Below are 139,552 nucleotides of genomic sequence, written 5' to 3' on the forward strand. Positions count from 1 at the left end.
ATTGTGGAATTCCAAGTTGCAGACAAAACAAGTAGCTTTGGGAGTTCTTCATATCTACATAATAATATCTTATGATAGTATCTACATTTGATAGAGTAAGTTCGGAAAGATAAGTATTTCACAGATAAAGGATCATCACTGCATTTCTCTAAACCAAGAAACCTATCATGAATTGCATCCATGTATAGACTGATCACAATATAGCATGCACTAAGATGGAACATCATGGTGATGAGATTTGGTCTGACTAGCAGAGAACAAAAAGAGCATAGTTTTAGTTTTTGTGATGAAAACGATTAAAGGTGGTAATTGTTATGATTTAACATAAAAAAGGTTAGATATTAATAAATTAAAAAAATATATTCTTAAGTTACATAAAAAATTCATACAAGATTTAACATGGTTAGATAATTCCTATTTATATTCATAGATAAAATTATTTTTTTATTATATAAATCAATTATAAGATCCTTGAATTATCTTTAGTCAAATACAACTCCTCTTGTACATTGTCTTCTTCTTTTAAATATATTTAGATCTATGAAAGATAAACCCTCAAGAGAACCTAAGATATTTTGTATCTCTCTCACTAAAATCTTAAGACTCAATATGTATTTATAAGTAAATCTTAATTCACTAAGGAGCTTCAATTTAATTATCTTTATTTTTAATTATTTTTATTTTTACTCTTGCCTTCTTTAAAAAATAAAGATTTAACAACTATTATCTATTGTTAAGTCTCTTCAAGGGATTTTGGAACTAGTGCAAAGCTCATCTACTGGATAACACTTTAAGCATCGAGAAAACTAAGAGTATTTGACTTTGCTCGCCTCCTCGAGGGTTTTACCTCATGCATCAAGCTAGGTATTAGCTTTTGTCTACTCTTTACTCATACTTCTAAAGCACATAAAGTATTACACTCATTGTACTAAGTTAGCTACTATGATTTATCTTCTTGTTGTCGTTGAACTTTTAGAATGCAGGATCGTATATTGTCTATTTCGTTTTCTAGTTGAGCACTCTCACATTGACTTGAAGTCTCCCTCTTTAGCTATCTTGATAAGAAGTCCATCAACATCGATCTTATAAAGTTCTCTAGCTTTTGCCTTTTATTTTATCTTAATACTTAGAGTTTGTCATTATATTCTCCATCTCATCGGCCTCTTTCATGACCATATATACTCTCTCTCCATGAGAGCAAGGGATCGATATCTCTATGGAAATCTCACCTCTATGGTATAATGATACTTCTATGCTTATTATCCTACTATCTATCACTTCACATCTACGTCTCATTTCTTCATGATTCGTATATCCACCTCTATAATACTATGGCATTTCTTTGAGTCCACCTCTATTCTAGCTAATGCTTAGTCTTGGGTAGTTAGGTCCCTACAAACTCATCATTGCTTCCTCACCCTTTTCTACTACCTACTTTAATCTTTATATTCTCCAAGTAGTTCACATTAGTCAATTGAAAGACGGTCTACAACTCTTATGCATGACTTCTGCCATTATATTGTATGACTCATTCCAATTCTATTATCTTTTGTGTCTATAGTAGTAAAATTTGTTCCCTTGGCCTTGTTTTCTGACTTATCGGAATCCCTTGAGCGAATATGAGCTATGGAACAATTTACTCTCTAGTTGCTCTAATCATACCTTTGTATGATCATGTTTCTCATAGGATTCATTAGCACTTGCACTTAGAAGTCTCCCTCGGCAATACAACCTCCATACTAATGACCGAGGCTTTTATTCAATATAATATTACTAGTTATATGTGCTCTGCAAGCCAATCATATAAGTGATGACACATGTGACATGGTACTCACTCTTTTTAGTTATTATTATTATTATATTTTCTTATTTTATATTACTTATTATATATATATATATATATATATATATATATATAGTGATATCCATGGATTTATGTAATGGGAATCAGATTGTGATGAGATCACGATAATGAGACCGATTTACCTTTAAACACAGATCATAAATAATCTCGATCATATGTTACTCGAGAGGGACATTGAGATAACTTGACAAACTAGTGTATTATATATGCGTCCATATGATGGAGGCAGTTAGTCTCATAGCTACTCGTATGGGAACATTAGGAATATAGTGCAAAATGCTTATTGGAGAATAAGTTCATTGATCCGCTTACGGAATGTTGAATGAAGAATAAGCATTTTTATCGTAAGTTTATTGGAGATCTATTTGTTGGAAGATTTGACTTGCTTCCATTACATTTCTCTTAATTCTTCTATTTTAGTAATCATTGACCGGCTTCTTCAAAGTAAAACTTGAAGATTGAACCACTAGCTCATTTTTTATGTTTTTCTCATGTTTCTTCTTTAAGACATAGATTCATTTGAAATTGCACTATATTTCTTGAAGTTGTTTTGAGGTGTTACTATTAAGACTGTTTCGACATTAAGAGGAGGGGGGGGTGTGAATTAGTGCTTACAAGAAAAACTTTGATTTTAAAAATTTTATTTAATGAAAACCAATAATGAAAGTGTGCTTGACTTAAAAGTAAGTGAACTAAGTAATTAATTCAGAAAATAATAGCAATGAAAAGTAGAATAGAAATGAACACTGAATTTATAGTAGTTTAATCGTCGTGATCTACGTCCACTCCCGATTTCTCTTCCCTCGAGGCCACCAACATTCACTAACGATCTTCTTTCAATGGACTAATACTAACTATCCTCTTTATAACTCTTTCTCTTTTTCACAGGTTTAGGAGATAATATTTATGAGTCTCACACCTCTCTTAAAATGATCACAAAACTTTAATGAGGAGAAGAAGGACGCTTAGCACTTTTTCACAACTTTTTAACTCAGAATCATAAGGCTTTTCGTTCTCTTTTCATGCCTTATCAAGCAGAAAAGAGTGGGGTATTTATAGGCCCCAAATAGCTTCAAAATGGAGCAAAAAAATATCTCACCTGGAGTTTTCGGGATATTGGGTGGTACCACCACCTGCTCCCTTGACAACTGACGGTACTACTACCCAGTTTGAGCAATATCACTTCCAGACTTGATGGGAGACCATGTTCTAGGCGGTACCACCGTCAATCTAAGTGGTACCATCACTTGATACTAGCGGTATCATCGCCAGGTCTTTTAGGAAATATACACTTCGTACGTTCCAACTCATAAGCAGTTCTGTCATCTAGTCTGGTAGTGCCACCGCCTGGTCTAGCGATGCCACCACCTAACCTAACTTTGAGTCATTGAATGGGCCTCTCAATGGGCCCAACTTAACTCTAAGTTGTCCAGCACGTCATTTGTTCATCCGAACTCCCGATAAACTTTCGACGTGTCATCCGAACCTTTGACATATCGTCCAATCCATCGGTATATTGACTTCTGCAACGTCCAATTCTTCCGTTTTGATGTCCGATCTCTGAGTTCAGCCCAATGTTTGATTCTTTTTTAATTATTTTACCTTTTCATGATCAAAATAAGGTCATGCATCACTTTTCTCAAAAACACATATTAGATCAAAAACTTCGTCAATCGATTTTGCATTTTTTTTCAGTTGTACGGTGAACCCCGGTGAGACTCTATACACAACCTTACTTCTACAAGTCGAGAAATTATTGTCATGACTCAAATTCTAATCATCCAGGTTATAAAAGTGCAACATTACCATCGTAGCAAGAATGTCTTGAGATATAGTTAACTTGGAAAGGAGAATGTTTCCACACGTTTCAAAGGTGAATGATATTAAAGAATCAATTTCTTTTATTTTTTTGGTTTGCAAATGAATAATACAGTGAGGTTACTTGTAAAATGGAACAACAGTAATCGAACATATTTCATGCATGCGAGAGAAATGGGAATACAAACTGGAATCAAGAACCTTGTACCGACCATACTGTGGCATTCCAGGCAGTACATATGCTCTGTAGTCTTATTGTGCTAAATAATGTTATGGCTTATTTCATGAAAAGTCATTCTCTCCTTTTTTTTTTTAGTTTGCTAAGACAAATATTATATTTTAGAGAAGTGAGATTCTTTGTACCTAAACTCTTATTCTAGTAATGTTGACAACAGTGATACTTGAAACCACAGCTCTTTAGTGAAATACAATTTGCTGGTATTCCAACTTATCTTTTGTTATTTGAAGCGACATTTTAGGGGAGTCAGAGTTGTATGATGAGGAAAATGTGTTTGTCATTACATGAAAACTAGCTGTCTCACTCCAGCATTTCTAGCCTTTAGATCCCTCTTTGAGTAAATTTTGTTGTTTGACTTTCTTGTATGCACTTCATGTTGGATAACATTAGAGATGTTACTTCTATGTACTGGAGAACCATAACTCTAGTTTCTGGTATACGGTGGCAATCCTGCCCCTCGTTTGTTATTTCTTTTTACTCTATTTATTTTGCAGCTTCTGGTATTTTATTTGTTCTCCCAGTTCAATCTGGTTAATACCTTCAATGTTGTGATGATTGGCATGGACTAAATTGAGCTCTAGCATATGTTATGGTTATTGCTCAGATATACAATGAGACAAAGGTAATTGTTGTTTGTTAGGATAATAATCTAATTATCATAAGACTTCAGCTGGATGGTTGCCGTATGACTTGCTGTTTGAATCTTAACTCAGGATTTTTTTTTTCATTTAGTAACAATTGGATATTTAACGGTGTGTTGATATGTTTTGCTTGTTTTATCCTTCTGTACGAGAGCCAAGAACTCATAACCAAAGTACAGTGTTATCTTTCCGAAGCACACAAGCTTCAAAAGACGTTTCTAAGAATATCGAAGATTAAATAATCTTATCAATAAATGTATACATATATATAGAAAAATCTAATTATTTTTCTCGCGAAATGTATATTACAGAGACAGTGGCCTCTCCTCCTTTAAAACGTGTCTTTGTGTGACAGATCCGTATCATCGGGCACCCAAAGGCAAGGAAGGTCATGTCGTCCAGAGCATGAAGGAGGGAATTATTGCAATGGCCGCCCGAGATAGATACTCCATCGTAAACGAACAGTTAACTAAACTCACAGTTTTTGACTTGATAGTAGGAGCTGTTGACACAATGAATGCAGCAGCAGCTGGAGCACCATCATAACAAGAAGCTAATCCACGAGAGCTCACGCTGCCGGATCTCTGTTGGGTAGGTCGGCCGTCGACGTCAGACCTCGAAAGCATGCAAGACACATAGGATGTTTCCTACACAGTACTGTTATGAATCGTCGGCAAGAACCGTGAGTCGGTGACAACTCCCCCCGCACATGGCCATGACCCAGTTTCACTTCCTCCACAGTGGCCTATGGCTGTCCAAGTTGTGATGCCAGGACCGCAGATGTTGATGGTGCACGCCATTTGTTCAGGTACCTGCATGCATCTGTGCGTGGCATTTTCTTTCTGATGTGATTGCTCTATTAGAATATATATATATATATATATATATATTCATGTGCGAGATCATGTGTGGATGATATATATTAGGTTTGATCCGCAATAACTCGATACGTTTTTGGAAGGAGGAGGATTAAGTTTTTGAGTATCCATGTTAGTGCAGATGAGTTTGATTTTGACTCAAACTCATGTAATATATATAGCTCTTTTGTAAAAACTGAAAGCCAATCGATGCAGGCAAATCGGAGTGTCCTTTTTGGCTTACAGCATGTTTTCTTCATATTATATCGTAAACAAAAGCCTAATGAAGATGTAAGTTTCTTATACATGAAATAGTTTCTCTACTGACCAAAGCCTTGTCCACTGGTTTATAATGAACTGAACTGAACTGAAGTGACCAAAGTTGGATGATATTGCTTATTTATAATGAACTGAACAAAATTGTTGCAATGGTAGGAGATAGATTTGACAATATGAAAATAGTTGATGGAAGAAGCAGAGCATCAGGATTGTTGCTGGGCAAGAGCAGATACACAAATAGTCTATTATCCTAAAATTATGGATATTAGATTTCAAAAATAATTTACTGGGCTTTTTCAAAAATAAACATTGATCTTTGGTCTAATATTATTGAATAATCATCATCAGGACCAATGTACTATCATTGGACCAAGAACAAGATTTAAAACCAAGTGATGCAGCAGGCAGGCAGGACAAGAGATGCTCATAGGGGACCAAAGTGGCAGAATAAATGCCTCCTTGCCCCTCTCTCAATCAATCCAACACATCAAGGAGATGTCGACTACTGCACACTCTCACCTTCTGCCGACGGTTCCTAAAAGGTCAAACCAAACCCCCAGCCATCTTCCATCCATGACAAGGAACAAAAAGAAGCAAAAAGTAGTGGACAACTGCAGCAGAAATCAAGGCAACAAAGCATTGAAGAATCTCTTTCAGCTGGATGATGAACCGATCCAATGCAAGATATGTGTAGCTGTTTTATGCTTGTACAATGCAGCCAAAATCTACAAGAACACCGAATTGATCCCATGTATTGACAAGGTTTTTATGGAGAGTGACAAGAATTTTATACAGGACTTTGAAACAATGATCTTATTGTTCGGGAAGAGATGCAATCCTCCATTCTCTCTTGTAAAGAAGATCGAGCCAAAGCAGGAAAACTTCCAATGAACAAACTTGAGAATTCCATTCTGCACAAGTCAATGCCAATATAGATTTCATCACTGTGGTGTCGGAACGGCTTATACCCTCAACAAATGGGTGCTCTCGCCATCCTTTTCTGCGTCAGGTCAGCTCATCTGCTCCCCAATCAGATCGAGACCCACGAGAAGGAAAGACATGCCCTGGAAGAGCAGAAAATAGAAGTGAATTCCCTGAGCTGACAGAAGACTGCGAGCGGCTGCCGTGAGGAGGAGAAGAGACAGAGCCAGCTCCTTCTTGTAGATTTTGTTGGCCTTTCTCGTGGGTGATGGAGCTTTCTCGTGCTGTTCCTTCAGTCTGTTGAGCTCGCTAAGTTCACTCTCCGATGCTCCTTTATGGAACAGCGGAAGGCTTACGATTTTTGCCTCCCTCTCTGCGGCAGTCAGCAGGTCCGATTCTGACGACCTGCCTGCTTTTTTGGTGACAACCCATTCATATGAACTCCCCAGTTTGAATAATCCTGAGACCATGGCATTGAATTTGGTCACAGACATGGTGTTCTCAAAGAGAAGATAAGGCACAACGAAGGGGAAGGATCTCAGTGCTGGGAGAATGTTGAGGAAGGACATTATGACCGGCACGTAACATATAACCCAAACAGGTAGTTCAGCCTCTGGAACGAACATGGTTAGGGGAAGAATTACACAAAATAATGTGAAAGAATAGAAAGGAAGGATCAACTTCCTTAGGAGAAAAAATAACAGGATTAAGTTTGCCTTCTTCCATATCGATATCTGCATCAAAGCCATTGTTGGAATTCTTAGAAACTTGAGTTCCAGTTTCATAATTTATGTTCATTCCTAGGGATCAAATGTACCTTTGAGGTTATAATAGCTGGAAGGCACAGCCGAAATAAATGCATTGGGCCAGAATGCCATCGGTGCTGCTGTTTCCGATAAGCCTCATAGGATTCGGGTACTTCACAAAGGACCTGGCCAGCACATGGATGTCAGCCAAATAATTCAGAATGGAAATCGAGCAAGAGAGTTGAAGCTTGATGTGGTAAGTACCTTCACATCATTTAAGAAGATGAACTTCCAACCATGGAGGTGGGCACGAACAGCTATGTCCATATCCTCCACGGTTGTTCTCTCGAGCCAACCCCCAGAATCCTCCAACGCCTTGATTCTCCACACGCCCGCTGTCCCATTGAAGCCAAAAAAGTTCCAAAAAACACCATTTACCTGTTGCTCCACTTCAAAGTGAAAGCAAAGGTTGATGTTTTGGAGACGAGTTAATAGGTTCTCATTCTTGTTCACGAAACTCCATCGTGCCTGAACTAATCCGAGCTCAGGGTTGCCCTATATTGATATAGAAATGGCAAATTAGTGCCTAAAAACACACGGACGAACAGCTGGAACTTGCAAACGGTACTTGACAAGCTAAATGTGGCTTTACCTTGAAATGTGGAATGGTTAGCTTAAGGAAATCAGGATTTGGTTGGAAGTCAGCATCAAATATTGCAACAAACTCATAGTCCCTAACATATTCACAGCTCATTGCAGACTTGAGATTTCCAGCTTTGTAACCAGTCCTGACCAACCGATGCCGATACACAATATTTACACCTCTCTGACTCCATTTGGAAACCTCTGTGCTGATCAATAGCTGGATGGTCTCATCATCAGAATCATCAAGCACTTGGATCAGCAAACGATCTTTAGGCCAATCGATTTGACAAGCAGCAGAAATTGATTGCTCATACACCTGAGGCAAACTGATATTCAGCAATCTTTTCTGAAGAAGAAATTCTCTGGTCATCTTAAATGATAAATCAACTCAAGTAGTTGATTGATCATTATATCCATTTTTCTTGTTAAACAAAAGCAGTTTACGAACTACAATTCCAAAAATTCTTCTGATAGATTGATCATTATATCCATTTTTCTTGTTAAAAAAAAGCAGTTTACTAATTACAATTCCAAAAATTCTTCTGATAGAATTATGTGCAGCAAAAAAATCTATCCATTAGATCACATAAGTAGGAGGGAGAAGAACTACAATTCAAAAAGGAGCGTCTTACCTCTCTCTCATTGCACATGGGGATCTGGACTAGTACCATAGGGTACATATACTCTGATCCATCATCTGAATTGAATGGGTCACTCTCTACCCTTGGCTTAATCTTCTTGAACTTGATCCAGAAGCAACCAAGGCACAAGATCAACCTATCTGCAGACTGTATAACAAACAGAATTATGCACATATATGACAACAGCTGAATTGGATAGGCAATGTAGTCAGCTCGGAACGAAAGCCAAGAGAGGTAGGCCGAGTGCATCCACCCGTGGATCTCGGTCGCCTCCGGTATGTGCAAGCTCTCCGGTAGGCGCAAATCGGGCTTCTGGAAGTGCCATCCATTCAGGTACGCGACCAGCTCAAATGCTAGAGCAACCAAGGAGAACAACAAGAACCCTCTAATGAACCTTAGCATCAAATGGCCTTTGTCAGGCTCGTCACTCTGGGTGGCAGCTGCTCTCCGGAAGACCAACCGCCTCTTGACGACTCTAGGAAGCGCCCAGAGCACGGCCGCCACCGAGGCAATGCAACCGACGGCATAGTGGGCTTTCAGGAGCAAGACCCAGGTGAACTGCTTGGCGTTCTTGTCCCGGCCCTTGTCCATAGACGGGAATGCTTCGGTGTCAGGGCCATCGATCTCAAGAACCGAATAGTTGGGGTTCTCCATTGTCACCACCACCGGGGTGCCCTTCCGCTTATCCTTCGCCCACCAGCCAGAAAAATCCAATCTTGGGGCCATTGCTTGCTCCCAAGAAATCCCTCCTCACCTTACGATGCGGAGAACCCTCAACAAGTCAGGCAATCTAGCAAATTATCCTTTCAAGCTCTGGCAACAAAATTGGATTTTGATGCCGGAGATCCATAATCTAGCTCACACTCAAGCATTATAAACCTAATGCAGCAAGTGAGAGAAGTAGAGATGGAACGCTGAGAAGCTAGGACCAGGGTTTCTTTCCTCCCTCGCTCTCTAATCTTCCACAAGGCAGAACTGTGGGGGAAGGCATCTGCAGTTGTAAAGCCTCAGAGCATGTGGACATTATTCAATGTCTTAAAACAACTCAAACTCCTACCCTCATTTCAACTCTGCCTGCTCTTACCATGGGTGGAATGTGATTCCCTTTGTCCCTTTCACCCCTTCTGTTTCCTAAGTAAATATAATCTCAGTTAGATGCTGCAAAATCTAGAACAAACAAACATGACTCCGGCGGCCTCAGGAAATGGCAAGTTCAGGTTAAATGCAACCAAAGAAAAAGGAAGCTCAAATTTGACACCTACATGCAAAAAGAAAAAGGAACCCAGTAAATTAGGCAAACTGCCGCTTCTAGATTGATTGAGCTGCAGAAGATAAGAGGTTTACCAAAGATGAAAAACTGCAATAGAACTTTCTCATCAAGCAAGATCCACCGGACAGTCAAAAGCGGCAACGCAATCCGATGAGATGGCTTTTGGGAAGCAAAGGATCAAACTTGGCCACTTTATCTTTTGCTTTCCTTTTTGGCTTCTGCTAACTTTACCTTGTTTTCTTGCTTCTCTCACCTCTCACCAACCCAAAGAGACCATATTAAATCCTGCAAGGAAAGAACAAACATTTCCACATGGACATGCTCGCAGGACAGCATGATGGGTGTGCAAATCTTAAATAGTCTGCTCTGTATCTTCTGCTTCTTTAGGATAGATTGTTGCAGGTCAATATTAAGTTAGTGACTACTTGTTTGGACATTGGATTAGGTAACTAAACAGGTTTCTTCTAATATGGTAGGAGGCAGGTCTTAATCATGGTTAATTATTAATGGAAAGAACACAATCCAACTCCATCTTCCACGAACAACACTACCCCATGAAAGGACAATACAATAAACATACACACAAGATATGCATTTGTTTGGTCACAATCAACAACTCATGTCTTCCTGGGATTGGCATGTTAAGAGGAGAAAGGTTCTCTTCCCACAAGAATAAGCAACAGTGAAAGAGAAAGAATAATGATCATAATCTTACCAGCCTTGACTCACCGATTAGGATTTAATTATCTTCGAGAGCAGAGCCTTAATTAGCCAACTGATCACTAATGATAGAGTGTAATTGTTGTAGACAAGTGCCCTTAATTAACTAATGATGGCATCTTGAGCAAGAAATGGGAACAATGGGCTTCACTGATGCTGGTCCAAGTCGGATTGATTACAGTGTGTCACCAAATCACTAAAAATAAGCTATCTGCATGACTTCTCTTTTCTTCGAGGCACCTTTCTCATTTGATGTTTCAGCTAATCAAGTCGTTCTTTGTGTTTGTACTGCTCATCTCAACCACTGTTAGCAACAAATGAAGAACATGATATTTTTGACCTGCCAAAGTACATCATTCCAAAAACCACACCAAACCTAACCCAATGGAGGTTGCCATTTGTCATGTAATCAAGTGATTAGAGCTTCATCAACTAGCCCCATAAACATGACACCTCAACCACAGGCTGAGCAAATGGCACAATCACTCTCTCAGTCAATGAAATTTTGTATGCACCTGCAACAATGTGTCTTGATTTAGGACTGGCTTATGGATTTCTAGAACATAATTCACATGTTTCTCCATCTGGTCATCATCATTTTGCCAACCTCCTGGTCTTTTTATTTATACAAATTACAGTAATCAAATTACATAGTTTGGTGATCATAATGTTTTCGAATTACTATCTCAGAATCGGATGAAAAAGGGTTGTGATAGCTTTATAAAACAATGCTGTGAATGATGTCTGGCCTGTGGCTATTTGACCTGCGAGGAAACCGAACCACAATCCCTGTCATTCCACCTTGAGAAGGACAGCTAAATGATAGTATTAATTTCTCTCTTTTTCTTTGCCTGACATGAAGAAACAATGTCATTTATTGTTATGACAAGACTGGCCACAACTCCTTTTTCTTGATGTGTTTGTTCATTGGACCAGGTCAGCATGTTCTTGGCAACACCAAGACACACCACCCACCCAACACTCAAGAATGTAGCTTATATGGACATGATTATGTGAGACTAGCAATTGGAAATGTTTTACATGTTTGAGGTTGATAATTGCACTCTTGCTTAAGGGTATTGATGAGATTTCATTTTTAAGAAAATTCTTATGTTGATGGAGGTCTACTACTGGTATGTTTTCTATATTTCTATATTTTCTACCAACTGAGAATATGTCGGGACAATATTAAGTCAATTCCTCCCTCGTAACACTCATGATTAATCCTATATTGAAAATGGGTAAAATTTGAATGAAGATAATTGTAACACCCCTGATTAATTCCACGTAAAGTGGATAAGATTAAGATTAAATTTGATGAGTCTACTATTATTAATTTTAACTTAAATATTTTGATCAGTAGTTTAGATCAAACGAAGTTGATAGACCAATTAACCCATCAGACCTAAATCATGATATTTTTTGTATTAAAGCCTGATGAGTTAATTGACCAATAATTCTATCTTAACGTGGGACTAATCAAGAGTGTTACATCTTCGATCTATCTTTTGTTGACCAATAGAGATCACCGACGCTTCGGCCTAACGGGGCCGAAACGTCGGACAACGTCGGCCGTCATCAGTGTCCACCGCCCTTGTATCCAAGCAACCGTTGGATTCCATCCCCGCCGGCCCCGCCAACGTTGGTGTGGGCGAGTCGCGTCACCCACATCCCCAAACGCGAAGGAGTAAGACGTCAGCCGCTAACAACGTCGGTTTCCATAGTTCCCCCGGTAATTACACGCCCACCCTCTCCTTCGCGGTCATGCGACGGCATCATCCCTTTCGAGAAGTAAGACAGCAGTCTCCATCCATTTGGTTGGGATGTCAGGACTTCGTCTTGTATGATTTCATCCTAATTTATCTCGGTCATATTTATAAGATCATTCAAATGACTGGGTATCGGAGCAAAGACGTGACCGCTAGCAGAAAGCCTTCTGCATCAGCTGTGCCATCAACCTCAAAGCCCTCTTTGTCGAGCAAACACAAACGCAAAGTGAAAGCCCCTTCACATGAATCTTGCAGGTAGAGCGCACCTTTCTCGAGCAGGGTACGCCGGTGAGATCTACTTTTGTAGTTCCTCGCATTCTTTTCTCCGGAGTTTAGAGTACCGACAAACCACCCTCACGAGAAAGAAAACCCAGCACAGTTGACTTGAAGTTGATTATTAGAGTCAACACTGTGGCAGGAATGAGTGCGTTCCCACCAAACTCCACTGTGACTTAGAATAGACCTTCCATTTTCCAATCTTGGCCTCCTCTTCGATCGATCTCCACATGCACCGGGGCTGCAGAAACCAGTGCTTGCAGATGCCATCTTTTGTTAGGTTGTACCTCAGTTTTGTCAAACGATGAAGCAAGCATCACGTTGTACAATCTGCATGGGAACTGATAAAGAAACCCTAAGGAGTACTCCCTGTTGTGGGGAGGAGGAGAAGTCCACGTAAACGGTGGTTGGGGATTCATCTGCATGCACGAAGGAGTACTACTGGACCTTCACGATTGCAGCAGGACAAAGCTTTGTAGGACCCACTCGGGTTCGAGCCAATGTTTGCATGCATCTTTCAAGTGCCATTCTTTCGATCCTACTAACCCCTAACCCTACGCACCTACGTGAATTTGTCAATCGTAAATCCTACTTATGTTCGATCGAGTTTGACGAAGCAGATGAATCGGTTTAGTTTCACGATGAAACTCATGTGTACTCTCGCCCAACATTGACTTGAATCAAGTGGTAAATCAGGTTATCTGTCATCAAAAATTACATGCTAACTCTCCCGAAACACCAGTTAAGCTTTCACAATCTAGCAGAGTTTCTAAATTATTAGTCATGCAAATTAAGATTCACTCTGTCACCAATCAGGACTTAATATTCTATCATTAATGTACTTAATCTTCTATAACATATAGTGATTATAGAATGAATTATGTAAATAGATAATTCTAAACTCTTAGTATTCATTCTAAACTTTTTAATCGTCGTTAATTCTTTCTCTCCTAATACGAATAGATGTTGACTTAAGCATCGAAAGAATTTTATCGGATATATCTCCATCATAAGTTTTATAAGAATCATCCAAAATTAGATAGTCAAATCTTTCTAAAACATGAGAGAATTTTGATCGCCTCATGTAGAGTTCCCCAAGTGGACATTTTTCCTAGTGGGGCTCTTGGATTAGCCTTTAGAATGGGTTTTTTGCAAGTCCAAATAATATTAAAAAATAGAAATATGTTAGTCAATTTTGTCATGTCAATCATAATAATATGTATTTTATCGGTGCATGAATCACTAGGCTACTTGTAAAACCATAAAAAAAAAAAATTTTAAATACCATATGCAATGCATATCATGTGTTTTATGTTAAGTTCATGATGTTACATTTTTCTAGCATTATGAAAATTTTAATAAATGTTTATGCTTATCAAAATCTTATTACAAGATTTAATAAAAATAAATCATGCGATGCATGATGAAATAATGTTATGAATACTAGCAAAGCCTAAATTATATTAGAAATATGAGGCCTTACATATATTATTTGGATGTATGAATTTGTTTACACTTTCATTGACATATTTATTATTTATATTTTAAGTATGTATTTCAATTACTTAAATGCATGATTCATTAAATGAATTATATGTTATTATGAATGATAATAGTTTTCTAAAAAAAAATATATCATGATAGTCTTCATAAAGACATAAATGAAATGACTATTGTCATTAAATCATCGATAAAGATAGATCTAATGTTGTTTGTTGTTCTCTCATTCGTTAATGGACTGCTCTCCCCTCTCAATCGGCCTCCATTAGGACGAAGCACGTTTGGCTGATATCTGAATCAGTTTTATTTCTTTATATTTCCCTTCTCTAATCACATCATCACAACAGTCGATTCCTTCTTGGCCTTAAGAGAACGTCAACGGTCGCCGAACTCAAATTGCTTGTGAATCTTGGCCTCACTCGATGAGCGTCACCGTTAGTTATGCTGCTTCCCTGATCTCTGCCATTTCCACAGCGGCATAGTGATATGGGCTACTTGGCTCCGTGGACGACATTCCTTCTTCCGGTGAAGCAAAGCTGAAGTCGGAGCGGTCGGATACGCTCACAGGGCTCTGTGAACCAACCGAGCCATGCAGCCCTGCCGCATCCCCAGGGCGTGCAATTTGATTCAGATCTTCGTCGTCCAACTCCCCGTAGTCATCCCTCTTCAAGGTAAGGCAAGGGCGAGACCCGTCGACGTCGTGGTAGTGCTTCAGCACCGCCACTATCTTCTTCCAGAGAGACGTCTTCTCGGAAGCGGCAGTTCTGAGTCCATCCCATTCGTGGTAGATGAACTTGGCCAGGCCGATCAGTAATGCGAGCCCCGAGACGGCTCCGGTGATGAGGAAGAGGCCGCCGAAGCTCCAGAAGGCGAGACTCGAGGAACTGAGGCTGTTGCTCTGCGGTGTGCAGTTGGTTCGATCCCCAAACCATTTCTTCTCGATCGCTGCCATCTTCTCCCCCTCTGTCACGTTCAGGATGGCCCTCGAAACGTCAGGTACGAGCTGCGATCCTCGAGGAAAAACCTGTAGAAGACGAGATGTGATACCCCTGAAGCTGGAGCGGAATCCGGAATCTACGATGTCACGGCAAGAAGGACTCACGAAGCCGAAGCCGTCGGTCTTGTAGATCGGACCGACCATGGTGAAGTCGGCACAGTGTTGCGAGAGGAAGAGCTTTAGGTATGGTATTTCGTCGAACACTGCGTCGACACCTCCATTAGCGCTCCCCTTGGACAGGGCTTCTGCGTACTGGTCAGGCGTGCTGTAGTTCTTGAACTTGTGATCTTGGAACCCCATTCGCTTCAGCAACCCGACGGCGTAAGATCCATCTTGGTGGCCGATGTACGCCCCGGAGCTCAGCAGCTGGTTCACGTCGGTCACCGTCGGCTGGAGCTGCTGCACGGTCAGTATGGATGTCAGGCTCGCCGTGTAGCTCGACGTCAGTATCAGAACCACGAACGTGCACATGATCACTGCGAACCTCGTCAGGTTGCTCGTCAGCTTCTCCTCTGAAAACCAAATCCAACATCGAATGGCTTAGCGAGAGTTTGTCATTGTGTACTTGGATCGTATTACAGAGGTCTCGGTGATGGTGATGTACTGTGCGTGAAGACGAGGATGGAGAAAGCGAAGTAGAAGATGGTGCCCAGTTGGTCGAGCGGTTTCCCCGCGAACTCCGGGTTCTCCTGGCGCTCGATCACCCACACCATGAGCCCAGTGAACACGAAGAAGGCCAAGCTCCCGAGCCAGAGATCGATCGGCAAAGGCTCCAAGAAGATCCACAGGTCCTTGCTCTTGGCGTCCTTCACCCGCACGACCATCGACACCCCCGAATCGGTGTACGGCATCGTGAAGTCCACGAACTGCGACCGGTTGGCGATGATCGTCGTGTCGCCGACCACTGCATCAAAGTTCTGTTCATCATCACGAGCAGTCAGATACTTGGGAGCACGGCGGCGTTGACACAGTCATCAGCACGCTTCATGCAGCACTGCACGAACCTTGAGGAAGACCTGGTAGACAAAATTGTCGTAGGATTTGGAGGAGTTCGCAAACGGGATGTAGTCGAAGGTGACGGCGTACGGAAGCGAATCGATGACGGCCTGGAAGACGTCGATGCAGAAGCCGGTGACGCTTGTCCGGTTGGTCATCGCGTCGGTTTCCACCCTCACGAACTGGTCGAATCCGTGCTTGACCGGAACGGCGATTCGAAGCCTCTTCCCATCGGTGGGTATTTCCCAGCCTTTCGGCACCTCCGTCGAGTCGCCCGGCCAGACGACGGACTTGAGGCCGGCGCTGGCGGTGGAGTTGAGATGCTCCGAGATCCCGTTCTCTGGAGTCCAGAATGCGACCGTCGTCTCGCCTTCTCCGTCAACGTTGACTATCTCGAAGGCCGATGACTGGAGTTGACCGTCCACGAGCTGGAACTCTCCGGCCAAGCCACGGAAGCGGGTGTCGAAGATGGCGTTCCGGAGAGCCAGCCCGGTCTGGCTCACGCCAAGCCGGGACAAGTCGGTCGAGTCATTGCCGGATCGTGAGTTCTTGAAGGCGGACCTCGCCGGATGCAGCTTTTCGACGGCCATCGCCACCGCCCAAGCCGTGTCGTAAGCCCACAGTTGGATGACCGAGGGATCGGCCGGCTTGACGGTGGGATTGTCCTGCCGGAATCTCCACCTGAACCGGGCTGTGAAGTTGGTGACCTCCTTGGATCTGTTCACGTAGTGCCGCACGCCGATCAATCCCTGCATCGCCTCCAGGACGTCCTGCCGATCGAGCAGCTCGAGGACGCTAGTGACCCCGTCGGTGGCGATCCACACGTAGCCACGGCTCATCATTCCCAGCTTCTTGGCCCGTCGGAAGAGGCGGAGGGCGAGGTAGGGCAGCATGTGGACGATGAACACCCGCGCCTCCGCGGCCTTGAGCTCGCGCAGCACCCCGTCGAGCTGGGCGTCGGTGGCCTCGGAGGGGATGACGCCGCGGTAGGGGACGCGGGCGTCGACGGACTGGAGCGCGTCGGTGAGGAAGGGGACAATGCCGGTGCCATACTCGGTGTCGGCGTAGACGAGGACCGCCTCGCGCCAGCCGAAGTGTTGCACGACGCTGGCGATGGCGGCAACCTGGGAGGAGTCGTTGGTGGTGGTGCGGACGAAGTAGGGAGTGTGGGCGGGGCAGAGGGCGGGGTTGGTGGCGGAGAAGGAGAGGACGGGGACGTGAGTCCGGTCACCGAGTTGGATGAGGAAGGCGGCCTCGGTGGATGTCATGGGGCCGATGATGGCCTTGACTCGGACGTTCTTGAGCAGGTCAACCGCTGCATCCAAGCATGAGCAGCAGAAGGGTGAGCAACTAAACAGGAGTGAAGCAGTTGGTTAGTTGATGCGACGGTCACAAAAGTTGACCGGTTCAAATCCGTCACATTGGTCAAGCCAGCAGAAGTTTTGACTTTCAAAGAGGAGAACCGATTGGTTCGCTCCTCCGACTTGGCATCGGCCCTTCCACACAGGTGTGTGTGTCTCTTTCTTCCACCGACCGCGGAAGTTCTCATAGTACCCAATTTTTTTTTTGCTTTCCCTCAATAGATATTATTGTGTAGGATGAAGATTGATATAACAATAAAAACTTGAATAGTCCACATTTAATAGTCAAAATTTGAGCGTTAATTTTGATTAAAATCCACATGCATAATTCTCAGTATTTTTTCCAGCCCACACATTTAAGGAGGAAAAAAGATGCACCACTACGTAATGACTGACATATCGTGCAATTTAAATGCTTTTATTTGAGAATATAAATATCTCTAGCTTTGGTGGTTTAATAAAAGAGAAAAATATAAGTGATTTACCGACAATTACTGTCTTCTAATTAAAACAAATCAACTACGATATATTAACTCCTAACTCTCGTCAACAAAAAACAAGACTGGGAATGAATGGTAAGTCGAGTTTATAAAGATTTGGTCTCTTCCACCGTCGATCTTCTCTCCACAACCATCGAAGCGACAAATAAGAAAAGATTTCGAGCGCAGGCAATCAAGCAGACATAAGGAATCTTTTCACGTGCATTATATTTATTATGTACGCTTCGTAGCGTATGGTCCACTTAATCTTCTTTTCCGTGAGCTTATCTAAACCTACAGCGTGGCTGCGGCAACAGTAGTCCTGACGGATCCAAGTCAAGGAAGGTGAAACAAGCTTGCGAGAACGCCAAAGAAACGACCGACTACTTCTGCTCTGCTTCGTGGTAGATACAGTACCTGCTGCTGCCGCGCCGACGGCGTCTTTGTCGGAGTCCCTGACATGTAGAACCACCCTCGTGGCGTGATCTCCATGGAGGGCGTAGAAGTCGTCGATGGCCATGGAGATGCTCGTCCGGCTCCTCTTCCCTGTCTCGGTCCCGAGGTCGAGCACGACGCCGACGTCGACCGACGCCGGCGACTTCTGCGCCAAAACCAGTGATCTGGAAGCACGGTGGCTGGCAAAGAAAGCGAAGAAGAAGGCGAGGAAGAGAGAGTGGAGAGGGCTTCCCATCTACGCCTACAGCATCCCCCGAAACCAGCAGCAATCTACTTCTCCTGCCTTATATGAAGCTTTCTTCTTTGCTACGCTAGATTGGACCAATAAGTCAAGACAGGTGAAGATTACGACTCGTTCGGGATAGAATATTGATATGGTTTCCGGTGCAAAGGGTCATTGACTATTTCTTAGAAGACCTTGACCTCAGTGGTTCTTGGTTTCCTCCTTTCACACTAAGAGGGACTCTTCACCGCCCTTTTCCAAAGTCCAATCCACATACATGTAACTAATACGAGTGTGACGCTTCAATTAATCTCATGTCAGACATGTATTATGATCTACAACACCACTTAATTTGGATATATTAATTACAACATAGTTGATGGAGGAGTAATGACTGATAAGCAAGATAAAAGTGCCTTTGCACTGACCGGAGCCACCAGCTAATCCTTTTATGGTTATCTTTGATGGAATGCTTGGACTAGACGAAACTTTAGTGGCGATGGTAAAAGAGAAGGTTGTCCAACAAAGGCCTGACAATGGTATGTTACCCCGAAAATTCGGTAAAAGAAAATTATGTATGTACAATCTGATAGAATTGAGTTCATGATCATATTTTTAATCTATCAATATATATTGTGGGAAACAACTTTGAGACGTGGCTTTGGGGCCGATGCGGCTCGGTTCGGTTTCGGACGACGAGGATCTCCCTGGGGCGTTCCTTGAGCCCGCTGAGGTGGTCGGGCGCGGTGGTCCGATCGGGACGGTGTAGCCGTCTCCTCCGGACAGAAACTCCTCGCCTGCGCGTCCGGCAGGGACCTTCGGCTTCGCACCTGTACAAAGGTCGGGCCGGGGTGCTCGGCTTGACCCCTCCGACGATCAAATCAGATGATGTGAAGGGAGTTTCAGATTAAGAAGTCTTTTTGTGTGTCTATTTCTTTTCCTCTCCTCCCCACCCCGTTCAGAATGCAAGGGTATTTATAGGGAAGCTTACTGTTTCTTGATGTACCCGCTTGCAGGGGGCAGGCTGGTAGCGTCTGATACCAACATTGGCGTGGCATGAGGAATCGAGCCTAGGCAGGTGTTAATGCGTCTCGACCGACGTTCTGATCTGTTTGATCGGGTGCTGTCGGGTCGATCGAGACGTGAGGCGTCATCTGGGGCAGCTGACGTCAGCTCGGGTCTTATCATAATTACTATCATCGTCAATATATTTACTAGTTAAATTAATTACATCATTTTTTTCTTTTGGGTCTTTGGGTATAGTAAGAGGAGGGCTGATAGTGATCCCTAAGACGAAAACGAGAAAGAAGTATCGATTAGATCCCGACGATGACATGCATCTTGATCCCAAACGATATATTATTTTTTTGAAATATTAATTTTTTAATATTCATATAGGCTTATAATATAATATTTATCACACCTTAACAAAATGGGATTGATGAAAGAAGTAACCACATACTTATGAACTAAGTATAACGAGCAATTTTAATTTATCTATATCCCTTTGAAGTAAAGCAAACAGAATTCCATCTAAACTTACTTCTAAAAGTCCTTTTGAGTTGTGAAAACTGTAAATACCAAGTTTAAGTCATTTACATATATGTGATTATCTTAGTTAAATTGAGGATTTATAATCCTTATATGAAGAAATTAGACCCAAAAATCGTCAATGATTTTTTAATTAGTTATGCTATTAACTCTAATTATTTTATATTTTTTAATTATATAATTCAGAACAAAAATCTGTATCTTCTTCTTAAATGATTTTTGGACGAGATTTTTAACCACTAAACTCATCGAATTATAAGAAATGAACTGCAAAGACGAACTCCACAAAGCCTGAAAACTTTGAAATGTTAATGCATTTTGCTAAGAGAAAACATCGGAGACTTGCTTCACATAAGCTTCTCGGAAAAATAACTGTCCGAACAGAGATCAATTCTGATCAAACAGCACATTAGTTACCACTACATCTAATTCAAAGCGCACGCATGAAGAGTAGAGCGATGGGAAGGAAGAAAGGAACTCGCCAGTCGACGCACGCGACGTTCGGCGCCATTGCCGTGAGACGCGCGATGCCGTGCTCGACAGCGGCGATGGCGTTGACGGTGGGATAGTTGATGATGAGGCAGTCCAGGTCGGACCCACGGCCTGGGACTGGCAGTGGCAGTGGCAGTGGCCCTAATCACCGGGGCCGTGGGAGACCCGGCGGGGAGAGGTCGGAGGCGGCTCCGAAACGTAAGGAATGGCGCGGAAGCGGATGAGTCGAAGGAGAGGGAGAGAGAGAGAGAGACACGGGGTAGCGGAGAGCATGAATGGCCTTTGGGGCACGCCATTTACTCTGATGCGCGACAGAAGAGACGGCTTCATTTGTACGGCTTAGATTAGCTTTGGCTTCCGTTTCCGGTCGTCCCCTACGACGGATGAGGGTCTCTTTTGGGGGCAAGGATTTGTCGGGTATTTTAGTGAGAGAAAAAGAAAAAAAAAATTATTTTCGAGTTTTTGGGAAGCCGATGACCCCTCATTTTCAAAATTTTCAAAAGATAATTTATAATTCTTGAAATATAATTGATATGTCTCAGTGTAATTTATTCGTCCAAACATTCTATGGATCAATCCATAAGATTATAAAATATATTTATAAATTTCTTTTATAAAATCCTATGGCTGAAGAATTGAATTAGTTCGTCCTATAGGGATCAATCTAAAATTGATGAACCGATCCACTTTGTGAATAGAACCACCAAAAAAGAAAAGAGTGTTGTTGTGTCATATTAGGGATATTCTATGGATTATTAAAATATTGGGGTGGAAAATATTGAGAAATTTTTTAGAAATATAATTTTAATTAAAATATTTTAAAATTAATTTTTAGTTTAGTTTAGTTTAGTTATGTCTTAACAAATAATAATTTTGTTTTTATCTGAAAATTACGTAAAATAACCAGTTTCACACAGACCGAAGTCTTAAAAGTCCACAAGTCGCCACCCTATCTTTCCTCTTTAGTTTCTTTTCCCTTGGCAGCTGCCCTCGAGGCGAAGAGGGGAGAAGAGAAGCGCGAACACGTAACTACTCCTTGCCCTCTACTTCCCCCAAATTCTTCTTCCTTACCCGTTGCTTCTTGCTAGAGTGAGTCTCCGTGAATCTTTGATCGGTTTTGCGCCGTGGAGGTTTGAATTTTTTTGTCCTAATGCAGATTTCGGGTGATTTGATATGGAGATTATGTTCTTTATGCGAGGGTTAGGGTTACTGGATCTCTGGGTGTAGCAAGGGAAGGGCCGATCGTGATCTCGGAGACGAAGATGAGGGAGAAGCGTGGATTGGTTCCCGGCGATGACCTGCAACCTGAGCCCAAACGGCAAAAGGTGCCGGCCCTCGCGAGGTGACTGAAATCTCGAGTTGTTTTCTCGTGGAACCTACAAGTTGCTTTGCTGTGTTGAAATGCTTTTTAGTGTTTCCTAGTTGATTGCTGGGGTTGGGTAGATAATTGAAGTATGGATCTTCTGGCCTGAGCTTGTGATCTTCGAAAAAAAAAATCATAATAGTGCGAGAATTTCTGAGAGTTAAAGCTGTGAACAATCGGTAGTTCTTTTTTTTTTTTGTTTGGTTACAGCCGATAAATATTCTTGGGTATGCTGTTAAATTGCTCAAAATTGTCAATCTTGATAAGATCTAGAAACAATCAATTCTTGGATAATTTCCTGATATTTTTTTTGAAAATATTTGTGTATCGTTTTAGATTTCAGATTGTTGCTCGTTTTGTTACCATATGTTCATAGGCTAAGCTAAAAGCGTCTCGGAGCTTTTGACCTTGTAGGAAATTGTTCTGTTACTTTAGGTCACAGCAGTAACTGAAAATTTTCAGACAACTTTTATCCATGAAGGGACAAAAAATTGTATCTTGTTGACAGCAATTAAAATTATTAATTAGTGAAGCTCTGTTTTTTTTTTTCTTTCATATTGCCAGCAGGAAATTTAAAATGAAATTTGTTCAAATATGTGATGCTTTAAGATATTTTTATTGAAAAAATAATTTTATTTAGTATATACTAGATGATTAGAATTTAAGAATGGTTGCCAACTCTCTAGGAAAAGAGGTAGACCAAAAACACCATGACCTTTTATGTCTAACATAAATTCATAACCAATCAACAATTTGGTAACCTCATGGTAAGTATATATAGGCACAGTCCCAGCATCATTCTAATATATTATTTGCAACCGCCAAAAACTATTGACCTTCTCTCAGCATGGCGGCTATAAGAGTTGTGAAACCAATAACAATTGCAAAATCTGATTCAATGGTTCCATGCAATATTCCATGATCAACCACCCATCCAGACCTTCCATTGGATCCCGAGGTAAGCGTGCGACATACTGGAAAGAGATGGATGGCCTACAGTGAGCAGCAAGCGGAGGAGGATTGACAGCGGCAGGTTCATAAAAAAGGAGAAGATGGTAGTGGGCTCATGGAAGAGGAGGGTGGCAGAACTCACGAGTTCTATTTAATGCCCCTGAGATGGGGGTGGTCAACATACTGTCTTTCATAAAATGCTGACTAAGTAGCATTACTCGATCCTAGAAATTTATGAAACATATGTTTAATGTATGCACTGTTTCGACTTTCGAGTACTGACAGTTGTGGCAAACCCTGCTACTGGTGGAAAGAAAATAATTTTCTTGGACTGGCATTAACATAATGATTACCACCTAAATCTCACTACTTATTTGCTTGTTATTTCTCTTTTGTTAGTTGATGTTCTTAGTAAGAAATAATTTTCTTCTCAACATTCAGGTTTCCTCTCTAGAATCTGAATTGATGCAAATAGACTTGTATCATGATGGATAGCATAATAGCATACTTCTTAAGCATTTCGTGCAACACGTTTCTTGTTTTTTCCATTATATATATATATATATATATATGATGGTTGGGTGTTCAAGTTGTGTGAAGTTAGTGACCTAGTATGACAAAGTTGTACTTGAGGTGGCAAAAGTCAGTTCTGCTTCTCACTCTTAAGTATTGTCCTATTTAATTTGGTACCAAAGTAAGAGAAGATCAAAATGTGGTCATTTTTGGCAGCAAATTTATATTTATTTGAGGGACAGAAAAAATGTGTGACATTATTAATGATCATATGCTGAACAATGGGTGTGAAGCAAACTACCATGGAGTATACATATCTTCTGACTTCTAAGTTTCCTCAAAAGGTGTTCCCACTGATAGATAATCTCCTGTTAACCATTGGGACAATCTTCCATGCTATTTTGTTGATTTTGAGTAGTGGTATAGAGCTGATCTATAATGATTGGATGGTCTTGAGCAATCCTGACAAAGATAGAGAACTTTGTAGATGCACTAGCCTTTAGTGTTTTTTCTTTCTGTCTATGCAATTTATTAATTATAACTATTTCAAAGTCAAAGAGTAAATGGCAATTTTGGTTTTTTTATTGACATTCTATTTCAGTGTGATTGTGGAAGCTCTTAAGGTTGACAGTTTACAAAGACTTTGCTCTTCATTGGAGCCGATTCTTCGAAGAGTTGTAAGTACAATTCATCCTTCTCTCCCTGTATCCATTGTTTAACATTGTTACCAAACCTGTTGCAATTTTGGTCTGCCATTTAGCTCTTTCATAGTTGGGATTCCGATGCTAGGCTATCACAGGTAAGCTCATATGATAGTTTTCAAGTGGCTTAACTGTAGTATAAAATATCCAGCATGGAATGGTCTGCCATAGAATTCTTAATATTTCAGTAACTGAAACATCAGTTAAGAGATTGAAAGAGTAAAAATGGGAAGGAGTTAAAAAGAAAAACATGCCAAGAAAATTAGGGGTTTTGAGTTTCTAGATCAACAAACGGCCCTTATTTATGTTTACCAATTTAAGTTCACTTGTAACCCAAACTCTTTATGTCCACTGATCCAATAAACAAGATCTTAGTGTTTATAGAAATGTCCTATATATTCATGAAAAAAAGGATTACAACTAAAATATAAACATCTTTACTATTTTGGTATTATGGAATATGGATAATTCATCAATATGTCTGCTGTCAAATTGATCATCATATTTGTGAATCTTCTCTCTTTCTCTCTGGATCATCCATCAACTGATCTCTGTGAGATTGTTGGACCAAGATCTTTCATATGTGGATGAACTTGATGTCAGCATTTACAATTCTTTCGTTAAATGACTCATTAGGATTTTCTTTCATGAAAAGAAGAGCCAAGATATTGGAGTATGAAAGAATGTTAAGAATACTAGGGATGAGAACGAATTAAGTTGGTTCAAACAAACACATATATTTCATCAATGATTGAAATTTCGTACCATACCGGTGTACCGAGCGATACACCAGGGCATATTGAGTGGTACGTCTAAAAAAAAAAAAAATCAATTTTAGTACCGAGCAGTATATATATATATATATATACACACATATATATATACACACATATATATATATATATATATATATATATATATATATATATATAAACCTTCAATGGCATTATTCCACCCTATCCCCATCCTATGTGCATTGATGAAGACAATCCATCTAAGTCACACGTAGGCAGTGCCTATGAAGTTAGACGTACAGGATCACTAAAAATATAATATATATATATATATATTATATAAAAACGATATATAAATGAAAAATCAATATATAAATATATAAAAAGATATATGGCGTGTCGAGCAGTCGCCTCGTCCTCGTCACCGTCACCTCTTCATTGTCGCCTCATTGCCTCATCTTTCTTCTCCTCGTTGCCTCGTTTGTGGCCTTCGATGTCAAGGAGATGGGGAGAAGAAAAACGACATCGACATCGGAAGGTTCTCCGTGCGGCGGTAGTGGACGAAGGAGATCGTTCGGAGATGAAGAAGGCCGGGGACTTCTCCCCCTTTCTCGCGGCTGCCACTTCCGTTGCTCTCGCTGTTGCCTCCCTTGATCCCTGTGCCTCTAGCTCCCCCTCCAAAGAGGTATGACTCTCCTCGTCATTACCGCCTGGATCGGGATCGTCAAGGGAGGGTGGCGCTAGATCGAGAACGAGAAAGGGTGTGGAAGACAAGTTTGTGTCGAGTTTCGACGAGCTCAGGTTCATTGAGACGTTGGTGACGATGCATCGGTGACTCTGTGGTACTCTTTCTCAATGCTTCTCCTTCTTCTTTGATGCTTCTCCCTCTTCTTCGAATGCCCTCTTCTTTCTTGTCCCGCTTCACTGCAGCTAGGCTGATACTGCCAGTAGTGGGCGGTCCGCGTGCTGGTCCACTGGCGGAACGATACGTACTGCCCGTTCCAGACTGTATGGAACGATATTAAAAACCCTGTATTTCATTGTTGTTTCTTCGATGTGTTTGCAATATGGATTATGCTTTTGGTGCTTTACTTTAAAATTTGTGGGATAGCAGAATGCTCTTCTTGAAATTCTTATTATCTTATCATTCTATCGATCAGATTTTTCTGCAACTTTCAGGTCATCAAGGTGGGATCTGAAGGCATTTTCAGTTTGTGTGTGTTCTTTATAATGTTAATTATCATGGTTAATATTGCTCATGTTTAGTGGTAGGCATGTGAGTGCTATATTCCTCCATTTTGATTCTCGGCAACCTCTTGATCAACCTTTCTTCTGCCTTATCTTTACATTTTTTCTCTGTTTTGCCTGATTCATGGTTTTCTCGTGCCAGTCTAATGTGTATGAACCCTTGGATTATAGTGTATTGCATGTTGGAGTATTTTCAAACTAATACATAGTTGATAGAAATTCAGAAAATTTGCATGATTTGTTTAGTATTCTATAACTTGATTGCCATACATGTTGGACTATTTTCAATCTAATACATAGTTGATAGAAATTCAGAAAATTTGCATGATTTGTTTAGTATTCTATAACTTGATTGCCAACAAGTAACATTTTGCTGATTCTGTCTTTTGCTTGTTCGTGTTGCTTGCCTTGTGATGCTTTCTTCTTCCTACTGTGTTTGTATAGGTTAGTGAAGAAGTGGAGCGTGCTTTAGCAAAACTTGGGCCTGCTAGAGTTGGAGGCAGGTAGATGGTCTTGACATTATCATTGAAACAACTGATGTTTTGATGGTTCTTTCTTTCATTCTTTGGCAATATATTACATTTCTCTATATTTAGATTTGCTATTTCACATGTCATTCTTCAAGCTTCTGAATGTGATTGCTGTCAATATTTTAGGAAGAGCTTGTGGAGCTTAATTATTCTGAAATAAAGATTGCTCTATTTTAATCTTGGGGTTATTTGATTCTATCCCCTAAATGTGAATGTACTAAAAAAAAAAAACTGTATTTCCATTGAAAAGTTAGATATTATTATATTAATATACATGACCTTAAAAGCTTAACCTATTAATAGTCGTCCTATATGACCTTGAGAGGGATACATGATACATCATAACTCTGAAGGGACATAAGTGGTAAATACACAGTTTTAATTCTTTGCAGAGAGTATATCTGCAGTTGTGCTTTTATATTACTTCTGCAATTTATCACATTTATTGTTTGCTATTCAAAGTCCATTGAGGCTTGGTGAACAATACTTAATCTAGGTTTACTAGCATGACTTTGTCAACTTTGAGAGAGTATATGTTGGGCATCTATATTTCAGTGCTTGATCCATATGATAAGATCATTTTCTTCATTATTTCAGAGTTGCTGTCGTCTTGTTCAGTCAACTGATTTGCAACACATCTAATAAAATTTAGTTCATCTTCATCTTATACCATGCCCAATAGCTAAACTTTTGGCAGTGGCTCTGTCAAATTGAAGTTAGATATATGGTGGGCTGAGGTCCATCCAATTTTGTAGTATCACTTACACATGCCTATGTAGGCATTTCTTGTTGGTTCTTTCCATATCGGTGTCATCTAACCATAACCTTGTATGGAGAAAATAGGTCTACCAACTTCAGTTTTGTGTAGATTTATGTGATTTCTATTGGTTATAAAGAAAATTGCCAATTGTTCAGCCAAATATTCATTTGATCTGATTGTCAACTTCATGTTCATTCCGTCCTAACATGGAATAAATATTGTTGTTCTTTACTGTTGTTTTCTTTTTCTAGGAACTCGTTATCTAAATGATTTATTATTGTTTTGTTTGTTATATGTTTATTTTACATCATAGATAAAATATAGCTGAAGAAATCAAATCCTGCTCTGACCGTTATGTAGCGACTAATAGTTGTCAGACCAACCAAACACCTGTACCAAACAATATAAGTTGGTGATGGTCAATATAGATAGGTACACTGCCCAGTATACCAGTATTGTATTGGTCCAACCAGTTTCCAAAGTTCTGATCACCTACTAAAATAGTATCGTTCCAAGATTTAAATCCTTGACATATATCTTAAGTATTTTAATTAATTTGATTGGTTATAATCAAATCTTTATCATGCAAATTTTATCTGTTAGGATTCCTCTGATTCTTCAGAAAAATGCAGGGCTTCTCCAAAGCGTATTGAAGGACCTGATGGAAGAAACCTGCAACTGCAGTTCAGATCAATGTTGTCCCTACCACTTTTTACTGGTGGAAAAGTAGAAGGGGAGCAAGGATCTGAAATTCATGTTGTGTTGCTTGATGCAAACACTGGGTTTGTTGTGACATCAGGGCCTGAGTCATCTGCAAAGTTAGATGTGGTTGTGCTTGAGGGTGATTTCAATAATGAAGATGATGATAACTGGACTGAAGAAGAATTCGAAAGTCATGTGGTCAAAGAACGTGAAGGAAAGAGGCCACTTTTGACTGGGGACTTACAGGTGTCACTAAAGGAAGGTGTAGGGACACTTGGAGAGCTAACTTTTACTGATAACTCTAGCTGGATACGAAGTAGGAAATTCAGACTCGGGCTGAAGATTGCTTCAGGCTTTTGTGAGGGTATTCGTATTCGTGAAGCAAAAACAGAAGCTTTCACAGTTAAGGATCACAGAGGAGAATGTATGTCACTTCATACTCATTATTTAGTTTTTATGCCCTCAATTTTAGCTTGTTTATATAATATCATTAATTTGTATCTGTTCTAGTGTACAAAAAACATTATCCTCCTTCATGGAAGGATGATGTTTGGAGATTGGAAAAGATTGGCAAGGATGGGTCATTCCACAAGAAGTTGAACAAGAGTGGAATATTCACAGTAGAAGATTTTCTCCGGACTTATATCAGGGATCCGCAAAGATTGCGAAGTGTATGATATTTTATGTTCTTTGTTATCTTGGACACTTTAGGTACAACCATTGCTTTCTCTTGTGATTTTTTCTTTTAAGCATCTGCAGATCCTTGGTGGTGGCATGTCAAATAGGATGTGGGAGAGCCTAATTGAGCATGCAAAGACATGTCCCCTAAGTGGAAAGTATTATGTGTACTATTCTGATGACACAAGAAATGTTGGTGCAATCTTCAACCATATTTGTGAGTTTAGTGGGTTGATTTCTGGAGACCAGTTCTGTTCAGCTGAATCTCTGACGGATAGTCAAAAGGTTTGTACCATTGCATTATATTTTTCTTTGTTGCTTCAGGTTTTGCAAGATGATTAGTGACTAGCATGTATATATGAATAACTCTTCAAACAATGGAGATTAGCTAATGGCTGCATGGTTGTTGTCACTAATATATATTGGTTTATTTGGTGCAACGTGGGACTTTATTTACTTTTGGCTGTAGGTTTTCACGGTTTGTTTACTTTTCACCATAGCACATCATTTCAATCATTCAATCACTAGTGAGAAATTTCTGCAGCAATTTAACCTGTAGCTCTATTTCTTTATAGCTTCACTTTGATGCATCCTGAGATAAATGTTTGGGCATTTGATCTCAAAAGAAATATTATTAGGTGACTTTTGTCTTGTTCCTTAAGTTTTTCCAGAAAGATATCAGATCCTAGAATCATACAAGAAATATAAGTATTAGCTTCCCAAATTACAACATTTTCATTATTTATTACAGGTCTTCGCAGATACACTCGTAAAAAAGGCATATGATAACTGGGCATGTGTAATAGAATATGATGGCAAGGCTCTTCTGAGTTTGACATCAAATAAGAAGACAATAACTACCCGGAGTGAATCTCGAGCTTTGGCAAATTTTTCTGATTCATATGATTGCCCACCCTCACAGCAGCAGTTGTCGGTTCCAGCTCTGACAGTTCAGTCTCTCACTGATACAGGCATGGTCAGTGAAGGTAATGAAATATTTACTTCTTGTTATCCTTATGTAAAGTCTACTTCTAAGATCATTTTAGTTATCAATCAGTTAAGTGACTCAGTTTTTTAGAATATTTCTCATTGACAATAGTGTGATGATCACAATTTGTAGTGAGATTTTACCATTATTTTTCTATTAGACGTCTAACAGAAGTTGAAAGATGTGACCATTAACAGCTTATCTTCTTCTGCAATTACTAATGGCTATAAAAGAAAACATATTTCTGCAAAGATATTAATTCTCTGTTCTTTTGTTTGAATGACATGTACACTTTGCTGCTGCTCAAAATTTGCTTCTGTTAACTGACTTTTCTGTGTTCTGAGCAGGAGACAGCGGATATGGTGATAATCAAATGACCAGATGCTCCTCTCATCCTCAACTTGTTATCTCAAATGCCCAGTTGCATTACGAAGATACATCACTGACCCCTCAAAACCAGTTCTGTGAGTCTTCTGGCCTAGCTCAAGTTTCAAGAAATGATAGCTTCGGCCTGGCCTTGGGTCCATCACAACATTCAAGCTCGGAATTTCAACTGGTTGGCCAGCCCATTTTGTCTTCAAATCTGAATTCGTATTATGACTGGTCTAATCAACGGCAGAGTCACGGAGTTGATGATTACCTAACAGAGGAAGAAATCCGCATGAGGAGCCATGAGATACTGGAAAATGAGGAAATGCAACAGCTACTTCGACACTTTATGGTAGGATCTTCCAGTAATGTACCAGGAAATGGATTTGAGTCTCCTTCATTTGTTTCTCCTCCATCTCCACCCTTCAACTTCGATGTGGATCAGAACCGTTCGTCTGGTAAAGCTGTTGTTGGGTGGCTTAAGATTAAGGCAGCGATGAGATGGGGCATATTCATCAGGAAAAAGGTAGCCCAAAGGAGGAGAGCTCAACTTGTCGAGCTGGAAGATTAGCAAATCGATTCAAAAAGTCTTCTTGGCCATGTAACATAGAACCTGGTGGCCTTTGCAAATTCTAATGGGCTATCTTGCGTCCTCTTGAAGACTGCTATATGCTGATCCGATCCCTTTCTTCTGTTGAAGGCGTGATGATGTTGATCCAAGTGCAGCAGAAATTTCTCTACGTAACATTGCAAGGGTCTCTTCGACTATTGATATGGACATTATCCGATGCTCAAGACGATTGCACCATCTTTCTCTTGGACATTGACTATGCCTCTCCAGTGTTGTTAACATTTACTACATCCAATAAGTTGATCTCATTTAATCTGCAGCTTTGACCTGATAGTATTACAGCCACTTGCAAGCTAACAGATGGAACCAATTCAAGTGACCAACATCTTATCGATGTAGAGGATCGCCAAGGTGGTATGTTGAGCTAAAATTAGTAGCTATTTTTTTGAAGGCAGCCTATAATGGTGTTATTCTCACTCTATTTTACGTAGTAAATTAATTAATCCATTTCCAATAAATTATATATATATTTATATTTATGTTAGATGTGGTTTTTCACGTATTTGTGGGTAATCTGTTAGTGTTATTCTTATTCAACTTATTGCCCGCAGCATATTTGCAATGACCAAAATCAGTAAGGTTAATCTAAAATCCAAATATCTAATTAATACCTGAATCAATTAAATCATTAGTTCTTCCTAGCTAAGATTTAGAACTCGTAATTAATTAATCTGAAAGTAGATTCCCTAATTGATGCCCGAATCAGACTATCATCTTGATATATTTTTAATTTTACTAATAAACAGAAGATCCATATTTTACGTTCAAAAGCTAAGTTTATGAGGTATATTAAAGATTATATAATAGGATAATACTATTTATAATCTTTTTTATTATTTATAATCTCATTTTAAACTTTTAAAATATTTTTAAATTGTTTTTTTATATAAATTAATATAAAATTTTTTTTTTTCTTCCTCTGCCTTCTCCTCCTCCTTATTCTCTTCTTCTTTCCTCTCATCATTTTTTTCCTTCGTCTTTTTCCTCGGGCGATGAGCGGTTAGAACAACATCAACAAAGAAATTATTTTTATTATTTTTATAAATAATATAATAATATTTTATTATTTTTATAAGAAATTATCAATAGTAAATGAATGGTCAAGAAGGATCATTAAACTAAACTTTATGAAATATGAGGATTGGTTAGGGTCCAAATTATGAAGTACGTACAGTTGTTTGACTTTGCTGACAAGTAGCTAGCGAGGGAAGTACGATGGGTGTGTCCGACACGCGCAGAGATGCCACCAATTGTGGAGCGGGTACGAGGACGAGCTGCCGTTGGCGGCGCTTTGGCTCCACAGGGCAACAGGGAAGGGGGTGTACCTCCGGAGTACGTGGTGGAGAACGGCCATGGTTTCGGAGGAACCGGGTGGGAGATGGCCGAGTTTAGCGATCGAACCAGTGGTTATTGATCACACAATCCAATTGTGATGGGACCGCATCAGCCGTCCGGCTTATCCCTTCGCTTTATCCCTACTTCATCCAACAAGAAGCAATAACGCCTTTGCTCCGCAGCGATGCACAGCATCGGCCTTCCTTTTCGCGCTCCTCCTCCTCCCTTCCTTGAGGTCGCTCCTTGGCCCTCGAATCCCCCATCTCGAACCCTCCTTCCTCCCCGCGCCTCGCTCTCCTCCTCCTCCTCCTCCGCCTATTCTCCCTCTCGCCGCCTCCCGAAGCCCCCGTCGGTGCCAACGAAACCCCTCCCTAGCCCCGATCTCCGATGGCTCACCTCTCGCATAGTCAAGCTCTCGCGCCGGCGGCAGCTCGATCAGGTCTGTTTCCTCTCTTATTTCTCTTTTGATGGTCCGTTCTCTTTTTCTTGATTTGTTGATGTGACTGTTTCGTTCAGTTGCTCGTCCGTTCTCTGTTTCTTAATTTTTTGATGTTGTTCCAGATTCATTCATTATTTTCTGATTTATTAATTTGATCTCAGATCAGTTTCTCCGTTTTTACTCCGTTTTCTTTTCTTAGATCCCTAAATGTGGTTTTGGATTGGTTTCGCCGGTTCTTATCCGTCCTCAGTTTCTTGATTTCTTGATGGAAAATTAGATTGTGTGTTTCGGTTTTGACCCGTTATATTGGTTTCTCGAATTCTGATTGGTTTTCTTACGGTTGAGATGTTGTTTGGGAGCAGATCTTCGAGGAGGTGGAGATCGCCAAGAGGCGGTACGGCCGGCTGAACACGATCGTCATGAACGCTGTGATGGAGGCCTGCATCCACTGCCAGGACGTGGGTTCCGCACGTCAGGTGTTTGAGGAGATGTCTGGACCAGATGGCTGTGGCGTGGATAACGTCTCCTTTGGGATCTTGTTGAAGGTAACCATCGTTCTTGCTTCTCCATCATAGGCAATAATTGGAGGGGTGGGTGAAATATGTCATATGGATTTCAGTGGGGAATTTGGGTTTTTGTCCTGTATCGAGTAGTTCATATTGGGTGTCGCTGAGCAAATTAATTAGCACTCGTATTAGTATTTTGTTGTGAGTTGGATTGATGTTTCTTGGTGTCTGATTCGTATACTATGCCAAATTTTTTCTGTCATAAAGTCATTATTTAAAAGATATGGTTTTTCATTGTTATCATTAGCGCATGGTGTTAACAAAATTTTGATCTTTTTTTTTCCTTTTTTCTTTCATATATTGATCTTCGACTTTAGCATTTCATGTTTAAGTAGCACTTTGACTTTTATCATCTGAAAAAACACTTTTCAAAACTATCTGATGCCACCTCATGACTATCAAATTGCCTTTCATTCCTCTGATGTGATGATTTAAATATCATTTTAGTCGTACAAAATTGGTGGTTACTTGACATAAGATCTTCTCTAGATCCTACCAGTGACAATATCTTTCAAATGTTTTCAACCTGTATATATAGTTGCTTTGAGGTTAGACATCGCTGATCACGTGAAATTGGAAGAATTTTTCCTCATGGATTAAGTGAATACTAAAGGGCTTGTCCAGGACAGTATTGTTACTTGCTAAGTCCACAAGTTAGATCAGTAAAGAATTGAGGGAAGGACTATTTAACTATCATGCCTTGGAATTTGCTGGCCTCACACTGGCATATGCAGCCATCATAGAGTTATTACAGAATTTATGACATTGGAAATTGTGTAATGAAATTGAAAATAATTTTATAACAAGAATATCAAACACAGAAGCAGTTTTAAATATAAAAAAGCAAGAATTTCAGGCATGAGTTACCAATGAAACTGACAGAAATGAGCATATGAAAAAAGGTGAAAGGACAAGAGATAACACAGTTTTATTTGAGTTTTGTATATGGAGGAAAAAGGACATAACTTCCATATCCAAGAATGAGAACAAAATATCCCATATTCAAATGATTTGTGCTGTAGAATTTCTTTTGCATGCTAGGTTTCAATGTTTTGGACCCCTAAAACACAACTCATGTCAATTTTAGCATATGAATATTGATTTCACCTTCATGGCATTGAATATTTGTTAAATCTTGCTAAGGGTTTAGGTGAGGCTCGAAGAGTTGATGAAGCATTCCAAATGCTTGAGTCTATAGATAAAGGTTCTGCTTTTGGGGGATTGCAATTGTCAGCTCATGTCATCTATGGGCTGTTGAATTCTCTTCTCCAGTCAGGTTTGTCCTATGATCTTGTTAATCCTTTCAGTTCTCTTCTTTATTACCAACGGATGAAGTGATTTCGCTTTTTCCAGACTAAAAAGATTTTAAATTTTGCCCTGATCAACTATATTCTGTTTCTATGTGGTTGATTCTCTTTTCTTGTATTACATATCTTGCATCCCCAGTTAAACTATTTGCCAAATTCATTGCATTAGAGAAGAATGACAACAATGTTAAACGTTTTTATGATTGTCTGCTACAAGTTGTCTGATATTTTTGGAGCAGTAGGTGGTAGCTGCACCTTGCTTCCATTAAGAATCTTGGTATACAAGTCAATCCAACAATCAAATTACAGAAGATTTTGGTTTTAGTTTGATATATTTCTGTGTACTTCTGTGCTGCATTGTCCTCATTGATACTGAGAGAATCTTCTTTCATGCACAGTCTGTCTTTTTGTCAAAAACACCGAGTCTCTAACACAATTATTATGTTGAAGCCACAAAAAGGAGGATAAAATAAACAGATAACACACATAGAGCAATATTTAAATGTATACTAGCAGAATTCTTAGGGAAAGTGAAAGAAAAATACATGATTGACGGAACATGAGATTTGGGATGTAGAAGTTGGACTAGAAGGGGAAAAGCATAATGAGTTTTGTTGATCACCCAAAACCTATTTAGGGCATGCATGCATTCAATAAGTTGACTTCAAGTTTGTAAGTTTAGCTTATTTTTTAGCACAATAAACATTCTGCCATCATGGTCATCACAAGAATAAGTTCTTTTATGTGCCAGATCCACCAAGAACTTGCACCTGGGTTTGAATGATTATCGCAAAAATGTGTTTCTAGTTTGAATGGTCAAACTCTTTTAACTTGCACCTGGCTTGAAAATGCAGGAGATTTATGGCGTGCCAATGGTCTTATTGCGCGTTACCGTTTTGTGCTTCATAAAGAGGGTCAATCCCTCTTACTGTACAATTTACTGATCAAGGTAATTTGTTGACTTGTTCCAAAACTGTTGGTGTTTTGCAAGTATTTGTAACTCTGAAGTTAGAGCAATGCATCAATGTGTTCTTTTCTCTTCCTGTCATCTTATATTATGTCCTGACTCATGAATTTTTGTATTGATGATCTTGTTGATTGACTGTAAATTCTTTTGGACCTTCTTTTAGGGATATACAAACAGTGATTTCCCTCTTGGTGCTTTAGCTGTTCGGGATGAAATATTGCGTCAAGGGTTGAAGCCTGATAAATTGACCTACAATACATTAATTTTTGCATGTGTCAAATCTGGAAGAATAGATGCTGCAGTTCAGTTGCTTGCAGAAATGAAGGTTTTGAGCAAGTATTTGGAAGGCCAGTTTAGAGCATAACAATTTTTTTTATTGTGGACAAAAATATAATACATATTTAATAAATAATTTATCATGTCTTACAGGAAGAAAATGAAAAGTCCAGTTGTTGCGAACTCATACCGGATGCTGTCACTTACACTATTTTACTTAAGGTACGAGTATCTCCAACATTAAATTGTATTTGCTTATTCGGATTACTGATGCTTGTCAAATGACTAAATAAACACTATCTCTTAATTAATTAGATATGGAAACATTGGCAATCACCTGTTGTGAAAATAGTTATTGGCAGCTTTACCATTGCCAAAAAGACCTACTTTCCTCGAAGTAGAGCTTTTATGGTTGTGCTCTTCCCCGATGTGTTGAAGAAGCTGGTATAAGATACAATTTTTTTTCTTCTTTTCTTGGGGTGGAAGCTGTTGGAAGAACGCTACCTTTTTTTGTCACCATGGCAACCGTAATCAGAGCCCTGAATGCAAAGTAAGCTTGTCCAAGTGGGGCTCTTAAAAAAGCCACCATAGCTCTTCAGACATCCTAGTGGCAATTACCCTGCCACAACTTGTGGTGGTTATGTTGATGGAAACTTAGGGAAACCTATGTAATTAGCCAATCGTGAATACATAAAGACATGTTCATACCAATGATATGATTTTTATGGCTTCTCAATGAATCATAATTACTTCTGGTACAAAAGTATTTATGCTGGAATATTTCTAAGCTATGTTCATAAGGTTGCCTTCCATTTTCTGTTATGTTTCCTAGGGTATCTGCTTAAAAGAATGAAGGTTGTAACTTTAGTTAGTTTGAATTATGCAACCATTCTGAAAAAGGAATAATACAATCAAGAAAATAAAAAGATAATTCCTGGTAGTAAATTTGGAGAAGCAGTCAAGGGTAAGGTAACAATTGAAACCGTTGACAAAAAAATTTGACATTGTATTCAGTGGGCTTATATGTGGTTGCAACTAGGCACCAAGTTTGTTGGTTATGCCAGTTAACAGCTAGATGTATTGTTTTCTTATTGATGCAACCCACTTGCACCAATTTAACTTCATCAGTCTCTTCTCTTCTGCTTTATTCGGAAGTTGTGGTACTGCATGCGTATTACGAATAGCAATGGGAAATTTGTCATTACCTGGCTGCCTCATATGTTAAATGGTCAATAGGGCTTTGGAAACAACAAAGACTTGCATTCAGTTATCAAGACGGTGGAAGAGATGAAAACTTCTGATCTTTTTATTGATAGAACTGCATATACAGCAATGGTTGATGCACTGCTGGCATGTGGATCAATCAAGGGTAACTTTGCTTTCTCAACTGTTAGGCAATCTCTTCTACGATGGTTATGTTTCTTTTTTTGTCATGGAGCTTTATTGAATCATTGTGTATGCATATTTTATCATTAAAATGACTACTGGCACAACGGGTGGAGTTATCTCGTAATTCAAGATTGAAGTGATTCTTGTATTGCATCCATTTTGTCAAACTTTGCAGTATCTCCTATACATAGGTAATAGGTTGAGATTTAAGGAATGCTTGAGATGTGGGAGAAGCTTAAAAGGGCGATAGGGGGGAGGATGGGGGAAAGAGGACTATATAAGAGATTGGGAGAGACTTACAGGGATGGTAGAGAAAAGATATGGTCAAAAGAAGAAAGAATAAGGAATAGGAGAAGAGAATGATAATAAAGGTCATAGCCACTTTTCTTGTAATAATAATCCACTTATTTCAACGTTCTAAAGTAGGAAACAAATTGATTATACATATTTCATGCAATTAAGAAGCAGAACCTTAATCGAAGGACAAGGAAGCAAAACGAAGGTTGCATCACAAAGAAGATGTGAAGATTAAAACGTTCCTATACTCACAGGCTTTTTGGGGTTGGATCTTGAGCTTATTAATGATAGTTATTTGATTATCTATTGATATTTTGAAATATTAATTTCTTGCTTGAGTGAGGTTCGAGCACAACGTTGGTTAAATAATTTGTTCTGATTAATGCAATGTTGATCATTTTAGTTACTATTTGGCCAAATAATGACCTTTACAAAGGTTAGTAAGAGCAAGCTTATTATCTCAAAGGGCTCTGATATGTAAAGCCATATATTATTTGCTTGCACATTGAAAATCTGTTTATGCTAGAAAAGCATATTTACATTACTACTATGTATTTTTTTATTATCTCCATATACAAGTCACCTTAAGGATTGCTGTGCTGGTCAGCATGGGTTGCAAGTTGCAACACTAAAGAGGTATCAGCACATAGCATGTTAATTTGTGCCTGAGATGCCACTTAAACAAATTTATAGCTTTTTTTTTGTTAATAGAATATTTGATTTTGTACCTTCCAGTCTTTGATCAGTATGATGTTTTGTCTGTTCTAATGCTTTTTTGCTTTGATTTTGTCCTAGGTGCTCTTTGCATATTTGGAGAGATAATAAAGCAGTCTGGCAAGGATAGTAATATTAGGCCAAAGCCTCATCTCTATCTTTCCATGATGCGGGCTTTCGCTATGAGGGGAGACCTTGATATGGTCAAAAGGCTAAATATAAGAATGTGGTCTGATTCTGTTGGATCAATTTCTCCTTTAGTTCAAGGGGAAACTGATGAGCTTCTGATGGAGGCAGCAATAAATGACAACCAGGTACTAGTATTTCCTCACAAAAATAGTATCAATATCTGTATTTCATTATTTTTTAAAAAATGTTTCGAGTCTTATGAGCAACTGTCATACCATGGAACTCTTTGTAAACATAGAATATTTTTGAAGTTTGTAGATTTTTATTCAATATTATGCATTTATTCACAATGCAGCTTATGGAAACTAACTTGATTATGATCTAATGAACAGCTTGATCATTTCTTGTCAATTTGGTCAATGATGTCATTTTTAAAACAGTAGAGAGAGCAAGTAAAAGAGTAATCAGCATTGTCCTTTTCGAATGTACAACCCAATTGTTCTTTAGCAACTTGAGTAAAATTCGGTGACAGTTTCTGAGGCATGTCGCTTTCTCGGTACTCCTTTCTACTTGTGGTGTATTGTTTTGAAAGCAAAGATCTTTACCAAATGTGTAATCTCATAGTACGAAACAATAAGCTATAGGAACAGAACTTCTTGTCCTGCTTAGCTTTCATGGTTTAATTGCTAAAGAGTAGAAGCATATAGTGTACCTGGCATAGGGCACAAAGCATTATGGCACTTGCCGTATGCAGAATATGCTATAACATACACCCTGGTGTTTAATCTGCCCATGCTTAGGCATAGGCAGATTACATACTTGTCATATGCAGAATAAGCATAGGCATATACTGCCTATGCATAGGCAGTATATGCCACTGCTATAGTAAGTACATGGGCATGATGTTGTCCATTAGTTCCTTGGCCAGTTGCTGATGATTAATAACTACATGGATTCTAAAATGAATATGAATTGCATCTTTTACATGAATGAGTTCTTACACTATGTGAGCATTGGTAGATGTACATTTTTTAAAGTTCATGTACAAAAGAGATTTATTTTTCTTTTAGTGGTACATGTTAAAACGTGTTGTGTTGCAGATTTCTTTGCCTTGTCGTTTTAAAACTACAACTCATATGTTCAGCAGTTAGAATTTTCCTGGTTCCTTAAAAAAAATACATGGTTCTTTATCAGCTTCCAAGGTAATCTAGACGCAGGTGAAAATGTGTTATTTTTTATGCCTTCTCTACTATCAACTCTAGACTAGCATGATGTATGCATGGTAGATTCTATATGACTTGTATCATCATGAAATCTATCTGTTTTTCTCCTTTTATGTTTAAATTGTCAATTATGTTACAGGTTGATTTTGCTAAGGTTGTTTTGTCCAAAATAATTACCAGACGGCAAGGATTTTCTTGGACAAGTAGGGGAGGCATGGTATTTACAATAATCTTTTCTATTTCAGATTTTGTGGTATGAGCAACTGGGTTGATTTGAGTTCAGTTAATATATCAGAATTCAATTTTGGTCTCGATGAAATTTACATCTAAATTATTCAGATTCAATTAGAACAACTTCATGGTAGATATGAAAAACGTGTTTTAACTAGTAAGAGTTGGCTGCAGACTGCAATCAAAGTAGAGGCTCTATCAGGATTCACCTGTTCCATGCTTAGGCCTTACATCCTTCCTCAGGTACAAAGCTCATTCTCAGGATTCTTTTCAAGTTGCCTCGATCTTTGACATTCTCTCCTGTCAATTCAGGTTTTGGTGGATGATCCAGTCGAGAAGTATATGACAGCTTTTGATGATGCCAACCCATTACCTTGTAGCATGACATTGAATAAAGTCGTCATGCGTTTCTTTAAGGATTCTGCCATTCCAGTCGTGGATGATTGGGGCAGCTGTGTCGGAATTGTTTATCGCAATGATTGCAACAAGGTGTGTGTTATCACTGATGAGCGTTGCAGGCATTGAAAGACTTGTGATGGTTGGTTGATGTTACTTTGGTTGCAGATAGATGCACCAGTTTCTTCGGTGATGAGGGGACCGCCACCTTGTGTAACTACATCGACATCCATTGGCCGAGTCATCGATCTCCTGCTGGAGAAGAAGTATGAAATTGTAGTAGTTGTTCGAAACAGTAGTGTATATGAGACCATTTACAGCTGTAGTTCCAGGCCAGTAGGAGTTTTTACTCTCAAGAATTTGTTCCCGCTTTTACATGTTACAGACCAGGAGCAGTAAAGTCCACGTCGTTTCTTTTGTAGATTTAATCAAAGTTCATGGACATGAAAGTCTTGGGAAATTTATCTCTTGGCATTTTTATGGGTTGCTTCAAAGGTGTTCTTTTTTTAGACAGGAGGAGGAAAGGATGTTCGAAGTACCGAGAGTATTCAGAGCCTGTTGTTGTCAAAGCCTCCCACAAGTTTGGTATCCGCATCCAGCGTTCAGGGTTTTGCATGAAAGACATACATCGGGAGTTTCACCTGTCGAGGGAGGGAGACTTCCTCCTCCTCGATTGAGTCCCACCTTCGTTCAGAAAATTTGATTTTTCCCAAGTTTTCAGTTATCGACCCTAGTGGCATTCATTCCATGGTGGTTGGTGCCAATTCCACAAAGCATAAACCCATCTTTCCTGCTTAGATGGATGGTACTCTACTACATTCGGTGATGCTTTGATGTGTGGTCATAGCATCTTTGACGATACTGTGGGGCATAGCTCGAGAGAATGGATTGTATTCCTACCTCAAACTACATTCGGTGAGCTACTAATTGACCCTGGATTTTTTAGTAGTATTTCATCATAAATATTTGTCCTAAGCACTCAATCGTCACTCTTTTAACAGCAATAAAAATCCCTATTCCTCATCTTCATTAATCCTCATCTTCCACTAATAAAAATCCCTTTCTATAAGAGCTAAAGTTTAATAAGCACCCAAATGTCCCACCTAAAGAGTGTCGTAACTCTTTTAAGAGCTCGTCTCAAATTATCAACTCATGAAATATAAATTTTATTTTCTTTAGTGTAAATAAGTACTGCATCGAGATTATTGATTATGAATCGTTATACAATCCATCTAAGATAGAATGTTAGATTACAACTAACATTCTATCTTTCGTTTATACAAAATTCACCGGTTCAACTATTTTTTATTGAAAATATCAACAACGATGTTTGCTTGCTCGAGCTCGTACTATATCATCATCGTATCAAATTCAGTTAGAAAATCTTATCATCGAGCTTTATTTGTAGAGAGCTTCTGCTTAGTTTAATAGTAACTCCGCATGATCTTAGCACAAATATGATATTTTTAGAAGAGAGTACCTTCACACACATATATAATAAACCACCATTGCCAGTCTCTTTCTTGTGCACAAGTTGATACCGCTCAAGCTCGTTGAGCTTGAGACTCTTATTGGCCACCAAGTGTTCAGCTTGTCTTTCAAGTGCTTGTCAAATTGCTTGAACACTGTGATTTTGAGCAAGACATCATGACTTGTCCATTGCTCGCCTTCAAGACTAATCGGCCTTCTCCTTTTGCATATTCTAGGACCTGCGCGAGGTTGCACTTTGCGAACGAATTCTGAAGACATAGCAATCTTTGAAAACTCAAGAAACAGAAGAAAGCAGATCGTAAACCACCAGAGACGCAAGATGCCCAACCCCAAGAAACAAAAGAACCCAGGTCAAGAACTAGCAACACAAAGAGCAAGAAACGAACAAGGCACTGGAATCTTTAAGAGATTCCGATCGTAACCCACCAACGATGCAAGACATCCTAGCCTTGAAACGAAAGAACGCGAATCAAGAAGACTCGGTTGGGAAGATGTCTTTCTCCGTGTCCCAGTCCGCGATCTTGATCAACACCATCAGAGCAGAATCGCCGGTCTAGAGAACCAGCAAGAAGGGGATAAGGTGATACGATAGTTCAGGTATCGATCGATCGGCCAACCTGGAAGGGGATTGGCTCCGCGGCGACAGAAGATCTCCATCTTGCACCTCCGCGATTGCTCTTGCTTCACCAGAACCCGGGTTCGGCCATGGGATCAAGAGAGGGCGGGAAGGCGAGTTCGATGGGCGAGTCTTTCTCGAAAAGCTTCGATGCTGGGGTCTATTTTATAGCATCAATTGGACATCGAACCGGGCGATGGGCGAGTTCGACGGACGACATCGAACCGGGTTTATGTAGGGAACCACAACTGCAATTGGACATTTGGGCCGATCATGTCCAGTGCGTCGGACTCACCCCCACCTGCAGGTTGTTAACGGATCGGATTCGGACCGAAGCAGTATCGAATCCAATAACAAGTGTATGGCTCCAATAAATAGTACAAATGTCGTGCAAAAATGCAATTTGGGGAGAAAAAAAAAGAGAGAGAGAAAGAGTTTTTTTTTCATGCAAGGATATAAAAGTATAATGAGATCATACTTAACCTTTTAGATGGAATAATATTACTCAAAAAATTAAAACAACAACAAGGCAAAGGATCTTTAGATGAAATGGCACAAAATTTGACACCTAAACTGCAATACTGGTTCTCTTTTAAAGTGTTTTCTCTGCTTCTGTTTCTTTAACATCTGAAATGACTGCATATGACACCTTAGGCTGGTCACATGTTGAAGGCTTGCCTACAAGATTTGGTGGATTTATGATTATTAATATAGGGAATAAATCCATTAGTATTGAACATGGCATGATTGCAGCATATCTGAGATCAAAGTCAGCAAAATATAGAAGAAAGTTGTGCGGTATTATTTGTGGTGAAGGAAAACCCTACTGCTCTACTTACTATATAGATAACGACGAATAGTCTCCTTCCCATTGGAAGTGTCTTTTCACCACAGCCTTTTAAGATTCTTTTTGGTCTCTGTCCTTATCAAAGTCTGGTTTACTTGGTCACCTAGGAAGTGGATTAAGAATGAGACAAGCACAACTGAGACCCAAAACTTGGCCTTCGTAATCTCCATGTACGAGAAGACGATTGCTGATCTCTGCCGTGACGAAGACCAAAATTTAGGCACAAGAAGATGAAGGCTTGATGTGAAGAGTTAGCCTCTACAGCGCGAACATGGGATCCCACCACAGCGAGGACATGATTTCCAGGAGTACTCTTCCGTTTGCTAACTCGTTGCTCGCGGCACAACGTGGGTAATGGGATCTAAGAGCTCGTCTCAGGCACGCAAGTGCGAGGTGAACCTGACCGGCGATGGCAACACGGCCGCGCTCTCCGCCCCGTTACAGCTCAGCGACCGGAGAAGCCTCCACGGGCCTCTTCTCCCGTTGCTCAGGCGCCCGACGGTATCCTCTGGCGACGGCGTTCTCCGCCGCCTCTGCCGGGTCCTGATGTCCTCCATCTGCATTGCGGACGGGACCCTCATCGGCCCGAGCACGAACAGATACCACCTGGGCTGCGGCTTCATGGCCTCCGTAGGCGGGTCCGACGCAGCCCTTCTCAGCTTCCGGTGCTTGTCCGCGAGTCCTCCGGGCCAGTAGTGGCGCCGGTCGAGGGACCCAGACCGCCGGTGATCTAAAGGCAGGGTTCCGGGCAACGGCGAACGGGGATTGAGAGGGAGGAGCCTCCACCCGAGGAAGACGTCCTCGGCAGAGCACATCTCGCTGGCGGCACAGAAGAACTGGAAGGAGTCCGGAGGGGAGGAGAGCGCCCGGTGGAGGGCCGAGGGATCCCGGCCGGCGGTGGCGGTGGCGATGTCTCGAAAGGAGAGAGACATGGGAACCGAATCCTCGCAGCCGGACTCGTGAGCGCCGGCCATGGTTCGGTTCTCGGGCATGGCGGAGTGTCTTCTGGAAAAGGGGTATTTGGGGAAGTGGGGTCAAACTCAGGAGCAAGCACAACTAAATTTGGCTTCGCTACGTATCCTTCGAAGGTGGCAAGGCAGGCGCTTTAAAGAGGTGGGGGATATTTTGGGAACAGTATGCATGCATGACTTGTACGTAATCTCCATCTCGAGCGTGAATACTTTTCGGAGTTACGCGAAGATTAAGGCATCAAATGACCTTAGTATCGTTACATGTGTCTTTCGTATACAAGCAACACAATCTTCTCCCGTCCAATAAAAGAAGGCAGGCAGCTTTACATACATCACCTTTTGAACATCCTTTTTAATTATTACCATCACCTTTTAAGCTTTAATAAAGTGACGTTGGTGGAGGAGTGTGCACCTTCGTTTTCCTTCCTCCTCCTACTCAAAGGCTAAAACCAAGCAGGTTTTCCAGAACATGAGCCACCTTTGGGAAAAAGTATTCATATATTTAAAGATACGTGCATGTCTGTATATCAAAGTACAGCTTACACTACGAGGCATGTAATACCACTGTTTCTTCTTGCCTATTGTTCTTTTGAGGAAGAAGCGTGCATGTATGATCGCAGAATAATCAAAAGGCTCTGCTGCAAGTGCTGTGGGAATCATCCTTTTTTGCCTGAGATGATACGGCATCGCAGCTGTCAATTCCACTTTGAGTTTCTTTTTCTTTCTTTCTTATTCTTCTTTGCTTCATTGACAAAACAGATCGGCCCTTTTTCCAGTTTCCAAAGTCGGAAAAGGACGCCTGCTTCTTTGAAAAGCATCCAAATACATAGAGTTCTATCACTTGACTAGGTGAGTACAGAAGCAGTCTCACCCGTCGAGAGGTTATCGGATGTCCAAAGTCAGGTGGAGATGGTCAATCCCTTCGTCATACAATATTAGATCCATACACACGAACGACCCTATCTTGCGAGTCAGTATGCAGGTTTATTTTTCTTCTTGTCCATATGAGTATATCTAATTCGATGTCTCTGTAAAAACTCAAAATATACCAGTGAGGCTCGATCGTGTTGCTAAGGATGTTAATAATAAGCCCTTAGTCCATCCGGGATTGTCTTACCTTACTTACAATAGAGTGCAAGACGACCGAACGCATGAGAGCATCCAGCAGCAACATACAATCGATCCGGTGCTGGAGCGAAGAAGGAATCTAGTGCCTCCATCATTCATCGATTTCTGCCAAGCATCATCGGTGCTAAGTTTAGCTTAGTCAGGATTTGACTTAATCCAACTAAGTATTATCGATAGTGACTCTATTAAGCCACCAAATTATTGAGAATAATTGGTCTTATAAATAATATGTAACTTGTAGAAAACAACACAAAGTCATTAAAGCAAGCATCACGTTATCGAAAAGAATAAATCAGGGCCTTGCTCGTAAAGTAGCACAAAAAAGGATTAATTAACCAGATCGGGATAGCTAAGCGGAGGAACGTCGAGTCGCAATCAGGCGCGGGCGTGTGAGGGCCCACGGGCGTGAGGAGGCACGCCGCCGTGGGCCCGCGACGTCCAGGTGGCGCTTCCAGACCACGTGGGGCGGGCCCAGGTGATCAGTCCTGCCGCGTGGGTCGTAAGGTGGGCATTTCCTCAAACAGGTGTCGAGCATGCTCTTTCGTGCTTTGTTCACGTGGACGCGAGCTGAGGAGGTAACAGCGCCAAGGGACAACTGCCGCCCGGTCCACTCATAAACATCATGGGTGGATCCATCTATCGTAACAATAATCAATAAATAAATAAATATCTAAATATTAAGATCCCCATGTATGCTACTACCGTCACCATCCATCTAAAAATCCAAATTGATCATTTTTAATCAAAATTAACAATAATTTATATTATTAGAGAGAGAGAGGTTTGGAGAAGAAAAGAGTTGTTAGTCTTGGGAAAATAGTACTTATGCCGATTAAAGCATTCCGACATCTTTTGCGGGACACGATGGTTGGAGTCAAAGCGACATGTCCATGTGACGTAGATGAGGGTTGAGAGAAAAAAGTCGACAAAACAACCAAGTCATCCCATAATCTTTTTGCAAGGTGATGTGATTTGTCTTAGAGCAATTGTGGTGGGACGGACGGTAACATCGTCTAGCAAGATTCTTTCAAGTATATGATTCGACCAACCTAAATAGATAGGATGGTCCTCAGCGCTAGTGGAAAACAGGCTCCAAATCTATCTATCTATCCATCATGCTTCCCTTTACGCATGGATAGGATCTCGATGTTGATGCCACTCGTGTGGCTTGATGCTTGAGCTTTAGTTATGTTCCGATCGAGGTCGACTTCAACTTGTGTCATCGGAGAAATAGATTTCTCGAGAAAGCATGTGCAACACGATCAAACATTTAGAACATGTTGCGTTGACACTTCATAGCGATCAATCTTTCTTTGCGATCAAATGTAACATTCATTTAACAGGAAAGATACTAAATGTTAGCTCAGCAAAATGCAACAGGAAATAGATTGAAGACTCAAAAAATAGTATATAGGAATATATGCCTCTGCGGATTGTTTAAGGTACTTCGAGGCACCAACATGTGTCGTCCGGCTTTCTCGTCGTAGGAAGAAACAAAAAGGAAAAGGGTCGTTTTCCTCGTGCTCTCTGGTATCCTTGTTGACACATCATAAGTTGTTCTGGATTAGAGCTAAGATTTCATGATCTACTTCGATATTCTGATGGATAATTAGTTCAAAGATGGATCGAAGAAATGACATCGTGTAGCTCACTGCAAAACGATAGCACAAGCGAACCCTTTATTTAAGATGATAGATGTTTACAAGGCGGTCGATCTCACAGTGGAGTTGTACGTAATCATACACAAGCTTATTTCGACTGCTATCGGTTGCTAAGTTAGCTTACGTATAACTAGGAGACGAGATGTGCATGGGAGCGAGCTGGTGACGGGTACGTGAGCGATCATGCATCACGGACCTCGAAGATGTTGCGGCTCTTGACAACGATGTCGTACATGTGCACCGACCGGAACTTGGAGAAGTCCGTAGGTACCGAGATGAGGTGCACGGAGGAGCGCTTGTGGAACTGGATCAGATCCGGCGTGCTGGGGTACCGCTCCCACCCCAGCACCGCCAGCTTCTCCTCGAGGACGTCGTAGGAGGTGATCACCTCGCTGGTGGGGACGTGGACTAGGACCTTGCGGCGGCCCACGGCACCCTGCTCGCCGCCGACGTTCTCGACGAGGCGGACCACGCCGTTCTTGAACACCCACACCCCCGACATTATGACCAGCAACCGCGAGCACCGCAGACGAGAAGAGGTTGGAGATCTGAGGCAAGGTTGGGGAAGAGGGATCGGAGGGCGGGGGGCTTATGTAGAGGTGGGGAGGGCAGGGAATCGAGCGCAGGTTGCAGAGAAGACAAGAGAAGTGTTTAGTTTCCTTCATTGGGTGGGTGTGATGATGCTGTCATGGACCAGCTTTTGCTTGCACCCGTGTGGATCATACGCACTCAAAAAAAGAATCCTTGATTCGTTTGGTTCTATTATTGCGTGAAATCTGACAGAAGATACTAGTTTGGTCGTCGTGTTCATCATCCAACATACCAGGAGAAGTGAGATTTTCTTGGATCTCCACGGGATCATGGCCATCGATCGACTTGGCTTACCATTTGGTAGTGCAGTGATTCTAATTTCTTGTCGTATAATTTTACCGTATTTTTTTTTTGCTTTCTGAAGATAATGGTATATGCTTTCTAGTCTATATGTTAAAGATATGGAATCTTGGAAAAGAACAAAGCACTCAGCGGTTAGACAAAACGGAAGAACACAAGTCTCTTTTTCTTCTGCATGCTACTGGAGGTACCATCAGGGAGATTTGTGGTGGTCACTGAGTTGTCATTTTCAGCGGATAATTATTCACCTTTTTTTTTCGTTTAGAAAAAGGGTTGCCGCGAAACATAAATACACATTCGATATGATCATTCAGAATATCTTGAATAACTTCGAAAGGATTTTATATTGCAGAGAGCTTATGGAATGCACGCACCTTAAAATTGAAGCTCATAAATCGTGGATCATTCGAGTCCGACATATGTTATCGAGTCTTTTAATTTTGAGTAATGTGAGACTATATATGGCCTGTCTCGATCACTTCGCACACGAATACATTCCGACACTAAGTTTGGCCACGTCGCTTTCAAGAGTCGGTTGATCTCCCCGTGGGGGTTGCCCAGTTGGACGTAGACGGGTGGGCTCAACGGACGTGGCTTGGAGTTGTCACGTGGGATCGGAATGGGTTGATCAGCCCGAAGCGGCGACGGGGCACGTGGGGAACAGCGACACGAGCATGAATACAGCACGTAGACACATGCTTTGTCACATGGGGGCGACGCAACAGGTCGACGGCCCTACTTGTTGGTCTGCCGGGAAAGTGAGGATGGATATCGTAACTGTCCAGGTCAATGTCTGTGGGTCCGGGACGAGTGTCGACTGGTAGTTGACTCGTGGTGATCGACGATTGGTGGATTCACTCGTTTTGATCAAGACGGTGTTCGAGAACGGGTACCAATGTTTTTAAAGCCGGACTCTGTTAATTAAGTATATATCTTATGAAAATTAGTTAACAATCGACCAAAGCGCATCTGGTGTAGTGGTATCATAGTACCCTCCCACGGTACTGACCGGGGTTCGATTCCCCGGATGCGCATTTTATTATGTATTTTTTATTTTCTTTGACGTTTATATTATCCCCTTAAGCATTAAGCATTTTTTAATGTTTAATCATTTATAGAGCACAGGTGTACCATCTAAAACGTGGCATGTCGTTATGCACCCACGACGAGCCCAATGGCCGCACAGACCACCACTCGGGCCACTGAAGAGCTTGGCTTTGACTCCCCGACATGACCGTGCATGGAGACCAAACGTTCTCCCATGTTTCGAAGGGACGACGATCGTTGTTGCCTCGCTTGCACTGTCGGTTCTTTCGAGGAAGAACGCCTCTAAGAAGAAAGAGCTGAAAGAACCAGGCGACGGACCTAACACACGACATTAGGCACGAGAGGCGAGAGCATCGTCGAAGCAGAAGCGGAAACAGTGTTGTTCTTTTTCCTATGTTCCCAGCCACGACTGTTGACGACATAAGCGACGTTTACGTATGACATCGACTCTTTCAGCGTTGGGAGTTTCTCCTCTACAACATGTGTTTTGTGTTATATATCATTGCATGTGTCAATTAAAAGCCCACTGTGTTTATGTATGACATCGAGTAATCGCGCATACTCGAATGAACTCAGCAGTGGACCGCCTGATCGAAGGTTTGGTGCACACGTTCCATCCAAGCGAGCGAACGTTCTCAGTTCCTGGGGGTCTGTGCTTTACCTTCGTCTGCCTTTTTCCTCGATATTTCTCTCAGAGAGATGGGTTTTCTTTACTCGCTTCACATCATCATCTCTAGCTTTTCATTTGCGACGGCTAACAATCGGTCGTTTGATTGCAAAGCAACGACTGATACATGCACTAGCGGAGCCATGTGTTCGTGTAGGCTTTCTCGTCGTTCTCTCGTGTTCTTTAATCTGATCAATGTCGTTGACGGTGGGTTGTGGAAGAGTAGGAGATGTGAACTCCTTTTGAGTGTGCACTTCAATTCTTGAAGGAGCAAATCATTTTAATTTGCTTGAGAAGTCTGGTTAAGACCATTGATTAGTTTCAACCAAATGACACCTTTTCTTCTCGACTCCATCTTCTGTACTAAGCTAAATATAATGCGAGTAATAGTAGTATAGGTAGACCGAGAACCAAGAAAACAAATTGGAAGAAACAAGAAAACTGGATGAGTGTGGCAGAATTATTTCTATGTTCTGAATATAAGATTAGATGACAGATCAAAGAATTCTCCTGATCTGTGTGTTGGAAATATCATCACAATTGAAAAAAGGATCGACCTCAATCAACATGTTAATATTCTATATTAATTTTTTTTTATTTTTTTTCTTAATATCATATCAACATTTGATGAATACTTCTCAAACATTTGCAGTGAGAGCAACAGCTCGCATGGGTAAATTGGAATGGTAAGTGGGTGGTGACAGGACACATGCTTGCAAGCCCACTCTCGTGGCATGTTGGAAACCTACCCATCCATGGCGCCGTTCAAGTCGGAAGTGGTCGTTTTCTGCGCATGCTACGCTTCACTCGAGCACACTTTGTTTGCTGTTATATTTCTTTCCTCCTATCACATAATGTAATATGCAAGTGTCTTCCCGGTTCACTTCACTGTGCGAAGAACGCAGGCTTTTAGCATATGTTTTCCATGCAGATTTTGCTGTCGTAGAAATGACACCGAGTTGGATTTTTTCTTCTTCTTATATTTGGAGCTATTCATGTTTGACATATTCATGTAAATATAAAAATCATCCTTATATTATTGTTATATTAAAATTAAATAATAATATATCTAATTTACGATATATATATCTCTCAATGTCATAAAGTTATAACGATGTCGATCTATAAAGATAACTATACTCATCTTCTCCTCTTTTCTTATCTTTCATAAAATTACTATTAGCGATTGATTATGGATATATGAGAGATAAGAGAAGATCTATAATATCTCAATGACTGATTCATATGACTAAGGAGAGATAAGAGAATATTTATAATCTTTTGATAATATCATGTATTATATTTTTAATCCCTATGAAGTCATTTCTATTTATAGACAAGAACAAAAAGTCTAAAATAAGTAATTAAGAGAGTTTCTCAAATCAAAATCATCTCCTAATGATTTCTATCATAATTGAACTTCTTTTATATTAGTCGATAATCATAATTAGAATCCTATTATAATTATAATTTAATATTCTCTCGCTTAACCCATTAATTGATAAGATACAAAAGAAATTTAAATTTAAAATAAATAAAATAATTTTTATTTAAAAATAATTATATTTAATTATATTTTAAATTTTTTTAAAAAAAATTACATGTGTATATGAATTTTATAAAATAGGCCAATAAATCTAATAAATATAATATCATATTATGTCCGATTACTAATAATATGAGTTATAGCGATTGTATGCCATCAATATCATACTTCTTTATATATATCACAATACTATTACCTCTTCCTAATGCAATATAAAATGACCCTTATAATTTATCTTATCAAGATAATCCTATTAACATATTCAATCATATACATATATAAATGTGAGTAAAAATAAATAACTTTAAGAATATAAATAAAAATATTAATTATAATATCTATTTTGATGTATATCATCATATCTTTTTATGGATTACTTATAAATTCAATCATAAGAACATATTCTTTCAAGCATCTTAGACTAAAAATATTAAGTGAATTGTTCAACAATCAATATAGTAAAATTTAAAATCTTAATTGATATTAATTATTTTTATTTTTTTCTTGAACTATCAATTACTTTAATGAATAGAGTTGTGATAGTATTTATCATTCCTAAAGAAAAAAAAAATTACTATGATATATCATATAGTATTTTCAGTGACTTGGTAATTGAGTCTGACCACACTAAGTCCCTAGATAAAATTTTGTAGTCATAAAACTTGATTAGTGATCTCAAAGCATATCATAAAATCAGCTTTTATTATTAATAATATAATTTATATTATACTATTCATATAAATTACCTTTCCAACTGATATAGGTATAAATCATAAAATAGACTTCTTGTTATCAAGGTCATTTACAAAATCAAATCTTGAAAAATATCATCTTTTCATGCTGATCAAATTATATATATATGAGCATATAATCCTTGGTCCCTTCCGGATAGTTTTTTACTTTTTTTTCGTAGTCTCTTAGTATTTTCATTCTTAGGTAACTTTAATACCTACCCAATATTTTAACTATAAAACTAATATTTGATCTGGCATAAGCTTGAGAATATAATATATTTCCAACTGTGCATACATAAAAAAAGTATTTTTTTTTTATTTTTTTAAGTCATTTTAAATATATTTGTCTTATTGAAATTTTTACCTTTATTATTTGTTGAACAAAATTGTATACTAAATATTTCTAAGACTTGGTTAATATATCCTACATAGCAATTATTAAATGATTGCTAAATATGAGTAATATATCTAAAAGTATTTAATTTAGATAAGATTTTAGTATAAGATATGTTATTCTTGTTTATTTTTATTTATTATTTATTTGCTGGGTTTGGATTCTAACAAAATTTAAACTATTATAATCTTTGGTTTTTTTAAGTATTTTTATTTTTAAAGAAATTTCTCTCAATATATATAATGCATACAAATTCAAAGCCTTATTTGATCTGATGGACTATGTTTATGAACTTGGAACCTCAATCCAACGGTGGAAGGACAACGAAAATTTTATTATATATATATATATATATATATATATATATATATATATATATATATATATGTTCATATACTAAAAGGGCATGTTTATGATTGAGTTAACTATGTTAAATAGAAATGAAACCAAGCCAATAGATTAAAGTATGCCTTTGGAATACTTTTATATTTTTGATGTATATTTGGAGAAAAGGATTTGATCGAATGTATATTCCATTCCTTCAATGTTTGTTAAATAATATATAAAAAGTATATCTTAAATATATATTGATATAATTATTGTTTAGTAAAATTATATTTTAAGATTCTATTGAATGTCATGTGATAAATTTATCATTCTAATAGTTTAATATTTATTAAAAAAAATACATATTTATTTATATTTAAATAAATAAAATAAAAATATTATGAAAAATTCATATGGTCAAGATATATAATAAAATAATATTTACAAATAAATGAATAAAATTTTACCTCATAAAATATATAAATTATGTTGATTTCTCATGTTAATAAATTTATAATTTTAGATAATATCATAGAATAATTTGAGAATTTAAAATATATTAATATCCTACAAATGTTGAAATGTTTATGTTACCCTTGACATCAATATTTGAATTTCTTAGTGGAAAATGTTCCTCTAAATATTTGAATTTCTCGATCAAACACTGCAAGTGATATATCAGTGACAAATAATTTATTTTAATCCTTCAAAGAAGTATTGTAGATAGTTATTCTTTTCATGTACAAAACAAGATCTATCAAAGTCAACTCCACTTAAGAAGAAGAATTTCTTCGCGGGTCAAGTTGACTCAAATTTGGCACATATTATAATAAAAATATGGAGGGAAGAAAGTTACAAAGACTTCCAATATCATCAATAACAGGATGTAGAAAACTAATGTGTAAAATCTAAAGATAGAAGGATCAATATGCAAAACAATCCAGAAAAGAAACCCTTTTGTTACTATCGTGTTGCTTTGATTGGCCACAGTCTGCTCCCGAGCATTAATCTAATCTTACGGAGAGTGTCATCTAGCTCTCTCTCTCGCTCTCCCGGTGACGTCCGAATCTCTAGACGTGAGGAGGAGGAGAGGAGACGACAAGATGATGACTCGGTCAGCCACGGATTCCTCCATTGGTATGCGTAGCCCTCTTCTCCCTGCCTCTCTCTCTTTCTCTTCCTCTTGGTTGGGTGAGATAAACGTGAAGGCACAAAAATGCGAAATTTAATGGGATTCTTGGCTGCCTTTAGGTTGGGACGGGCGAGCCGCGTTGCAGGTGCGGAAAAAGATCAGCTTTGAGATGGCAATGTGAACGAGGGGAAAACTGAGGTCTCCCGCCATGGATCCGCCCTTTTCCGGTACGTTTCTCGCCGTCTTGCTGGTGGTCTTTGATTCTTTTACCGTGTTTTTGACAATTGATGCTTCAGGAGCACCCGATCTGCTTGTTCGGATGGACTGGAGGGGGAATCACAGCTTGGGTTATGTAAAAATTGAAACTTTCCAGGTCTTTCGCTGTTCCGTGTGGTTTTTGCGGTTTGTGGCTTGATTAAATCGGAAATTTTAAGGGGTTTGGTGGTGGAGATAAAAATTGGATTCTTGTATACGTTTTTGGTGGTTTTCTTTGATTTCCTATTTGTGGAATCTGTCCCTTTGTTGCATTTGTGGATCGTGTCCAGGCGATTACTATGTTTGGGGGAGTTGGAAACTTTTTCCCCAAAATTTCGGTGAAACATAAATAGGGGAAGCTGATTCTTTATTCCACTCGTCCTTTTTCATGCGTCAGAATGAACCTTTTCATTCTATTTTCTCGTTGGCCATGAGATGCTGTCTTGGCCAGCGCTAGGGATGTTCATATGCCTAGACGAATTAGAAGAAGTTCATCCTAGTGAAATTCTAGTTATTAGGTTCAGAAGCATTTGCTACTGCGAGAATATTGTGTAATTGAATTCATAAGGAGTTCTTTCTCTGATAGGTTTTCTTGTCTTTTTTAATTCATGAAAAATTTTGAAAACCCTGTCATCTATGGTATATGAGATCAAAGTTCAAATTTATCGGATGGTTGTGAAGTATTGTTTTATGGGTTTAAGATTTGCATTCTCATGTTTTTATTGAATCAGATTTGGACTTGTTATGCTCAATTATAGATTAAGCACGTGCTTGTAAGGTCCTAAATATCAAATGTCAGCTCATTTGTAACATGCACCAAGGCACTAATGCACACCGTTCCTAGCTTCACATTGATTTGTCTTGCTTCAAGTTGTTTAAATACATTACCATTACAGTGGTTGCTTTTATTGAGTTTCTGGATTAGTTTCATCCTCTACCTCTCATGTTAGGAATGTTCTGTTTACTGCAAACATATCTGCACTGCATGGTTAGCCGGGGGAATGCTACGGCATGGCCATGCAGGTTTTTTAAAAGTTCCAAAATATTGGTCTCTTGGAGACTCACTGGCATCAGGTGTCCTTATTAAACTACTTTATAAGGTATCTGCTGCATAGATAATGTGATATCGTCGCACACCTTATAAGCATCAGCTTGTCACCGGGAAGAGGTTACTTTATTGCAGCCTATATGTCAGGGGTTTGATTCATGGAAATAGCTCTCTGCATGTAGGATAATGTTCACACATCCAACTTTCCTCCGACCCCATATCAGAGGGAGATTGTACAATGGGGGATCTTCTTTATCATCTAACATTTTGTCTTTGCATAATCATATTCCATTTTACATCTTTTTGGTGGTTTTTTCACTAATTTACTAATCTAGTTTGATATGTTCACTACTACAGGATTTGTACTTGACCCATCTAAATGTAGTAAGTTGAGCATCGAGGAGAAGAGAGAACTTATACGTGAACTATCAAAATGGCCTGAGAGTGCTCCTGAGAAGTTGCAGACATGGAGTCGGCGTGACCTTTTAGAGATCCTGTGTGCAGAGATAGGAAAGGAGAGGAAGTATACTAGCTTAACAAAACAGAAGATGATCGAATACCTGTTCAGAGTTGTATCTGATAAAAATTCTGGAGAACATGCAAAAGACAGTGATTCGTCTCAGGTCCCATCTACACCTAGCCCTCAAACTCCATCGAAGAGACAGAGAAAGAATGAACATCCATCACGTTTGCCAATTATCACAAGCAACCTCCAACCAAGTGATGTTGAAGAAGCTCTTGAAAACATTAGATACTGCCAGAATTCAGCCTGCAGGGCTACTCTTAACGTACAAGATGCATTTTGTAAGCGTTGCTCATGTTGCATCTGTCGCAAATATGATGACAATAAGGACCCTAGCCTTTGGCTATTTTGTGGCTCCGAGGCTTTTTCTCAAGGTGACTTATGTGGTCTGTCTTGTCATCTCGAGTGTGCTCTTAAGCATGAAAGGACTGGTATCATGAAGAGCAGGCAGTGCACCACAAGATTGGATGGGAGCTACTACTGTACATACTGTGGAAAAGCTAATGACTTGCTTGGGTAAATTATTCAATGTACCATTTAAAAAAAAAATGAATATTGCATATTGAACTGCTCAGCATAGCTTCCTGAATTTGAGAGATCTCAGTCTGTCTGAGCCATGACGTAATTTTCTTTTAATTTGAGAGATCTTAGATCATTAGCATCTAAGTAACTTTTCTTTTAAGTTGCCATGACGTAATTAATTGTCTTGTCTTCTTGGGTTCCTTGTTACTTGAAGGAATTGTGACACTGCAACATCAGTATATGTTATGGTTAGCTTAGCTAGTCTGTCAGTTTTAGGAGCAGATGACTTTCTGATGAGTTTGATGCATTTAAAATTTCTTTATTCTTCAGGATTATCTGAACGATGGATTCTTTCATTGTTTTTCCCCATCATTGATGACTGTTGATTAGTAACTAAAACTGGAACGAACAGTACATGTTTCTGATTCTACTTGAATAAATTGATAATTTTGGCTTTATACATTTTATCTCCCATGTGGGCAGATAGAGGTAAGCAAAACCTAGGAAAACTTTAAGGGTTTAGATCTATATCTAATATTGGATCTGCAGCTGTTGGTTAGAGAAATTTAAATGCTGGATCAATTGGTCTTCTTGTACATGCTTTTGATGTTTGTGAAACGCTGATGATCCATCTCCATGAGCAATGCATGACTTGAAATAGACCTAAATATGATTATACATTTCCTACATCAGTTAGCCTTATTACTGCACATGATAAAAGTTGTACAAGTTGTACCAAATTTTACAGCTCCATACTACCAGCAAGATACTACTGCAGCGATTTTGTTAAATAGCCAAAAGTGCCATAGGTTTTACCTAGAGATAGGAGTTTAAGTGAAGTATTTAGTCTCGAATTATAATTTGTTAAGCAACACACAAGCATTGAGGTGTAATTTGGTCATTGAAAAGATGATTTGGTAAAGAAGAGAGGCAACATATGGATGTATGTGTTCTTATAAAGTGGAGAAACACATGATTGCCACTGTGGCCACTGGGACTGAATATACGAGCAAGAAGTGCTTATGAATGAGTATTCTGGAATACCATGCGGGAGTAAGTTTCTGCTAAGATATTCTCTTTTCACAAGTAGCAATTGCTATACAGTGTTAACTCTCTCAAATACAGATATAAATGGGACTTCTTTTTAATTTCTAAAATCTAAGATGGTACTTGATAAACTAAAGATTTCCATAATTTCTGTTTCTCTTTCTTCGGCTAGGAATGTTTAGTTTATGTTAGCATGTTGCTTTGATAAAGAATGTTGTTGCAAGGACAGATCCAGGCATGTATTTGTGATGAATCATCAACGATTATAACATCTATTTCAACTGTGTTTGTACTTTTCAAATGTCTTGTCTTGTTGATCTAGTTAAATGTGTCGATATTTTGCTACTGTTATACTTGTTTGGTCAACTTGATCTTTCCTAGTGAAGTTCTTTTAAGATATAAGGTTTATCTCATTATGGTTATCATATATTAGACATTGGCATGAACCATTTTTATGAAGTAAATCAGCTTTAGATTGTCTAGAGCAATCTTTGCTTCAGTGCTGATACCCATAGTAGAATAGAAACTCCTTTGTGATCACATGTTGGAACAATTGACTTTCAATGACGGTTCATTTTGTTCTTACCTTGACTTTTTTGTTCTTCAGATGCTGGAAAAAGCAACTCTTGATCGCAAAAGATGCACGACGAGTTGATGCATTATGTTATCGTATTTCTCTTAGTCATAAACTTCTCAGCCTAACTGAAAAGTATCAGAGTTTGCATGAGATAGTTGACACAGCACGGAAGAAACTGGAGGCAGAGGTTGGGCCTATCGATGATTTATCAAACATGGCACGTGGAATTGTTAACCGACTCTCTGTTGGTGCTGAAGTTCAAAGACTGTGTGCCCATGCAGTAGACTTACTAGATTCTATGCGTGGTAGTTCTTTGTCAGCTAATAGTCAACTTCAGCGTAAGCTTCACTAAGCTTCAAGTTTACTGAGCATTCTGGTATCTGTTTGGTTTTGACTGATTTTTTTTTTTTGTGAATTTTTATTGCCTACAGAAATTGGTACGGTATCCTCCAGCTTCATCAAATTTGAAGAGATATTACCAACATCTCTTACTGTGGCATTGGATATAGAGGATAACACACCATTAGCTCAAGAGCTAGCCGGTTTCACTTTGTGGCACCGAAAGACCGACAACCCAGAATACCCCAGGAAACCATCATTGTCTGTGTTTAAACCGAAGAAAAGGTTGCTATTAACAGAACTAATTCCAGCCACAGAATATATGTTCAAGGTGGTAGGCTTCAGCAAAATGCGGAACCTCTACACGTGGGAAGTTGGAGTAAAAACTAAAGCTATCTCTCTTGATGACTCTGTGGGTTTGGCACTGGAGACAACTGTATCAAACCCACATTGTCAAATCTCTAAAACAAACAGTAGTGGCTTGTCTAATCCCTTGGAGGGAGACGAATCCAATACCAAGAGTTCTGCATGTGCTGACTTGAATAAGTTGCCGGAAATTGATTTTGATGATTGTGAGAAGCCTCAGATTCTCGAGACAGAAAAATCATTCGATCATGCCCAGAAAGATAATAGCCACCAAAAGAGTGAATGTAAGGGCAGTATTAGTGGAGCAGAAGTTCTTGAGCCAGAGGATTCACATGGGCACTCTGATTCTGCATTAGATGAGGAGCCAAACTCAACCATTCCGATCGAGTCCACTAACTCTATGGAGAATAACCAGGCATCTGACATCCCGAAGTCGGATAATGAATCTAACACTCCTGTCATCAATGAGATGGTGATCGTACCATTTGGACAATCAGATCCCACCTTGCCTGCCACTCCTCCCTGCAGGTTGGAAACTGGAACAGAAGGTTCTGGAAGGTGCATTAAAGGGAACAGTGGTTTTAATATATTTGAGAAAGGCTCGTTGAATCCAGATGCCGAACCAGGAAGTTCATCCAAGAAAAGAGGTGGAGGAAAATTTGAGGGTATAAATATCAAGGATGGGTCGATGGAAGGGTTATATGAATACTGTGTGAAGGTCATTAGGTGGCTGGAATGCGAGGGGCACATCGAGAGCAACTTCAGGGTGAAGTTCTTGACTTGGTTCAGCCTGCGAGCAACTCCACAGGAGAGAAGAATTGTTAGTGTTTACGTTGATACGCTGATCGATGATCCCCCAAGCCTTGCAGGGCAGTTGGTGGACACCTTCTTGGAAGCGATCTGCAGCAAGAGGCCACCTCCAGCGCCAACAGGCTTCTGCACGAACCTTTGGCACTGAGGAAGCTATTGGACTCGATAATCAATGTGACAATTCTTTAGATGCAAATTATTGCATTAGTTATTCATCGGGCATGTATTCATGGGTCAGCAATTTCAGGTTAACTCATATTATTGCTTGTCCACAATTACAATTTATATGTACCTGACACATGAACAGAACTGTTTTGTTCCTCCTAATGCTCTTTTGTTCTCATGGCATTCTGTGGCACGGCTCTTTATCTTTGCAGAAACTTGATGCCCAAAGTTCATCAATGTCGAAAGAATCACTCTTTTGAAAGAATCTACATTGGATAAACTGGAGAAAAGGACTGCTTGGATGTTTCTTTTGAGTTTGACGTTGATTCTTTGATCTTGTGGATGCACGTTTTTGCATGGTTCAACTGAGTGAATAGTAAACATGTATATTAAACATGCTTTTGGGAGCTGGTCTGATTCATGCGCAAGGCTTAATTCCCTGCTCATTTCAGCCTATACAATCTGGAGCAAGATGTTGCTCACACTCCTATACTGTTCTGTGTTGAGGCTTTTTATACGCGTGCACTTGGAGCAAGGTGGTGATAGCAATAAAATTACCACCACCACTTTCCTGTTATCCTCTTCCACATACTCACAATCACCATGGCCTACTTTTTCTCCTCTGTTTCGAACTTTAAGATGAAGACTAAAGACATCGGCAATCACAAAAGCATACAAAAGCCTTGGAAGACAGTAATCTAATACTCGTTAGATCCATGGAAGACAGTAATCAAATAATTCAACACATCTATTGATGAATGGTTTGTGTGTGTGTGTTGATATATGTATCACAGAATCACATGTTATTCTCCTCGTGAGGTGAGGTTAATTTAATCACCTCTACCAGTGTTGGTTGCTAACATAGGTTAGCAAAGAAATGCAAAATTATTTGATACTTATATGAATAAGATGTGCAAACTATACACAACCACTCAGTCATGGATATTTATATGAATAAGAAGAAGTCGAACTATACCCGACCACTCAATTTGGTGGTGGTTTACGACGAGGATAATAATAACGACGGGACACGAACTAACGTCACCTGCTCCCGGGTAATGTCTCCTGGGTCACGTCGACCGAGGAGCTACGGCCTGTCTCGATCTGACTTGACAGCTTCTGGTCGAAGCAGACCAAAACGCCAACCGAAGCACGTCGCCATCCTGCAGGAGCCTGGTCCTTCACGCCACGCCAATGCCGGTGTCAGACATTATCCAAGGTATGACCCTGCTCCTTGCAAGCGTGCACATCAAGAAACGTTTACCTTCCTTATAAAAACCCTTGCGTTCAGAACAATAGGGGAGAGGAAAAAAAAACCCGGAGATTGTCGACTGACTTGATCGTCGGAAGGGTCGAGTCGAGCTCTCCCGACCCGACCCGTGTGCAGGTACGAAGACAGAGTGCCTCTCACCAAACGCCCTGGCGAGGTGTCCCATCACGGAGAAAACAGTGACCCCGTCGAGATCGGACCACCGTAGTCGGCTACCTCAACAGCCTCAAGGGTCATTCAGGAAGATCTCCAATCATTCGGACATGAACCCAGCCGTATTGGCCCGAGACCATGGCGCAAAGATGTTGACACTAACAGTGTGTATTCAGATCTTATTCTCATAAGTTGAGGTTTGAACTCTTATTCGCATAGGCGATGGTGTGTATTCAGATCTTATTCCCATAGGTTGAGATTCGAACTCTTATTCCCATAATTAGAATGTTCATATTGACATAATTAGAACACTAAATAAGATAACTATTGTAATAATCTAAATGGAATCAAATATATTTTTTCCCTCTCTCTTTCGTAATAATATAATTAGATTATTACGATAATCTAATCAGAACACTAAATCATACATAATGAGTCCTCTCTCTCTCTCTCTCTCTTCTCTATCTCTTTCAACAAACAGCTGTCAGCGCAACACCCACCTCTCATCATGTAGGTTGACAATTTTGTCGTTCTTGAGCCATTCCAGTTGAGATTATCTTGACAACCAATTCACTGCTCTGCCAACAGTTTCTCTAAGCATCATTCATGGCATTCTCATGCACAACATGAATCATTGAGGGATTAATGTGGCTTGGGACCCCATCTGCACCTGTATTTGGTCCTCCACCCCAAGTACTCACTCCTCCACCAAATCTTGGCCCCTCGGGAACACTTCTAAATAATTCCACCCAATGATCATCCCCTCCTCGGCACTTCACCCATGGCTGCTTGGGTCATCCACCATGTGCCATGGTTTCTCAGGCTCCACGGATGAGATGGTTCTGATGACCGGCACGCTCAGTGGCTGACCGCTGCTTTGCTCATCTCCTTCCATGACCATGTTATTTGGGTGTCGAGCATGAAAAAGTAGCTCTGGTTTCATCTTCCACCATTAAAGCCTTGTGTTGAGCGTGCTTTGTTGAGAACAGTGGCAGGGATGACGCCACCATTTCCTCTTAGAAAACTCCCACCTTCCCTCATGCAGTTTCATCATAATGTATTGCCACCTTGTCTCCTTCGGAAAGCTAAGCATCCTCCTCTGGTTGTGTGCAGTGATGGTGGACTGCTTTAGGAGTTCCTAAAGCATTTGCATCTCCCTTTCTTCTTCCTCTTCTTCTTTGATCATCACCTGCATTTCGAGTGCAAGTGAGCAGAAGACAGAGTAGTAAGCATGCGTCTTAAACGCTTGCTGTCTCTTGGAATTGGTCGGAGGAGCAGAGGACAAGCGACCGCGGAGGAGAATGCCTCCCCTGTTCGTGAGAGCCAACCTATCCATCATCTGTTCGACGCGGAGCCACCTTGCAAGCCAACTTGGAGATGCTTCTCCCACGAGGAGATACATCGAGCAACTGGTGGCTTTCGCCAAGGTCTGCTGACTCCATGTTTCAGAGCGCTGTTACATGGGAAACTCCGGTGGATTCTCATCATCTTGTTGTTGTTTTGGTGGCGCTGGAGTTTGCAGAGAACCTGGTCGGGAGAGGCGGGTATGCCGAGGTGTACAGGGGAGTGCTCGAGGACGGGCAGGCGATCGCGGTGAAGAGGCTGACGAGGGCGTCGTCGGACGAGCAGAGGACCAAGGATTTCCTGACGGAGCTGGGCGCGGTAGGCCACGTCCGGCACCCCAACGTCTCCGCCCTCCTCGGATGCTGCGTCGACCGCGACCTCCATCTGATCTTTGAGTTCTCTTCACGCGGCTCCGTCTGCTCCAACCTCTACGGTAACGTGACATCGGGTGCGAAGCTGTTCGTGGAGAACGTCACACGCAGAACGTGGTCGAGCTTATGTGTACGCTATGTGCAGATGAAAGCTCTCCTCCCATGGCTTGGAAGCTGCGGCACGACATCGCCGTGGGCACTGCGAGGGGGCTCCATTACCTGCACAAGGGATGCCAGAGAAGGATCATCCACAGAGACATCAAGGCCTCCAACATCCTCCTCACCGCCAACTTCGAGCCTCAGGTAGCAGCACTCAGCTAACCTCGTTGCTACTTCTCCTCTCAATCTGTACGACGAATCCATCTCCTCCACCGCAGATCTCCGACTTCGGGCTCGCAAGATGGCTTCCAACGGAGTGGACACACCGCGCCGTGGCACGGGCACCGATAGAAGGGACGTTCGGGTACGAACTCCTCGAGAACATTCATGCAGGAGCGCAAGGTCTTTGATGCTCGCAGCAGCTAACGACGCTTGTGGTATCACCAGGTGCTTGGCGCCGGAATACTTCATGCACGGGATCGTTCACGAGAAGACCGATGTGTTTGCATTTGGCGTCTTCCTCTTGGAGATCATATCAGGAAGGAAACCAGTGGATGGATCTCACAACAGCTTGCTCAGCTGGGTCAGTGTCAGCTGCATCTGATAGATATCGGGAACATTTCAGAACTGCTACTGCTAACTTTGTTTCATACAGGCAAAACCTTATCTACGTGATGGCACTGTGCAAGCTTTGGTGGATGCAAGACTAGGAGATGAATACGACATTGATCAGCTGAGGAAGCTCACATTTGCAGCCTCCCTCTGCATCAGAACAACCCCAACACTGCGCCCTTCCATGACTGAGGTAAATTACTGTTGCTGGTCACATGAACAACAACTTTAGGATGAAAGAATCATGCCAAAAAGGCACTGAAAGATCATTGAAACCCACTAAAAATGTACTGAAGTGGACAGTAGAAGAACCTCGGAAGGAAGTAAAAGGTTTAGCAACACCAGGAAACTTGAGAAGATGCAGGTTTCATGGTAGATTGATTCTCTCTATCAAAGTTGCATTTGTTTAGTTGGATGCCTAATTGAAGGCCAAACTACTGGTGACTTAGGAGGAATATATTGGTGACAGGTTGCTTTCTTCCTAACAATTCTGTCTGAGTCCGTCTCTGATTAGCTCTTAGGGTCATTCCCACATGTAGTGTTTTTGCTTGGTTTAGATTAGACAACTCCTAATGATGATAATCAAATGAATAATGGCAGGCATTGGACATACTAGAAGGCAGGAAGATATTGCAAGATCAGTGGAAGATGCCAGAGGGAGAGGAGGAAGAAGAAGAGTCCTGGGGCTTTGATGATCTGGACGACGTCGACGACGAATGTGATACTGCCTCATCATCTTCGTCAACATGGAGATCGCAATCATAGATTTGCTTAAGCACTCAATGCCATTGACCTAACACCATTGTAGTGAGAGAAAGTAATGATCATAACTACTCACTTATGCTGTGATGGTTATGTTGTCGATCTATCAGGTGTAGCAGGTCAAGGCATTTGGCACAAGTCAATAGACTGACTGCTGGTAATTTAGGGAGTAAATTAGATCGTGATGTAACAAGCCGACAAGCGACAGGAGATATTAATGCATGAGACTTCCACCGATGCAAGTCTTACTCCCAAAAACTCATATATATGAGAGTTCAATTGCCTGGCTATCTTAGATTCATCAGCTATGGTTGTGGAGCTTTGCCTTATTTGGAGAACCACAGGATCAGCTGAGATTAAGATTAGAAACAAGCGATGTTACCTAGGACTGAATTATCATCATGAACATACCTGAAACTAACAGATGCTGTGGAATAATTGGAAGGGACCAAGGAAATCTCCTTGGTTGGCCAAGGACTGAACTCAGCCAACCCGGGAAAGGAAGCATGACATCGAAATGGATGCCGAGGAAGGTGATGAAAGCCTTATCATTTCAGATACACGCCCATCTCTGTGTCGAAAGAAGACAAGGATCAGAAAACTACAACCTGCACCTGCTCTGTGTCTTATCAAGTGGGCAAAAACTATGAATCCAAACAGCTAGATAGTTTGTGTGATAATATTGAAAAATAGGAATCAGAATTCTAGATCTGAAGAGCAAAGATCAAAGTAAAATGATATGAAGATAATAGATTGAGAGAGGCCACTGGTTATCTTCTGCTATATATTTCAGATGTTTGCAGATATGAGAGCACCCATATTACTTCAGTTCATTCAAGTTTGCCAGAGGACTGATCTTTGATCTGTTCTTGATGACCTCTCTACTTGCCTTTATACACACAAGCCTCCCACATGGTTGAATTCTAGTCACATCTTTGTTCCTTCTTGTTGCAAAAGTAGCAGTAGTAAGTGTTATTGATCTCCTAGTAACTTTGTTACTGTTCCAGATTTACACTAAAGGATGACAATACAATAACAATCAAAATTTTATACATAATGATATGCTTAATTATCAAAAGCATCTAAATCTTTATTTATATTTTTAAGAGAAATCTTTTTACATATCCCCGAACTAAAATGAAGTCACCTGAGAATCAATCAAAATTTCACCAATTTATTCTTTTTTTCTGATCTGAAGCTACCGAGCAGCAGACAGGAAGAGAACTCGAATAGATGTGGATGCCTTCTCCAACAACATAGACGAATGATGTTTACAGCTCTCATGTGTTGCTGCTTGAGAAAACCGGCACGAGGGACTTGAAGTTTTAATGCAAACATTTTATAAACTAATAGAATAGAGCTCTAAATGTCATACAAAAGGAACATAGAAATCACTTTGATTGGTTTCGGATGGATGATGTCTAGCAATTGGCCATATTAAATTGCTAACATGGTGAAACATTAATCACAGATTCCAGCCTCCTTAATGCACCAAATGTGATCAGCATGATGGCATGGTAGCCGTCGTAGGATCATTTGTTGGTAATTCATGGAGAACGCTTTGAAGCATCGATATGCAATTATAAATACGAACTTCACCGGAGGTTTTTTAAGTTTTGGATCTGAAAAATCAATATTAAAGAAGCTTACCACATGGCAAAAATGCAAGAGCAGATTCAGAAACAAGCAATTTCATGGAAGATATTGTGATAAGGTTTACCTCCCTAGTAACTTATCAAATGGCTTGCCCTTTATCAGCGAGCTCTTTTATTTTACTAACTTTGCCAATTTCCTTTTCCTGCAATACAAAAAAGGAAACTTACATTAGATCCTCGACCCACCAAGAAATATAGATCATACGGGAGGAATTAGGCACTCCGATAAATAATAAATTCACTCATCAAACAACAAGATAGGATGTGTTACTAGCACATCAAAATCAAGAAAATCTGTAGATGGTCTGACATTGAGATTGAAAGATCCTCCTGGAAGATTATGAAAAATAAATTTGGGAAGAAACATGCAAAGGAAAAGGTGGCTAAGTGTCAGATGCAATCAGCACACTATTGCCAAGAAACAATCTCAAAACTCCCAAAGTTGCACCAGACAAAAGCTGCAAAGGATGATAAAGCATCTTTGCAAACCATATGAATTAGAGCAAATGCAGATACATTCCTGAACTCAAAGACCTGATCAAAACCACATGGGGAACCAAGACATTAACTAAAGAAAAAGGATCACTACTGTCTAGATTCAATGCACTAACAGAATGAACATGCTACATAAAGCTATAAGTGCCCTATATTTGCAAGGTATAGGAGAATAACATGCCAATTTCAAAATGCTCTTATTTTCACACTAAGATAGACAAAAGCTGTATCAAATAGATGTTCTTAATCCTTATTCTTCACTAAGACATTCCACTAGAGATCTCTTTATCCTGTATTGACCTCTCCATACAAGTTAGTGGCCTACATACTTGTACGGTTGTGTACATATACATTTCACAACAAAATAAACTTTCCCAGCCTAATTGGCGATAAGACCAACCATATTTGCATATCAAATTGCACTTCCAATTTTGACATGCAAATCTTAATTAGTTATGAACCTTAAACACATTGTCCCTAGTTGTCAATATAATGAATGCCACCATGTCTGTCTCATCTTCTATGAAGTTCCGATAGAGCACAAAAGAGAACAATTTGACATACAAAGAACATACAATACATGACTGAGAACAGACGCAGAGTTCAGGTGTCAACACAAGATATTTGTTTATGATATCATGCATCGGTTCCTGCCATGATTCGTACGAAAAAAACTTCAAAGTTAGAATTATGATTTCTACTTCATGTACACTGATCAGCAATACTGAATAAATTGTCATATATGCCTAGTTTCTTCTTCAAATCCTCATATACAAGGAGCAGGGGAACTGATGTAAGCATAACTAAATCTCAGAGTAGCACAAGAGAATATCTAGATCACGGTCATATCAAGAATGATTCTCTAGGCTCATTACTAAAAAACCTGCACCAATTCTTAGGCCCCTTCTAACCACCCTCCCAAAATGTATTTCACCTCCTTTCTTAAGTATCAAGATGTCCCTAATTCATTCGGATGATTCTTTGCAGATCAAAGTAAATAATGTAGGCAGACAGCATTAAGGTAGAAATGCTTGTTGAGAACAGATTTGAGGAGTTATGCAAACAGTCAGAGTAAGTAAAAAAGAAGTCTCCGTATAAAATGCCAAACCAATTTTGGAGGCCATTTACAGATCAAGCACATTGCTCTAGGAAGCAATTCCAATTGGTAAATCGGAACCAGCCAACAGAAAAATGAATTATAAAGCAGTTGAACAGCACATTTCACGGCCAAATCAAGTAAAAGAGAGCTCAGAAACACTGAAGAAAACCAATTAACCTTTCCACTGCTCTCATAGTAATCATTCAAAGCCCACTGGTACTTCGACTGGTTCAACCCGAACCAATCCGCCAAGTATTCATCCAAACTTAAATGCGCTGCCAACAAAAACCAAACAGAATAAGGAAAGGAAAAACCACTCCAAGCCCCGCGCCCAAACAAAATTCACAAAAAGATACCATCTTGGACTTTGACGACGGCGTCCCAAAGGAACCCGAACACGGATCCAGCAGACTTGACGGCCGGCTTTTCGAACTGCTGCGGCGGAACCTGAACCGGCGGCGGGGCGGCAACGAGAGGGGGCGGCGAAAGGGAAGCCTTCACCGGGAAAGGAGCCTCCTTTCCGGGGCTGCTGGAGCTCAATGCCGGCGCAGGGCTCGCAATGCGGGATCTCGGGCCCTCAGACGGCGTCGGGGTCGACGGCGGGGTGATGAAGACAGTGAAGCTCCCAGCCTTCCCGATCACCGGCGGCGGTGGAGGCGTCGGCGCTTCGGCCATATGGGAAGAGATGGATCGGTGCTAGGGCTCAGTAGAACGGGAAAGTGGTGCGAGGAGGGGCGCCTCGTGGGAACTTGTCACCGATGCGTTCCTCTTCGGCCTACTGGTTTTGATCGCAATGGCAGTGAAAAGGATCCCTTTTGCCCCCCTCCATGCATTAACCTTTCGGATCCTCTTTATACAATTGGGCTTGTAGTTGGGGAGAATAGCGGAAACGGCACTGACGTTAGGTGGCGAAGTCACGCGGGCAGCGTGGGAATGCTCGGGTGATTTTGGTTTACACTTGGGGGTCTGCCATCGGCCCAGTGGCCCCCACCGCCTCCTGAGAGGTGAGCCGTGTGTGTTCCCCACTCTTGGCCCCACCCATCTTATAGACGATGGTCGGGCGGTACCCGTTCGTGTTGAATACTTGCCGGTTTACGGCAGAGGAAGTGGTTTGAACTGATAGAGGCGGAGAAGACAGCAACCCAATTCTGTCGGTCTCTGTCAAAGTGCGTTTCATGCATCGGCCCCACCCCATCTTTATAGACGATTGGCTGAAGACAAGTGGGTTGCGGAAGTACCTCTCTCTCTCTCTCACACGCGCACACACACACACACAGCTGTTGTCCACTCTCCATGTAAAAAATTCACCAGACAACATGCTATCATCGAGTGGTCTGAGAACAAAACTTAAGGCAGCTACTTCTATCTGGTCCATGCTACTCTAATAGCATTTATTATTTGATTCACGGGCAAAGCTACACCTCCTTGTCCCACAATGCATAGTTTATTAGTTCATTGTGTAGAATTCCAAAGCTACAGCCTGACTCCAACTTAGTAAACATCAAGCGCCTAGGCACTGAGGAGGAACAACATTCCCATGGTTTTAGCCAAAGAACATGGGCACAATACAGAAAGATCTGGTTCTGCAAAGAAACAAAGATGTCAGATCCAAGGCAAATTTGATGACAATGACTGCCCTAACCTCGGGGGAGGGCGTCCATGAAGCTGGTATCTCTCGCCATGCCAATAGGCATGTGTCACGTCGAAGGACACCAGCCGTGCCAATAGCCATGCATGAAGAGGAGGCAGCAACTCGAGGCCAGAGATCTCAGCCAGGATGGATGTTGGGTATCCAAATCCTCATTTGGGTATGCCTTCTTCTCCACAGCCACCAAATACAACCAGCCAGGATCCATTTGAGCAGGATAGTGTCTGGACCCACCTACCAGGAGGAGCAGAGGGCACACTGACATGTCTCCAACGCAAAGGTATCAGTCATTGTTTGCACGTTAAGACCCTCGCCACCAAAAAGAACAGCACGAGCACTGACTGAAATCGCAACTTGATGGCTCCACAGCACCTCCAACTCTCAATTTCCTCCATGAAACAACTTCAGGAGTGGTCAATTCCCTTGCAAGTCTTCCTCATCCAAGTCTTCTGATACAGTCTCTAACGCATGAGTCCTCTCACTGCCCCATGCATTTTGACAAACCATATTCTCCGGGGATCTTCATTCCTTGATAGCCGACAAAGCCTCTCGCACGCTTAACCAACAGATGCAACATCACTTGGTGACAACATCCCACTACATTCTTCAACCTCCTAGCCGAAGACAACGGAAGAATTTGAGGAGGTGCGTTAAAATAAGTAGACAGGCTCGGTTCGAAGGGTTTTAGGACATACATCTACTTGTTGTGCATCCCAGAGGAAATGCTCTTCCTGGTGCTCAAAAGAAGCGGGAGGCACCTCACCTGCTTGTAGGTCTGAGAGTACGTATTGACGCGCGTCTTGGTCCCCTCGAAGGTCAGCGGTAAGACGTTCATGACGATGATGGTGTCGCCGTCGGTCATCCCCCGCAACAGGCCCATCACCTCGATGGTGCCGCCGAAGCGAGCGTGCACCATCATCTTCAGCAGCACCAGAGGCGCCGACATCTTCACCCGGCGGCAGTAGTTGGGATCCTGCGCCCACGGCTTCTCCTGCTGGATCTTGGCCTGCGCCGCCGCCGAGGAGAAGGAGTCTCTCTCTGTCTCTCTCTCTATCACGGAAGCGATGTTTTAAAGAGCACTATTGGGTGTAGTGATGGATCGGCCCGAGCCCTTAAAGCCCGACCCACAAGTTTGACGGGCCTGCAATTAGATCCGTTTGGATCCTCAAGTTATCGGATTAGGTTTAGACAACCCTGAGACAAATTTAATGACACACATAATTAATATTTTCTTTTTCTACGCGACACAGAACCAAATATCTGAAATTAGAATTAAAATTAAGTTATTTGGATCGATGGCTCGTTGCATAGTGAGATTACGTAGCTCGATTCAAATATCTGAATTAAAATTAAGGGTTCCAAATAAGTGGATTAAGATTTTATTTCACGTACTCTGCGTGGAGGTTTGGGATGGATAATCTATTGGGTATATTTGGATAAATAAGTTTATACATAATATGTGGGTAGACTTTTCTTGCACCTCCTCACTTGCTTGAGGATCATTTGTGGACTTTGCAATTGTTTTTTTTTTTTCTTTTTTCACTCTATGCACACTAATTATTTGTTAAATTATTTGAAAGCTACTTCTTTTTTTAAGACGTCAGGATTTATCCGTTATTCGTTTTATAAGTTCTTTGAGACCTATGAGAGATTGCTTCTAGATTGAACATTTATATACGGATATCGTAAGGACAACTCATGTCTTAGATAATTCCAATTAAGTCGATGATATTCATAGTTTTATTTAAAAAAATAGATTATTTTTTATTAAGGTTAAATTTGATCATCAATTTCATTTGATAAAATTGACCCATTCTAACTCAAATTTCCAATACTATCGTATCAAGAAGAAAATACTCGTTAAGTATTTAAGAAACGAATGAACAAATGTTTTTTCAAAAGCGAGAAACGTCTATATTCTATATCTCTTATGATACTTTAATTCGAGAATAAAAGATACATGTCTTCTATATTGCTTCTTGTAAAAGATGGGTAGAAGATATCCGTATCTCATATTGTCTAGCAAAAACCCCTCTAATAATTATATAAATACATATCACAAGTGTTTAAAGCTTGAAAGCATTCATCTTAGTTTGTTTTGGAAGCATCACATATCTTAGAATGTTGCTTTTATAGTGTTGTTCTAACCAAATAACATTTCCTTTGGATGCTATACTGATGTTCTTTATTATCTTTAATAGATGAAGTGGTGCATCCAATAAATGTTGATTGGAATCCATGCGTCGAGAATCTATTAAATGAAAATAATAATTATATGATTTATCATAAAAAGTTCTAAAACAAAATACGTATTCTTAATTAACAATAAAAATATAAAATTCTTATAAATTCAGTTATCACCATCAACATTTGATTAAAGATTAATTTTTTTATGCACAACCATGACCTAAATAATCATGCATAATTCAAATAAAAGAATTTATGATTTTTCCATCAGTGACATTTGGGGCACAACTTTGTGGCAAGGGATTAAAGAGACTATTTTTCTATGAGTTAAATCTTAAACACTGGATCATAAACTATTATATCTATCATAATCATAAAGAATTTATGTTAAACTTGAAATACTATAGTATATATCGATTCTAATTAACTCTCTTTTTCCATACTTTTTGTTTTTCTGTAAATTTTGATTGTGAATGAGACAAACATTCCATGATTAAGAATTGTCATGCAAAACATTTGTGCTTGTGTGGTCAAGAACACCCTCTACTGACAATGCCAATCTTAACCAAAGAGGATAGATCAGAAATCCAAAGACCAATAATATAACAAGAGGTTCTAATGCAATGAATAAAAGAACTACTAACTAAAGAACCTAAGCAGAGACTACTCTAATCTACCTGGCCATATAGCTGCTAATCCTCGAACACTCAGCCTTACTCAGACTGAAACCCTAATCAAAATGCTAAAGTAGTCTCTTTGGTAGGAGAAGCATCATCTCAAGAGTTGCTGCTGCAAACCAGAATGCACAACACCAAGTATCAGTGAGAAGAATACAGTAGACTACTCGATGAGGAGCATGGCACACTATACATATATGATTGAAGAGTGTGTTGATTTGCACTAATACCCACAAGATTTCACATAACAGGAAGAGGAAGATGAAGACGAAGAAGAGGTAGATATCTCTAGAGAGCCACTGTAAGTCAGCTCCTGGATCATCTCTTCGATGTACTCCTCATCCGGACACTGGGCGACGTCTTCTTGGCTTCCGATCGGCGTCGCCTTGGCTCTCCTGCTCTCGTCCCCGGATGCGGAACAGCACCGCTCCAGCTTCGCCATGAGGTTCGGCGATAAGACGGACGAGAAGTTGGGGTCGAAGGGGAAGTTGGTCCGGGCTGTCGGTCCGCACATGAGCCGCGCCGCCTCGTCGTAGGCCCTAGCTGCGTCCTCCGCCGTTTCAAACGTGCCCAGCCATATCCTTGTCTTCCTGAAATCGAAGCAATCTGGTCAAGCGACATATACCTTAGCCCCCCTCTCTCTCTCTCTCTCTCTCTCTGAGCTAAGGTTAAGCGAAGGTACTGAGAGACATTACAGAGTAGGATGGCGGATCTCGGAGACCCATGAGCCCCAGTGCCTTTGCCTTACTCCTCGGTATCTTTGTAACTTTGGCATGTCTCACGAATGTGCACAGCAGCCGCCTGAGAAAGAGAGATGCTTCGGGAGATGGAGGCATATATATATATATATATATATATATATATAACTAACATGGGTGACAGTATTGCACTTTGGCTACGGCAGCCCACTGGAGGCCCATATCTCATTGGGCTTTTAGCCAGCGTCAATCTCCGAGTATTTGGATAAAATTTGAACACACTCAGTCTTACACTAATCACGACGAAAAAGAATTGGTGTTCGTATTGAGTTACAAAAATCTTCGTGGAGATTAAGCATTGATGTCGAACATTCATTTGTATTAAGAATATAAATTAATAGATTACATCAATACCGATAAAAGTAGGGTCGAGTATCTATGAACTTGATGATGGTGACGAGAAACATAATTGAGCCCAGTAGGCCCATAAGCCAGTGAGTAATAACGAATAAAAGAAGAGGGCTAAATTGGTAGAGCAAAGAGGTCCGTCCCCCTCGCCTGGCCCCATGCGTTAGCTTTGCTCCCCCCATGTTTCTCTGTCAGAAAGAGCTCATGTCATGGAAACATTATGAGTTGTGGGGCTGATGGCAAGTGACATCACAATGTTTGCATTGCCCAATCGGGGGACATCAGCATCTGAGCTACCTCTAATCTCTCAGTTCTCAGATAAAAAGTGTCATGGGGGTGTCTCCCTCTGGTGTAGCAAAAGGATGAGCATCACAGAATGGTTGTCCCAAAGTTAAAGCATTCCAACATGATCCCTTGTTGTTTAGCCAACTAAACTCTTGGGAAGATCCAAGATTTGCACATCAAGAAGAATTGTTTGTTTGGCTAAGATCCAAGATTTGCATGGCCAAAGGGAATGAATGCGTTGTGCCTCTTTGGATTGTTTGGTGGCACAACGATGTCTCTCACAAGGAGTGGGTGGATAGATGTAGGGGGAGAGCATGGCATGGCACATGGAAGCATTTCGCGGAGCACATGAACGGTAGTGGCTCTTCGAGGGCCAGGAACAGAGGGGGCCAACGGTGGGGATGGGTGGTGGGGCCCAATGACATTTCATTTGAGGCATTGCATGTGGCAAGTTTAGAAGGTTGTCTCATATTTTACAATTTTTTGGCCCTATATAAAATCAGAAAAAAAAAATATTTGTGTCCTCCAAATTTATTTATGCTGTTATATTTCTAATTAATATTAAAATCTTATGTGTCTGGAGACCTAATGCATAAAAAGATGAGAACAGAAAGGTCTTTTTTGGTATCTTAGAATTTTTATATTTAAAAATCAAAATAGTTTTGCTAATCATAGTTCATAGTAATTGATTGGATGGACACCAGTGGAATTGGATGATATATACGAAGGATTTGTATATTTGGAAGGATATATATGTTGAATCTCGTATTTTGATGATGAAACTACTTGATATATGTTTATGATTTAATCTGCGTTTTGAGTGACGCAGGATGCTTCGATCAGGATGAGACAATTAAAGCAGGAAAATCATGTTGTGCCGAAGGAACATGTCAGAAGATTGGACGTCGGGCCGGTGGATCGGTCGACGTATCGACAGAAGGCTTCGGGCCGTGGACTCGGGCATCGGGCCAAGAAGAGCGGGTATTGTGCCAAGGATATCGGAGTTGCGGAGTCAACTGGCCGATTGGGCAATAGGCTGCACGAGAGGACGATGCGCCGAAGAATCGGACGAAGCGTCGAGGGACCAATGACATGTCGGACAACTTGGTTAATTGCTTAGGATTAATTGTCTCGATTGAAGTTTTGTTTTAATTGTGCAGGATTAACTATGATAACGATGAAGACATAAAGCGAAACAAAGTGTCGGAGTCAAGCGCGAAGGATTTGTTGCGAGTTCGAGAGTTCGACGGAAGTCCGAAGATTCGTTGGGAGTTCGCGGAGCTCGCCGAGAAAGATCGGAGCTTGCCGAAGAAGCTCGTTGGAACTCGCTAAGAACAAATCGTGAAGTCTAGGAGCTTGCCGGGAGTCCGCAGAATGGTTTCCGAGAGTTCATCGGAAGACCGCCGGAAGTTTGCCGGAAGCTCGCTAGAAGAAGTCTTGACTTGCGGACTTTGTAATAGCTTAGAAAATGTCTTTAAATTCATAGTTAGCACGTTAATTAGGGTTAGGATTAGGTGTTAATCCTATAACCCAAGTAGGGGCCAATTAGGCCCAAGTTCGGACTGGTTTGGACCAAGTTTGGAGCCAAACCAAGTGAGCTGGAATAGTGAAGAGGTGCCACCTCTCCAGCCTGGAGGTGCCACCGCCAGGGTTGAGAGGTGCAACCTCTCAAGCCTGGAGGTGCCACCGCCAGGGTTGGGAGGTGCAACCGCCCCAGCCAGGAGGTGCAACCGCTTGGGCTGTGGGGGTTGAGAGGTGCAACCGCCCCAGCCAGGAGGTGCAACCGCCTGGGCTGCGAGGCTGGGAGGTGCAACCGCCCCAGCCAAGAGGTTGCACCGCCAGAGCTCAAGTTCCGAGCTCTGCCAGGCGATGCAACCACCGAGCTCAGTCTTCGAGCTCTGGCAGAGAGGTGCATCAGCCTGAGCTCAGTCTCGAGCTCTGCCAGGTGATGCATTCACCAAGCTCAGTCTTCGAGCTCTGGCAGAGAGGTGGATCAGCCTGAGCTCAGCTTGGAGCTCTGCCAGGTGATGCAACCACCGAGCTCAGTTTCGAGCTCTGCCAGGTGATGCAATCACCAAGCTCAGTCTTCGAGCTCTGCCAGGTGATGCAACCATCGAGCTCAGTCTTCGAGCTCTGGCAGAGAGAAGCAATCGGCAGAGCTCAGTCTTCGAGCTCTGCCAGGCGGTGCCACCTCTCCAGTCGAGAGGTGCAACCGCCTGATCCCAGAATTCTGGGATTTGATCGATTTGATCGTTTTGAGCTCGAATTTTGAATTGGGTTGGGGCCTATAAATACCCCACCCATTCAGCACTGAATGGAGCAAGAACTGACCCGAAATCTTGATCTTTTCAGTGGTTCTTAGAGCTCAAAACTGCTAGTTTTCCTCCTCCTTCTGTTCTTCAAGTTTGAGTTGAAAAGAGAGGAGAGAAAACATCTGTAAAGGTTGTCTCCTAAGCCTGTCAAAAGGAGAGAAATTGTAAGAGGGAAGTTTGGCCTTCGCCCATTGAAGGAAGGCACCTAGTTGACGTCGGCAACCTCATCGGTGGAGGAAGCCAAAAGTGGAGTAGGTCAAGGCTGACCGAACCACTCTAAATCTCTGGTTTGCGTTTATTTTCGAGCACTTTATCATTACTGCAAACCTCCCTCATCACTACTGCTCTCTGCGCTTTCACGAACAAGTTCTAAGTGCTGTTCTTCCAAATCTGCATTCAGACGTAAACTCGTATTTTCATACATTACAGTTTACGTTTACGTTTGATTCTGCAGAACTGTTTTCCGCGCTTTTACGAACGAGCTTCCTTGCAGTTTACGCTTACATTTTAATCCTATTAATAACTGCAATCTGTCCTCTACGATTTTACGAACGAGTTTCAACATTTAGACGTAAAACTGCATTCAGACGTAAATCGGCTTTCCTCGCTCAATCATCAGATTTCAGTTCACGTTTACGTCTTGATTTCAACTGCATACTGCCTTCTGCGAGTATACAAACGAGTTTCAAAGTTTAGACGTAAATCTGCGTCTAGACGTAAAACTGCGTTTAGACGTAAATCTGCGTTTAGACGTAAAACTGCGTTTAGACGTAAAACTGCGTTTAGACGTAAATCTGCGTTTAGACGTAAAACTGCGTTTAGACGTAAAACTGCGTTTAGACGTAAAACTACGTTTAGACGTAAATCTGCGTTTAGACGTAAATCTGCATTTAGACGTAAATCTGAGTTTAGACGCAAAACTGCGCTTAGACGCAAAACTGCGCTTAAACGCAATCTGCGCTTAGACGCAAACTGCACTTAGATACAAACTGAGAATTTGCTTTTGCATCATAATAGTTTTTGAACGAACGCAGCTTTTGGTTCTTAAATTATTATAAGATTTCCGCTGCACTAATTCACCCCCCCCCTCTTAGTGCTCTTGATCCTAACAATTGGTATCAGAGCGGGGTTTTTCTCATTTCGGATTTACACCCGAGAGAAATGACTTTTCAAGAGGGCTGTTCGGTCTTTCGTCCACCGTTCTTTAACGGATTGGACTACACTTATTGGAAAACTCGAATGAGAGTTTTCTTAATTTCTCTAAATCTGGATTTATGGAATATCATTGAAAACGGTTTTCAACTTCCCTCCAAACCGATGAACGAATGGTCGGTTTTGGAGAAGAAGAATTTTTCTTTAAACGCAAAGGCTATGAATGCCTTATTTTGCGCATTGGACAAAAATGAGTTCAATCGGATTTCTACGTGTGAAACAGCTTTCGATATTTGGCGCACTCTTGAAATCACGCACGAGGGAACTAGTAGAGTCAAAGACTCGAAAGTTAATATTCTACTGCTTGATTTCGAGCTTTTTCATATGAAACCAAGCGAAACCGTTGTTGACATGTACACCCGTTTTACGGATGTCGTCAATGGTTTAAAATCACTTGGTAAAAGCTTTTCGGATTTTGAACTCGTTAACAAAGTTTTGCGCTCACTTTCTAAAACTTGGGATTCAAAAGTAACTGCTATTCAAGAATCGAAAAACTTGAACCATTTTCCACTTGAAGAACTAATTGGTTCATTGATCACATATGAAATGACGTGCAATGCACGTGAAGAACTTGAGAACCACCTTCCAAAGAACAGGAAGGATTTGGAACTCTGGACAAATGAATGCCACTTGAGCGATGACTCAAGTGATGAGGACAATGATGAACAAACCAACCTTCCAAAGAACAGGAAGGATTTGGGACATAGATCATTTGAAGACCACTCGAGCATAAGCTCAAGTGATGGTGAACTTAAAATGAAACGAAAATTAAAAAGCAAAAAGAATGGAACTACTTGCTTTAAACGCAAGAAGAAGAACAAAAATTGGGATGAATCGAGCTCCTCCGAAGAAGAGAAAGTCAACAAAAGCAAGGCGGCAAACTACGCCTTAACAGCCTACAATGATGAGGTAATCGAAATCCCCCTAATTTACTTCGAAATTACATGATGCTTTTCATGATGCACTTTTCTTTTTCTTTAAATTTTCTTGAAAATTATATTTTTAATAATTTAACAATGAAAATGCAAAAATATGATCATGCTTGTAATCTTGAAAATGATAATGAAAATTGCATGTCTTATGTTAATGCAAGATAGAAATCTAATGATTTTACACCTAGTGAGATTAATCTTATGTGCTTGAGAAGCAAGAATGTATATTTTGATTATTTTCATATTGCTTTTCAATGACGATACATGGCTTTTGTCTGGAAGGCTTGATATTTTTCATTGTCTTTGTTTATTAAATATAATGTATGGTTTTGACATAAAAATAAAGATTTGAGCATGCTATTATAAAGTCAATCATAAATTAAAACTAAAGAAGTTTTAGGCATTTATAAGAATCATTCAAAATTATGTTCAATGAAACCTTGCTTAATGTTGCAATGAAAATATTAAAGTTATACTTGATGATTTCAGATTTGACAAATGCTACACTTTAAATATGAATCATTCTTCACTCAGATTAAATGCTTCAATCATTTTCTATCTCTAAGAGTTCTCGATTTTGGTGAAATACAAGTGATAAATTCATTTATGATATCTTGTAAATCACTTGAATTATGAATGAGTTTTTCTTTTTTATGATGTGTTAAAAGAATCACTTAAAAAGAAAATGTTTTTCCCATTTTATCGAGATTAATGATTTCATGATATTATGTGAATCTCGAAACTGATTTTGATGAAATAGTAATAACGTTATTCATGTTATGAATCTTAAAAATGATTGAAATATTTAACACTTTTATGCTCTTCCCCCTACTTTCTTCTTGTTTTCAATGATAAAATGGGGAGAAGTTTTGATCATGCATGGTAGGATATTATTTGACAAAATTGATACCATCATGATATGAAATATTTATAATGTACAATTATGCATACAATACTTGTGCTTTCTAATTATGATGTGATGTATTGCATATGATGTAAATCATGATTTAAAATGCTATGAGTGCCAAGTTACACATTTTGAGAAGAAATTATTATATTGAAATATTAATGTAATTATGAATGGTGATATGATATCATGCATGTAATACTTCAATTTATGATAATGATGCATGCTATGATAAAATATTCATGATGAAAAATTATCTTGACATTCATAACTTGATTATTCATCATTTGTCATGATTTTGAAATCGTTGTAAAAGGAAAAGAGAACTACAAAACTGTATTCTCTCTTTCTTTTTTTTACAATGACAAAGGGGGAGATAGCTAGCTTGTACAAGTCAAGAAGATGCAAAAACTTGATTTGCTAGCTTACCTATTTTAAGAAGCAAAGATTGCTAACTTGCTTATTTCAAGAAGAAAAATTGTCTTCTTGAACATCACTATCTTGAATATCTCAAGAAGCAAAATTTGCAATTTGCACATTGCAATAGGAAGCAAGAATCATGAGCTTACACAAGAAATTTATCTTGCTTTTGCTTTCGAAATTTTTGCTAGCTTATATATTGTGAAACTTGTATATCGTAAAAATTGCTAGCTTGTTGGTCTAAAGAGAAGCAAAAAGTTGCTATCTCAAAAGAAGCAAATGTGCTATCTTGCCTATCTCAAGAGGCAAAAATGCTAACTTGCGCATCTAGCAAAGTGAGCAAAATTTTCAAGAAGCAAGAGTTGCCTTCTTGAACATCTCTAATTTGCTAGCTTGCATGATGTAGAACTTGCTATCTTGAACATTACCAAAAGTGCTATCTTATATGCTATAAAACTTGCATATCTAAAACTTGATAGCATGATGTAACACTTGCTAAATCTTCTAGCTCCAAGATTGCATGATGATAAAACTTGATACTATGATTTTCATGCAATGAGTTGAACCAATATCACACACACTTGATTGTAGTACTTCTCCTTTTTGTTGATGACAAAGGGGGAGAAGTATGTTGATGACATGACATGTGATGCATAAGTTTATGCATAAGTTCATGTTGACGTATTGCAAGTATTCATGATGAATATTGCAATGACTTGAATTCAGTTTGAATTCAAGGTTCTATCAATATGGCATATTGATAGGGGGAGTTTGTTTAAACTCCGGGAGTTAAGTTTAACTCCGTCATCAAGTGGTTGTCATCATCAAAAAGGGGGAGATTGTTGAATCTCGTATTTTGATGATGAAACTACTTGATATATGTTTATGATTTAATCTGCGTTTTGAGTGACGCAGGATGCTTCGATCAGGATGAGACAATTAAAGCAGGAAAATCATGTTGTGCCGAAGGAACATGTCAGAAGATTGGACGTCGGGCCGGTGGATCGGTCGACGTATCGACAGAAGGCTTCGGGCCGTGGACTCGGGCATCGGGCCAAGAAGAGCGGGTATTGTGCCAAGGATATCGGAGTTGCGGAGTCAACTGGCCGATTGGGCAATAGGCTGCACGAGAGGACGATGCGCCGAAGAATCGGACGAAGCGTCGAGGGACCAATGACATGTCGGACAACTTGGTTAATTGCTTAGGATTAATTGTCTCGATTGAAGTTTTGTTTTAATTGTGCAGGATTAACTATGATAACGATGAAGACATAAAGCGAAACAAAGTGTCGGAGTCAAGCGCGAAGGATTTGTTGCGAGTTCGAGAGTTCGACGGAAGTCCGAAGATTCGTTGGGAGTTCGCGGAGCTCGCCGAGAAAGATCGGAGCTTGCCGAAGAAGCTCGTTGGAACTCGCTAAGAACAAATCGTGAAGTCTAGGAGCTTGCCGGGAGTCCGCAGAATGGTTTCCGAGAGTTCATCGGAAGACCGCCGGAAGTTTGCCGGAAGCTCGCTAGAAGAAGTCTTGACTTGCGGACTTTGTAATAGCTTAGAAAATGTCTTTAAATTCATAGTTAGCACGTTAATTAGGGTTAGGATTAGGTGTTAATCCTATAACCCAAGTAGGGGCCAATTAGGCCCAAGTTCGGACTGGTTTGGACCAAGTTTGGAGCCAAACCAAGTGAGCTGGAATAGTGAAGAGGTGCCACCTCTCCAGCCTGGAGGTGCCACCGCCAGGGTTGAGAGGTGCAACCTCTCAAGCCTGGAGGTGCCACCGCCAGGGTTGGGAGGTGCAACCGCCCCAGCCAGGAGGTGCAACCGCTTGGGCTGTGGGGGTTGAGAGGTGCAACCGCCCCAGCCAGGAGGTGCAACCGCCTGGGCTGCGAGGCTGGGAGGTGCAACCGCCCCAGCCAAGAGGTTGCACCGCCAGAGCTCAAGTTCCGAGCTCTGCCAGGCGATGCAACCACCGAGCTCAGTCTTCGAGCTCTGGCAGAGAGGTGCATCAGCCTGAGCTCAGTCTCGAGCTCTGCCAGGTGATGCATTCACCAAGCTCAGTCTTCGAGCTCTGGCAGAGAGGTGGATCAGCCTGAGCTCAGCTTGGAGCTCTGCCAGGTGATGCAACCACCGAGCTCAGTTTCGAGCTCTGCCAGGTGATGCAATCACCAAGCTCAGTCTTCGAGCTCTGCCAGGTGATGCAACCATCGAGCTCAGTCTTCGAGCTCTGGCAGAGAGAAGCAATCGGCAGAGCTCAGTCTTCGAGCTCTGCCAGGCGGTGCCACCTCTCCAGTCGAGAGGTGCAACCGCCTGATCCCAGAATTCTGGGATTTGATCGATTTGATCGTTTTGAGCTCGAATTTTGAATTGGGTTGGGGCCTATAAATACCCCACCCATTCAGCACTGAATGGAGCAAGAACTGACCCGAAATCTTGATCTTTTCAGTGGTTCTTAGAGCTCAAAACTGCTAGTTTTCCTCCTCCTTCTGTTCTTCAAGTTTGAGTTGAAAAGAGAGGAGAGAAAACATCTGTAAAGGTTGTCTCCTAAGCCTGTCAAAAGGAGAGAAATTGTAAGAGGGAAGTTTGGCCTTCGCCCATTGAAGGAAGGCACCTAGTTGACGTCGGCAACCTCATCGGTGGAGGAAGCCAAAAGTGGAGTAGGTCAAGGCTGACCGAACCACTCTAAATCTCTGGTTTGCGTTTATTTTCGAGCACTTTATCATTACTGCAAACCTCCCTCATCACTACTGCTCTCTGCGCTTTCACGAACAAGTTCTAAGTGCTGTTCTTCCAAATCTGCATTCAGACGTAAACTCGTATTTTCATACATTACAGTTTACGTTTACGTTTGATTCTGCAGAACTGTTTTCCGCGCTTTTACGAACGAGCTTCCTTGCAGTTTACGCTTACATTTTAATCCTATTAATAACTGCAATCTGTCCTCTACGATTTTACGAACGAGTTTCAACATTTAGACGTAAAACTGCATTCAGACGTAAATCGGCTTTCCTCGCTCAATCATCAGATTTCAGTTCACGTTTACGTCTTGATTTCAACTGCATACTGCCTTCTGCGAGTATACAAACGAGTTTCAAAGTTTAGACGTAAATCTGCGTCTAGACGTAAAACTGCGTTTAGACGTAAATCTGCGTTTAGACGTAAAACTGCGTTTAGACGTAAAACTGCGTTTAGACGTAAATCTGCGTTTAGACGTAAAACTGCGTTTAGACGTAAAACTGCGTTTAGACGTAAAACTACGTTTAGACGTAAATCTGCGTTTAGACGTAAATCTGCATTTAGACGTAAATCTGAGTTTAGACGCAAAACTGCGCTTAGACGCAAAACTGCGCTTAAACGCAATCTGCGCTTAGACGCAAACTGCACTTAGATACAAACTGAGAATTTGCTTTTGCATCATAATAGTTTTTGAACGAACGCAGCTTTTGGTTCTTAAATTATTATAAGATTTCCGCTGCACTAATTCACCCCCCCCCTCTTAGTGCTCTTGATCCTAACAATATATACTATATATACATTAATTTTTCAAAGGATATATAAATAAAATATTATAAATTTAGGATCTTAACTCTAGAAAGATTTTTTTTCTTTTTTTTCTTTTTTGACAAAGAGAAAACGATAGATTAGATCCTTGGATCTCACTCTCAATAGTCAAAGATTTAATAGTCAAGATCCTTAAAATCGGGTCTATTTCATAGGAATGTTTTCTTCTATATATTCAACGAGTTTATTTGGTAGGGATCTTTTCTTCGGTAGACCCGATGGATCTATTTATAGCCTAGTTTAATATATAACCTTTGTTAGGCTTTCAATTGCAAAAATACCTGACACAATTAGTTGTTAATATTTATATCCGTGCGACTTTCCTCATTATTATGATGTTTGATTCCTTTTATGGATTATAAACTTATCCTACAAAATAGTATAAAAAATAAAAAATATCAAACTATTTTATTATAAACATTTCACTATCATCAAATTTGATTTATAGTGCAAAACTTCCAAGTTTTTCAATCATAAAAACTATTTACACATCAATATGCACAAGAAAATCTATCTATTCATTCTTTATTGAATCTGACAATAAGTGGAGCCTATGATTTATTATCTAAGTTTTCTTTTTTATTCACACACATAAATCATGTGAATAATGTTTGTGAAACTTGAAGATGAATATGTTTGAGGGCTAATTATATATTGCTCCCTATAATTAGTTATCTTTAGTATAAAATATCACACGCATATAGTGATGAGTCAAAATGAGACAAAGTCAGTATATGCTTAATGGTAAATCTTATGATATTTCGTTAGCTAAATCGATGGTGTTAAGAGAAACATGTTTAAATATTTTATTTTTATAAGTATAGGGATCTCAATATAATTTTTTAAAATATATAGACTGAAATATTAGATGTAACTAATTAAAAAAAAAAAAAAGTAAACATCAACTTGCATGAGAGAGATAAGCCCAAATGCTTTAAACAGCTTCACAAATGAAACTAGCTGGAATATTTAGTGTTGAGGGGAGGTTGTTTGCACTCTATCTTCGCTAGAAGAAAGAATGAGCTGGATGATTTGATCCTATGTCACTGCAAGCTTATGTTTATGTTAGGGTTGATAACTATTCATTAAGATTCTAATAAGATTTTGAATTATTTGGAGAACAAGGTTATTTGAAAGAAGAAGAAAAAATTGAAGGGAAAGAAATTCTCGATCTAATTATTTTGTAAGTACTTGATGTATTTCAAGATCTTAAAGAGAACGAGGCATAATGGAAAATCACTTTTAAGTAGTCATATGATTTTTTTTATACATCTAAAGATACGAAATAAATGAAGAGAAAAGTTTGATGTTGGAGTCCGAGACGAAGAGAGAGTCTTATTCTTTTTATTTGATTATTTTCATATACCGAATGATCTAAGTTCTTTCTTCGTGTATATGGGTATATATATATATATGGGTAAGGACGGAGTGTCGAACCATGTAAATCTTACATCAATATTTTTTATTTACATTTTACTAAGCCAATGCATTTAAGTGTTATTAACTGAAATTTACAGAAAAGATGCATCACTATACACCATAGTAATTCAAGAGAAGAAAGACTGCTTCCATGAAACATGTATCATGATTTCTGTTTGCAAAGCTTCCATGACTGTTCTTACTGGAATTAGGCCTTCGTCAAGCATTCAAGAGGAACATTGATTGCAAGAATATATTGGAGAAGCTAATGTACATTGTCAGATCACTTCAATTCTCAATGACAAAACAAAAGAAAAGTGAGAGAAAAAAAATGAGCCTCGTAACCTAGAAAAACCTGATTGCCATTGACATCTAGCATCAGTGTCTTGTTCAAAGAACCAACATGGAGTGACACAGTCTGCAGCTCATGTCTTGTTCAAATTTAGAGCTAGAAGAAGCCATGAGGGAGTCTTCAAGTCTTCACTGTCCAAACCGGTAGAGGAGTCACCACACTCCTCTTCCTTCTCCACCATGACCGATCTCGACGAAAGCTGTGGCCTGGTCTCACTTGTATCAGTATCCAGATGCGGCAGAGGTGTTTGTTTCTTCTCGTTTGAACTACAACCAATGCTTAGTGTCAACTCAGTTTGGCTTCCATCATCAGTCCATGAGAGTGGAGCTGCAGCCTGGTTCTTGACAGTCCTTGCTCCAAAGCTCTTCATCTGCACACTCGATGGATCCTCGGAGCAAATGCTTAGCTCCCTGGAGCTTGGGCCTGCTCTTGTACTGCAAGCTGCAGACTGGTGCAGGATACTGACATGAGAAGAATGGCTAGTGTTCGAGGTGGAAGCACTGCTCCAGATTCTGGTCTTGGTCTCTGCTACTGCTGCTGCAGTTTCATTTGGGAAAGAGCTGATGTTAATTTCCTTGTTTCCGAGCTCAGCCATCAGCATCTTCTGCACTCTGTACAGATGATGGAGTTCATGCACCTGCCACATCCAACAAATAGATAATTGTTTGGACAATCAATCCTACAAATAAGCTTTTGCCAGACAATTTCCGACCACCAACTGTTCTTCAGTGGAAGTAATCAGATTACAACAATGACAATAGCAAAGCCATAAGGTCTCAACTAATAAAATTACATACAATAAATTAATAGAAAATGTTGCAATATCAGACAATATCGTATGGATAGTAGTATTTATCGGTCTAGTAATTTACCAATTGTATGCAGAATAAGGTAAACTATGGTTGGTACAAGGCCTGCACAGGACAATTCCTTTTTTTTTTTTTGTTTTTCGGTATTTTTTTTGAACTTTCTTTCAAAAACTTGGTAAATATCAGTGTATTAGCACTCGATACACTGATACGGAGCAGTAAGTTATCAGTCAAGGTCCTGACCGACGCAATATCAGTGCACAAAATTATGAACCTTGATTAATAGACTTGTAATACTGTCAATCTATCTAAATGTACCGATGCTTATTGGCTGCGCAACCGAAACAGGGATCATATTTACCTGCTGCCTCAAGATTTCTTCATGATGTAGCATTGTATTCCTTATGGAATTTCTGTCGTGGCACTGGAGAAGTCTCTCCATTGAACCTTTAATCTGGTTCGGATTGCAAAAGATGCTTGCCTTTACTGAAATGTTGTCAGATACAGCCCTGATATCTGAATATTTCAATCCTGTAGTCACTATATTACATTTGTTCTTTTGCAAGGTGGTGAATAATCTATTAATCTGATGCAACTTTGAGCCCATTCCTGAGAAAGGAGGAGAAATGTCATCAAGGATCACTTACACAAGCACAAACGGCAGGTTGCAGGAAAGAAAGATTTGAACCTAAAAAACATGAGATGAGCAGATATATAGAGAGAAATATGGTGTTAGTCTAACATTTAGTTCTAGATATTAGATTGGACTCAAATTTAGGGTCCAATATGTATCAAATATTATCAGGAAGATAAGTATCTCCACTTCAGGCTGTCTTACAATTATTCGATCTCGTAGATAATACTTTTTATTCCTCAAGAAGGAAAAAAAAACTCTTGTCACTCGGGGAAACTATGCATACAAGTATTGTGAGAGATGTTCATTCTGTGAAAGCCAAATCTTCTCTAAATGTAGATGAACGGATACATGAAAGGTCAGGTTAGCTTCCACAGGATTAATCAAACAGTGGCACTAAGACTTTCCTACATCACCTAATGGTGATTTTGATGATCAAAGTTGAAATTATACATTATGTAAAAATCTTCCTTAGAAGGTAGATTAAAGTTACAAACACTTCTCCAGAGTTCTCTTCAAGGAAAATAGTATAGCAGACTGAAAGATACATGATGCAGGTCTTCAATCCTGAAGTTTAATGCATCACTCATGCATATAATATTCCACTTGATAAGATAAAAATTATCACTACATCATCATGTTTATTACCGCTCGAAGGAAAGTCTAAATAAAAGAGTACTTCAAGAGGCTTTTTTTTTTCCTGATTACTTCATACAACAATTCAAAGAGTTGCATTTCTAACTTAGAGTTCATTGTTGCTGACAACTGTTGGCATCATAGGATTGAAAAATAATTAGGAAATGCAAGATAATCTGAGGCAGATTTATCTATTTCAAGAAGGGAAAACAATGAAATTTGGCTGAAGTACAAAGGAGATCTTACAATAAGCAACCATAGATAAGCCGGATCTAATGTTTCTTTCTGCTTTGTGGCCTTTAAAGGCCTCAGTGCATTAATGCAGAAGATAATAACTATGTTAATCTTGTGAGTCTTTGCAATAAAATTATTAGTCTTGATATCTCCGTGCTAAAGCTTAAATATAGGAAAAAGATATTTCAGTAATGCTTCCACGAAACATATAGAGAGAACATGATTTATTTTATTAGACATCCAATCTTCCTCTAAGAATTTAAAAGAATTGAAGATAATAGAAAAGATCATATAACACAAGCTCAAAAAAGCAGAGTTGTAGAACAGAAGACCTAATTGACTGTAGAACAGAAGAGAAAGCTAATTTAAGATCACATCTCAGATCATATGTGATTCAGAAGGACAAAAGAGAATACAGATAAAAGACTGATAAATGCATGTCAGCTTCCCTTTAAATCAAAAACCATTTTTTTCCCAAACTCAAAGTATTCCACTACAGATCAGAAGAACAAAATTAGAACAACAATTCAAGCTTGTCTCCCTAGAGAAGGAAAAGGAAGAATGATGGGAAGCAAGAAGCTGAATCATGTTAGACGAAAAAAGAAGTGATGTCAACATGATCATGTTAAACTTCAGAATCTTGCAGCTCTCCACAAGATTGTGAAAACAAAAGTGATGTTCATCAGGATGAACCTGAATTGGTCACATTTCGGCAAAACACAATTGTTAGCGAAAAACTAGTCCTTTCTTGTGTTTCCAAATTGCATCGGTAAGATCCATCGCAACTCACAGCAAAACTTCAGCATCAAACATGTTAGAGAAGAACACATTTAGGACCAAACGAAATGTCACACAAAAGATAAGGTAATGTTGGAAGATATTTTTCACCTGCAAACTCCAATTCAGCTGCTTGCCAAGCATCTTCTCCCTACCAACCTTTCTCTCTTCCAATTATTACCCCCATAAACGCCAAACCTCATTCCAGTAATGATGTCATAATTGAGACTAATCATCAGAGGAATCCAACAAATGGGGATCAGTCGAGCATATGCAGCTTGCAATTGCTCATAAGGAGAACAAAGCCTGCAGAGGAACAATGGCAGCTTGACAGGATATGTTGGGGAGGAAGATGCAAAGGAAAGGTTGAGAAACCCATGGTGGAATCAACCGCAGCATTAGATCATGTCCACAAGGGAGGAGGATGAAGAGATATCGCGAATCTGAATCAACACATACAACCAAATCTCACTTGGCCTTAGTAAGCCATGCAAGCATGTGAGGGAGATATTCCAGACAGCTCCTCAGCTCTTAACAGGACACCGAGATGGTCTGATGGGCTTATGCTTCCATTCCTTCACTCTCTCTCTCTTTCTCTCTCTCTCTCTCTCTCTCTCTCTCTAACCAAACCAATCATTTCCATTTCCTATCCTTACAAGTAAGTGGGTGTTTTATCCACCAAGTAAAGCAAGTCATTTTGTGAATCGCAGTGACCAGAATCCTGGAATTGTCCCCACGAAGGAAGACCCAACCAATGGATTGACTTTTATCTACTGGAGGATGTGGCGAATTATTCCGGGGCATCGGATAAGATCAAGAAACAGAATCAAATAGTGGAAAAGACTGCATTCTTAGCATCAAAGAACTAATCATTTTAGTTGAAGGCAGAATGCCCACTCAGGAGTTTGTACCAGATTCAATGATTGATATAAGCAGGAAGTACAGGGATTGCGTGTCGGAGCTTCTTTCTCAAAGAAAGGGGGATCCTTTGTCATCTCCGGATCAGAAAAGTCTCATCTTGCAGAAGGTTCGCACATTGGATCTATTATCTTAGGTAAAAGTTCCATTTTTATCTTGAATTCACCACAAAAGCTTCAACAGTCATCCGTGTTATCTCCTATGTCGGTCGCTAGGCTAGACGTTAAGAACGATTCGACCAGGTCCGAACTCGAATTGGTGGATGTGGGTCGTTCCCACTCGATAGGTCGAGATGCTGAACTGGAATTGAGGTGCAGGGCTGGAGCCAAAATGTCGAGTTAAAGCTGGAGCGCAGAGCTCTACCGAGGTAAGGAGCTCAGCTCGAACTACCGACGTAGAAGTTAGCGGGGAGTCCGAAGTGGGAGTGGAGTAGTCTAAGAGTCCAAGGAGAACAGAGAGCAAACGCGAGATCAAAAAATATTTTCCGTCGATTAGTTGACAGTGTGGTGGATTTGGTATGACGGATCTTATCGTTTTGTGTCGCGTTGATGTCTACATATCAAGTTGGAAATGGATGATTTTTTCCTTCACCAATCTCAGAATTGGATTTTAATGCATTGTTGACTCGGTAAGAGAAGAGAATTCATGGATTTAAGTGGCTGGCAAAGAGATGTCCAATCAAAAGCAATGAGGAAAGAAGAGATGAAAGCAAGACCAACAGTCGAAACCAATAGCTACCCATCGCTTTCCTCCAAAAGCCAACGGAGAAGAAGAGCGTATCTGTCATTTAAGGCTCCGAACTCATAAAACAAGCCCAAGAAAACCTTTTGTGTTCTCAACCGCTGAAGTGGAGGGGGAGCTTAATTTAATGAGAGGCCATGTCTGTCTGCTCCCCTGTATCTGCAGTTCCACTGTCTCCTCTTCTACCGCTCACTTGACGTAAAACAATTCTCCCTCTTTTCTGTACAACTATAGAAATCTGATCACATTGAATGCATGGTCCGGTAACATGGCGAGGCAGAATCTACATGGCTGGTGGAGAGAGAGAGAGGATGCTCTGAGGAAAGAATCAGGCATTGGATCTGAAGGAGCTGTCATTTGGGTTGTAGTACTGGGAAGACCTGTGATGGGAGATTCTGTGTCTCCAATCTGTACAGTCTGGATATGGATTTCAAGGCAGGGGAGCTCATATGGCTTATGATTCTGTCCCAGTCAAAGTTCTTTATCAGAAAAATAGATCAAGAAACTTGTGTCAGAATGTTGAACAGGGAAAAAAAATGTACATAGATCCAGACAACCACATGAAAGAGTCAGATAGATAGATAGAGAGAGAGAGAGAGAGAGAGAGCATGGAGTTGATGATTCAACTTGTTTAACTTAGTCTTATTAGTCATGATAGGAAGTTGTTTCCTGTATCAATGATTGTGTGCATCACCTTGTTGCTGAAGGATACATTGAGGAATTATTGATTGTAATAAGCCTGCAGGTGGCTGGATTAAAATCAACCAGACTGCTAAGTTAGCTAATCAAGCAAGAACATGTACAAGTACACTGTTTGGGGAGTGTGTGTTCTCTCTCAGCTTTTGAATATATTGGTTTTCTATGCCTTTGGCATTGGATGTATCCATTTATTTAAGTAATATAAGTTTGGTTTTCTTAGAAAAAGAATCATTATAAGAACTTATGATGAGAATAGTTACAATAAGAATTATGTGGGAGACTTTGAGAAGTTAAAGTAGTCTATGTTTAGTGCTTGCACTATTTAATGTTGGGATTAATATATATTTTGAGAGTGCAGTGTGAGGACAAGAAATTCTAATACATGAAGTATTCGTGAAGAAAGAAATTCCTGATGATTAAGATTTGATTCTTCTATATATATATATATATATATATATATATATATATATATATATATATATCTTATATATCTCTACATTCTTACGAACGAGAACACAATATGAAAAATTCATCTCCATAGAGTGTTCCTTATGGTTTTGATTTATATGAGAGGGTATAGGAGATTGCGGCTAGTGAAAATAATTGAAAGATCTTGTAACTGATTTAAAATTTTTAATATTTCTCATAAAATAAATAGGAGTTCTTATGATACATTCTTAATTATTCCTTTTTATTTTCTTATTCTTCTCTCCACATTTTAGTATCGTAATAAATGCAACAAAAGCAGATCTACCAACATATTTTACTCGCACTATTACCTTGAAGTAAAAGTACAGTATTTTCTTTTCCTCGAGTTATTGTTGTTTATTGTTGTCCACATATCATACAAAATATTTGTAGCCAAGTTATAATATCTCCGAGTCACATGCAATTGAAATAAACGTTACTATACAACTTGACCGATCGTGATGATATGTTTGAGAATGATTTTATCATCTGAGTGATGTATACATGAACACTATGGATGTCGAGCGTCGAGGAACAAAACTATGTTTGAATCGTCTCCATATTCATGTCGTCGCAGCGTGAAATGAATATTGACGCAACATGCAATCTGCTGCATGCATGATTTGGTGTTATATAATACATAGTATTCGGGGTAAATGATGAAGATGATATTTAATCTGATGTTATATACATAGTATATATCCTGTAGTGTCAGCACCGATCATAGAACACATCCAATTGTGCATCTACCGTACATCCCTTCACAGTTGGCATGTTACAGTCAAACGTGATATTATGGTGAGATATGAAATCAAATTGAATGTTCGTAATCTACAGACACAAGCAATTAAAGATTTTGAAGTTGTCAAGGTGGTTGACATACCTCAGCCAATCTCCTTGCCAACGTTGCCGGAACTGAAGCTCTATCAAATTGATGTCACCAGCGGATGTTGCGGCCTGAATGGATTAGATTACGTGGGGTTGGACAAGCTGTCGCGTCATCGGTCATAAATGGGCTAAGACAAGTCATGTGGGTGTGATACGACGGCATCATGCGCTGGTACTTGGCCCATATCAAGTGTTTTGTCCTCAGGCAGCGGGCAGGTTTCATGAGGTCACCCGCCACCCCTTCATCGAATGAGATTGCTGTCACAGGGTGTATATATATGTATATCACGACAAGGGTTGACGCACCGTGAAGACAAGTGCTGCCATGTGAAGCATCGATGTGGAAGCAGCTGATTTGGGCAGCCACTGAGTTGGAGGTGAAGTCGTCAGGCACTTGAGTTGTGAAAGGACACACTTTGTTGCCATGTCCCACGTTATTTTGGCAGTCATGCGCCAAAGTTGGTGAATGGTGAGTGAAAATGTCAGCATTTATTTGCACCAGTACGTGGCTTACATAGATTGATGTGTACGTCTCTGATGCCAGATGTACAAGGAGACTTTTACCGTGTGAAAAATGGACTCGAACAACACGGATGCATCATATCATATTAGTATCATTTATTCATTCATTCAAATATGATCGGATCTACTCATAATAAAAGTGGTCCTAACGTAGGTGGAACCTACTCGTTTATATACGTGAGGAAACCCTAAATTCTATACGACTCTTAAACATACAAAAAAAACCTCACCCCTCACATCAGTGACCTCTGATCCAAAGTTCTACATGTACAACTAATCTTCCTGTCTCACAGTCTATTTGGTCCACCCATAAAATTCTATGATAACAAAAAAGATTATACGAGGATAATAAAATAGAGAGATATTCTCATATAGTTGAGAAAATCTTATATGTTATCATTAATCATCATTCATGAGTCCGATCAAATTAAATCCTTTATAAAAAAATGATTAAAAGGTTAGGTGCTCGTCATGATTGATAGAGATGAACTGGCTACTTAAAACGTAATTCAAAGGAACACTAATGGAGCAATTGACCCATTCATAACCATATCATATTATGAGTGGCTGTCAAAGGGAGGAGACAAAATAACATGAGGTTATTGAAGGGATAGAGACTGAGCTGTGAGAGGGTGTTAAGAAAGCTAAGGCTAAAGATTCTTGTGGGAACACATCAGTTCCCACCATCCATGAATCTGATTTGACTCATGAGATATAAGAACTAGATGACAGGATTGTAATGAGGAAAAGGAATCAGAATGCCCCCATTCATGTCCTGGTCCACTTGTTACTAAATTATAGTTTCTCTATCTATCCCATATAATGACTCTCAATCTTCCTTATATAATAATTTTTCTTTCTTGAGATTGAAAACACACAACAAAGATATGGTTATTATGCCTCTGAGGCTGTCCAAAGGATGCATGGGTTGGGCTAACTCGATTGCCCCTGTTAAGGCCCAACATAATCCAATACATGGAATAGATGATCATGGTCTAAAATGGTTAAACCAAAATTATCAGTAAGAATCAAAGCAACATCTGACTTAACAGTCACTGGGTTTTTTCCATTGTAGGCAATTTATTCCCTTATTACCTCACCAATTTCTATCATGAACATTGGTTGACATGCAATCCAGAGGCAAAAGAAGCTGACAATGAGTTTTCTTTCTGGTTCATATCAGTGCACAAAGTTAACCCTCCATCTTATCTACTTCCTAGAATGAACACAGGGTTAGACTAATCATGTCATGTCATGTCAGCACAAAAAAACCAAGATAAGAATTGTATGGACTTGCTTGCCTATGAAACCACCAGTAACAATTGTCCTACAGAGAATCAGTAATCATGTAGTTTAAGTTGGTTTGAATCTACAAGTAATGAGAGCTAAATTAAATATAGATGGTCTTTGGTTATACTCCAATTCTTATATTTTAATGGTTGCACAAGTGCTATATTATATGTACAGATGAATGAGATAAAGACAAGTTTATAGCATACACGGTGAGAAGCTTGCGACATCGAGTCTAGCCATATCATCAAGTGCTATGTAGAACTGGCCAAACCATACTATTCCCTAAGAACAAATATTTGGTAGACAACATTGCACAAGAGATTGGTCATGTCTCAAGATCATCACCTCAAATTAGTAAATCATCTCGAAGAAGGCCTCTTGTAATCTTTTCTAGGAGGCTTGCGTGATTGGTATTCCTAAAACAATCCCGAGGTATATCCCATCCTCACCAGCAGTAGCATCCTATCTGCCGTTGCAAATACGAAGAGATCAATTAACTACATTAATTAAACTAAGATTCCAAAATATAATATATTAACTGTGATATAAAATTAAATTATTCCCTGGTATCAATTAGATTATTGGGTCGAGTGTTCGTTGGTTAAGCTTTTGTTTATCTTATTAAGTTTAATGCGTCGTATTTTTCATGCGTTAAATTTCAATGTATTTTTTATGAACTCTAATTTAATTTGCACGTCAAATAATAAATGAAATAAAAATTAACAAAAAGGGGACAAATAAATGGACGACTTGCGTTTTGCTCCATCAATTTTCTATCCATCAAGAAGGGGACGAAAATATCAGTGCACGTGGACGGTCGTCATCGATCCTGCAGAAAACTTAAGCAAGCGAATAATCCGATAAAGAAGCTGTTGCCCTCGACGTAACGGCCCGGACAAAGAAGAGGACACGTCATCGCTTCAACTCGCCTCCTCCCTCCGTCTCCTCTCTTCCCATAAATGCAGAGAGCGAGCTTTCCTCAGCCTGTCAATGCCGCATTAATTTCTTAAGCTTGTTTGCTTTGCTTTGCTTTGCTTTGCTTCGCTTCTCGGAAAGGAAGCCTTCGCCAAATCTTCTTACTGATTCGAGGGTTTGGAGGAGGAGGCGAGGCGAGACGAGAGAGAGAAAACGGAAGCATCCGAGGGAGACCGCTTTAGGGAATAGGAGGGTTATGGGATTTTGGCGATGTCGGACGAGAAGCCGCCGGTGGAGATCTGCAAGGGCGTGAATGACCTCGACAAGGTGGTGCTTAGGGGCCTCCGCGGGAGCTCGGCAGAGGTCCGATCTCTCCTCCCTTTCTCTCTCTCTGGATCGGTTGATCTTCGCCCTGTTTTCGTTCCATTCGACGTTTCCGTCGATGATTGAAATGCTAATTCGGTTCGAGATTGTTGCCTGCAAAATCCTTGCGATCGGAATAAATTTCGCTTTTGTTTACCATATGTTTGGTCAATTCTCTAAATGATCTTGTAATTTCCTTCCTATTTCTTCATTTTTTTGGTGGAAACTTGTCCTGGATAGCGCGATAATTGGATTCATGCCCGTGTTTTATGTCGCACCTGGGCGTTACTTGTAGAAAAACGGAAACAGTTGCAAGATTTATTGGTGACACGAGGGTAGATTAGTTTTGGGTGGTTTTGCAGCTGTTTTGCATAGTCTATTGACCATTCTCTTCACAAATATAAGAATGCACCAATAAGGTCTCCTTCTCATTTTTAGTCAATAGTATAGGAGAATGCACCAATGAGGTCTCCTTCTCAGTTGTTTCAACAGAAGATTCGGATGCAGTTTCAAGATCAGAATAAGGATTAGAATTAGAATAAGGATATGAAGCCGAATCTCCTCTCTTTTCTACTGCTGAGGTGTTGTCTCCAGGGTGGTATAATTATCATGTGATGGTGTTGCTATTGTTGTTGCTGCACATTTGATGTACGGTTATGATCTCTTCAACAAGCGCCTCAGTGTGATGATTCATTTTCCTTAAAGAGAATTTTAGTTCTCTCATAGAAAATCTTGAGGTAATTCATATTTATCTTTTCAAAGCATTGAAAGAAGACTAGATGTGAAGAACTACTCTCTGGAAGAAGACATGCTTTCTGGAAGTAGGTGTAGTGTGGCCTTGTGAAAGCTGCACTCCTTCTAACAATTCGTGCAGAAATATCTTGGGAACATCTATGATATCCATAATTTTAGGGTTATGGAGTGAACTTATGCTGCAAATAGGGGGAAGAGAATGCACCTCGAAATATTTCTATAGGTCACTAACTATAGTGCAAGCAAAATTATGAGAAAATATTAGATGAGATCCTATTATTACATGATTTGTAAATTTTAAGCTATGGTATTATGAGCAAATTATCTACAGATAGAAATTCTTTGTGCCTATCACTCTTATGCATTGGTATTTAGATGTGTACTTTTGTACTGAAAGTGAAGTACTCATTAACCTTTTCAAGCATTGATCAATAAGATGTAGTGTAGGGTGTTGGATGATGCTCATGAGTTTTTACATTGTTGCAGGCTGTTCAGTTTTGTCTAACTTTGCAAACATTTTATTGTACCTCTAAGCCACCAGTTCTGTTTACAGAGAGGGGTTGGGTTGATATCTGGAGAGTTGCGTTTTAGCCGGTCGATATGCTTCTTGTCGCAATAGAATAATCTCAAGTACCGGCCAGACTGTTGCAACTTGACTTCTAGAATTGCCACCACCTTGAAATTGGAAGTGAAATACATCACCTATGTATTTTGGTTTAAATTTTTTTAAAATCATACATGTACCGTTTCTCAAATGTGATTGCTCCTGTAAAGTTCATTTATTCCTATGGGCATAATGATTGCAAATCTGATTATTTTTTGTATAAAATAGAAACTTGATAGTTAATATTTGTCTTTCAGCACATGCCAAATAAGCAAAGAGTTCTTTTCATGTGAAGAAGCTGATACATATAAAGTCAGAGAAATTTGTGCATCACTGAGTGATACACACAAGTCCACATAACAGGATAAGCTTGGACTCTTCCTGTAAAAATAGTGCACAGCATGATTTGATTCCTTGTTGTAGAGGACATTTGTGGAAATATTAGATTTAGCGGGTAATACACTCATTCCAGAGTTACATATACAAAAACAATAAGAAAAGACAAGTTTTAACTTTTAGCTCCTGTGGATATGCTCGTTTTGATCATAGAATCATCTTATGTATTGGACAGACTGTTGCATCTTGACTTCTAGATTTGTCACCACCTTGAAATTGGAAGTGAAATATACAACACTTATGTATTTTGGTTTTAAAAATTATAAAAAAAATTATGTATCTATCTTTTATTGAATGTCATTTCTTCTGTAAAGTTCAGTTATTCTTACGGGCACAACGATTATGAATCTGATTATACTGTTGTATAAAATAGAAACTTGATAGTTAACAGTTGTCTTTCAGCACATAGCAAACAATCAAATAGTACCTTTCATGTGAAAAAGCTGATACATATAAAAAGTCAGGGAAATTTGTGCATGACACTGAGTGGTACACAACACATCCACATAATAAGAGAATGGTGGACTCTTCCTATACAAATAGCCCACAACAAGATTTGATTCCTTCCTTTGAAGGGCATTTGTGGAAATATAATATTTAGAGTGTAATACACCCATTTCAGAGTTACATACACAAAAAAAAGAAAAGACAGGTTTAAATTCTTAACTTTATATATTGATGATGTTGCATTTTTGGATGATTATTTATTCCCTTTTATTTATTTGCAGGTGTATTTATATGGGTGTCATGTAACATCTTGGAAAAATAACCATGATGAGGAGTTGCTTTTTCTCAGCAGTAAGGTACCAGAACTGTTTGCAAAACATAAAAAATTTCAAACATATAGTTTCTTTATCCTCATGGTCAATAATTCTTGTTAATGATAACGAGATTAAGGAAAGATAAAAAAATTATTTTAATAAATTATTTAATAATTATTCCACGTAGAATTTAGATTTAACGATAAATAATAGTAGTAAATTTATTCATAAAACCAGAGCTAATGTTTGGACCTCTCTCTCATTATGGGTGTGCCTTGAGGTGGTTGCTATTTGTTTGAAGGCATCACTTTGTAATGTTTCTCTAAGTCAGTCTAGAAGAATGAAGCTGTATATCTTACTTGTACAAAATGATTATTAGAACAATATTAATTTGATTGTATGCATGTACCAAAATCAGTATTGGGTTTGGGATTGAGAAAGAGTATTGGTTGACTTGGATCATGTGGAACTGGATCAGCTGAGAGTTAAATAAAAACTATGAAAAATGATGAAATATCAAAACAATAGATAATTTAAAATAAACTTTTGAGATATAGTTTCTATTACTTTTATCATGATCTCTAACTTTTGAAAAGGAAATTTGGAAACAAAATATAATGATAATAAAAAAAGGAGAATGAGTTTATTCAATTATAACAAGTTATAATGTACCATTTTCTATGGTTGGATACATGAATCCTCTCCTGCCATTGATCTCAGTACTATCTAGTTAAATTGAGAGCATTTAAATCTCTTTCTATGGTAAAAGTCTATTAGGTCTCCCTTTATATTTGCTCACCCACCAATACAAAATATTGGTATAGTAATACAAAAATATTAATCTTATCATACAAAAATATTATTGTAGTAAATAACTATTATGTTATATCCCACAAAAGGCCCAAGACTTATTCATCTACAACTTGATACTGATGAACTCCACTACAACCTTGATACATTATCATCATGGAGGTTAAAGTATTAGGAAATGTAGAAATACATATAGAAAAATCATTTTTTCAAGATAGTGCTCTCTTTATTTGAGATAATCATGACTCCCATGTTTCTTCTCTTTAATGTGACCTTTATCTTCGTCAAGTGAATGCAGACTCTTCTCCACTCAGTTTTCTTCTCTCGATATCCTTTGTTCTCTGTGTTATATTGGTGGATAGCAAATATTGCAACAATAATGGCAAATAGTAAATGTGATGGTTGTAACGAATAATGGACTTAATAGTAGCATCATTCCCTCTATTTTATTATCGCAATCATAGATTTTTTTCCCCTTCCATCTTAGCTATCCTATTCTTCTGCTTACCCTCTTTCCACTCCTCCCTCTTTTTTTTCTTCTTTTGAGATAGTCACATCAACTAGAATGGGCAAAAATCAGCCAAGTCTTGTTGAAGTTCGATCTAGTTTGCTGATTTCGACCATAAGGCTAAGAACTCGACCCTTGGGAGGTTAGTGACTTGGATCAAGTAATGTTAACCACACCATGAACTATGAAATCCATAATAACTTGCTAAGTTTCTGCCATTTTATGTATTCAATATTCAATCGGCAGCACTGAATACCATACCAGGTAACTATTTGATTGTGTAACATAAATCACAATTTTTATTTTTCTTCATCAGTGTTTATGTAGGCTATATTTCCCTACTGTAATCAATCTTTCTTGTCTTGTTTGTTGCTAAAGTCAATTATTTGCCTATGATCAATCTTGCTCATTAGTTTTTTACAGTTAGGTGCACTGATTGTTTTCATCATGTCTCTTCTTCAAATGCCAAACTGAGTCCCACAATCTGGGTTTACTGTTCCTGTTTTGACATGCATATGATGTCTTCCTTTTTGATGATCATATTTTTGTCATGTTTTAAAATTTTTTTTTTGTAGGCTATATTCAAGCCTCCAAAAGCTATACGTGGGGGCATCCCGATATGCTTTCCACAAGTATGACATTCTCCTTATCATATTCTTTTTTTTTTTTTACTTTTGCTGGGTTTATTTATGTTTCATCACCTAATTTAATAAAAATGCAGTTTGGAAGCCATGGAAATCTTGAACAGCATGGGTTTGTAAGGAATAGGTTTTGGAGTATTGATAGTAGCCCTCCTCCTCCTACAGTTAGCTGCAATAAAGCTTTCGTCGATTTGATCTTTAAACCAAGTGAAGAAGATCTCAAGATATGGCCTTATAGGTATACTAGCTAGTCAATGTACACAAATCCTTTATTATATTTGAGCTGTAAAATGTATCAAAATTTTCTTGCTTTTTTACTACTGTCATGACTGTTAATAGATTTTTTAAGCTAAAATAATTCTAAAAAAATTTAAGCTTGGTGGAAGTTTTTGCTACCTGCTTTTGCAGTTATGAATTTCGTCTAAGGATTACCATAGGACCTGGAGGAGATCTAATGCTGACATCACGGATAAAAAATACTGATGGAAGGCCATTCTCCTTCACATTTGCCTACCGCACTTACTTTTCCATATCTGATATTAGGTAATATAAATAACTTTGAATTTGGTTTGGTACTCAAATATCTCATGCTGCCCTATTAAAATTTTAGATATGATTTCTCTGGTTTTTTACATATATCTAGTTTCCACTTTTCAGTGTATAATTGCTGCAGATTCTCCATGATTTCTTTAAATATTCATAATCATCATAAGGTTTCTATCCAACACTTTATTTATAATAATCAATTTGAAAATACTCCAGACCATAATTCTATATTCCTGACCAAAATCCTTTTTTTGGCTGGATAATCATCTAGGCATAGTGTTAAAATGTACTGATGCCAATTAAATTCATACAATAGTATTAGGCCAAGCTATCTGTTTTGGTTGCATATAATAAGACACTGTAGCATGACTTAAACAGATGTTGCAGATGTCAGCCTGTATTGACCATAGATGTATGAGATGCTCTTTGTAGCAGGTAGTGTTGTTTGGACCAGCATTTGCCATTTGGGATACTGGACCCATCTTGAATATTTGTTGGGCCAGTATGTACCGGTGTACACATGGTACACTGGTAAGTTCCAGCGTTTTGGAGACGAAGAAAAGAGGGAGAAGTGGAAGGGACGATGAGGAAAGAGGAAGAAAGAGAGAAGAAGAGGAAGCGACGGAGGAGGGAGGAAGAAGAGAAGAAACATACCTGAGTAGTGACTAGGGCAAATAACTTGCGTGGTGGTGTTCAGCTAGGTTACAGCAAACTGAGGTCGTCAGTAGCTGCCTGCGTGAGAAGCATTGATCGCAGCATCAGTTGCGTGGCAGTGTGCAGCATCCATCGCAGCAAGCGGAGGTTGTGGTGGTGAGAAGTCGTAGGCTTGTAGCATCGATCGCATGAGAAGTGAAGGCAACGCGGAAGTGGGATTTAGGGTTTCCCGCTTCCCTTTTATATGTCAAATCGGACTGGGGTGAGCCCGCATATCGGTCAGTGCTCAGACCGATACGTGCTGCACATTTTGTTCCAGTCCAAGCGAAATGGTAATCATTGGTTTGAACACTCTTTAAATGTCAATCGGTTGTTAGTTGGATCAGAGACTGTCCAAACCTTGTCCATTTAGTAAGTGTCAATTGGTTGTTCGAGTTGCTTCTGGTCAGGAATGATAACTGCTTTCTTACAGACATTTGTTGAATATGAAAAACCTACTGATGGCACAATTTGACCTGTTTAAGTGACTTGAAGAAGTCAGCCAAGATATGATGCATATATGTTCTAAATCAATTTTATTCAATTGATTGGGATCCAGTGTTACCTGGACATGTTCAGTCTCAGATTGTCACATATTCTTGTGTCATAGAGATGTGCCTGGACATGTGCTGGACACCCTAATGGCACATCTCTGAGAGGAAGAATAGGAGGGAGAAGGAAGAAAGAGGATAGGCACCTACTTAGCCAGTCGCTCTGCTGCTGTATTGATGCATCTGCTGAGAGATTTTTTTTTGTGGCATCCCCTCATGCCTATTGCCCCTCCTGCTTTATGCAAGTATGCTATGTATGTGGTGTGTTATCCATGACCTATAAGCATAGAAATGCTTTAAATCTCTACAAGGGAAGCCACAAACAATCTTGCCATCAATCATACACCTGAGCATGTGTATTGCACCACTTCCCATGACTAATGGCACATTTTATGCACACTGTTTTTTTAGGTATGATTTTATGGGTGTTTAAAGCACTGTGCAAGGCTACAAGTGTAGGCTAAAATAAACAAGTAGATAGAAAACAAAATGGGGAAGATATAATAAAATATGTTGGTGAAGTTCTTTATTAACCTGAAGTGTGCATTGATTCAAGAAAATAAAATGGCCTATACATTTCTAAATAAAAATAATAATATTTTAATGTTAAGAAAATTATATAGTTGTGTATATCATTTTCTAAAACTTTTAGTATTGGATTCGCATATTGTTGTCTAGGGAATATTAATCGAATCTGATTAGCCAAATTAAATTATGATCAGGTTTGTGTAGAGCTGTTTATAGCCAAATTCATTAAAGGTCAACCTGAAGGTTAATTTCTCTTCCATCTTGTGTCAAGTTGGTGGATTGCATTGTGATGCTACCTTGGTCTACTTGACATATATGCTTCAATCTTGGGCAGCAGAGAAGTTAATGAATGTAATTGCAGAATTTCTTGATCCTATAAATGAAAAAAATGATGAAACTGTCAAGTACTTTGAGTTTAATGTGTGAGATCTACAGAGAGAACAAGGTGAATAGATGATAAGCACCTGAGAGAACAGAGGAGAGGCAAGTTGATCTATCTAAATAACTTGTTGGTTTAGGTGACACCTTATTTGTGGTTTCACAAAAATAGAATAGTTTCTTCTAATGGTATAGAATTTGACTCAATTTAACAATCAAATTTTGATGATTGTTTTTGTATAATTATTTTGTCCAAAGGATTTCTACTCTTTTTGTCATATAAATAATTGCGAGTTTAATCATGGCACTATGTCCAGTTTGAAATTCTCCAGTGCTAGACTATTTCTGCAGTGGAGGAAAAGCCTTACGCCTGCAAGATATGTACCCACATTTTTGCATATTATTTGCTGCTTTTGCTGTATGCTTGGCTTCACAAGATGATCCATCCCTTCCAATTTCCAAGTCATTATATTAAAATAGACTAATTCTTCTTAATGGCCCTTGTCCTTCTAATTTTTAAATTAAGACTTTCATGTTCTATCAAGATGTACACCTCAGGCTTGTCATAAATAGAGAGCCAAAGTTCGTAATTTCGTATTGTACCGACGTTTTGAGCTTTGCTCGATACGGTAAGGTACTGGCGTACCGAGCGATATGCCAGGATGTATCGCTCGATACATACATACATACATATATATAATATAAAAATATAAAAATATATAAAATAAAAAAATACAAAAGGAGGCATACGTTGCCTTGACGACGTCGCATCCTTTTTTTCTCCTCGTTACGTCAGACTAGGAGAAGACCGCGGTCTTCTCCTCATCTACGGCGTTCGGGGAAGACGTCAAAGGTCGTAGACGTCTCCGGCCTTCGGCAAAGAACGTGGCGAAGGCCGTAGGCATCTCTAGCCTTTGGCGAAGAAGAAGCTGAGTCACAGCCTCTCCGTTACCTCCTGGATCAGGATTGTCGAGGAAGAGTGGCATCGGATCGGGAAGCGTCGAGGTTCTCTTGATTCTCCCTCTTCTTTGAGTGCCTTCTTCTTCTCCTTCGACGCTTCTTCTTCCCTCATCGTAGCCAGGCTGATACTGTCCAGTAGCGGGCGGCGACGGTCGAAATCGATCGTTACTGACCTGTTTTGGGCGATAACGATCGAAATATCGACTGTTACTGTCCGATACAGTCCCGTATCAGACGATAGGGGGCTAGATCAACGGTACCGCCAAGTAGCAGGCGATCCGCGTACTGGTCTACTGGCCGACCGGTACGTACCACCCGGTACGGGCGGTATCATTCGGTATTGTAATCCTTGCAAAGAGCTGCTGATTTTTTGTGAAAATAATTGAAACTATAAAACCTATCTTGCTTAAGCAAGATAGACTTTAATAGCTTTATGTGAAGTGAGAAACATGATTAAAAATGTTGATCTGATTAAAAGCAATTAGGTCTCTGCTGGCTAAAAGAAGTAGAATTTTAAGGAGAAATGGTTAGCTTAAGTGAAATTTACATGTAATATCGTCTTTGACGTGCATGCATATCTTGTTAAATCCTCCAGCTAGCACAGTATGTAATATAAAACACTGGGCCCTTACCTGCACAGTGTCATAATGCCAAGGCCCAAATAAGATAGGACTTGATGTATGCAGCTGTGTGCTATGTCATGGTTGAATTGACATTTTTACAAGGCATATATGCAACAAGCCCCACATTGTATGCATGCTGGTAATGTAACATATCTATATTAAATCAATACTACTGGCATGATACACATCACATTAAGGCCAACACTTCAATACTTTATTCAAGTGTCTTTGCAAATTAGATTTGGTCAAGGAAGCTTATTATTTTTAGATAATGCAATATGAACTTTTGAATTTTTTTTTGTACCAACTTCTTTTTGGACCTTTATGTCAAGTAAAATTTTCAGTGAAGTGCGAATCGAAGGACTGGAGACTCTTGATTACCTTGACAATCTAAAAAGCAGGGAACGTTTCACAGAACAATGTGATGCTATTACTTTTGAATCTGAAGTAAGTACATAAGCCTGATCATGGGTTGATACATTATTTGATGCTAAAAATTCTCTTTTTGACAGGTGGATAGGATATATCTGGAGACACCAACTAAGATTGCGATTCTGGACCACGAAAAAAAGCAGACATTTGTTTTGCGAAAAGATGGGCTTCCTGATGCAGGCATGTCTAGATTGTCTTTTTGCAGTTTCACTTAATTATTGGTGTTGGGTAACCTTATAGTAGAAGTTTACCCTTTTGGATTGGATAACTTAGCTGTTGTGTTTGGTAATATATTATCATGTTTTTGTCAGTGGTATGGAATCCTTGGGAAAAAAAGGCCAAATCCATGATGGATTTTGGAGATGATGAATACAAGCATATGCTGTGTGTGGAGGCTGCAGCTATTGAAAAGGCCATCACTCTAAAGCCTGGTGAGGAATGGAAAGCAAGGATGTATCTATCTGTTGTTCCATCCTGTTATCGTAGTGGGCAACTAGCTCCTTTGAGGGTTCTTCAAGGATGAAAATCATGTATGTCCTTATCATCTAGTTTTCGGTAAACTTGTTGATATAGCTTATCAGATGAAAATAGTGTGATTTTTGCTCTAGGCTGCAATTATTTTAATTCAAGAATCTCATGGTAAAATATTCATATGGTGTTCGAGTGTGGGCGGTTACTTTGGAATCTACAGGTTAAATATTTTCTAAGATGTTTGATATTGGAATATCACTATAATATTTACAAATGAAGTTTAATCAAACCTTTTATAGTCTCTTTTGCTAACTCCAATCATCTCCTCTGTCTTATATTCAGTTCTTTTGAATAAAAAAATATTTCAAACTCTTGTAATTAGTATATATTTCGCATTTCTCCTCATGAAAATAATATTGTCAAATTTTTAGGGCAAACACCACCACTACCAACTCTAAATCATGAGTCAGATAGTTCTTATAATGTTTTAGCTATCTTGAGGCATAAGTTATAATTCTATCATTTTGCATCAAAACACATCCTAGATCATTTTTGGATATATCATTATATACCACGAATCCTTCTGACTTATATGATACAATACAAATTGAAGCTGAAATCAATCTCTTTTTCAGTTCTTAGTCATACTTCGACTAATTTTGATTAAGGTATAATGTAATCATTGACATCGGATTGCTTATTTAGACAAAAATCAAGTGTTGGGGTGTGCTTTACTTTTGCATGCAAAGAGATTTATGATTAATTTATCTTTAATATGTCATACAGGATGGGCACAAAAAATTGTTGGACACTTAGGCACCTATGCTTGTAAATTGAAAGCTTACCAGTGTTGGGTGTAATGAGACTACCTTATTTAGTTGAGACCTAGTATTACCCTTAGCAGAGATCAATGGCAGGAATAGAACCACCCAAGTAATTAAAACCTTAGACTCGTTGTTTTTGTTAATCAAAGAAAGTCATGGAACTTACAGCATAAGTTCGTTTGTTTACAAGTTTTTAACTTGTTTATTAGCATTTTACATGTTCTATAGTTATTGGAATACCGAACCTTCTTGTTTATACATGATTTATCAACAGTTAGATTATTTTTCTTTTATAATCTTGTTTTATTACTACGATATAGGCAGCTTATATCATGCATCCTTGGGATACTTTGTTCCCTTCTCTTCGAGGTTCCTGACAATTTTATCATATTTTTGTCTTAGTTGATTTGTCATTATAATTTGCGTACTTTGCGTAGAACTTCTGTAAATAATGTTTGCCAATTTTCGTTGTTGATTTACATAATGAATATGTACGTCACCAATTTGGCTTGTTTTCATAATGGATTCAGATTAACTCTTTTGACGACTACCATGTGGGTGCATGAAAGCGAATTAATTCTTTGTTCGTCCTTTTTTTTTTCCCCTCCTTTTGTAGTTAAGGACTCAAGCAGATATGTGAAAAGATAGTGTTGGATGTGGTTAGCCAAGTCTTGTACATCTTTTTCACCCGAGATGTCTTACTCTTGTTCTCATTGTTAATTGTTTGATGCAGCTTGTGTGCACTGCTTCAATCAACTCGGATACTGTGTTCATCATTCACATAAGCAATCTATGATTTTTAGGCATCATATTCCGTATTTCATATCTTATTTGTGCCATGTATTCGACTGTTAAGCAAGAATGTTCCTCAAGCCTTTTTTTTTCCTTTTAATGACACCATTAAACCTGGTTCTTAACTAATGCTTTCCACTTCTGCGTATCTTATATTTGCAATGCTGTGACCGAGGTAGCCCATACAAAATATGTCAGTCTTCATGGTAGTCGTGTCCCCTTAGGAAGTGTGTTACATTGGATATTTAGATACAATCATGCCATTATAACTTAAATAACTGTTCATTTGGTATCAGGTCAGAATCAAAAGTCTTAACAATTTGACAACATCCATTTCCAGCAGCGGCGGCGCCCAATCCGAACCTTGGTCCTTCAGATCTCTCGAAGCACTCAAGTCAATTCAGAACAGTAGGTACGATGACAAACTTGTCCAAGTGAGGCTAATTCAATTCCTGTTTCCGTTGGCAAAATTTTGTCCCTCGTCCCAAACTCTCCCGCTCTCCAACACAAGACAATGTCATTTGTCGGAGTGTCGAAGTCACAACCGATGCGTACAGCCAGTCAACGAAACGGAGAACTCAGCCGCAAGCGTTCGCACCAACAACGTGCGTAAATCTCCGCATGCTCCACAAATTCTAAATGCCCAAAAGTACTACAGTCTATAGAGACGTTAAAATAATAATAAAAAGGAGTTTGTGTAGGAAGCGAAAGAGAGAGAGAGAGAGAGAAAAAGGGGGAAACAGAAGATAGCCAGTCGAGCGACTCCTTTGGTTCGATCAAATCCCAATTCAACGCCCGGGACGAGAGAGAGTGAGGAGTATAGCAGAAGCAGCAGCAGCAGCTACCGAAGGACGACGAATTGAAGGAGCTCCCGTCCGCCGCCGGCGATGAGCCCCGCAATCCAATCCAAGCGGCTTGGGCTATTACTTGGAGCTCCGTGGGGTCAGCTCAAATCCTCCTCCTCTTCTCGATTTCCCGTTTCCTTCTATGGATTCTCCTCTTCCTTCTTTTTGTGGCTCCTGCTTTGGTTTAACTGAGATTCCGTTGAGATGCGGTTGGCGCAACTGTAGATTCTGCGATCGCAGACCGCAGTTCAGATCGCCTCTTGCTTCCGTCACGGAACTGAGACGCGAAATGAGAGCTCCTTTTATGTACTGAAATGGGTTTTGGTTTTGGTTGTTTCTCATTGCCTTAGGGTTTTCGATCGCCATATCGCCATCTTTGATACTTGAGGGTTCGAATTAGTACCTCTCGAGGGTTTTCGACTCAAAGATGCCGCCTTGGTGTGGGTCTTGATCTCGCAGTGCTTTAGGGTTTTCTTGGTGGAAGATGATGTTCCTTCCTGCATTGCTTCCCCCCGTCAGGTTGGCGTTGGATGCAGATCCAGTTCTCTGTAAAACAAGGCGCAATTCCTTATCTTGAACGACACCCACAAAGAGAATAGGAAGAGGAGCAGAAGTGAATTAATTTCGTCTCTTTGCGTATGGACACTATTGACTGAGAGATGAAGCCATTGGCACAACCGCAGGCGTCGTTGCAACTGCGGCATCATTCTCGGATCAACCTCAGCGTCCTGAAGTCCCAGATAGCAAAACAGCTGGGCACGAAACGAGCACAGTGCTACTTCAGCTATCTGAATGGGTTGCTATCACAGAAGTTGAGCAAGTCTGAGTTCAACAAGCTCTGCTTTGTGACTCTTGGCCCTGAGAATCTCCCCTTGCACAACCAGCTGATTGGATCGATCCTTAGGAATGCCTGTCAAGCTAAAACTCCTCCACCAATCACTCATGACAAGGGTGTGCAAAAGCCCATAAAAGCTTCTCTGAAGAAATCACGGCAAGGAGATGATGGATTCAATTCATCGCAGACCCCAACGTCAATGCCCATCTCATCAAATGGACGTAACTTGCCTCTATCACCTTGCAGGATTATGGTTGGGTCCCAGAATTGGCATTTTAAAGACCACCAAAGCCCTCCCGAACCCCATGGGACAGCAGAGATTGCTTCCGATCAGTCTGTAGTAACTTATGATGAGGTTGTTAGCAGGGAGAATGGTGACTTGAGTTCATCCAATTTGAGAAGACTGCAGCATCAGCAGGGTGAGCCTGTGGAGCAGCTGGCAAAGAGGCCAAGGTTGGCTATGCCATTGCTTCATGACCAGGGTTCAGTACATGGCAAGGATTTGGTTGGAAAGTCTAATGTGGAAGATAGGGATAGACTAGACCATTGGGAATGCTATAGAGAACCTCTTCGAGCCCCACTTGGCATTCCATTTTCTTCTTCAAACATTGGTGGGGCAAGAAGGTGTCTACTACCAAGAGCCAGTGCTAGCAGTGGTGGTTTTGGTAGCAGCTATCATAGTGGTGAGTTATGCAATACAGAGATTTTGAAGAAACAAATGGAGAAAATGGCTGAAGCACATGGTTTGGGAGGAGTAACTATGGATTGTGTCAATCTATTGAATTATAGTTTGGATACTTATCTGAAGCGGTTAATTAGGTCATGTGTTGAGCTAGTTAGAGCAAGAACTGGGCATGAATTAATAAAGCAGACTGTCTTCAGACTGCAGCCCTATAGAAAACCTATCACTGGTACTTGGGTGGGAAATAACATCCCAACACAAATAGGAGGACCTTTGGAAGGCAGTCATGAGCTGAAAAACTGCTGCTCGATATCTATGCGGGATTTTGTGGTAGCAATGGAGCTGAATCCACAGCAACTCGGAGAGGATTGGCCCTTGCTACTTGAGAAAATATGTATTTGTTCATTTGAAGAATTAGATGGATCCAGGTAAAAATTTGGTTTGTGAGAAACTGTTGGCTGAATTGCCTCAGTATCCGAGGGCTATGAGTGCCTGTATGAACACTGTATCACACCACAGCTTCAAGATACACTTTGCAAGGCTTCATGGGATCAGAGCAGAAGAATTCTGTTAGATCCTTCCAAGGAACATAGCCACAAGCAGCATCACATTCTATTTGGTTCATCCTGTCCAAAGGGAAGTGACAATCCTGTTTGGCCCATATGTTGTACATTTTAGTGGTGATGAGTGGTGTCTCCAGTACTACCAGGGATCTCAAGCGTAAATGTAATTACGAAAATGGAGGATTCCGGAGGCAGTTTTGAAGGAAAGTCGTTTGTAATTTATACATATGTAAGTTCAGAGGTTTGCATTGTGTATTATCAATTGGGAGAATTGTTTGATTGGTCTCAACTATCATTTCATGGGTATTTTCTTTTTCTAATAAAAAAATTTCCTAATCATTTGGCAGTTAAATCAGTAAAATCTAACTGTGCTCCTTTTAATGTTGTTTGTTAGGGTGCTCTTTTATTAGGAGATGATGTACTCATGTAGTTCTTCTGGAAGAAATGATAACCATTTTGAGAGTTTCTTGTTTCTATTCAGTGTCGATTTTGGTTCCTTGTTAGTTAATTCAGAAAGCTGGGATAGCTGACTGAGGTGTGTGGTTGTCAGCTTTGATATGTATATGTACCATTTTGCAACTTCTTGAGGAGCAATAAGTAGATTTAAAAAAGATTCTACGTTAATATTATCCATTGGATAAGATGTGATGACAATCAGAAAGTGCCTATGAAGACAGGTAAAGAAGCATTTGTTGAATATTTCATTTTAATGTATTTTTTTCTTTTATTTCTCCATTCAACTCTTTTATTTTTTTTATGGAGAAAGTTAACCTGATGGATTGGAGGTTTAGTACAAAAGGGCTCCTTTAAAGTTGTATAAGGCCCCAAAAAGAAGATATCTGAGAAAGCATCCAACAGATGCAGAGGTCACTGTAGTGTCGATGTTCTTTCTGCTACAAACTGAATGCCATTTTTTATGTTGTTTTATATAGATGAGACTTGGTGATTATTGACACACTTCTTTCCTTCGTTTAACATGTATGCAATGTTGTTTCTCAGGTTCTGCAGGTCAGTGTTTCACCTTTTACACAGATATCCTCCCACTAGGGAAGAACTGTGTTGCGTCCTGCTAGAATGTGTGACAAAGGTTAGATAACTTAAAGTACCACCGGTTCTACCATGTTTTCCTGACAAATATTATTAACTACATTTGTATACGATAGTTACTCATTGCCGCTTGTCCATTCTGTTTGGCTTTGATTTCTGTGTTGCCCTTACAGGAAACAATTAGTGCTGAAGTATTTGTAGAATCTCTAAGACAAGCAGTTCAGCAGCTGATATATGGTATTATTAAAATTATTCTTAAGCTATAATATTTCAGTTGGTAGAAGCATCATCCGGTTTTATGGCGAAGTACATGATCTTTTTTGAAAGAGAGAAGCAAGGTTTAAAATTTCGGTGCCAAAGGTCTGACTAGGAGAGATAGGAGGAAGCGGAAGTGGAAGAGGAAGAGGAGGAAAGAGGTGACGACACATATCGATAGGAGTAAAAAAAAGAAAAAAGACAAAGTTGAGCTCAGTTGCTATGTTGTAGATTATTCCGTGAAATTCTCTCTTATGCATAGATTGGCAAAAACTGATACGGAGATACAGTTGGAGCTAGGAGGTTAGTAGATTGACCTGTGAATTTATCATTCTTGTGATCATTTTTCTCACTGGTCTGACCTTTTGCACTTTGTCAGCTGTATCTTACTGATCTAAATCACATCATCATGGTTTGTTCTGGTTAATAAGAGCTTATATGATGACTTTGCATCTTCGTTATGATGATAATGGTTCGTAATTCCATTCTTGAGTTTGTTATTTTGTCATGTAAAATCTTCATGAAAAAAGTTCTTTTTCTGCAAATGCCAGTTTCTTGTGATCCTTTTTCTAGTTCATCTCTCTTGAAATGAATATCTTCATATGATTACTACAGTTACCAAAAAAATCTCGAATAAAGTCTTCTCTCAGTTGGAAAAACTTTCCCTGGTGCTCCTGTTAGGAATTGGTGCTTTCTAGTTTTCAACGCAGAAAGTTGGCGAATGCTTTATTAGTAGAGAGCTAACATTTTAGTGGTAAGTCATTCGATGTTCTTGGAAGAAATACTTTCATATTGAATCTATTTGCATTTTTGCAAATTTGTTTTTTTTTTGGCTAAATTTTCTGATTTGGCCTGTGTGGTATCTTCCATTTTGTTCTTGTACCGGTTAATAGCTTATATTCATAATATGGTACTCTTTCTCATTGCTATTATGGATTTTTCGCATGATATGTTGGGTGTAAGACTAGGTCCTTAAGATGGATGCTAGTTCTTTATGATCTAGCCTACGTTGAACCGTGTAATATTTTTTTGATCATAATTGGGTAATTTAATGTGCATAAACATAGATCATTTACTTGTCGAGGAAGTGGAAGTGACAAAGGTCATAACGGCGGATGAAGACAAAAAGGCAGAGGTAGGAGATGTCGGAGGCGGAGGCGAGGAAGAACTGGACTACCATGTCGTAAGCGCGACAAGTGGGGACACAAGAGAGGATGAAGTAGGAGGTGATGGGGACAAAGACGCTTAGGAAAATGAAGAGGGACTAGGAGACCACTACATACCAAGTGTCGGATTGGTCGATGCACATCCACCTAAGGTAGGACCAGAAGCTCCTGAGCTCGTCATCAACGCGAGTGAGGTTACGTGCGTATAATGCCCTACTATATAGCAGCAACTCGATGCTGCTACTAGTGGTCGATTCCACGATGACGCCTCATCCTGCTACTACTGACAGTGGTCTTAGTTTTTTTAATTTAAATTACATATGTCATTATATTAATAATTTATTATAAGTTAATATATCACATCACGTAAACAAATTCAAATGTTTATTAACTCAAGCTTGACGAGAGGGATTTATATGCTATGTTTTTTAAAATGTAAAAACTATTTTAGACGTGATTAAACAAAAAAAGACTTAAGGTCTAATGTCAAAATTACTGGAGCTAAAATATATTTTAACCCTTAATTAAATAAAAAAATATTTAAATAAAGTTGGAACGATACGAATCACTAAAATTTAGAAGTTGGAATGTGTTTGATTCATGGTGAATCATGGAAGACAGTGAAAGTGCTTCATGAGCCAAAATTATTCAAGGATATAGGCTTTTCAAAGTCGGAACTGCTAAAAAGAAGGGAAAGGCTATCATGTCCTCTAGCTTTATATGAAAGTTCGTAGGGGAAGGTTGTTTTCTTTTCTGTTTTTTTATCATTACAATTTGCAAGTATAACAAACATAGTAACTCATTCAATAAGATGACAAGTTCAAGAAGGAATGACATGAATTGAGACCCAACAAGCTTGACTAGTATACAAAATAGCATTAGCTCCAAGTCTTAATTAAACCCAAGACCTCACTTTGAGGAATTATCATTAATTTGATGAAATAATATGTCAATGGTAAAGAATTTATATTGGCAAGAGTAGTTAATTAAAACCATTAATGACAATTAAAAGAGAGATAGTGACTTTGAAGATATTGGTGATAGCCAAATCAATCCAGTTTGATGCTAAAAAATAATGAGACGCGTTATAGTTCCAGGATGCTTTAGACTATAAAATAAATCAATATCAAACGGGTCTTTAATATAGTTCTTTTGATATTTAAGTTAGTATCAAAATAACATTTTAAGATTCAAGTGAAGGTGAGATATCATAATTCAATAATCATGCTCATAGAAACCTTTTAAGGCATCTCCTCTTAATCGTAAGCGTTTAGAAAAAAATATTCTCTACGAAGTGAAGATATTCAAAGAATTTTTTTTTTTTTTTTAGGATTTGATGTAGTATGTCATAGGACACGTTGTCAAAATTTTACTGACGTGATAAATTTGATAATTTAAAATTTCATCTTTTTTAACTGATCGAAACATTACGTTTTGAGTTATGATCGATGATGAATATTATTGATCAACTTGGACTTTACACCATAGAACATTAAAATATCTAGCACGCTACAAGCATGTTCGGATCCGTGGCGCAATGGTAGCGCGTCTGACTCCAGATCAGAAGGTTGCGTGTTCGATTCACGTCGGGTTCAAATGCCAAAATTTTATTTTATTTGATTATAATATTCTGTTGCTTCTTTAGTTGCCGTCTGATGCAAATCAAACGATCTCCATATTATCGAAGCGACCTGTTCATTAGGTGTACCGCAAAATAGGTATATGATCCTAGTTGTTTATTGTTGAATAAGCCGTACTTCTAGAGGAGGCTTATCTCTTCTTTGACTCCGAGCTATCGCCTCAACCCTCTTAGTTGTGGACGGACTATTCTTATTATAAAAACACATTACCACAAAATCTATTTCTACGTGAAAGAAGACTTGGTTAGTTCAAATCCTATCTACACTAGTTGAAATGGGGAGAAGATTTGGATGTTGATCCCGAGGAGAAGGGTTAATCCTGGCTTCTCAAGATGGTCGTGCATGCAAACAAAGCAATTGACAATTGGTATTATTGCTCTCAATCTAGCCCACTCAATCTTGAAATTGTATTTTAAATCTTCCCATTGGATCACGTAAAATCAACAAGCCACCTCCTCTATGAAGAAATAAAAAAATCCTCTTCTTCTAATCTTTGTTCGAAGAAGACACCTCTATGACTCGATAACTAGGATAACAAAAAAAAAATATAATTCCTAAGACCCATAATAAATTAAGCCTGTAATAAGATCAACGATAGGAAAATACTAAGCTTTTAACACTCCCTAAAAAAGATAGCCAAACAACACTAGGTGTTCGATGCCATTTGGGTAGGAGAGATTTTTCAAATGTTCAAAATTAAAAAAGGGACGGTGGTGGAGTCTAAGCCCTACCTCCAATGCATCAAGAGAAGTACAAAAAAAAAAATGACATGACTCATATGATCAGTCATTAGAGCGAGGTGGCTAAGGGTTTGGACACCTTGCGTCAAACCTTAAGCTAATCGATTAAACGATTGAGGGCTAGACATCTTGACTCGATGGTCAACTTTCCTAATTCCATCGCTTAAGCTGACTAGCTGACCATCTAGTTGCATGGCTTATGCCTTGATTGGTCGAATGACTGACCATATGGTCTGCACCCCGATCAACCAAATGATGATGCTCAACCCATGGGCCAAGTGTGTTTTGATAACACACAACTCATGAGCCAATGTGCATTTCGACAACGAATAATCCATAGGCCAAATGTCTATTTTGATGATACATAACCCATGGGCAAAGTGTGTATTTCGACAATGCATAACCCACAAGCCAATTACATACTTCAATAACATATAGCTCGATAGCTCAAACATGTATCTCCCAAAATCTACTTTGCATCATGGTCCAATTAGATGTCCTTGGAACCAATAGTCCACCATTCAAATGAAAGATCGAGATCGAAGTACTTCAGAGATTGATAGTTGTATGATCTAACAACTCCGCGATAAGAGGCTAGTGATAAGAAGAGATTGACATGGCAAACATGTAAGCTCAAACGTGGCTAACAAGTTGGCCATCCTAGCCACCTGTCAGTCACACTTGATCAACAAGTGGTGATTGAATCAATCCGAGGACATGTAGCATAATGCTCGATCATATGACCTCATAATAAGTGATATCAAATGATGTAGGCTTTTAGCATAACAAACATCATCCCACGCCTTTGTCCAAAATATTGCACATTCTCCTCTCACGTCCGGTGATCTTCGACATAACCATTCCTCGAGTGATCTATAAAAGGGATCTCAACGTATGCATTTCATTCGTTTACTTTTTCAAACTCACTAGCTAGTCCGATCGATCCGATCGATCCAACTAGAATTGAATTTTCTAACTTTAAGAATTGACTTGATCATCATACGGGCTGCCCATCAGTTGGCAACGACCCTGACTCAATTTTGTAAAGTAAAGCTGACATACTGTTGTAGAACTGAGAGAGCTCGGAGATGCTTTGATTAGATTCAATTCACCTCTTCGATTCAAACAATCACTAAACACTATCTAAATTCTTTCCAATATGAGTACATCGAAGTACTTTACAATTCCATTAGTTGAGTCTAAAACATTGACATAAAAATCACTAGCTTAGTCTAAAGTTCCCATCTTTTTCCTTGTAAAGTGATTACTCCAGTTTTAGTTGTTGATTTCAAAAGAGAACAAGAAATTTAGCAAATGACTAGTTATCAAAATTAGATCAAACATCAATCCGGTGAATTCTCGAGTCATTGGATTATTGATTGATTACAGTGGGGGACTCAACTAATCTAAATTGTGAGTTTAATAACATGTTAAATAAAATATAATAAGAAATAAATTGAAAAAAGTAGTGAAAGAAAATGGTAAGGATGCCGGCAAAAGAGCAACTTTTTAAGGAGATTCTAAAATCATAAATATAATAAGATATATTTTCTTTCATCCTTTAAAACTCAAATGGTTTAACTCATTGAACCAATCAATCATCTAATTTTCAATTTTCTTTTTATTTGATCGACTGGTCCGATCTGAGTTTTATAACTACGGTGAAAAGTGACTCAGTCACCTCAAGATCAGATTTTGAGAAAAAAAAAAATCAATTCTTAAGTAAATCTCCATTAAACCTAAACTTTGAGTTCTGTCTACATACAAAGATCAAAGATGTCTTGAAATTGCCTTACCTTAATAGCTGTAAAATATTATTAAAATATGTTGAAAATGTGGCGGTTTTATTGGTGAGCTTCATTTTGGAATTGGAACAAGTGATGAAGACTGATTGACTAGTTTTTGTTATGGTTTTAATGAGTTTATTTAATGCTTGTATATGAGAATATAAACATATATCGATTGTCTAGCTTTATTATGGCTTCGGTTGGGAATGTTTATATTGGTCTTATGATGATTGTAATATCTACAAGGTTTGTGACAAAGACTATGTAGTTTTTTTTTTTTTTTTACCATTTAGTCTATCAAGTTGAACATTAATTTTGGACTCATCATGCAATTTGATGAGGCTTGATGTTATACAAGCTTTTATGACATTATCATAAATTCTATGGAAAGATAAAAATTATTGAGATCATTTCTTTTAAGCCACACAATCCTATACAACCCATGTCGAATAGTCTATCAACGAGGCCAAGGAAGAATGACATGACAAGAGCAAGTTAGTCAAGAAGGAAGTCATTTCTACCCACTCGTGGACTTTGATCAAGTGCTCCAACAATCTTTTCTTTCTATATTAATAATGGTCAACGTAGATGTCATTTTCATTGGTAACATTGGTCATTGTATATGTCATTTTCTTAAAATCTATTTTAGATTTAGATTTCTTTTTGTCTACATTAGCGAGGTTCATTATATATGTGATTTATAAGATCGAGTGGGTGGTGCCATGCCACCTTTCACATGAAAACCATAAATCCAGATGTGAAGAAAAAGATAACACTAATTAGATTTTATTTGTTGTTTAACGATTAATATTATTAATTATTATTATTTTATTTGAAAGTTAGTTAATATTTGATCGTTTTATTCAATCACGCCTTTTAGAGCTCATGAGCTCCGAAATGGTAAAATCGTATGGGTACTTCCACCGTTCAAAATGGATAATTTCTCGTTAACCTACGAGGCCAAGTGGAATAACCAAATATTAACTTATCAGATTGGCACTAAAGAAATAATCTTAGGCCCTTGGCTCTCCTACGGGTGGGAGAACTTATAAAAATATTTAGTCTCACATTAGTTAAAAATAGAGAAACCAATGACTCATAAGTCTACTGATTCACCCTTAACCTCAAATACGTCTTTTGAAGTTCACGTGGTTTGAAAGGATAAAATTGTATGGGTACACTCATCGCTCAAAGTAGACAATTCCTCGTAAGCGTATAAAGTGGCACTAATGATAGACCGACCAAATGTGCACTAATAAAGACATTTTGAAGCTCACGAGCTCCGACAAAGCAAAACCATGGGAACACCTATCGTCCAAAATGGATGGCCCTTAGATATTTTATGAGATTGAGTACTGATAAAGATATTTAATCCCTTAGGAGTACCGATAAAATCATATATAATTATTTTCATCAACTTGATGCTTAGAATAATATTATTTTTGTCACTATAATTATGAAAGATCGATTTTTGCTATAATAATATAGCGATGATATGGACAAACAACGATTCATTTTTTAAGACAACTTAGGTGCTAAGCTATCTATAGTTGATAATCGTAATCTACATGATTTTCCGTCTTCAAGTAAAGAATCGATGAAGTAAACAATACAGATATAAAATATAAGGGGTGATTATGTATAGAGAAGAAATATATATATATATATATAATTTCTCTCTTTTATAAGATTTTTATCTTAAGGGTTTAGATTTATTATTTGAGATGGTAAAGAGTAGTAGTCGTCATTGGACTCCGCATGGTTGAATTCATTGAGACAGGTGGCGCTCCCTGATTGGTGAACAGGCTTCCCATTTTCGCGAGAGGGGTGTTCGTCTGCCTTTCTCCACCGAGTGCCAGCTATCGTCCAGCGCGGACGCCAACTACGAATCACGACCTTTGGTTTTCAAGCAAGCGGCAGCGACGCATTCTTCACCGTTTGATCTGACATGAGCGCGTCCATCCTACGGTCCTGATTTGTACAAGGACGTAGCCAAAAGGATGGACGCGTGGTGCTGTTATTCCGTAGAAGAAGTATCATAATAACTCTATGCAACTGTTACATCTACCGTTCAAATCTATCTCCTGTGGGGGTGGACGTTAAGACGATGTATCGCATGTAAAATATATGCGGATAATCTCATAAAGAAAGATTCGAAGGAGAACCGCAACGGGCTCTTCCACACCACAGACAGCGACGGAAACGTCGCCGTCGGGGGAAGTATATATATAGGAAGAGGAGAAAAGGCATGGTATCCTTGAGCTTTTGTACCTACGGCCATGGGGGGAGGAGATGCAGGCGATGCAACCTCGAAGACCAGGGTCGTGGTGGTCGGCGGGGGAGTCGCCGGGGCGGTCCTCGCCAGGTCCATGCAGTTCCTCGCCGACGTAGTCCTCATCGACCCGTATGGATCGCTCTCTCTCTCTCTCTCTCTCTCTCTCTCTCTCTCTCTGTGCCGTGTTTTTTCCTGCGTTTCTTGACAGGAAGCCCTAATATCTTGAAAAGTTGCTTTTTTGATGAATTTGTTGGGCTTCTATGTGCTATTTTATCATCTCTCGTTTCATTGTTTGTTCGTGTATTATCTGCAAAATTGAGTGGCTTTTGATGTAATTGTCATAAGAAAGTGGGTATCTGGCCGATTGGTTCCCTCTCGGTTTACAATTTCGACAAGGAAAATACATCCGAAATGTGGATTGAGATATTCGAAATTAGATACTTTACAGTAACGATTATCATGGGGGAGGCTCCCTTGTTAATCCTCACCAGTACTGAAGAAAAGTTGGCCTTTTTCCCCCTCCCTGTGCCTACCTAATATTTTCTCCTGGAAAGATGGATCTGACCACCCCAGCTGTCGGATCGTTGAAATCCGTCCATTGCCAGCTGTTGATCCATTTAGATCTAAAACCTTCCCCATCTGTATCAAGAGGCAGCAGGACACTGATTTTGCGTCCCCTGAATCATTTTTAACAGTCATAAACTATTGATAATTTCATCTTTGCAATCCAGCATAAGATTGTGGATAGGAATGAAGTCTCTAGACATCTTGGCTAGTTGTGGATGATATGTAATTTGTGGTCAATATCTCCTATAAACGTTTAAGAGGAATAATTCAAGGACAGTTCATGGATTATGACGAGTCCATGTTAATTTGCTCCCTAGCATGCAGGAAGATCATATTAAATTGATATATGCCAAGCTGATAAAAGATGCAGTTTTGAGAGAAGAAACCAAAGTTATACAAATGAATGTACTCATCCCCCCTTCTAAAATATAAAGAATCCTTCTGTTATGAATAGCTTAAACAGAGATTTTGAGACGTAACATCTGTAAGTAGCTATGCGTTACTCACAGTTATATAACTGTTGTGGGATTAGTAGCATCAGAAGACGGTGGGGAAACTCAATTTGGCTGCAAAATATGTCATAGTCAATGTAGCTATTATGGAACAATAGCTCACTGATCAACCACTTTCATGTTGAGAAAGGGCATTAATATATTATTTATTTGGAGTTTGGATTTACCACAGATAGGGAATTAATACCTAATATATTTCTGCATTGGAGGAGTAGCTGTTGTAATTTCTGGCTGGATAAATAAATGTTTGAATTTTTATTATTGAACTTGAATTATTGATTATAAAAAAATACATGCTAGTTTTCCGATGAAGTCAGGATCTCTACAATGATGTTTTAGTTGTTTGTGTGTCTGTAATGTAAACACACTATTTACCTTACTAATGCAAGAGTTATAACATCAGATGAATGTTCCATGTCTTCACATGCTTATGTGTCTGGTAGAACTGGTGTGTTTTAGTTGGTATACCTTAAGGGTAATACATTTCTTATCTGGACATGCAGCTTATTCAAATCATATAATTAATTAGTTTTAGATATTTCTGATTAGTTTAATGATATATATTTTCAAACTCTGATATTAGGAAGGAATATTTTGAGATTCCCTGGGCAGAATTGAGATCAATGGTTGAGCCTTCCTTTTCAGACAGATCACTGATTAAACACACTGATTACCTTACTAATGCAAGAGTCATAACATCTTCGGCAGTCAATATCACTGAAAACCAGGTTTTGACGGCAGATGGCAATTCAGTTTCATTTGATTATCTTGTCATAGCCACTGGTCATGCATACTCAACTCCTACAAGCAAAAAAGAAAGGCTCGAGCAGTTTCAACAAGGTAATTATTCAACATTCTATTCTTCGTTAGATCTGCATGGGCATGTTTCTTATTTGTACTTTGACTCTCAGCACATCAGGAACCTTCGACAAATATTGTGCAGCTTTGTGCTAACAGTTGAATTTTCTTTTTTCTTTTTTTTTTTTAACTTTTGTATAGCTAAAATTGGTTTACTAATATCCATTTTGGCCAATTTCAGTGGAAATAATTAGTAATTTTTTTGTGTACTCCAGAACAGTCATTTGTCTTTGCTAGTTGATTTTTCATTGGATGCTTAAACTTAACAAAATTTGTTGATTATATCATCTCTACCTTTGTGCGTTCACTTTGGAAATGCATCTCAATGGATGGGTTTTATTTAGATATTCAGGGAATTACTTGTGTTGTATAGTGCACTCCATGCTTAAAGGTTTCTTGGCCTTCAACGATACACACCGGCAACATTCTGAGATTAGATTGGACTTACAAGATTCCAACTTTGGCCCTTGGCACATATTTTGCAACTCCAATGTATTAACAAATCAGACTTGGACCTGCTACAACATCACCATGGATCCTTAGTTTGGTTTTTACTCATGGAAGGATATTCCTCTGACTCTCAACTGGCTTTAGTAGTGTTGGAGGGTATCATATCATAAATTATCGAATTTGATATCCATTTATTTATTTTTTTTCTTGGTTTAAAGTCCAAGCAGGTACACCATAGCAAATTCTTTCTTTACATGTAAAGAGGTAAAAAATTATCTATATATGCATAAGTTCTTATTGACCAAAAGCATATGATTTTCTCCCATTAATAATTATCGCTAGTAAGTGAAAAAATAAATTTATTTTGATCTACTGGCAACTATGCAATATAGAATGATTTAAGCAATTTAAAAGTGAAAAGATTACAGGAGGCTGACAATCGATTGAAAAAAAATTCCGAAGTAGACTCTAGAAGTTAGCTTCCCTTACTATGAATTTGGCATTGTTAATATTAATTTTAAGTTTTTAATTAATATTATGATCATGTTTATTTTTTTATTAAATTAATCTGGAGTTACATACTCATTATTTCATTGATGATATTCCTATGTTCTCACATCTTCATTGTTAAATTCTGCTTCCTATCTCAATTAATCTAGTGACTGTTCAGTTTTTTCCTCTTCCTGTCGTGCTGCTCACTGAGTTAATATGATTTCATGATCAAGCTTTGAGGTCATGCATAAATTGTATGTCCAGAATAGATGCCTGCCCATGCACATGTTTTGAACTATATAGTGGAATGAGTAGTTTGTTTATTTTGGATAATTATTTTATTAAAGCAGGTTAGAAAGCATCACTTATTTTTATCTGTGACTTCTTTCCCCTGTTCATATAGGACTAGACACAAATAATCCGTGAAATATCATGCAGCTTCTGTAAAGATAAATCTCATTTACTGCATATATTGACAGCTGGTTTTCCTTCCATGTTTAGATAATCAGAAGATTAAATCTTCCCAGTCTGTTTTAATCGTTGGAGGTGGTCCATCTGGTGTTGAACTTGCTGGAGAGATTGCAGTTGACTATCCAGATAAGAAGGTGACTATTGTTCACAAAGGGTCAAGGGTACTGGAATTCATAGGGCACAAAGCATCCAAAAAGACACTAGATTGGTTGATATCAAAGAAAGTAGAAGTGCTTTTAGAGCAGTCAGTTGATCTGGACTCCATTTCAGAGGGAGATGGAGTATATACCACATCAACTGGACAAAAGATTTCAGCTGATTGCCATTTTGTTTGTGTGGGTAAGCCACTGGGATCATCATGGCTCCAGGATTCTGCTCTCAGGGATTGTTTAAACGAGAACAGAAGGCTGATGGTCGATGAATACTTAAGGGTCAAAGGTCGAAGTAATATCTTTGCCATTGGAGACATTACCGACATTCCTGTAAGTCTGCATCTGGACTTTCACTTAAACCAAACCTTTTATGAATAACTAGTAAATGACTGTTTTGCACTCTAGGAGCTGCTAGAAATATATATTACTATAAAGATGATTAGGAGAAGGTATAGTGTCTGTCTACCTAACTTCACCTATTTTAGTTCTTGAAGAGAGGTGTATATTTTTCAATCAGATTAAATAATATGTTGATAGTACATAGTAGGGTTCCAGAATAATTTTTTGAAAATACTTTTTTATTTCTTGGAGAAAGAGCATGAGTAGCGCCTTCTTAACCAGATTTACTTCATCACAAGTACTGCCCCAAGTATTGTTGGGATTAGCACCTTGGTTCTCCTAAAAAATAGAAGAAAGAGAAAAAAGGCTGCTCTTTAGTTGTTTATTCTAAAATTTCCTTTGAGAACAAAAATCCAAGGTGCAGAGTCTCGAAATGCTACTTAAAATTGAAGTCCAATTTGTTCTAACATTGAAACTTCATAAGATTACTCGACCAGATGCATGTTCTTCCAACTACTACTTATTCCATTGTTTACAATGTTAAAAGGCCTTGTCATTCTATCATAGTTAAGTTGAAATCAAATTGAACTCACTGATAATATTATGCATTGCTCTCATCTTCAGGAAATTAAACAAGGATTCCTTGCGGAGAGACATGCCACAGTGGTCATCAAAAGCCTGAAGCTGTTAATGAAGGGAACCAAGGAGAATAAGCTGGCAAAATACAAAGCTGCATCTCCTATGGCAATTGTTTCTTTGGGTAGAAAAGAAGGAGTGGCACAGCTCCCATTCGCAACAATGATTGGATGCCTGCCTGGTCTGATCAAGTCCAAGGATTTGTTTGTGGGAAGGACCAGGAAAACTCTGGGGCTGGTTTCTAGCACTTGAAAGCAAAGTTAAGATATTGTGTGTGCATTGACTGCTAAGAGGAATGTTTGGTGGTTGTATATCACTTTTGTTCATGTATTGTTTTATGTAATTGTGCCAATCTGAAGATATTACATAGACCTGATTTGAATATTATCATTTTATTTCACATGAAAATGTCAATGGCTACCTGAGATGAAATTTCTGTGCTTTTGACAGTTTGAGTTATTGGATTTTTTTATATTATTGCAATACCCAAGTAGTCTCATATGGATGTAAATTCAAACTATGGAAACATTTATCATAATTTATTGATGTGCTTGGATCAATACAATGAACTCAGATCAGAGTAAGGTTATGATTTTGGCAGAGCTCAAATCATCTTAAACTTTAGAACTGTGAATGTGCTTCATAGCAGTGGGTCATCAAAAGTGGAGAAAGGTTAATCTTGAAGAGGTAAATGCAGTAAGCTCTTCTATAGACACATCTAGGCAAGTATCTGATATAAATCAGAAAAAAAGGGTTTGAAAGAAAGGATCATTACATAAAATTTTAAAGTTTAAATAATCCTAATGATAAGATCTCCTCAAATCTACAGACTCCTATAAGAAACAGAGTTGTCGATGCCATATATTTTTTTAATGCCGAACCATGAACAGTTATATGTTATATCATAGTTAAAAAAAATGCATATGATTGAAGTTTTGTACAACCAAATTCTAACAATTCGAATATGTTTTGTAGACAATAACTCTTTAAAACTAAAATATAAGGGGAATTCAGTGGACATTTCTAAAAGAAGAACACCTTTGGGTTCTTTTCCTGAAAACTTACCATTTGTTTCGCTTGTGTTTATCTACTTTTCTGTTCTTATTTGTGGCAGATCATTCACATGTTAAAGGTGCAGACCAACCAAACATTCATGAATCATCACACATCAATGCATCATCAAGCAGCAACTTATCACAGTGCAAAAAATAGAATTGCTCATTCATGTGACAGGTGAGGAGGTCTTGGCATGAGTCTACTTGTGAGGATGACCAACTGTGCTCAAACATCCAATTCGTAACTTTTGTTGATTCATCGGGCACTATCTTATAACTGGTAAACTTGATGATATGATGCGTAAGAAGCTGTGCAAAATATGCTGAAGAAGGCTTTGCTCGATACAGAATTGATCAGAGCAGGTTTTGATCAAATCTCAAAGACTATATGATGAGGAAGAAAATACATGGATGATTTAGAAATCAGAGTTGCTTTAGTTTCCTTTTTTATCTTAGTTTTCGAGATGAGCTTATTCAAAGTTTTAAATCCTATGAGATTCAAATATAGTCCTTTCTTGGAAAATTTACTGCATTTTGGTTGTGAAGTTGAGAAAATTATGACTCTGCACAATTTATTGAAGCCCCGTGATGGAAGTGCATTTAGAACATCCATTTTTAGGTGGAGGACCAATAGGCTGGATGGTGGAAATTTATGGATATGTGTCAGAGATCTGAACCATTTTGCAGAAGTTTTGGATGTCTGAACCTTTACTAAATTTATGGGTTGATGTCCTCTTGTAATCTTTTTGTGTGTGTATCCCAGTATGATCAAGCTTTTCAATGTAGTGTCTGTTTGGATAACTTCAATCTCTTCTTACAATGATGACCTCATGTTTCCTGTGCCACTTGATTCGGATCATATGGTCTGATTAAGAATGAAACTACTTGCTTTTTGTTCACCATGATACAAGTGTTTGATTTCAGTGACAGCTGATGGCAGCTTTTGCTTGCAACCTTAAGATTTCTAGTCGAGTATGAACCTTTGAGTTGTGTGTGGTGATCGCTTGATGCAACCATTAACTACTTGCTTGATGTAGTAATTGGGAATGAACCTTGATGCAACCATATGATCTCAAACGACAACTGCATGACCATATGATGATGCTATATATCACACTTTATTGCTAATCCGGTAGACGCAGAACAGAAGTCTATACATGGAGTTTGCTGGTATTGACAAGAAGGAAACCCTGCAACATGAGGAAGAAAGATGATAGTGCCAAGAACAGAGCTCATTCTCCCTTACGTCATGGAGCACTCTGGGGGAAACCCCTGCGGGAAACGCTTCAGGTCAGTGCAGTAGTGGTAGATCATGTAGTTCTTCTGCACCCACCTCATCCTGTCCTGGCTGGGGGTGTCCAACTCTTGGCTCCACCAGCCTCTGGCGGCGGCGGGGACGGCCGAGCTGGAGTTCCTCGGAGCACAGCTCGAGATACCGGAAGACCAGACGCAGGCGTCGGCGTTGAAGTTCCTATAGGAAGCGGTGAAGGGGGCGTTGTTCCAGTTGGTCTTGACCAACCCGCCCCTGGTGGCCCAGTCGTCGGCGTTCCACAGGCTCGAGTAGATTCTCATCGGCTGGTTCTTGGGGAAAGGGATGCCTCTCGATTCCAGGTTCTTGAAGTCCCTGATCGGTGTGCCGTCGACCATGAAGCTGCAACGATGGCGGACGGATGGTGAGCATCTTCGACACCGTTGATGGGGATTCGAGAGGAACACTTACATGACATGTCTGGGGTTCCAGAGAACAGAGTAGGCGTGGAAGTCCTTGGTGGGATCGAACCAGAGCTTGAACTGCATTTCCCTGTTCCCCTTCCCCTGCGTGTACACGTTGGTGTGGAGGGTGTAGGGATCTCCGGTGAGGTTGCCGAGGAACTCGAAGTCGATCTCGTCGTGCGTCGGCCCCTGAGAGGACAACTGCAGAAGCAGATCAAGAACGCCATCAGTGACTGGAATTACGACGAACAGTTCGCATAAAAACCGGTGGGGAGCAGAAGGATCCGTACGTAGTAGGCAGTGACGGTGCCAGCGGAGTTCCCCGGCACGAGCTTGAGCTGCATGTCGATCTTGCCGAAGAGGAACTCCTTCTTGGACTGGAAGCCGGAGCCGGACGTGCGATCGAGGGACAGAGTAAGCAGCTGGCCATTGTTCAGGATCTTGGCGCGCCCGTCGCCCCAGGTGAGGTCGAAGTCCTGGTAGAAGTTGGCAGCTACGGCCATGGCCATGGCCAAGGAGGAGCAGAGCAAGAGGTGGATCAGCGACGCCATCGTTGCAGCAGAGGAGGAAGATGAAGCGAGTGAGTGTTGTGGGAGTGAGGTGGGTGAGTGGGATTTATAGAGCAGGGGGTGGGGAAGGGTGTGGTCGAGGCGGCGTTTGGAAGGATCTGCCATGAGTTGGCTACAGACTGGAGTTGGATACGTGTGTTCGTGTGGAAGGAGGGCATGTCTGCCAGCTAAAGAAGGCCCGAGTGAGGAAGGTGATGAGGGCACCGACAATGAGACTCGACTGTTGATTTGGCTCCTCAGGTTGTTTTCGTGTTGGATTTGCTCGTTTGACTATCGATAGGTAGTGATGTGGAAAGTTTAGTATCCTATTTGATCCAAAATAGTAGATCTAACTTTATAGTTATATACTCATTAGATCTTTGCCCAATATAACCCCCTATACTTCTTACCCATTATAACCTCTATACACGAGCTTATGTATCCTCTTCAAGAATCAAATCAAATCGTTGTATAGTGGGCATGAGATCTAATTTAATGGTGACTTCATATCGTAAGCTGCTCTCCGATCAAATTCATAGTTACTCTTTCATACTCATGACCTTTACTATGTCTAAATTTAGGTTGACTTGAGGATAATTAATTAGCTTAAAAACATATTTGAGCCTTTGTCATTGACCTAAAATACATATTAATAATTTTATATTTATCACGTCCTTAAACATTCTAATGTAAGACTAAATTAGAATGTTATACTCATTAGACTAAATTAGAATATTACGCTTAGCCAATCAAAGAAAAATAAATATTATACTCATCAATACTAACTTCATTGGATGGTATAGTTGAAAGGAGTCGATGAGCTTTACAGGAAAGATTTACCAGACAAAAATAATTGCTATGTGAGATGATCTGGCACAATTATTGGTTCAAGGAATTGGGCACTTGAAGTTATATCGATGCCAAGGACAATGTTGCAGAGCTGTGAGTTGGGATGTTCCAGCTTCGATCAGTCCTACTCTGACAGACAAAAGAAAAAAGGTAAAGCTCTTGCACTGATTTAATATGTATCAGAAATTTCAATCGATTATCTAAAAGTGAGTGAGTTCCTTTAAATATTTTTACAATAAAATTTGTTTTTCGAATGGAGAATATTGATCATATCAATTCCCAAGTCTTATGTGCCATGCAATCCGAGTTTACCATCAATTAATTACTTATTAACTGGAAGTATTGATAATATCATATCCTAGCTTTATCATCATCAAGTACTTACTTGTCCAGTAAATTCCAGCGTCGGAGAAACTGAGTTTGTCTTCCGCTATTCATTCACATTGATGGATGTGAAATCAGGACAGCATGAAACCATCATTGATGGAAATTACTGACAAACAAAGTTGGATGGGGGCAACCCTTCTTTTATCTCTCCGCGAGCAGAGAAAACCAAATGGAATCTTTATGGATTATAAAAGGACTTACTCTAAAGAACCATAAGCAGTTCATTCCATGGCTTTTAATTGAAAGTGCTGCGGCAGCAAGTTTATGGGAGGTATGAATAAAATGAGGCTTCGAGTGAAATTAAATTTTCCATGTCAAGATCATGATAAAAATATCGAGTGAAGAGTAAGTCTAAGTCGATATCTTACAAAACTATATCGAGACATATTCGATAAGATTTTTTAAATATTTAAATTGGTTTAAATTTGAAGGATTCAATTATATGTCAAATATATAAGATGTGACTTGTATTATGCTACATGATCATTAAGTTTGAGATCATCGATCTTATGATTGCTATCCCATCATAAGTGGAATCATGTTGAATTAAATTCATTATTTCATTGATATCATATAATTAACCTCTCGTGGAGCTGAATCGATCCCTTATTAATTTTGTTATGACATGATGTTTATATTAAACAAATATTTATTTTTAAAAAAATAACATAAAAAAGAAGAAAAATAATATTACTTACTTATTAATCTATTTTTCCTCTATAGCATAAGAAGTTGGGACTGTCATCAACCATAAGATCTTACTACAAACTTGTAGTAAGATTCCATGAGAAATCATTTTAGATCATTGCATTACATAAATTTCATTTATTTGAGGAATACGATGCATCAATTATTTTTCATGATCCATGTAGAACCTTTCAGATCTCTCGGACCTTTGCACCATGCGATTCACGTGCCATTATTAGAGCAGCATAATGATTGTGTTTGTCCAAATGATCATCCTTGTCGTCACGTGCCGAACACCATCCAAGAAGAGGGATCGATAGATATCTTCATGTCTTTTATATTTTTACCACGTGCTTCATACGTGAATTGACGTCAGCGAACATTTTCGGTTTGATATTATTTAAATATAATGTACATTATATTAAAATGTAAAATATATTGATAAGTTTATAAAAATAATTATTATGATATCTTAAAACACATAAAATGGGTCCGACATGTTCATAGGTTGAGAGAGAGAGATATATATATATTAACCTAAATAACCTAAGAAAAATCTAAATATATTTGATAAATAAATAAATTTGGATCCAATTTTATATTTACTTAATCTGAATCTCATAACTATGACTATGAGTAAATATGTTTGTGCAATAGTGTAGTGAATGTGAATGATTTTAATATTTAGAGGAATATATTATTAGCTACTCTAGAATATATAGAATCAAAAAATGATGTTGGCCATCTTCATAAGCCATCAAATTAAATTAGTACACTGTTTTAATATAAATGTCATGGCCCATTCAAATTCTTTTAATGAACTTGAAGGAGAAAAACAATAAATAAATAAAAAGGACTGTAATAATGTGTGTAATTATGGGAGGGTCCACCTGCTCACAGTGGAAGCTGCTCTTGATGAGCATTAAAAGAGGTTGTGGATGCTTTGAACTCACCCTCATATGGTACACTCAAAGCAGCACAATTGATGGACCCTTGTCCACCATCACATCAATCTAAGGGGAAGAAGAAAAAGGAAATTAAGGCCATTATAATTAATGGTGGGTATGGGACTTTCATGTGCATTATTGTCCCATCAAACAATTTTCAATTAGTGTTGTCATAGCAGGGTTTGATTGAGTCAATGGAGGTTTCTGTGATTCATATGGAGAGGTAAGACCTTATGTCAATCAATCATCCTATATCTCCAATGTCTCTTGGTAGAGAAGGGAAAAAGATGAAATGACAAAGACATTCCAATGTCTTTGTTGGTATATCAATGGCAAGCTAAGACTTGCATCCATGTAGAAATTATTTTTCTCATCATCAATGTTTCTAGTTAAATTAAGGGCAATAAAAAATTTTCTCATAAATTTTGTTAAATTTTCTTATAGATTAATGATGATTTTGATCATGGTTTACCCATTTGTTTCATTATCTATTAGAAGTTTTATCACATATAATATCTCTAGAAATAAGTCCTTTATAGGAATCGTAACACATAGGATGTTTATAAATTTTGAATCTAATTTAAATGCGTTGAGTATATCATTCCACATAAAAATTCTTTCTAACTCAATTTTGTTATTATTCAACAATTCGAACTCGAACGTGATGACTTAACTACTAAGGGATTCAAATCGGAACGAGGTTTGAGTATATAGATATTTTTGTATCTCAATTCATCTCAAATTCCAATTAAAGGATACTCAAATTCAATTAAAAAGTGTTTTTGGAGAAAACACTTTTTTTGTCATCCATAATTCTATATAAACATTTTAGGGTTTCTCCTAGATTTCTATAGAGTTGTAGATATGGCCAGAGAAGGCCTCCGGCCCAAACCCAACATATACAACCACTTCTCCATTCCAAACAATGCAAGTTTCTTCTGGCTTAAAGTCTTCAATATATAAATATCACACAGCTCAAAGATATGTGCACAAACCATACAAACTCCTTTTCTACCATGGTTATCTAGATGATTATGAAAGCCAAACAAAGAAAAGGAAATTTCATATCACCATCATATGTAGTCAACGTCAAATGTTAAATTAACCTTATGATGCACAACTGACAATTGTATCAGCATACCATGGGAAGAAAAATGCTTGGGCAGATTGCCAGCAAGTGTAGATATGAATTCCAATATCAAGTAATGATAAAATGTGATTCTGTACAAAATTACATCATGAATGTTCTGCAGAAATTTATACTGATAAATGCATACAGGTAGCAAGCAAACTAAAGATGAGCCAATATATGCTTGCATGCTTTTGCAAACATTAATTTCCCAATTGTCAATAATGTTAAGATATGGCATGGCCCATTCACAATCATATATATATATATATATATATATATATATATATATATATATATATATATATATATATATATTGCTACGTAGTGTCCCAAGGATGCTCATGCAGCACGTGGGAACAACCTACAGGGTGGAAAAGAAGAGATCAAGATAGAGAAAGGAATGGAATGAAGTCAATTACCCTCTCTCTCTCTCTCTCTCTCTCGCGGTCTGTCTCCATCTCTCTTTGGCTCTCTGCCTGCAAGAGAATTGAAGATCCATTAATGAGGTTTGGTGGAGTCACTGATCGAGGGATGTGAAAGTATACGTCAGGTACACAACAGTAGATTCGAGGAACCTCAGTTATTGCCTCTTTGACTCCATTTGCCTCCCTTCCCTCCTCTCCTCCGCGCAACTAAAACGATTTAATCTCCTTATAAAGTAGGCATTCGTCGAAGGCATAGCCAGTAGGCCATGAGGAAGAAGAGATGGGCTCCGACGTCTGCCATGGCTGCTTGCTTAATTCTAGTCGTTGCTGCTATGTGTTCAGCTGCACTCGGTCGAGAGATGGGGAGGAAGCGAAGGCATGCAATGGAGGCCGAGAGGATACCAGCGAACGAGTCGGTCGTCGATGCTGCTGCCATGAACCTCTGTGACTGTCTTGATCGACCGAAGAGGAATGATAGCTTGGTTGATGACTACAAGCGGCTCGTCCCTACTGGTCCAAATCCTTTGCACAATAGATGAAGGAAGTAACAAGCTTTGGTCGACAGGGAATGAGGTAGAAGAGGTTATATGCTGCTCTTCTGCTCGAAGAAGGGAAAGAAGAAGAACTAGAAGTAATGCTCCTCTTTAATGCTGTAATACTGCTCTTCTGCTTTTTTTTCTTCTTTTTCCTGTTACAGGGGAGCTTAACGTGTTAAATTTAGGAAGGAAATGTTACTTATTTCAGCTCTTTCTTGCTGTCATTCTTCCAGACGTAAAGAGTAGTCAGTATGTCCTGTGATAATTGACTACTTCTATAGTAAGTTCTTTCTCCAGGTTTTATCTTTCATGTGCAGTTTAGGAAAGCACACCTACTGCTTTAACATTAATGTCCTGATTGAAATCACCACATCGAGAAAAATTCAGACTGATAGAAGGAAGTTCTTCAAAGTTTCATGAGAGAGCTAAAAACATATGCCTGGGTATTTATCCTTGAAAAGAGTTGAGAGTGACTGTGATTCTGATCAAAGGCAAAAGAAGAACACAGTCACAATCTTTTTCTCATAAATGTGAGTTCTTCATATACCCTTATGGGCAAATCTGAAGAGCTTGTCTATTGATGTACTCTTCTTTTCTTATTTTGTTTGAACTTAGTATAATACATGCGGATGCTAAACGCGGAAAGGTTACAGAACTTGTAGCTTTTCGTGGTCACTGGTTTAACTTCGTCTTGTAGGGTACAAGTGGGATCGAGCAGACCAAAAAGGCTGCAGTAACTCTTCAGCTGATTCACTGCATGCAGCTCTCTCTGTCTCTCTCTCTCTCTCAGCTCCTTTTTGTCTTGAGGGAGGAGGCTAAGCTGATTCCTCTTGTAGGAAGCATAAAAACTCTAGCAATAACATCACATTCTTGCCACTACTAAGATTTGCTACATGCTCTTCGCTTCTCTACATAATTGCATGAAGGCAGGTTTCCTGGGGAACAGTGCACATTAGACGAACAACAAGAATACCCACGTTACCGCAAAAAGTTGCAACCATTAATAGTCAAAGCTCCACCTTCCCCGCCACCGCCTAGCTTTTCCGTACAGATAAACACCATAAGGCAACTCCCCCTCCCTCTTCATTGTTTCAATGTACTCGGGGGGAGAGACAGAGAGAGAGAGAGAGGTCTTGGCATGTGTGCTGAGATGTGGGCTACTTGTGACATGACATGTTACAGATCCACTGTTAATCGTTGGTGGGTAGAGAGATGACTTGATGGTTTCACTATCATTGTGTGATGGAGTTGTCTGCTTGTTCGAAGGCAATGACTGGGTGTCGACATACTTTTTCTCTTAACAAAATAGTTTGGGTTAACCTAAAGGGTCAATGATAAAAGGACTCAATTATCTAGAATTATTCCATCGATATTAATTTGATCTAATAATATTTACCAAAAACATACCAAATAGGCAGTCATGAAATGCTTGCTCAAAGATTGGCTCCACTTCAAGAGAGTATAGATGTAAGGAGAGATCCACAGACCACAGTGTCTGTATGAACTTATAGCTATAGGAACATACACAGTGTTACCACCATGGAGAACAACTGCAGCCTGTATTCGTCTCACTTGATTGTTGGAAAAAATATGTTAAAATGGAGTCATTCTTTTTTCCTCTTTTGTATTACCTTATCAAAATATGCTAATATCAACTGATATACCATAAATAATAGAACAATAAATTAATCACATAGTAGATCAAATCTTTTAATATAAAAAATTTAATATGAAAAAAATCATAAGACCGTAGTTCACCTTAAACTTTTACAACAGGTTTATAATAAATCTTCTATGGAATAACTAGAATATCACAGTAACATCAATTGGATAATGGTTCTTATTTTTTAAAAAAAATCTAGATCTCATAAAATTAATATAACAGGAAAGTATTTTAGAGAGAATAAACTGTAGATCAACACCGTTAGGATTATAGAATTTGTTATAAGAATTCTTCATATAAAATTTAGGTCAAAATTGACAACATTTGTCTCAAGCGAAAACTTAAAATCCAAATCTTTATCTCTCCTTTTTTTTTCTCTCTCTCTCCTCTCACTGTACGCTGCCACCGTTCGCTGTGATCCCCCGCTGCCGTCACTCTCTAATTAGTTGCCCTCACTTTTTATCTTTCTCTTTTAATTATTGATTTGGACATATAATCCAAATTATCTAAGCTCATAGGCTGGACCCAACATTTATTAACTAAGCAAACTTTTCAGAGGTGGTACACACAACCTGGGCAAAATAGATGCGGAAGAGGATGATGGTGACATGGTGCAGTGCCTTTGACCTCAACATATAATGTTCCAATTTAGAACCATTACAAATTCTCAACCAGGCCTTGTCAAATTCACAATTTGCAAGCTCATCTTGATGCATAGAAAGCTTAAAAATAGTTAAGCAATAGCATATTTATTAAAAATACAAGCATTTCTATTGATATAGATTTTTTTTGAATATTTTTTTTATAATTTTTGAAATGGTTCGATTCTTGGTACTTGCAAGAAAGATAAGGATCTTTCGATTATCTCTTTTGAGATTCCATCAAGAAGTTTTTTAGTTGCTTTATTAATTTTTATTATTTGATATATGTTAAAATTTCATAATCCAATCCCCGTATCTTTGCTTGTGTTTTGATTGACTCCTTAAATAAACATTCATTCACAATCAATTCGAGTAAAATCAACAATTCTCGTTTAAAACAAGTCACATATATAATATTTGAAATATCCTTATATTTTTATTATTTGTTTGTCAACTAATGATAATTAAGTATAACATTATTATATATAAGTTTTGTGAAATTGAGAGGAATATAAATATATATACACACAAAACAGCTAAATATAAAAAACACAACAATCATATGGATATATAGCTTGAAGAAATGTTGTGATGGATTCTAAACCTAATACCAATTCCTTCTTAATTAATTATTATTCCTTGTATCTCCTGATTCCCTTTTTTTTTATGTTTGGTGGCTATTATTGGTTGCACTGCCACCACAATTCTCACCAAACGTCAACCAAATCATATCACCAACATCAGAAGGCCTAGTCAAAGAAAAATGGTTGGGTGAGGATGTGCGTTCATAAAACATGAAATCACAAGGTTTGTTCATGATTAAAAGTCTTTAACTTCTCATTTACGGGAATAAGGGAAAATATTATATATGATACCAAATGTCTTTTATACTCCAAATGCATCCATTGGTCAATCTCTTGGAGACGTACAAGTTTAATGTGTATGCATAATATTTTTAGTTTTAGGAATACTTAAGCTAAACGGAGATTATGATAAAAATTCTTCTCTAATTTCTACAGCCATCCTTTTCTAGTTGGATAACTACTTGACATAGAGCATGCATTTAAGACGATAGATTGTAGTTGTATCGATCTTTTGTAACTTTGATGTAAATTTGCTTTATTGTTCTTTTTTCTGAAGCATGTTGACCATTTTGTAGAGGATGCTTTTGCAATAGATTATATATATAGTATTCTTTGAATACAAAAGGTTGAGATGGATCCACCAATAGCTTGTTGTCTTGGGCATCAAGGCAACTCCAACCTAACTCTTGAGGACCAGTTGATGAGCTATAAAATGGGCTAAGAAGCTTAACTCCCTTGCACAACCTCAACCTCCTGCTGATTTCCTCTTTGTGTGCAGCTCATAGTCTAAGCAGGCTTGTTTCTTTCACTTCCTTTTGATTCTTGTCCTTGATTCATTAGTATCTTGTATACTAAATCTTTGGTTCGTTCAATGATGGTGCTTTTGTGATGGAAAGCAGTGATGATTCAGAATCAATAGTGGCGGAGACTTGTCTTTTGATGATGTAAGAACTGAAGCTTTAAACTGCTGCTTGTGTTTTGATGGTGTAAGATCTGAAGCTTTAAACGACTGCTTTCATGGCCATGCCCAACTTATATATCTTTTGTTTAATTACCTGGTTTTTGTCGGGGTTGGTTTGAAGGGAAGGATATGATGATACCAAATGATGGATCGCTCGCCGATCGTAAATGGCAGATTGTTTCTTCTGCCTTGACGACCATCAGAATGTGCAGTATCTGAACCTTCCAAGTCTTCATCCCCTCCTGTTTTCTCTCTCTCTCTCTCTTGTTTTTCTTGATAAAAATCTTTTTTTATTACTTATATTTTTTTATGTCAAAATCAAAGTTTGAAAGTCAACGATCTCTCTTTTTGTTTTTTTTAAATATATTTTGGTATTTTTGACAACATTGGAAGTGGAATTATTTTTTTGAAATGGTAATTTAATTCAATCAGGTTTTGAATGGGGTTTAATACATAATTACTAGACAAATGGATTACATTACTCCCATCTATTTTAGGTAATAAAAAAAATTCTGATCTTATGATCCATTTGGCCATCCAATGATGCTTTCAATCTTGTAATCATTTTATCTCCTAATCTTCAAAATAATTAAGATTATCACCACAAAAATCGAAAAGAGGATAAATGATATCTATTTTTTTTAAATTGAGAGAGAGAGAGAGAAATTAACGTTTTTTGGTCATAAAAAGATAGATATTAAACAAATACTTCCCTCCAAACACACATGAAATCTGGTAGAGAGAAACAAAGGAATGTCTCCAATATTTTCTAATAATTATTATTCAGATTCGTGCAGCATATAAAATAAATCATTGGATTTGCCAAGAATTATTTCTAATTTCTTAGTAATCAGTGTGCTCTTTCTTTCTATGTAGCCGGCTGTAGACAAAAAGAGTTCAGTGTGTTCCACCCAAAACGAAAAAGAAAAAGGAGATCAGTGTGTCATGTGGATGAGCAACTCTGTCATCTTTAATACTATTCTGTAGGATGAACAGCTTGTGACCTTTTAGTGTTTGTTTTGTCCTCTCCATTTTATATATATAGAGGATGAACAGCTTGTGTTGGAGAATAAAAGTACTAATGTTCAATACTCAATTGCATGGGTTCGGTTTGCTTTTGTTTCTCATGCAATTTTGTCATCATTAAGTCACCTCATTCTATGCAATGCGCTTCATGAATTCAAATATCCATTACCCTTCTTTTTTTTTTTTTTACCATAGGATAAAATAAAAAAAGAACTCGAAGATGTATAATCATTGTCTTAAGATAAAATGTGATTGTGAAGTGATTTGACTAACATCTTTCAACAAATCAAATAATAAAATAAAATAAAATAAAAGTATAATTAAAAAATAAAAGATAAGGGATTATTTAGTTTTTTAATTTACGATTGATTAGGAGTTTAGGACTCTATTTATAGAGTCTAGAAATGTCAAAATTAAAAGCATTTATCAATGGGACATGTCCTTTCATTTATAATCATTAAAAAAAAATTTAAATTATATTTTGTGGATTTGTTGCAACTTCATCTAATTATATTATTATATATTCAACTTAAGTTTTTTGTTTTTCTTTTGGGAAGGGCGGGATGCATGTAAGTAAGAATGGATGTTTGGGTCAACGAAGGAAAGGGACTTGCACTTGAGGGAAATGGTCCATCAGCTCTTCAAGGAACTCTGACACACTTGCACATCATTATCTATAATATTTGTATATATTTATTATTCAGATCTTTTTTTGAAATACAGAATCACTAATGTATATAATGAACGTAACTGTATTACTACTACCTGATTAACTATTTTAATTTTAATAGACAAAATTTGGCCTTTTGTCATTATTATCATAATAATAAAAAAAGTTTTTTTTTTCTTAAAAAAATTACACACATGGAATGAAATGAATAATAAGTGGAAATTGTGACGATAGTTAAGTAGAGTGAGTATGCTAATACTGAGTTAATTTAAATATTTTAGATTAATAGTTCAGACTCATTAAGTTTGTCCTATCAATCAGATCATGATAAATGATACTAGAATAATTATAATATTAAATAGATTGAGAGATCCAAATGAAAAAAAAAATATTATATATCATACTATTAGCAACAGTATAAATGGAATGAGCTTGAATTATATGAGAGAAAAAATATCACCATATTTATCGAGCAGCTTTCTTTCTTTAAACTACATACTTCACAATGATATGAGACTGCACACGACAAAACGATATAGTTGATGATTCTCCCAACCAAGTGCAGCTTCTAAATCTTCAGATAACATTACCAAATGATGAGAGGAGCTCATAATTATAACTTATGCAAAACTATCAACAAATATCAGAAAGTGTTACATAGATCGACATTTCATCGGGAAAAGTCCACGTTATTTATTTATTTTATTAAATGACACCTCTCATATTTATTTTTATTTAATAATATTCTTTAATAATAATAATAATAATAATGAATCAAACCCAATTGAATTTAAAGATTTTATTTAGATAAATTTTTCGATCGAACGTAACTTAAATATGACATAGTCGAATTTCGAGTATAACTAAATAAACTATTATTAAATCAATCTAAATTTTTATAGAATAAATAGAATATGACAAGATGGTTAATAATGTTATTTTTTTTAATAATATATGATAATTAATTATTAAAATTTAAGATTTTTTTTAGTGTGATCAAGTTTAACTTTATCAACTTATACTAAACTAACCTAAATTTTCACATAACTACTAGAACATAGTTCTAAGATGAATAATATGTTTTTATTTTTTATTTTTAAAAAAAGTATAAGAATTAATTATTAAAAATAAGGATTTTTTGAATATGTTTTGTGATAAGTGTAACTTAGTTCAATTTTGAATGTGGCTTAACCAACTTCCATTAAACTAATTCAAACTTCTACTAAACTATCTAATTATGATTCTAAAATGATTAGCATTTTATATTTTTATAAAATTTTATGATAATTAATTGTTAAAATTATAGATTTTGTGCATTGGTTATAACTTAGCTTAATTACAAGAGTAATTTGATCAATATCTATTAAATCAACTAAAACTTTTAAGTAATCACTAAGATATTATTTTAAGATGATTAATACTATTTTTTTTATTTATTTTAAAAAATATATTGTGACATTTTTTAAATATATTTTATGATGTAGTATAACTCAATTCAACTTTCAAGAAACCAACTTCAAAATTTTATAAAATCACTAAGATATAATTTTAAGATGATTAGTATTTTGTTTATTTTTTAAAAAAATATGATAATTAATTATAAAATTAACATTTTTTGAATAACATATGCCATTTAAATAAAAAGCTAAGGCATTTTCATCCAAGCATTACACATACGTCTGAATAGTTTCCTTTCCTTCTTTTCTCACCACCTTTCCAAAACAGTCACAGCTTTCCCCCTTTCCGTAACAGACACACGCACACACGCGGCTTTCATGTTTCTTTTTCCTCCCAGAAACCCTCCTCTTGGCATTCGCTTCCTTGTTCTTCTTTCCTCCGTAAGCCCCTCAAAATCTGGTTTCTCTATCCTCCTCTCGTTTCATTCTCCATCAACATCTGTTTCTCCGCTGCTACAAATGCTATGCCTTCCTTCTTCTCCATATCTGCTGGTTAGGGAGCCGGAGCCGGAGCCTTAAACCCTTGAAGTCTCCTCCTTTCTCCTTGTTCTTGTTGTGGTGGAAATTTGTGCTTTCGCTTCTTTTCTTTTTAGAATTAGGGTTTTGGGGATGGGAGGAGGATGGAAGGTGGAGAGACTGGTGGCTGTGCGGCGCTCGCTGCGGACGAGCCTGGACCGGTCGCGGGCGCTGGGCGCCGCCCTCGCCCGCGCCGGGCCCCGCCTCGACGAGATCCGGCAGCGGCTTCCCTCGATGGAGGCCGCCGTCCGCCCGATCCGCGCCGACCGCGACGCGCTGGCGGACGCAGGCGGGCACATTGATCGCTCCGTCGTCCCCGCCGCCGCCGTTCTCAAGGTCTTCGACGCGGTCCATGGCCTCGAGCGCTCCCTCCTCTCCGACCCCCGCGCCGACCTTCCCGGCTACCTCGCCGTGCTCAAGCACCTCGAGGAGGCCCTGCGCTTCCTCTCCGACAACTACGGCCTCGCCGTGCAGTGGCTCGACGACATCGTTGACTACCTCGACGACCAAACCCTCGCTGACCAGCGCTTCATTATGGGTCTCAAGTCCTTCCTTGTCTCTCTCAAGTCCTCGCCTTCGCCTCTCGACGGCGGCCTCCTCGCGGCCACCCTTGACAAGCTCGAATCCGAGTTCCGGCTCCTCCTGGCCGAGCACACCACCCCTCTTCCGATGCCCCCCGACACATCCGACGCTTCCACCATCTCCACCTCCCCAATCCCGGTCCTCGTCATCCACAAACTCCGCGCCATCCTCGAGAGGATGACTGCAAATAACCTGCTTGATCGCTGCGTCTCGATCTTTGTGGATGTCCGAGGATCCAACATCCGCGCCAGCCTCCGAGCGCTCAACCTCGACTACCTGGAGATCACGCCCAATGAGTTCAATGACGTGCAGAGCATCGAAGGATACATCGAGAAGTGGGGTCGTCACCTTCAGTTTGCCGTCAAGCACCTCTTCGAGACCGAGCTCAAGGTCTGCGTCGAGGTGTTTGAGCAAACCGGACCACCTGATGTAGCTGTATCATGCTTCGCTGATATTGCTGCGCGGGCTGGAATCCTCGGATTCCTCCGGTTTGGGACGATTGTCACCGAGACAAGGAAAGATCCCATCAAACTTCTCAAGCTTCTTGATGTCTTTGCAACACTGAACAAATTAAGATTGGATTTCAACCGGCTTTTTCGAGGAAAAGATTGTGTTGAGATCCAGAACCAAACTAGGGATCTTATTAAGAGAGTGATCGATGGGGCTTGTGACATCTTTTGGGAGCTTTTGCATCAAGTGGAGCTACAAAGACAGATGCCACCACCTTCTGATGGAGCTGTGCCAAGGTTGGTGAGCTTCATCACTGAATACTGCAATAAACTTCTCAGTGATGAGTATCGGCCAGTTCTTACTCAAGTTCTGATCATACATCGGAGCTGGAAGCAGGAGAAGTTTCAAGAAGAAATGCTAACTGATGCGATTTTGGAGATATTTAAAGCCCTTGAGGCCAACTTTGACATTTGGTCTAAGAGCTACGGGGACACTTCACTTTCCTTCCTATTTGCAATGAACACACATTGGCATTTCTACAAGAATTTGAAGGGGACTAGGCTGGGGGAGCTGTTAGGCGAGGCAAAGTTGAAAGAGCATGAGCAGTACAAGGATTATTATGCTGCATCTTTCTTGAGGGAAAGCTGGGGAAAGCTTCCACCTTTATTGAGCAGGGAAGGGTTGATATTGTTCTCTGGGGGTAGGGTCAAGGCTCGGGATCTGGTGAAGCAGCGTTTGAAAGGTTTCAACGAGTCCTTTAATGAGATGTATCATAAGCAGTCGAGTTGGGTTATATCAGACAAGGACTTGAGGGAGAAGATGTGTCAATTGGTAGTGCAGACTATTGTTCCTAGCTACCGGAGCTATATGCAGAACTATGGGCCTCTGGTCGAGCAAGATTCAAGTGCAAGCAAATATGCAAAGTACACAGCTCAAAGCTTGGAGAAGATGCTTGGTTCTCTTTTTCAGCATAAACCCGGGAGAACAATGAGTCTCAGCATTGGGCACTCAAATGGAAAATTGACTAGTGTGATGAACAACCTGTCTCGCTCTGCCTCTACCGTGAGTTGATGAAGCCATATCTCTGTTTAA

At 39.0% G+C, this 139,552-nt stretch overlaps 16 protein-coding genes and 2 non-coding genes across 36 annotated transcripts in view; 10 read left to right on the plus strand and 8 right to left on the minus strand.

Annotated features, from left to right (window-relative positions):
- Positions 1 to 6,320: 6,320 nt before the first annotated feature.
- Positions 6,321 to 10,194, minus strand: LOC135635142 (probable xyloglucan glycosyltransferase 2). Its single transcript, XM_065146013.1, has 6 exons — positions 9,995 to 10,194; positions 8,642 to 9,908; positions 8,017 to 8,325; positions 7,629 to 7,919; positions 7,436 to 7,549; positions 6,321 to 7,352 (listed from the first exon to the last, which is right to left on the minus strand). The coding sequence occupies exons 2-6, from the start codon at positions 9,374 to 9,376 to the stop codon at positions 6,708 to 6,710; spliced, it is 2,094 nt and encodes a 697-aa protein (XP_065002085.1). The 5' UTR covers positions 9,377 to 9,908; positions 9,995 to 10,194; the 3' UTR covers positions 6,321 to 6,707.
- Positions 10,195 to 14,347: 4,153 nt separating this feature from the next.
- On the minus strand, positions 14,348 to 19,147 carry LOC103980283 (glutamate receptor 2.7). The gene is made up of 5 exons (XM_009396624.3): positions 18,436 to 19,147; positions 16,187 to 17,493; positions 15,787 to 16,099; positions 15,288 to 15,694; positions 14,348 to 15,209 (listed from the first exon to the last, which is right to left on the minus strand). Exons 1-5 carry the CDS (start codon positions 18,707 to 18,709, stop codon positions 14,625 to 14,627), a joined length of 2,886 nt encoding a protein of 961 aa, XP_009394899.2. The 5' UTR covers positions 18,710 to 19,147; the 3' UTR covers positions 14,348 to 14,624.
- A 2,530-nt stretch (positions 19,148 to 21,677) lies between these two features.
- Positions 21,678 to 31,167, plus strand: LOC103980282 (calmodulin-binding protein 60 B). 4 transcript variants are annotated; one of them, XM_009396621.3, is made up of 9 exons: positions 21,678 to 21,765; positions 21,897 to 22,082; positions 24,169 to 24,244; positions 26,695 to 26,753; positions 28,173 to 28,666; positions 28,753 to 28,913; positions 29,002 to 29,205; positions 29,672 to 29,906; positions 30,256 to 31,167. In XM_009396621.3, the coding sequence occupies exons 2-9, from the start codon at positions 22,003 to 22,005 to the stop codon at positions 30,846 to 30,848; spliced, it is 1,902 nt and encodes a 633-aa protein (XP_009394896.2). In that variant the 5' UTR covers positions 21,678 to 21,765; positions 21,897 to 22,002; the 3' UTR covers positions 30,849 to 31,167. The 4 variants fall into 4 exon arrangements, with proteins under 4 accessions (XP_009394896.2, XP_009394898.2, XP_009394895.2 ...); XM_009396623.3 differs by having other exon boundaries at positions 21,945 to 22,082; XM_009396620.3 differs by having other exon boundaries at positions 21,694 to 21,829.
- Positions 31,168 to 32,165: 998 nt separating this feature from the next.
- Positions 32,166 to 40,657, plus strand: LOC103980281 (pentatricopeptide repeat-containing protein At5g10690). Of its 2 annotated transcripts, none has more exons than XM_018824400.2 (12): positions 32,166 to 32,682; positions 33,045 to 33,227; positions 34,392 to 34,524; positions 35,410 to 35,504; positions 35,686 to 35,847; positions 35,952 to 36,020; positions 37,035 to 37,167; positions 38,280 to 38,512; positions 39,690 to 39,803; positions 39,956 to 40,024; positions 40,094 to 40,270; positions 40,346 to 40,657. In XM_018824400.2, exons 1-12 carry the CDS (start codon positions 32,428 to 32,430, stop codon positions 40,574 to 40,576), a joined length of 1,854 nt encoding a protein of 617 aa, XP_018679945.2. In that variant the 5' UTR covers positions 32,166 to 32,427; the 3' UTR covers positions 40,577 to 40,657. The 2 variants fall into 2 exon arrangements, with proteins under 2 accessions (XP_018679945.2, XP_009394894.2); XM_009396619.3 differs by having other exon boundaries at positions 32,172 to 32,682; positions 39,690 to 39,767.
- Positions 40,658 to 43,505: 2,848 nt separating this feature from the next.
- LOC103980510 (uncharacterized) lies at positions 43,506 to 44,123 on the minus strand. The gene has a single exon (XM_065145696.1). The coding sequence runs from the start codon at positions 44,121 to 44,123 to the stop codon at positions 43,506 to 43,508; it is 618 nt and encodes a 205-aa protein (XP_065001768.1).
- A 2,767-nt stretch (positions 44,124 to 46,890) lies between these two features.
- Positions 46,891 to 47,438, minus strand: LOC135635678 (flowering-promoting factor 1-like protein 3). Its single transcript, XM_065146925.1, has one exon. The coding sequence runs from the start codon at positions 47,391 to 47,393 to the stop codon at positions 47,073 to 47,075; it is 321 nt and encodes a 106-aa protein (XP_065002997.1). The 5' UTR covers positions 47,394 to 47,438; the 3' UTR covers positions 46,891 to 47,072.
- Positions 47,439 to 48,745: 1,307 nt separating this feature from the next.
- TRNAG-CCC (transfer RNA glycine (anticodon CCC)) lies at positions 48,746 to 48,816 on the plus strand. The gene has a single exon. It is a non-coding gene; the product is annotated as a tRNA-Gly (tRNA).
- Positions 48,817 to 53,487: 4,671 nt separating this feature from the next.
- Positions 53,488 to 59,459, plus strand: LOC135635595 (VIN3-like protein 2). 3 transcript variants are annotated; one of them, XM_065146779.1, is made up of 5 exons: positions 53,488 to 53,634; positions 53,749 to 53,856; positions 55,290 to 55,971; positions 57,632 to 57,939; positions 58,033 to 59,459. In XM_065146779.1, the coding sequence occupies exons 2-5, from the start codon at positions 53,838 to 53,840 to the stop codon at positions 59,262 to 59,264; spliced, it is 2,241 nt and encodes a 746-aa protein (XP_065002851.1). In that variant the 5' UTR covers positions 53,488 to 53,634; positions 53,749 to 53,837; the 3' UTR covers positions 59,265 to 59,459. The 3 variants fall into 3 exon arrangements, with proteins under 3 accessions (XP_065002851.1, XP_065002852.1, XP_065002853.1); XM_065146780.1 differs by lacking the exon at positions 53,488 to 53,634 and adding an exon at positions 53,926 to 54,002 and having other exon boundaries at positions 53,643 to 53,856; XM_065146781.1 differs by lacking the exon at positions 53,488 to 53,634 and adding an exon at positions 53,926 to 53,981 and having other exon boundaries at positions 53,643 to 53,856.
- Positions 59,460 to 61,388: 1,929 nt separating this feature from the next.
- On the plus strand, positions 61,389 to 64,193 carry LOC103980277 (probable receptor-like serine/threonine-protein kinase At5g57670). 2 transcript variants are annotated; one of them, XM_018824473.2, is made up of 7 exons: positions 61,389 to 62,131; positions 62,227 to 62,496; positions 62,565 to 62,722; positions 62,797 to 62,882; positions 62,966 to 63,101; positions 63,174 to 63,323; positions 63,731 to 64,193. In XM_018824473.2, exons 1-7 carry the CDS (start codon positions 61,936 to 61,938, stop codon positions 63,893 to 63,895), a joined length of 1,161 nt encoding a protein of 386 aa, XP_018680018.2. In that variant the 5' UTR covers positions 61,389 to 61,935; the 3' UTR covers positions 63,896 to 64,193. The 2 variants fall into 2 exon arrangements, with proteins under 2 accessions (XP_018680018.2, XP_009394888.2); XM_009396613.3 differs by having other exon boundaries at positions 61,399 to 62,131; positions 62,227 to 62,481.
- A 1,016-nt stretch (positions 64,194 to 65,209) lies between these two features.
- LOC103980276 (pollen-specific leucine-rich repeat extensin-like protein 3) lies at positions 65,210 to 67,979 on the minus strand. Its single transcript, XM_009396612.3, has 4 exons — positions 67,498 to 67,979; positions 67,319 to 67,416; positions 65,613 to 65,690; positions 65,210 to 65,514 (listed from the first exon to the last, which is right to left on the minus strand). The coding sequence occupies exons 1-3, from the start codon at positions 67,814 to 67,816 to the stop codon at positions 65,628 to 65,630; spliced, it is 480 nt and encodes a 159-aa protein (XP_009394887.2). The 5' UTR covers positions 67,817 to 67,979; the 3' UTR covers positions 65,210 to 65,514; positions 65,613 to 65,627.
- Positions 67,980 to 71,759: 3,780 nt separating this feature from the next.
- On the minus strand, positions 71,760 to 72,470 carry LOC103980275 (ethylene-responsive transcription factor ERF003-like). The gene is made up of 2 exons (XM_009396611.3): positions 72,349 to 72,470; positions 71,760 to 72,243 (listed from the first exon to the last, which is right to left on the minus strand). The coding sequence occupies exons 1-2, from the start codon at positions 72,426 to 72,428 to the stop codon at positions 71,877 to 71,879; spliced, it is 447 nt and encodes a 148-aa protein (XP_009394886.2). The 5' UTR covers positions 72,429 to 72,470; the 3' UTR covers positions 71,760 to 71,876.
- An 11,568-nt stretch (positions 72,471 to 84,038) lies between these two features.
- On the minus strand, positions 84,039 to 87,892 carry LOC135635888 (uncharacterized). Of its 2 annotated transcripts, none has more exons than XM_065147323.1 (3): positions 87,353 to 87,892; positions 85,322 to 85,569; positions 84,039 to 84,788 (listed from the first exon to the last, which is right to left on the minus strand). In XM_065147323.1, exons 2-3 carry the CDS (start codon positions 85,565 to 85,567, stop codon positions 84,225 to 84,227), a joined length of 810 nt encoding a protein of 269 aa, XP_065003395.1. In that variant the 5' UTR covers positions 85,568 to 85,569; positions 87,353 to 87,892; the 3' UTR covers positions 84,039 to 84,224. The 2 variants fall into 2 exon arrangements, with proteins under 2 accessions (XP_065003395.1, XP_065003396.1); XM_065147324.1 differs by lacking the exon at positions 87,353 to 87,892 and adding an exon at positions 87,158 to 87,319.
- Positions 87,893 to 93,659: 5,767 nt separating this feature from the next.
- Positions 93,660 to 110,002, plus strand: LOC135585474 (putative glucose-6-phosphate 1-epimerase). 11 transcript variants are annotated; one of them, XR_010495804.1, is made up of 11 exons: positions 93,662 to 94,048; positions 96,530 to 96,604; positions 98,456 to 98,512; positions 98,602 to 98,759; positions 98,930 to 99,064; positions 103,133 to 103,247; positions 103,313 to 103,412; positions 103,544 to 103,762; positions 105,616 to 106,261; positions 109,244 to 109,331; positions 109,465 to 110,002. XR_010495804.1 is itself a non-coding variant. In XM_065147650.1 (9 exons), the coding sequence occupies exons 1-8, from the start codon at positions 93,956 to 93,958 to the stop codon at positions 103,753 to 103,755; spliced, it is 945 nt and encodes a 314-aa protein (XP_065003722.1). In that variant the 5' UTR covers positions 93,661 to 93,955; the 3' UTR covers positions 103,756 to 103,762; positions 105,660 to 105,794. The 11 variants fall into 11 exon arrangements, 8 of the variants coding, with proteins under 8 accessions (XP_065003730.1, XP_065003722.1, XP_065003727.1 ...); XR_010495805.1 differs by having other exon boundaries at positions 105,616 to 105,731; XR_010495803.1 differs by having other exon boundaries at positions 109,244 to 110,002.
- On the plus strand, positions 106,824 to 108,716 carry LOC103980272 (uncharacterized). The gene has a single exon (XM_018825375.2). It carries the CDS (start codon positions 106,824 to 106,826, stop codon positions 108,111 to 108,113), a length of 1,290 nt encoding a protein of 429 aa, XP_018680920.2. The 3' UTR covers positions 108,114 to 108,716.
- Positions 110,003 to 112,235: 2,233 nt separating the features above from the next.
- On the plus strand, positions 112,236 to 112,307 carry TRNAW-CCA (transfer RNA tryptophan (anticodon CCA)). The gene has a single exon. It is a non-coding gene; the product is annotated as a tRNA-Trp (tRNA).
- A 4,817-nt stretch (positions 112,308 to 117,124) lies between these two features.
- Positions 117,125 to 122,031, plus strand: LOC135635263 (uncharacterized). Its single transcript, XM_065146225.1, has 4 exons — positions 117,125 to 117,283; positions 118,817 to 119,073; positions 120,535 to 120,986; positions 121,620 to 122,031. Exons 1-4 carry the CDS (start codon positions 117,159 to 117,161, stop codon positions 121,881 to 121,883), a joined length of 1,098 nt encoding a protein of 365 aa, XP_065002297.1. The 5' UTR covers positions 117,125 to 117,158; the 3' UTR covers positions 121,884 to 122,031.
- Positions 122,032 to 123,780: 1,749 nt separating this feature from the next.
- LOC135635468 (probable xyloglucan endotransglucosylase/hydrolase protein 25) lies at positions 123,781 to 125,000 on the minus strand. The gene is made up of 3 exons (XM_065146554.1): positions 124,690 to 125,000; positions 124,407 to 124,600; positions 123,781 to 124,337 (listed from the first exon to the last, which is right to left on the minus strand). The coding sequence occupies exons 1-3, from the start codon at positions 124,948 to 124,950 to the stop codon at positions 123,929 to 123,931; spliced, it is 864 nt and encodes a 287-aa protein (XP_065002626.1). The 5' UTR covers positions 124,951 to 125,000; the 3' UTR covers positions 123,781 to 123,928.
- A 12,185-nt stretch (positions 125,001 to 137,185) lies between these two features.
- Positions 137,186 to 139,552, plus strand: part of LOC135635853 (exocyst complex component EXO70A1-like) — a 2,791-nt gene continuing 424 nt past the window's right edge. Inside the window, exon 1 of the mRNA XM_065147242.1 lies at positions 137,186 to 139,552. This exon is cut by the window's right edge and continues 424 nt beyond it. Coding sequence (XP_065003314.1) covers positions 137,522 to 139,531 — 2,010 coding nt within the window. The 5' untranslated portion in view covers positions 137,186 to 137,521 and the 3' untranslated portion in view covers positions 139,532 to 139,552.

This window comes from Musa acuminata, chromosome BXJ3-4 (assembly GCF_036884655.1).
Source record: "Musa acuminata AAA Group cultivar baxijiao chromosome BXJ3-4, Cavendish_Baxijiao_AAA, whole genome shotgun sequence".
Classification (NCBI taxonomy): domain Eukaryota; kingdom Viridiplantae; phylum Streptophyta; class Magnoliopsida; order Zingiberales; family Musaceae; genus Musa; species Musa acuminata.

Excerpts from the sequence above, each read along its gene's own strand:
- LOC135635142 (XM_065146013.1), bottom strand. The coding sequence starts at position 9,376 with ATGGCCCCAAGATTGGATTTTTCTGGCTGGTGGGCGAAGGATAAGCGG. Across the intron at positions 7,920-8,016 it reads TAACCATTCCACATTTCAAG|GGCAACCCTGAGCTCGGATT; the intron begins GTAAAGCCACAT and ends ATATCAATATAG. Across the intron at positions 7,550-7,628 it reads TCTTCTTAAATGATGTGAAG|GTCCTTTGTGAAGTACCCGA; the intron begins GTACTTACCACA and ends TGTGCTGGCCAG.
- LOC103980283 (XM_009396624.3), bottom strand. The coding sequence starts at position 18,709 with ATGGGAAGCCCTCTCCACTCTCTCTTCCTCGCCTTCTTCTTCGCTTTC. Across the intron at positions 16,100-16,186 it reads TCTACCAGGTCTTCCTCAAG|AACTTTGATGCAGTGGTCGG; the intron begins GTTCGTGCAGTG and ends GATGATGAACAG. Across the intron at positions 15,695-15,786 it reads CATCCTCGTCTTCACGCACA|AGGAGAAGCTGACGAGCAAC; the intron begins GTACATCACCAT and ends TTTGGTTTTCAG.
- LOC103980282 (XM_009396621.3), top strand. The coding sequence starts at position 22,003 with ATGAGGGAGAAGCGTGGATTGGTTCCCGGCGATGACCTGCAACCTGAG. Across the intron at positions 24,245-26,694 it reads AGCCGATTCTTCGAAGAGTT|GTTAGTGAAGAAGTGGAGCG; the intron begins GTAAGTACAATT and ends GTGTTTGTATAG. Across the intron at positions 28,914-29,001 it reads ATCCGCAAAGATTGCGAAGT|ATCCTTGGTGGTGGCATGTC; the intron begins GTATGATATTTT and ends AAGCATCTGCAG.
- LOC103980281 (XM_018824400.2), top strand. The coding sequence starts at position 32,428 with ATGCACAGCATCGGCCTTCCTTTTCGCGCTCCTCCTCCTCCCTTCCTT. Across the intron at positions 36,021-37,034 it reads CTTACACTATTTTACTTAAG|GGCTTTGGAAACAACAAAGA; the intron begins GTACGAGTATCT and ends AATGGTCAATAG. Across the intron at positions 37,168-38,279 it reads GGCATGTGGATCAATCAAGG|GTGCTCTTTGCATATTTGGA; the intron begins GTAACTTTGCTT and ends ATTTTGTCCTAG.
- LOC103980510 (XM_065145696.1), bottom strand. The coding sequence starts at position 44,123 with ATGCCCGAGAACCGAACCATGGCCGGCGCTCACGAGTCCGGCTGCGAG.
- LOC135635678 (XM_065146925.1), bottom strand. The coding sequence starts at position 47,393 with ATGTCGGGGGTGTGGGTGTTCAAGAACGGCGTGGTCCGCCTCGTCGAG.
- LOC135635595 (XM_065146779.1), top strand. Across the intron at positions 55,972-57,631 it reads AAAGCTAATGACTTGCTTGG|ATGCTGGAAAAAGCAACTCT; the intron begins GTAAATTATTCA and ends TTTGTTCTTCAG. Across the intron at positions 57,940-58,032 it reads AGCTAATAGTCAACTTCAGC|AAATTGGTACGGTATCCTCC; the intron begins GTAAGCTTCACT and ends TATTGCCTACAG.
- LOC103980277 (XM_018824473.2), top strand. The coding sequence starts at position 61,936 with ATGCGTCTTAAACGCTTGCTGTCTCTTGGAATTGGTCGGAGGAGCAGA. Across the intron at positions 62,497-62,564 it reads CTACGGTAACGTGACATCGG|ATGAAAGCTCTCCTCCCATG; the intron begins GTGCGAAGCTGT and ends CGCTATGTGCAG. Across the intron at positions 62,723-62,796 it reads CCGCCAACTTCGAGCCTCAG|ATCTCCGACTTCGGGCTCGC; the intron begins GTAGCAGCACTC and ends CCTCCACCGCAG.
- LOC103980276 (XM_009396612.3), bottom strand. The coding sequence starts at position 67,816 with ATGGCCGAAGCGCCGACGCCTCCACCGCCGCCGGTGATCGGGAAGGCT. Across the intron at positions 67,417-67,497 it reads CGTCGTCAAAGTCCAAGATG|CGCATTTAAGTTTGGATGAA; the intron begins GTATCTTTTTGT and ends TTTTGTTGGCAG. Across the intron at positions 65,691-67,318 it reads ACTATGAGAGCAGTGGAAAG|GAAAAGGAAATTGGCAAAGT; the intron begins GTTAATTGGTTT and ends TTTGTATTGCAG.
- LOC103980275 (XM_009396611.3), bottom strand. The coding sequence starts at position 72,428 with ATGCCAAAGTTACAAAGATACCGAGGAGTAAGGCAAAGGCACTGGGGC. Across the intron at positions 72,244-72,348 it reads GAGATCCGCCATCCTACTCT|GAAGACAAGGATATGGCTGG; the intron begins GTAATGTCTCTC and ends CTTCGATTTCAG.
- LOC135635888 (XM_065147323.1), bottom strand. The coding sequence starts at position 85,567 with ATGGGCTCAAAGTTGCATCAGATTAATAGATTATTCACCACCTTGCAA. Across the intron at positions 84,789-85,321 it reads AAGAAATCTTGAGGCAGCAG|GTGCATGAACTCCATCATCT; the intron begins GTAAATATGATC and ends TGGATGTGGCAG.
- LOC135585474 (XM_065147650.1), top strand. The coding sequence starts at position 93,956 with ATGTCGGACGAGAAGCCGCCGGTGGAGATCTGCAAGGGCGTGAATGAC. Across the intron at positions 94,049-96,529 it reads TCCGCGGGAGCTCGGCAGAG|GTGTATTTATATGGGTGTCA; the intron begins GTCCGATCTCTC and ends ATTTATTTGCAG. Across the intron at positions 103,248-103,312 it reads CTATTACTTTTGAATCTGAA|GTGGATAGGATATATCTGGA; the intron begins GTAAGTACATAA and ends TCTTTTTGACAG.
- LOC103980272 (XM_018825375.2), top strand. The coding sequence starts at position 106,824 with ATGAAGCCATTGGCACAACCGCAGGCGTCGTTGCAACTGCGGCATCAT.
- LOC135635263 (XM_065146225.1), top strand. The coding sequence starts at position 117,159 with ATGGGGGGAGGAGATGCAGGCGATGCAACCTCGAAGACCAGGGTCGTG. Across the intron at positions 119,074-120,534 it reads GCTCGAGCAGTTTCAACAAG|ATAATCAGAAGATTAAATCT; the intron begins GTAATTATTCAA and ends TTCCATGTTTAG. Across the intron at positions 120,987-121,619 it reads GAGACATTACCGACATTCCT|GAAATTAAACAAGGATTCCT; the intron begins GTAAGTCTGCAT and ends TCTCATCTTCAG.
- LOC135635468 (XM_065146554.1), bottom strand. The coding sequence starts at position 124,950 with ATGGCGTCGCTGATCCACCTCTTGCTCTGCTCCTCCTTGGCCATGGCC. Across the intron at positions 124,601-124,689 it reads GCACCGTCACTGCCTACTAC|TTGTCCTCTCAGGGGCCGAC; the intron begins GTACGGATCCTT and ends CTGCTTCTGCAG. Across the intron at positions 124,338-124,406 it reads TGGAACCCCAGACATGTCAT|CTTCATGGTCGACGGCACAC; the intron begins GTAAGTGTTCCT and ends CCATCGTTGCAG.